Here is a 144,179-nt window from a genome sequence, read left to right as displayed (position 1 = left end):
TTGTGTAATTTCTATATTCCCTTGGACTTGAACTAAAACCCACTACTCCACTGACTATCACGACTCCACTGATATCAGAGCCATCAACTGCCATTCGCAGTTTAAAAGAGCTTGCTAGCATGGTGTAATGGTTTGATCACTGGACAATAACCCTAGAGATCAGGGGTTGATTCCCTGCTTGAGCATAAAAACCCACTGGGTGACCTTGGGCAAGTCACACTTGTAACGAACTGACTACAAACCAGCCAATCAGAGGCCAGAGGCCCTAAGCCAATCAGGTGCTGGCTTAGGAATTTGAAGATTCTGTTTGGCAGTTGGGCTGAGTCAGTTGGGGTTAGAATGTTGAGAGATGCGGTTGGATGTTAGAAATCCTGAGGGTTGAAGCGGGAGTTGAGTTGAGGAGAGAGTGAGAGGAAGAGTCTGTTCCGGAGGGGAACTTGGTTATAGTCTAGAGAGAGGGACTTTTAAACCAGTTAGAGACTCTAATTGAAAGAAGGATTATAGTAAGCCTGCGAGGCAATACTGTGGTGTTTAAACTTAGGAAAGTAGGCAATAAGGACGGTGTTAAGTGTCCTTAACAGCTGGTCATAGAAATACTCTGTAGCAAGTTAAACTGTGGTAATATAGTAACCAGTAAGAAGTAACACATGCCTGAACTAACAGTAGTTTAATATCATTTAGTTCAAGATAATATCTGTTCAAACCTCCCTGGCCCAATTCAAACGGGAGTTGAAGACTCACCTGTTTAACATCGCATTCCCCCGATTAGTCCTCATAGGCCCCCCCCGCCATAAAGGCCGCACAGGCAATGGTTGGCTAACCCGGGGGCATTTGTTGTTGTTTTTCTTTTTTCTTTTGTATTGTTTGTAATTTTAATATTGTATATTGGAATTTTTTATGTAATTTTAATTGTTGTGAACCGCCCTGATCCTATGGAAGGGCGGTATACAAATAAAACATTTATTATTATTATTATTAAATAAAGTTCTTATTTTGTTTTATCCCAAGGCTGGTCTGCCATATATATTTTATCCACGCTACTATATTATATCATACTGTTAACCTGCCACATAAGCAAGGGGGTTTGTTACATGAATTAGTTGGCAGCAGGGCAGGGTGGGAATAGAAATCCCCCATAGGACTGCCATAAAGAGAAGGAGTGCATTCGTTACATAATTAGGTGGCAGCGGTGGGATAGTAAAAGTCCCAGGTGCCTGCCACAATAGAAAGGAAGGAACTTCGTTACAACACTATCTCAGACTCTAAGCCAAAGGCAAACTCCCTCTGAACAAATCTTGCCAAGGAAACCCCGTGATAGGGTTGCTTTAGGGTTGCCACAAGTCCTAAATGGGCACACAACAACAATGGACAAAAGGCAGGACTCAGACATAGGGAACAAATAAATGAGCCCTGGTGACAGACACAGCACCCCCAACTGTGATACACAAGAGGTGTGAAAGACATGTGGGTGCTTGTGTTTCTGGGTGCAGAATGCTTCACACTCTCACCAGTCAAAAGACCTCCTGGTAGAGTGGCTATCCTTCCCTCCAGTACAGGAAAACATGGAAAAGCTATCAATGGGAAGGCATTTGGTCACCAGTTTGAAAAGCAACCCCCCTCTGAAGAAACCTGCCAAGAAAATCCTATGATAGGTTTGCCTTAGGGTTGCCATAAATCAAAAACAACTTGAAAGCATATAACAACTTTGTGGCTATATGTACAGAGATCTGCTTTAAGGTCATTCAGTCCACCCCCATGCCAATGCAAGAGTCTACATATAAAGCATCAGTGACAGATAACCATTCAACATCTGTTTAAAAACCACCAATGGAGGAGAGTCCACTATAGCAATCATGTCATTGTTCACATTGTTCTCCTGATTCCAGTCAGTCCTATAACTGGACATTGGCACTGATCTCTGAATGTAGTGGGCTCTAAGATTTTTACCAAACAGGCCTTTACAGTCTTGGCACTACCCTTGAACAGATGCCTTTAGCCATCCGTGACCTCAGTCCCCACAATTTGCTTCACACCTTCTCCCTCCTTGTTGGGATGAATCATTGCCATGGAACCCATTACTGATGTTTCAGTGGGCATGACTGTGACAGCTTTACCTATCACCTGCCTTCTATCTATCATTGTAACATAGCTCTTGATATGCCTGTGTGCTTTCTACTTCCAGACCAATTGCAGATTGAGATAATGGCAACTTGTTTCACCACTTATGAGCTACCATCTCCCATTCAAGATGTATGTGTTGTTGGCAGAGGTCTTCAGCTTCTGTGTTGGCCATGGACATACAAGAACTATCTTGGTTTTCTTATCTCACTGTCAAAGTCTTTTAAGGACTTCAACAATCTTCCCTTACCTATGTCACATCAAGTGCCTCTGGCAAAATGTGACCTATATCTATGATGTATGCAAACAATATTCCTTGTGAAGTTGAAGACTTTCACAGCTGGCATCCATAGTTTTTTTTGTGGGTTTTCCAGGCTATGTGGCTGTGTTCTAGAAGAGGTCCCCCCCCCCCTGATGTTTCACCAGCATTTGTGGCTGTCATCTTCAGCGAATGCTGGCATGGAAGTGAGTGGGGGTATATATAGATTGGGTGATCTTTGGTTGAGAGGAAGTGATTTACATATTAATCTGGCAGCTGCCACTCTTAGTCTACAGCTTTCCTAAAAGAATGACTTCAAAACTGATGTTGAGCAGCTATTTGGCTGCAACTTGCAACATTCATTCAGCACTTTAGGCTTCATATGTGGGAGACAAGAAACCTGTTTTGGGGAGTCATGAAGTGAGATATACCTACAGTTGCACAGAATACACTATTCAAATAAAAAAAAACCCTAGTCTAACACACGAGGAATACATACATACCTTTCAAGGCAGCATTCTTACCTTGAAGTTTTTCCTCCTTGCCCTGAGCAGAAGAAAAACCAAGCCCTGACAGCTGGGGCCCAGGGTGTATCTACACTGTAGAAATAATACAACTTGTTACCACTTGAACTGTCATGGTTCCATGTTCCACATTTTGTCCCTGGTAATAGTGGACAATTATGGCAACCCTAAGTACAGAACCCTGAGATTTGTAGTTTTGTGTGGCACCAGCACGTTTGGGCGAAGAAGGCTAAAGACCTTGTAAAACTACAAATGTCAGGATTCCATAAGATGGAGCTACAGCACTTAAAGTGTATCATACTGCATTATTTCTACAGTGTAGATGCACCCCCCCCCCCCAGTCACACTACAGAATTATTGCACTATTGTCCCACTTTAACTGCCATGGTTCCATCCTATGGAATCCTGACATTGGCAGTTTATGGAGAAGCTTTTAAAATTCTCAGCCAGAGAGATATAGTGCCTCATCAAACTTTCACCAAATGTCTCTAGAAGTTTCCAATTAGCCCTGTGCAGGTACAGAACAATCCCTGTTTATGAGCTCACAGATGACCAAAGCACCATAGTTACAGGGAAGTAACCACTTTCTATCTCCAATCATGGATGAGAGACAACAGTTTTCATCTCCAATCATGGATAAAAGATTACAGCAGTAGCATTTTGTGAACAAGAGGGGTAACCTGCCAAGGAGCACTGCAGCTTCTGGTTCTAAAAATGGAGATTCATCATCCTTGCCTTACAACATTGCTATAAGGATTGCAGCTCAATAATGCACATGAACCAATTTGTACAGTTGATAACACTATGCAAGTGTGTGTGTTATTTATGTACATTCTGCATGAAAATGTATAATTTCTGTAATACAATCTCAGAATTGTACAATATCTGTAATACGGCCTCAACACTCCCTTCATTTTGCTGCCATTTAGAGCTCCTTCCTGTGAAATTTATTTTTTTTTATCTTTTTACTCAGTACTCTAGGAAACATTATTATTGACTGAATGACCAGTGCATCACTCCTCATTTCTGTTTCTGTATTTTCATGATCCTTTACCACCCTGACCCAGTAGCAAAATGCTCAGACATCATTGTATGCCTTCTGTTTTTCTAGCTTTTCTCAGCTTTTCTACAGTTCTTAAAGTTAGTACATGACCCGTAGTTTTACAGGGCTTTTTGGAGCTATTTTTAGCATCTGGAATTAAAAGAGAGAGTAAAGCTCTCATGTTGTCAATCTCCAGGGAAGCAAGGCAGGGTTGTTTACTACAGGATATGATGCTAGGGCTTTGTCCAGTACCCTTTTAGATGACACAGTTGATGAAGCTTCTGTCCCTTCCCTTGAGAGAACAAAAGTCACCCTGGGCATTTTTCAAGAAGAACTTCCCTTATATCCCTCTTGCAGAAGGTTTTTTTTAAAGCTATTAAGTATGATTGCATCTTCTTGTGTTAGAATTCAGAGACAGCCATCTTTCCACTCCAACCAACATCTTCCAAGGGAGGGCCATTCTTCATAGCACGCTGTTCAAAAGAGATGGCTCTGGGACAAAATAAGCAAAGCCCTCAGCCCTTTCTCTTGTTACTTTAATTTCATTTCTATTTTAGGACTTGCTCTTTGCTACAGTAATCGGCCCAAGCAAGCATCACCCCATAGCTCTTACATCATTATTCACAAGGCTGCTATCATGGCTTTCTGTGTTCTGTAATTCCAAGAACTTTTACAATATTTGGCAATCATTGCAGCAATGGGTTCTTTTCACAGAATTGCATGTTTTCCAACTGTCCTAACTTGGCAGGCACAATTCTGATTAGTCCTCTTCCATCCCACTTTTTCAGCTGCTTTTAAAATGTTCCAGTTACTTCCCCCCCCCCCCCCACATTTTTCTTTTGTCTTCAGTTTACTTCAGTTGCTAAAAACTGAATTCACAATACTTTGTATTCAAGGAGAGGAAAAAGGACAAGAGGGGACAGAAGCTTGTCCTTTTTCCTTAGGCAAAAGCGAACTGCTGCAGCTTGCATGTTCTTCCTCATTAATAACTTTTACCATCTTGACAATACTCCAAACATTGCTTGGTCACATGTGTTCCAATTTTTACCTGTGAAATATTGGAGGGCATGAAGTTGATGCGTGCACAGTCCTTTGGACTACAAAATGGCACTGGTGCTCAGAAGGCAAAAGGACCCCCTGCCTCCAGCTGCAAAAGTGTCCACTGCAATTAAAATAGGCATGTTCCTAGTCTTACTTATTATTAGTTGGTGAGAGGAAACAGCCAGCTGATAAAACATATCCTATCCCCTCTTTACAAAAATAATAATCACAATGTGATTTGAAAAGAAACAGATTTGATGAATAATTAAAAAGCAATATCACATTTAATAAATGACATGAAAACATTTTGTGGGAAGAGAGAGATTAGCTCACTCTCTTCCATCAGTAACAGAAGGAACAGAGGTGGGGCATTTCCTCCTCTTGCCTCCTACCAAAAAGTTCTTCCAACTATTCACTGCTCTAGGATAGCTGAGCTAAAGAGAGGAAGACTCTCAACCAGAACTTGGGAAAATGTTTGTTTGTTTGTTGTTTATATGGAAATTACCAGCAACTCTTAGCTGGGATCTGAATTGTAGTCTAAAAAAGTAGCCAAGCTCACTTTCTGGATTTATCCATTGGTCAGGAAGCTAAGGACTGTGTGAGTTTGGGGGTATGTAGGTCCAATCTGTTTTAATCAAGCTGCCTGAATTATATATAATTTATATAATACACTGTATACTTATAAATAAGTATATAATTTGATAGACAGGAGAGGGTAAATACAAATAAACATATAGACAGAGTGAGGCAACTCCTCACGTTTGAGATGCTGGAGGGCAGAAGTGCCTGCTGTCATCCCATCCAGCCATTCTCTGTGAGCTCCGTTCTCCATCAATCCTGCACCCTAAGCCCTGGCTGTTCCCAGCCTCCTATACTGTTATTCCAGTGGCAGCAACAGATGCTTGTTGCTGATCTGGACCAAATTCCCATTCTGCATAGCCATATTTTCTAGGCTCATTATAGACAGTTCTTTGGGCCAAGTCACTCAAACAAGTGTATTAAAGGTAGTAGCCTTAGCATGCCTAAACTCAGAAGCTGATGGTTTGTATGTCTTTCTCAGCATTTGAACATAGCATGTGTTTGTGTCTTTCTTGTTTATCAGTCTTTCTCTTCCTGTATGAGTTATGTAGTTTGCTGTTAGTCTGAGTTTGTTCATCCTCTATTGTAGTCTGTAGTCCCCCCCCCCTTTCTTACTCCCAGTCTCTCATGTTTGAAGAACACATGTTACAGAGACACTCACCATAAAATGTTATGAAACCTTTGGTATTTGTAAGTCTATTATACCAAAAAAGGGGTGGGTGGGAAATACTAAGTTTGATTTATTTCTCTGTGACCCTCAAAATGTATGTGTGTATGGTGCTGCTGTGTGGCTGGTTGTTGCTCATCTTCTGCTTGTGAATACTCATTACTCTGCTTGTGAGATACAATACTGTCTCTCACATTCCCCACGAAAATGACCAGGCTGAAGATATGAACTACAGCAAACAGTATGCGTGTACAAATTTGCTCTTGTTTACATAATACTACAGGATTTGGCAGAGTAAGAATGTCAGACATATTGTACATCTACACTATAGAAACTATGCAGTTTGACACCACTTTAACTGTCATGGCTCCATCTTACAGATTACTGGCATTTATAATTTTGTAAAGCACCAGCAATCATTGGCAGAGGAGACTAAAGAACTTTTAAAAGTACAAATCCTGAGATTCCATAGAATGGAAGTACAGAAAGTGCTATGAAATGGCATTATTTCTACATTGTAGATGCACAGAAGGAGGAATGCTGGTTTTTAAAATATGAGAGAGTGGTCTTTCTAGTGGATCTTAAAATGCAGTGATGCAGAGGTTAGAATAGTAACTAGCCACCTCATCCCAACACACGTTTCTAGCAGACAATAGTTTCTCTAAAACTATTAAAAAGTAATTTTACTCCCATCTTGTGCATAATCAAACAAAGGTTTAGCTTCTTGAGGTAAGGGGAAGAAGAAGAAGAAGAAGAAGAAGAAGAAGAAGAAGAAGAAGAAGAAGAAGAAGAAGAAGAAGAAGAAAGAAAGAAAGAAAATCTACATCCTTTCATGAAGATGGAAGCTTCTAATACAGAGAGAAAAGTAGCTCAAAAAACACAGGCTTCATGGCAAACTGCCAGAGATGGAAGAAAAAACTGGTATACAGATGAGACCAGAGAAGACAAAGGATGCCTACATGACTCAGAAAGAGAGAAGGTATAAACAAACAAATGGGAAGTAAACATAATCATATGGAGAGTCTGAACTCCTAGGATGACACATGTAACCTCACATATTGAACTTACTATTGAGTGGATGGAGAGACAGAGCAGTGTTTGACTGAATGGGGGACAAGTTGTGCAGTCTTGCTTTACATGTTAAGATCTATCATACTGAATAGCTGCTATGCTACAGTGCATAAGATGGCACTGTGCTTCCATGTGGCAATTCACAGGATTGACCTCCAGCAGCCTTAGCCCTCTAAGCAGGGGCATCATAAGGGGTGTGTGGAGATGTTAGGATTGCACCAGATGACACCTCGGGGGTGGGGGGGGGATGAACACCTGATGGGGTAGTTGCTCACTCCCAGTGCCTTGGTGAGTATGGCAGTCAGTTTGGGTGGGATGGGAAGGGCAAGGGTGCATAGTGCATGCATCTCCTTGCCTGTTGCTGCTTCTCTTTCCTCTGCTCCCTCCCCCCCAACTCTCTCCTTACCTAGCACCGGGTTTGGTCACCTGGTTTGGGAGGCATCAGGCCAGGCAGAGCTGCATTGGTGGCATTGTCATCCTCTTCTGTGCACCTCTCTTCTCCCTTCTGAGGGGATCCATGAGGGGCCCACTTTGGGTTTGCTCCCATCCCTGGCTTTTCTCCATGGGTGCAGGGAGGCAAGCAAGGTCAGAGGCCTCCTTCTGCCAGCAGCTGCCACTCACTGGAGTTGTGGAGTTATTGCCTGATTGAGGTGACAATATGGAGTTATTGCACTGGAGTAAGAGAAACCTTAGTAACACCAGTGCCTCCAAGTTGATTAGACCATAATTCCCATGATCTCTGGCCATGTTGTCTGAAGATGCTAGAGGTTTTGTAGAACAATGTGTCTGGAGGGGGTCAGATTATGATGATCACAATAGGATTTTGCCCAGGCACTTCCTTTGCTGGTTCTGTGCATTTCCCACATTGTAGGCTTTGTGCAGCCCTGGACTGCCAGTCAAGGGCCCTTGCATTACTTTGAAAAGTGGTATCAAGGGAGGCAACATTCTCCCTTATATGCATGTGCAAAATTCATTTAAAGCTTTTATCCCATGGAGTCAGCATAGGGCATCTATACTTATAGGAGGGGACAGTACTTTTCTCAATCACAGGGCAAAGCAAATAAGCTTCTCATGCCTTCTTATACACTGAAGTGGATTTCAAGTAGAAGAGTAAAAATAAAGGCATGGAACAAGCTGACCCATAAGAACATAATGTCAGCATGTGGGTTGTGGGTTTTGTGCATGTGTGTGTGTGTTTGAGCAAAATGCATGAATGTCAGAAAACAACTTTAGAATAACATTGCCATATTCCATTTCCTCAGCTCTGAGCACATAATTTGCATGTATGTGCATTATTTTAATTATGAAAATTGATTTGCATTCTGTTTATGGAAATCCAGCACATTAATTGCTGTATTTTTGTCTTCCACTATGTTTCAACCTTCATACCATTTTGTTAGTTACAATTGATCTGAGAGAAGTAATGCAAACTAATCTTTAAAGTGCTGGACTTGGAACAGGGAGATCTAAATCTCTGCTTGCAATTAACCATGTGTCCTTGTGTCATCACTTTGTTGTTGTTTGCCTTCAACTTGTTTCTGATATATGGTGACTATAAGTCAAACTTCTTATTTTATATATAAATGAAAACTTGGAATCCAGCCCAGATGATGGTCCACATGGTCACCAGATGACATGTCTATAATCTAAGTAAAACCAGTCAAATCAGGTGTATGGCAACCCTATTTCAGACTTCCATACTTGAGCCTAGAATGATGAAATACTGTATTACATAATGGGCAGAAAGCCATAGAGGAAAACAAGAGTGTCCTGGTAATGAATCTGCCCCCTTACATTAATTAGTCCCCATACTGGGACTTTCCTCATTGCCTTTGTTGTCCAAAAGAATAGCAATGGATATCAAGGGATGGATATTTTAGCACATGTTCAGAATGCATTTGGTGTTCATTTGTGGCTGGACATGTGCAAATTATCAAGTACTGGGAGCACTTTAAAGCCTAAATACAGTTAAAAACAGATTAGGAGCTCCACATAGATGCAGCTTCAGGCAGCATATGACAAGACACAGGAGTAACTCAGGAACTATTATCTGTGTTCCAGTAACTAGACTTTATTCTTCCCCCCACCACAATTATCTCTAAATTCAATTGAAAGGTAAAGCAATGTATCCATCCATATTTAACAGGATTGTAAATCTATATTCTGAACAGATCATGAGTTCCATTTATTCATTTGTACTTACTTGCCAGCAAATTCATGCTGGGTATTTAAAAGTTATATCTCTCTGTCAGCAAATATAATTGACTTGGATGCAAAGATCCACAGATGGATCTGCAGGAGTAGAGGCAAGAGAGAAAAAGAGAGTGGAACTGACCATTCTCTCCCCACTCCACTGACTTGCACACTGGAGGATCCCCTGACTTTTCATATCAGCCTTCCCCTCCCTGATGCCCTCTATGCGTGTTAAAATTTCCATTGAGCACGAAAGCTGAGAGCTGTACTCCCAACATGATTGCTGTGTGAGGACATAACCATGGCATAGGAATTAGAGGACTGGTGTAGGAACTGGACTATCCAGTTTCAAAGTCCACCTGATCCATGACACTTGGGTCAGTTATTCTCAGAGCATGGAGTAAGCACTTATTTTTGTAAAGGTAATGAGGTTGTGACAGTTACATTTTTTCAAAGCAATGTAACAAATAAGAGCAAAGTTATTCAACTGGTGTACCAAGTAATTGTTTCAAGTTATTTCCAAAGGTTACTTTTCAGGACATTTTAAAATGCATTTGGAAAGGAAGGCTGGAAGCCATTTCTGACTTGTGGAAACCCTAAGGTGAACCTAGCACAGAGATTTCTTGGCAATTTCTTCAGAGGTGGTTTGCCATTGCCATTCTCTGAGGCTGAGAAACTGTGATATGCCTAAGGTTACCCAATGGGTTTTCATGGGATTCAAACCCTGCCTAGGGCTTTTAAAAGTCCCCCCAGTCCAGACTTACTGGGCATAGCTGCTGTGAGCAATGAAGGTTTGTTTTCCTGTTGAGCAGAGTAGACTCATGCTTCCACCCCCTCTCATGAATAATCTTCAGTGAGATAGTCAGAAGCAGGATTCCTGTAGCAATTACTTCTCATGTCAGAGATCTCTGGTGGGAGTGGGGTGTGGGGGGCATCAGTCTGCTGTATCCCAATCAACAAGAGATTAGAGCCCCATCATTCACAGTAGCTGATGTCCAGCAAGCATGGATGAGGTCAGGGCAGGCCAATAGTGTCTCCTGGCCCATCCTGCTCCATCCTGACTTAATTAGGTACATCACCAAGTAAATCTTGAAAGCTACGTAATACACTTTGAAAGCTTCACCAGCAATTCTAGATCATTGACTTAGTTAAGTACTTAACGAAGTTGATGATCTAGAATTGCTGGTGAAGCTTTCAAGATTTATGCCATCCCTTATAGTAATCCCTCAAAACTTCTCAGAAAAGTAACAGAAGGTACTATAAAAATAATGAGCCATAAATAACAGGATGAATTGACTTTTTAAATAATTTAATGGTTAACAGGAACAGGTTACTTTTTAAACATTGCAATGAATAATGGAACAAATCGATTTTCAAAAGTAATTTCTCATGCTCTTGACATTTTCTCTCAACCTGATCTGCCTTGTAGAGCTAGTGTGAGGATGAAGTGTGGGAGACAAGAGCAATGTACACTGCTATGAGCTTATTAGTGGAAGGGGGTATACATTTTACAGCCAAGCAAATACAGGTTGAAGGGTACCAGGCTGGGGAAGGCTGCTCTACGCCCAGTTTGCAGGTGAGAATTCAGGGAAGAGGATGGAGGTCCTTTCCACTTTAGAAGCAGGATTGTTGCCTCAATGTCATTATTTTAATGATCTCTAATGATTGATTTTCATATTTCAATTATTTTAAACACTGGGAAGGTTCAGAATTATAGAACTGCAGGGTTGGAAAGTACCACAAGTGCCAGCTAGTCCAACCCCCTGACATGCAGGAATACACAACCAAAGCACTTCCCACAAATGGTCATCCAACCTGTTTTTAAAGACCTCCAAAGAAGGAGAGTCTACCAACCTCTGAGTCTGTTGCAGTCTATTCCATTGTCAAACAGTTCTTCCTAAAATTTAGGTAGAACCTCTTCTTGTAATTTGAATCCATATTAAGTTCAGGCTCAGTTCTCTGTCCATCAAGGAAAAAACGCTTGCTCTATCTATATGGAAGCCTTTCAGATATGGCTATGGTATGGCTATGATAAAACTCATCAAACATCCCTTCACCAAACTAAATATAACCAATTCCCCAAGAGCTGACCAAAGCACAAGTATTATTACTTCCTGTGATCATAGACTCTTACAGTCATAGAGTTGGAAGAGACCACAAGGACGATCCAGTCTAACCCCCTGATATGCAGGAACACACAGTCAAAGCACTCTCGATAGATGGCCATCCAGCCTCTGTTTAAAAAACTCCAAAGAAGAATTCCACTACATTTCAAGGAAGCATAGTCCACTGTTGAACAGCTCCTGCCATCAGGAATTTCTTTCTAATGTGTAGGTGGAATCTCTTTTCCTATAGTTTCAAGTCATTGCTCTGTGTGCTAGTTTCTGGAGCAGCAGAAAACAAGTTTGCTCCATCTTCAATATGACACCCTTTCAAATATTTAAACATGACATCATGTCACCTCTTAACCTTCTCTTCTTCAGGCTAAACAGCTCCCTAAGCCATTCCTCATAGTGCATGGTTTCCAGACCTTTCACCATTTTGGTTGCCCTCCCCCAGACACGTTCCAGCTTGTCCACCTATCAATCATCCCTTCATCAAGCTAAACATACTCAGCTCCCTATGTGGCTCCTCATAAGGCTTGATTTCCAGACCTTTGATTATCTTGGGCCCAAAACAGACAAGGCAAAAGGTCTACCATCGGGTTGTGTTAGGGGTATGGCATTTAGATGATGTATGTCCTGAACGCAGACTGAAGGCGCCCCAACACCACCCCAACCCAGAAGAGCTGGCCTGAAAAAAATGCTCATTTTCAGAGGCCAATTGAGAACAGTGGCAATGGGCCATACTGGGGCCATATGCATGCAGTTGCCACAGTGCTGGGGCAAGCAGCACTGGGCAGCCCCAATCCACTCTTTTTGGGTGGTCTGTTTTGTCCCTTGATCACCCTTCTCTAGACATGTTCCAACTTGTCAATACCATTCTTGAATTGTGGCACACATTATTTCAGATGAGGTCTAGATTCCCTATAATACTATACTCTTACTGATACAGCATAAAATTACATTGACTTTTTTAGCTGTTGCATCATACTGTTCACTCATGTTCATCCTGTGGTCCATGAAGACCCCTAGATCCCTTTCATCACACCAGGTGTCATCTATACTATATTTGTGCATTTTATTTGTTCTGCTTAAGAGTAGTACAGGTACTCTACATTTCTCCCTGTAGATCTGTACTATTGTGTTCAAGGTAGGCTAATGTGGACTGTCTTCCACATTAGACTAATCCTTCCTCAGCCTGAATGGTCTCTGGCAAGCCAATCACTACATTTCAGCCTAACATACTTCATAGGCTTTTTATAAAGATAAGACGGGACAGCCCCATGTTTAATAATAATAATAATAGGTTTTATTTATATACCGCCCAATCACTGGGAATCTGAGCAGTTTACAATAGAGGGGATAACAGACAGTTCCCTGCCCACAGGCTTACAATCTAAAAGACACAACACAAAAGGAGAAGGGAATGGTGAGGGAGGGAGGGAGGGAATCAGGTCCAGCATTCTTCTCTCCCTCTGAGGCCTGGACCAAGGCAGATGGACCGGAGGGAGGGCTCTTCTTCTTCAGCCTTGTTTGTTTGTTGCCACTACTGGGGTATAAGGGTTACTAATAACCATATGAAAAGGGAAGAACATTAGTAAAGTACTACAGTTTCATATTGTAAGATGCTTTTTCTTTTGAGCAATTCATAAGGTTTGAAGCACACCCAAATAACTGCTGGGGGTATCAGTTCCTGTATAACCCCAAGAACAGAGCTTTGTTTTGTTTCCAGATAATAGTGGATTTGTTTTGTGTACAGCTGTTAAATTTAAAAAAAATATCCAGGCATTTTCATGTTGTTGATAGTCTGAATAAATCCATATCAAATGAGCAATAAATAAATGATGAAGCAGAATTAGCTTCCCCAAGATCTTTAGTGTAAATAAAGTAAGATTGTTTAATCAAACAATGATCTAAGATTTTAATACTCTTGCTTTCCACCAGTAGCAGATGTAAATCCCCTCTCCATTCACAGTATCCCTCACCAAAAACAGCAGTTCATCGGAGAGCCCAGCTATTCAGACAGCTGGTATGAAAGCATAAACAGTATATTTGTAGAATTAACTAACTTACTGTGCAAATAATCAAAACTGTGTAAATTACAGTACTAGTTAATTAAGCAGCAAGACATGGTTTTAAAAAGCATGTTTTATGGCAATTTTTTGTATTGCTGCACAAACATCAAAGGGTATTTTTACATGTATTTTATTTTTCTCTGTGTTACCCGGGAATGTTACTGATATGATATCAAGATGGGAAGAGAGGTTGTTTTAAATCATAGGAAGATTTTTGTAGTGGCAATGCTCAATTCCTGGCTTTCCAGGAATGTCTCTCTGAGCATGCACCTTCTGCTCTTACTATTTTGGTACTGCTGGTACCTATTTTCAGGGGCAGTACAGACAGGTGGCTAGAAGCCATCCTTGTAAGCCCTGTGTCTGTGCTGCAGCATCTGCATGCTGCAGCACAGATGTGCCATCCAAAAGGAGCCGCTCTAGGCGGCTCCTTTTTTGTGCCACCATAAGGGCTGCAAGACAGCCTTATGATGCCTCTTCCACCCAGAGGTGTGTGGGCGCTTGGGTGCCCTTACGTCATGAGGCTGCGCCCCATGTGGATGGGGCCGCAGCCTTGTGATGTAATGGTGCCAATATTAGGGCTCGGTGCATATAAATGCTGTACTGTATCGAGTCCTAATATTGGCACAAATGGCCCATCTCTACTGAGCCTCAGACAAAGGATCAACAGGATTGTTCCCCCTGTCGTCAGTGATCAGCCAGGCTGAGGTCCCCACAACTAGCTACAGTCTACTCTTGTGTGCAGGCCAGAGAAGAGGAGGAAAGTTTATGAAAAGAAGCCAGACAGGACAGGCAAAGGGAGAGGAAAGTGGTGAGACTGCACAACAGGAAATAAAATCTTAAAATAGCAACAGTAGTCTTTCTTAAACTAAGCTCTCTTAAACTTAAATGTGTGAGAATGGAACTTACATCAGGGTTCCTTACTAGCTATTGTGTTCTGCTTTGCCAGAGACAAAGGAAGGGACCCCTTAGTAGGTTTTGATTATATTTCCTTTGGTGATTTGGATCGACACCTCTTCCACTTGTCACAAGGATTAGAGGATACCCAAGAAAGAGGGCAATGAGGAACAGTGTTTCCCTTGTGAAAGGTGAGAATTGGCAAGGATGGGACTAAGCGTTTCCTCTTACATCTTGTGTGGGCTGCATGAGGGCCAGGAATGCTGGAAGTTTTTTTTTTTTTTGAAGGCTCATCATGAACAAACTAGGGACATTTGTTTTTCATTCCCATCCGCACACCTCTTCTTGTTCTCAATCCGTTGCACCACATGGCAAAAGTCAGTTCAGAAAATCCAACCCTCCAAAGGCCCCTCCTTAAAAAAAGGTATTCACACACCGAGCTTCTAACAGATTCCTTTTATTTGTATAGTATTGCTCCACTGTGAGTCTATATCTGTGGAACATCAAAAGGGGACAGAACTAATGAACCGGTATCAACCAGCAGTTTCAGCTCTTTCATCAAAATTGCCACAAAAATTATTCACATCTTGCTGGGACTGGGAAATAATTTCTCATTAATAGCCAAATGTAGCTTGCAAGTGCCATTAAATCCAAACGACTTCTGTGGAATAAGGCTGCACATAGCAACCAAGCAGTTTTTGATCACTTATCCCAATAACATGTGACCCTGCAACAGGCTTTGCAGGCGGGTTCTGCCAGCTGCAACTCAATGCTAAAGATGTGGCTTTCAGCTTTACATACTGGATGAGAAGTAAGCCTGTGACAGAGCTTATATATCCATGCTTCCTTCCCACTCACCCACCCACCCACCCACAAGTCACATTTTTTTTTTTAAAAAAAAAGTGCTGCATATTTATTGGGTGCTCCCAGGAGAGAACACTACTTGTAAAGTGGGCATGGGTGGATGTTTCATGGTCTGAGGCAAGGGACAAGAAGTCTTTACCCATTCTAGACCCAGTCTAGATCAAGGGAAGTAATAGTGCCACTATATTCTGCTCTGGTCAGGCCCCACCTGGAATATTGTGTCCAGTTCTGGGTGCCACAATTCAAAAAGGACATTGAGAAACTGGAGCGTGTCCAAAGGAGGGCGACTAAAATGGTGAAAGGTCTGGAAACCATGCCCTATGAGTAACGCCTTAGGGAGCTGGAGATGTTTAGCCTGGAGAAAAGAAGGTTAAGAGGTGATATGATAGCCCTGTTTAAATATTTGAAGGGATGTCATATTGAGGAGGGAGCAAGCTTGTTTTCTGCTGCTCCAGAGACTAGGACCCGGAGCAATGGATGCAAGCTCCAGGAAAAGAGATTCCACCTCAACATTAGGAGGAACTTCCTGACAGTAAGGGCTGTTTGACAGTGGAACAAACTCCCTCAGAGTGTAGTGGAGTCTCCCTCCTTGGAGGTCTTCAAACGGAGACTGGATGGCCATCTGTTGGGGATGCTTTGAACTGGATTTCCTGCATGGCAGGGGGTTGGACTGGATGGCCCTTAGGGTCTCTTCCAACTCTATGATTCTATGATTCTATGATTCATTCAATGTACCATAGGTGACCCGGACTGGTAGTTGAATCTTATTTCAGATTGGCTGCCTCCACACCTGATCACATGTAGAGGTATATTTCTACAGCCCAGAATCTGCTGCTTGAGATGCCTTAGTCATTGTGCTGGATGGTACGGCCAATTCTGAAAGTGGGGACTGACTCAGGATCTGAATTTATGGTGACCCTAAGGGAAGCATGTGGGAAGACAGCCACCCATTGTTTGCTGCGAGAGCTGAAAAGAAAGCTAAAGAGAGCAGGTGAAAGGGAGGAAGTGCAGAAGAATTCTGGGTCAGAATAATTCAGGGGCACCCAGAGTATTTTGGCAAGTAAAGATGGGTCCTCAGGAAATCTTGCTTTGCAGTTAGTTACCTTCTACTGCAGTATATACTTAACTTAAACAGCATATGTAGTGCAATAAAAAAAAAACTTGACATGAGTTATATTAATATTTCACTCTGAAATTGGGCAGGCAGTTTTAGCTGCTGTGCAAGCCTTTGTTTTCAGGATGGTGTTCATATCAGAGTTTGGGATTTGAGGGGCTAAGTTACTTGCAGCAGTGTGATACTAACTTTTGAACCACACATCTTCATCACAATAATTCCTGTTTTGGAGAACCAAAATTGCAGGTAGCTGTGTTAATCCATATCAGTAGTTCCAGTTCTAGCAGCTTTCATCCCCTGCAGAAACAGATATCAGAAGACAAGACTTAGAGATGACATAACAGCTATCTTTAAATTTCTGAAGGGATGTCCTGCAGATGGAGCAAGCTCATTTTCGGTTGGTTCAGAGACCAGAACATGAACCAATAGATTCAAATTACAAGACAAGAGATTCCACCTAAAGTTTAGGAAGATCTATTTGACAGTATAATAGACTGCAAAAGTCTCAGAGAGTGACACACTCTCCTTCTTCAGAGGTCTTTAAAGAAAAGTTGGATAGCCATTTTTCAGGAGTGCTTTAATTGTGTGTTACTGCATGGTAGAGATAGAGACCTTTTTGCATTAAAAAACCTGAATGCTTTCCAACAGAATACATTCAGGTTGCAGGTTGCTACTAGGAATTGTCGCACATAATTTGCTGCCGATACCACTGGGTGATTGTAACCTGGCTTCATGCCGGGTCCCAGGCATGCTTCAGAGGCTGCTTTTCCAAGTCAGAAAGCTCCCGGCTTGGAAAAATGGCCTCCGAAGCCACCTGGGACCCGGGATGCAGCCAGGTTGCAATCTCCCGGTGGAATCGGCAGTGAATTCTGTGCAATAATTCTGTAGCAACCCACAACCCTACTATATCCCGTTGGGGAGCAGTTGGGTTTTTTGTCAATGTGATAAGGTCCTAGAATTAGATACCTACCCCTTGTGGTTTCTCCCAACACTAAGGACCAAATTAAACAGTCTCACCTAGTTTTCATAACATCATGTCCTAATGATGTATTGTCCTTTGTCCTTTGTCCAAAAGACAATCGGGGCTGAATCTAGGCCTTTTCACCACCGCAGGTCTTTAATCTGAAGGAAGAAAGTGGGGATTTATCCCAGGATTGGGTGAAAAATCTGGATCTCTCTCTTTCTCCCTCTGTTGCATGTGTGTGTGTGTGTGTGTGTGTGTGTGTGTGGACTGTGCTCCATAGCCATGTTGGTGTGAGGCTAAAGGGAAGGAGTTCAGAAATACATACATTTGCACTTATAAAGAGTGAAGAAAAAAACCCAGAGGGGCTACAAACATGTGGCTGCACATACTGCAATTTATCGGACATAGGTGTGTTTAAAGAGAGTAATGTGTGGGCAGTTCTCTCTAACTTACCTTGGTATGTATAGACAAGCCTATGGTCACTGCAGATCAGGGTGACTCAAAGGTAAACTGGATTTTCCTGTCAGTGTAGGCGTGTCCTAGGCTTCTATGATGGGTCTTCATCATCAGGCCAAGTCACCCGTATTGCTTTGGCATACAACAGAGATTACTCAGACCAATACAGTGGGCCCTTGATATCCACTGACATTTGGCTTCAGGATCCCCCATGGATACCAAAATCTGTGAATACTCAATTGCCATTGAAAGCAATGGGATAGTAAAATGAGGTCCCTTATATGAATGGCAAAATCAAGGTATACTTATTGGAATTTATATTTTTAAAAATATTTTCAAGCCATAGATAGTTGAATTCATGGATAAAAAATCCATGCATAAGAAAGCCCAAATATACATGGTTGTTGTGGAAATCCATCTCCCCCTGGCCCTGTTAATAATATGTTTTATTTATAAACCGCTATTCCAAATAGATCATAGCGGTGTACAAGAAAATTATAAAACAGTACAAGAAAAATCTACAATTAAGATACACTGTATCTTCAGGCTAGCCCCTGATGACACTGGGCCAGCCTGTTCTCTCCCTCAACGGCCGAAAGATGACAGTTACGGAGGGAGGGCACTCTGTCTTCAGGCCAGCCTCTGATGACGCTGGGCCAGCCTGTTCTCTCCCTCAACGGCCGAAAGATGACAGTTACGGAGGGAGGGCACTCTGTCTTCAGGCCAGCCTCTGATGACGCTGGGCCAGCCTGTTCTCTCCCTCAACGGCCGAAAGATGACAGTTACGGAGGGAGGGCACTCTGTCTTCAGGCCAGCCTCTGATGACGCTGGGCCAGCCTGTTCTCTCCCTCAACGGCCGAAAGATGACAGTTACGGAGGGAGGGCACTCTGTCTTCAGGCTAGCCTCTGATGACGCTGGGCTAGCCTGTTCTCTCCCTCAACGGCCGAAAGATGACAGTTACGGAGGGAGGGCACTCAGTCTTCAGGCTAGCCCCTGATGACGCTGGGCTAGCCTGTTCTCTCCCTCAACGGCCGAAAGATGACAGTTGTGGAGGGAGGGAAGAGTTACAGCTAAGCTTAATGTGGACAGGGAAGCTTGAGAAGCAAGACAGATGACATAATTGTTGCTTTTAGTCAAAAGTTGCATCTACACTGCAGGATTAATGCAGTTTGACACTGCTTTAACTAACATGGCTGAATACTATGGCATTCTGGGATTTGTAGTTTTATGAGATATTTAGTCTTCTATGTCAGAGAGCTCTGTTGCCACAATAAACTACAATACCCGGGATTCCATACAATATAATCATGGCCATGAAAACAGTGTCAAACTGAATTAATTCTGCAGTGTGGCAGCAAACATAATATCATGACCCTTGGCTGCACTACTCCATGGTTGCTTATTTTCAGTGAAGTCACAAGAACAATGCAATGGGTCAGATGGCACTCCAAATGGCAGCAGTTTCCATCAAATAGAGAAAGAATTGTATTTCCCCAGTAATACAGTATATTGTTCTTTGAGAACTTGAGGAGACAAATAAAATATCTTTGAGAGGCAAAGTCATGCTTGCGAGAAACATCAGGAAGCCATGCAACAAATGAGCAACCTTTCTGCATTTGTTGCATTATAAGTACCTGGAAAGGCGCAGCCTCACAAGGAATACTGCAATTGCTGGCTCCCATGCACCAGGCAGCAAGACTGAAATCAAGACTGAATGACTGAACCCAGTGAGTGTCTTAATTCTGCAACCACCAAATGTGTTTTCTCTCAAGAGATCTGGCCTACCTCTAGAATTAAAAATTCTTGGCCACCACTCTGCATTTGTCCTATGGTGTCACTGGTGCTTCTCCCCTACAAAGCATATTTCTAGGACCGCTCCAAGAGCCTGGAAAGCTCTGCCTGTGCAGTTGACCTGGCACTGAACTGTGTCAGTGGAGAAATTGCACACCAGTTGCTAGAGGCTACAGTGCATGACTTCTGTGGGAAGCTGGTGCAAAGTGACTCCTCATGGCCAGATCCTAGTGTTTTATTATGATGACACAAACTGATTGCCAACAAACTCCACCACTGCCTGGGGACTAGGTGGGGTCGGAGTGCTGCAGAGTTGAGGCTTCAGGGCCCTCTCTGCCTGATGGATTCTGATAAACAAGAAAAGTAAGCAGACTCAAGGAGTTAGCCATTTGTGCTTTTCCATAAGCACTTTGGAAAATACAAAGATCCTTTCAAGTAGGCAGGCTGAAGCACACAGGGGAGACAGTAGCAGGAGTGAGAGTGGACAGCGTTTTCCAAGTGGAAAGAGACAGCTGCTGTGAAGAACTGATGAGTGAGACGCCCTCTGAAATCTTATTACAGTGGCAACAGAGATCGAAACTGAGTTGGCTGGCTTCAATTTAAGTCCCATTTGTTACTACATTTGGGGGTGGGGGGGGGTGTATGAAAAGTGAAACCAATGCACAGATTGTGACCACTCAGTTACAAAGGGCCAAAGCTGCGGAAGCAGGTGATTAGGACAAATGGTGAAGAACTATATTTATTCATCAAGAAGCATTAATGGAAGGAAGGAGTCAGAAATCCAGGTGAATTGCTGAGCTGGTTTGGGGAAACAGTCCAGGAGAAAGAGTGCCAGTTCAGGGACCAGGGAAGAGACTATTTTCCCCCTCAGATGGTGACCAAAGATGACAGCCATTTGCCTCTTTAAAATGTGTCCATCCGTCCATCCATCCATCCATCTATCTCATATGATTATCTCATAGTCAGTTTCAGTCCCATCCATGGGAACAAACTGAACCAACAAGTCCATCAATCCATGGATACTTACTAAAGATAAAAAAAGAGCATTAAGCCACAGACTAGGACTTCAAATGGCCACATGTCACAAGAAATGTCTAATTAAAAAAGAAGGGTGATGTGGGACTTTATCACACATGATTTTTAAACCACCATACAAGTTGGATAATAGTGTGAAGTTGAAGGCTTTCATGGCCGGCATCCATAGTTTTTTGTGGGTTTTTCGGACTAGGTGGCCATGTTCTAGAAGATTTTCTTCCTGACATTTCACCAGGATCTGTGGCTGGCATCTTCAGATAATGCTTGCCTGGAAAAAGTGGATAATAGTGTCTTTGACCATACCTGTCACATGAACCTGTCTTCCTCTCACTATTGCCTTGTCCTTGAAGTGTAGTTAGTCCTCCCCTTGCCATTGATGGAGAAACCTGTCAATAAGATCCCAGTTGCACAGGTATAGCATTAGTCCTCAGGTGCGGTAAGTCAATCCTGTGGCAGTTTGAGGATTGTGCAGTCATCTGGTATCTCCTATCCCCCTCCCCTTTCCCATTGCTATTTCAGAACAGATTTGTTTGTTTTCTTTTACTTTCTTTTTTTTTTAGACTGCAGCTGCATAACTCCACTATTGTGTTTTAAAAAAAACAAAACACACACAAACACAAGGCACAGTGGGCAGGGTATAGGATAGGGAGCCAAGGTTGAGGACGAGGGTGGAAAAGAGTGCATGGGCCAAGCAACATCCTGGTCGTACTAATGATGGGACATGCAGTAGGGAGTACTCCCAATCCAGTATGTATGCAATTCACTTCATTAATATGATCATGGTGAGAATGATGGCCATGTAATTAACTCTGTGATCTGGTTTTGAGTTAGCATTCCCCATGTTCTTTTAGTCAGTTACTGGCTTTATTTCTGATTTGATGTTCTCATCTCTGATTATTCACACATGAAAGTGAAATACAGGTAAGATTGAAAAGGCCTTGACTGAGGGAAACCAAGTTCCTCTTGTCTATTGCCATCAACATTCTGGAGCTCTTCCAAAGGGTTTCAGCCTTGCTGTCCAACGCAAGAGCAGGAATGTTGGCTCCCTGCTCATTATTGCTCAGATTATCTGTTGCATCACTGCCTCCGGTCTGTATTCCCTGCAGTTGCTGTAGTGAACTGCAGTAGTTAAGTCTTGCCATGTCCACTTGGGTTTTTCTCCTCTACTTCAAACCGTGTGTGTGTGTGTGTGTGTGTGTGTGTGTATGTGCGCGCATGCATGTGTGTAAACTTCTTTTTCCAACCCATTTGTGTTAAGAAATATTAGAAACAGTATGGATCTTTCTAGCAGACAAATCAAATTAGCAAGCCAGAAGCTGAACAACAACCAGTCTCATACTCACACATAAGCATAAAAAGGTTTTTTAAATGCAAACTTAAGCATACTCAAAGACAGACTAATGGAGGGGAAAGAGCAAATGAAAGAAACAGAGAGAGAACGATGAGAAGAGGGGAAAAACAGCCAGGTTAAAATGATGCATGAAAAGAGATAACAGGAAGGTACAATGAATATATTCTGTGCCCAAACTTCTAGAAAGCCATATACAAACTAGCAAATTAGTGAGTATATGCATGAAAAGTTTTCTAATTCTATCAACTCTAGTTTTGTGCATTCTCGGGTACAAGTGTTTGTGCAACAATATGCTAATTTTAACTTCCAGCTACCACATTGCTAGATGCACAGAGCCACTCTTCAAACCTGTACTGATATTCATTCTGTTTTCACTGGCATTGCTTCAGAATGTTCTGAAACAATGCCAGTGAAAACAGAATGAATATCTGTACAGGTTTGAAGGATGGGTATGTGCATTTTACACTCATTTTAGTGACCTCGGAAGGATGCCATTTTGAGTCAACCTGGAGCCCCTGGCTGGGATTAAACTCACAACCTTATGGTTTGTGAGTAAGTGGCTGCAGTACAGGCATTTAACCACTGCACCACCAGGGTTATTGTAACCTCATGGATTTCACCAGGTTTTCTTAGGCAAGGAATATTCAGAGGTAGTTTTGCCAGTTTCTTCCTCTGAAATTTAGCCTAAGTATCTGATATTTGTTGGCAGTCTCAGGGTGGTATATAAATATTTCTATAAATAAATAAATGTTGCACTGAAAGTTACAGGGATGGAGAAGCACAGCTTTCACCTCCTGTTGAAAAGATTAATACCATCAGCTATTCACTTCTGTCATTTGTTGAGAAAGCGCAGAGTGTAATTAGGTTTCTTTTGTCATTGGACCAGACACAGGTGCCTAATGAAATGAGAAAGCAAATCCTGCAAATGGAAGCAGATCAGGCTGCTTGGAGTCTCAGCTCTGTTCCTAGCACAGGTTTAGAGCTTTGGGATAATCTCCAACCCCACTGCATATACATTGGTCTCTATCCACTGCTTTCCAAGTACTTGGTGGCATCGCTGTGGGTGCCAGCATCCTTGCTTAGTTCCAGCATTCATGGTTTACATCTGTGCCTAGGAAAATATGATCATGATGTGTGTAGGCAACGGAAACAGAAGCAGCAGGCTTGGAAAGGGGACAGCTGGCATGCCAGCAGGGAATGGCTGCTGATGGGTGTGGGGAAAGGAGACAACTCCGGCTAAATGCCCCCAAGCTGCATCTCCATGCATCCTGTAAGGCAGCCTCCTCAAGGCACATACCATCTTTGCTTCTCTATGCAACCCTAATGTCCTCAAGCAGCATGTCAAGTTCATTGACTGTACGCTTAAGAGAGCCTTTTTATGAGAAGGATATTCAAATGCTTCCAAGAAATAGTGCAATAAATGCCCAAAGCTGTATGGCAAATGTTTGAAGAAGAGACAAAATGTATCTACTTCCGTCTTTAAAGAACAATAAGAGTGTGTGTATGTGTGTCCTGCAGTACTGTGTGAAAAATGTACTGGCTTTGTTTTTTAGACCTTCCTGGGAATGTTATCACTGTATAGCTGTTGAACCAATACAGGTATTTTCCATCCCTTCCTCTTGATGGATTTATTCATACATTTTTGTTCTTCCATACTCTCTCACTCCAATATTATTCACCTTGTCTCTCTACACCTCAGTTTGAGCAGTTACTTTCTTCTGATCCTCCTGGCAGACTAAGTTTCATTGTTTGCAATTCTCACTTTGGGCGATGCATCCTGGCATCTGACTGAGCATTTGTGTTTTATTCTTTTACAATGAATAATTTTCAGATCCATGTATTCATGTTTAAAAAAAAAAAAAAAAAACTAGATTGCCAATCTGAAACAATCCATGTATTACAAATTCTTTCTTGGTTTTCATAGGCAAACATTTCCCTTAGTCAAACAGTAGAAAAGAAAATGTTCTTACATAGTCCATTAAGTATCTACTGTGTTCGAAAGAGAAGATCCACTAGCACCATCACAACCTCTCTTAGGAAAGAACTCCTTCTCCCTCCTCACCCATCTGTTTCTTTGACACAGCCTCTTGTAATTCTGAGATTCAGAGCAATGCTGATCAGTTAAGCAGACAAACAGGTAGTGATTCATCAGAGGAAATAATGAAACTGTGAGTTAATCAATCATGGAGATATTCAGTCCTTGATGGTTAGATGTCACAAGGAGCAAAACAGGCACCACAAATGTGAATTATGCAGAAGGCTTTTTAAAAAATTAAAAGGACCCTGTCAAACCAAAGTAAGCAAGCTAGCTTAAATTTTCCTCTGTTAGGATGTTATCAGACAAGGGAAATTGGAAGTATAATCCAATGGCAATCTGAACGCAATCATGGAGTTTAATGTTATTGCATGATAGACTACCACACACAATTTCGGGCAATGGGAAGTCAGTCCGAATGTAATCATGGGGTTTCATGTTATTGCATGAGAGGTGATCACACACAATTTCGGGGAATAGCAAGCTATTTTCAGGCAGTGGGAAGTCAGTTCGAACACAATTTGAATTCACGTAAATTCGCTGAACTAGTGAATTCACGTGAATGTGTTCTGGCCCCACTTTCTTTTCATTCGAAATTAAGAGAAATTCCTCCCGTGTGATAAACTCCTTAGAATCTAACCTGTAGATTGTTCAACATAGAATGATTCTGTGCAACACAAAACCTAACTATTGGAGAACACTTTGTGCAGTCAAAATGTGTGTGTATGTGTGTGTAATACCCAAGGAAATCCGACTCATGATCTGGTGGTCTAGAGAAGCAGGATTTTAATAAAGGGCTTCCTGATTTCTCTATCACTCAGCTCATCCCTCCAATCTGGAACTTCTTGGTAAGAACTGACTCAGAGGCACAAGCATGGTTGGCTCATTGCTAGAAACTGATTGCCTTTCACACAAACACCAGAAAATGATAAGAAAGAAAGAAAGACTGCTTCTGAGTATTTTTTAAAATTCAACTTTATTATTATTATTATTATTATTATTATTATTATTAAGCTTTATTTATATAGCGCTGTTAATTTACACAGCACTGTATTTTTTGTATTTTAAGTTTCAGTTTCTCAATAGCTAGAGCAATTAGCACTTCACATCTGCAGCTTTGACTTTTGTGGACTTGATTATTCACAGATTTGATTAATATGCTCTCTCTAGTAATCTCTAGGTCAGGGGTCGGCAACCTACGGCCCGCGGGCCTCATCAGGCCCGCTGAGGCCTTCAGACCAGCCCCAGGCCAGTCCTGCCGCCGCCGCCGCCATCATAACTGTGGCGGCGCCTTTGGCTGCTTATGTGGCCAGCCGGCCACCCATCCATCCACCCACCCACCTCCTCTGCTTCTTCTTCCACCTCTGTGTGGCTGCACAGCCCCCGGGAGTTCCTTGCCTGGGGCTGGAGGCAGCTGGCGCGCGCCCAGCTTGTGTGTGCACGCACGCACGGGGCTCACAAAGAGCAGCTCCTTCCCTTGAGGCTGGCTGGCCAATAGGAAAAGGCCGGGGGCGGGGCTGTTTCCAGCCCCAGTTGACCATTGGCCAGCCTCAATGGGAAGATGAGGCTTCCCAGGAGGAGGAGGAGGAGGAGAAAGAGGAGGAACACTGACCTCAAGCCTCTCCTTTTGGGCGAGCAGGAGGGAAAAGGGCCATTTCCGGGTGCTGTTTGGCGCCGAAGATGAAAAGGAAAAGAAGGAGGAGAAGGAGGTAGGTAGCCATTTCCATCATGTATTTCCCTCCCCTGTATTGTTGAGTGGGTTCTTGGCCCCATCTGTGTGTGCCTTTTTATTTTCCTGCCTTGTGTATTGTTGTTGTTATTGAGTGGGTTCTTGGCCCCATCTGTGTGCATTTATTTTCCCTTTTCTGTATTTTTATTAACCGAGGGCAAATCCACTTTGTGTTAAACCACCTTGACATGTTCAATATGCATGGCCATGTGAACCCATGTTAAGTATTAAACCCAAAGGGTTTGGTTATGCAATAAGCCTCTCTGTCAGGGATGCTTTGATTGAGAGTTCCTGCATGGCAGGGGGTTGGACTGGATGGCCCTTGCGTCTCTTCCGACTCTATGATTTTATGATTCTATGAAATTTGCAAGAACCCATGGTAAATAAAGCCACGTGAAATGCTCAAATGTGCTGTCATGTGTGTTTTGGAATGGGGGAGGGGGGTTGGCCAGAAAAGGAAGTACATTTTTGCCATCTGTCTAGGAATAATGCCCAAATGTCCTCCATTTTGATCATGCCTAAGAAACATGCATTTATATTAACATTTTATAAAAAGCAGCAACTTTTTTCGCATTTCCTCCATTTTAAAAATATATCCTACATTTGGAAAAATGTCCTACATCTGTCCTACATTTGTCCCGGTTTGGAGACAAATTTTTTGGCTTTGGCCCCCCATTTGTCTGAGGGTCAGCAACCCGGCCCCCGGCTCAAAAAGGTTGCCTACCCCTGCTCTAGGTACTCCAAAGTGACTCTGTGGTTGATGTCCGCAGAAGTCATGTTCGACACCTAGAGAGAACATTTTTCTAGGCACCTGTAGATCCTCCAGAACACTTTGGTGGTCAACTTCCAACAGATGTTGACCACAGAGTTGTGCTGGAGGACCTAGAGATTCCTAGAGAGGTGTTCTCTCAGGTTAAACAATGGTGTTTGTTTTTTTAATTTGTGGTTTTTCTACTTTCTACTTTCATGGGTGTCTTGTGTCCCTCACAGGGAGGGACTTACTTACTGCTCAAAGATCCATGAAGTGGAGCCAATACTCCACTTGGAGTCTCTGGGACTGATCCTTAAGTCATTGACTTAACATGTCAGTAACAAGGAAATGTGTCTGTTTGGGAAATCCAAATAATCTAGGATGTCAAGCCTGTCACCATTCAAGATTAGCAATATTAAATTAGATGGACTCCTGCTTTGACTCTGTAATATATCAAACCAATCAGGAATTAATTCTGCCAGGCTCCCAACTTTATCTAACAGTCTCTTTTTCTCATGGTCTGTCACAGAGATCTTTCAGTATTTTCATATTCAGAGCCCATCTTTATGTACAACATGCAACATTTCAAACTTTTTTGACAATGGTAATATTTCCTACATTTATCTCCAAATGATCAGACAAAAGTGGAAAAGAACAGAAGGCTTCCTGTGGCATTAGTAGTCAACCCGATGAAGGAATCTGATTTCTTTCCTACAAAGTTTAGTTTCCTGGGACATAACAGGACATGCAGTGTCTCAGGTTGCTACCAACTGCAGAATGAACACATCTTGCCAACACAGTAATGCCTATGATTGGATGTTACGTAATTCTGTGATTTGTAGTTTTGTGAGATATTTAACCGTTTTTGTCAGACAGCTCTGGTACCACAACAAACTACAAATCCCAGGATTCCATAGGATGGAGCCATGCCAGTTAAAGTGGGGTCAAACTACATTAATTCTGCAATGTAGCAGCACCCTGAGTAAGCATGTCTAGGAGACTGCTGAATAGGTGTTCCCTCAGGCAAACAGATCAACAGGTTCATGCTGGGGAAAAGACACCTGCTGGTTCTACATCTTTCACTTATTTCTATTTCTCAGTGCAACTTTATCTATCACCACTTCTGCATTCCTTTCTTTGCTCTTGATCTCCCAGTCCCTCTCATAGGTACCTGTGCAACATCTTACAGATGTCTACATGCTTGGATAGAAAGCACTAGAATGGCAAATATTGGTTATTGATGAACAGTGTCTTCTATAGATACTGTAATTTTCTTGTAAGTTCTGTGGACTGAGCACAAGAAACCCATCAGAAAAACCTAACCACTTAATTTAGTGATACATTTGGGCCAGCAAACCAAGGCAAATATCCCAGGCAACATCAAGAAGAGCAGATTGTGTAAAAATTAATTTTGGACTGCAAGTCATCATGGCATGGCATTCTGACTGGAGGATTCTTGCACTTGTGATCCCCAAAACATAATATTTTCTAACAAGGGCTTGGAACTCAGTGGTTTCTGGTGTTTGTGACATTCCCTGGGATCTCCGTCAAGGTGACTGCCATTGAAGGGCCTACTACTATTTCAGTCATTAAAAATAAATATGAAATGACCTAGTATTTTTCTCCTTAAATGCCAAGTATCAAGTAAAATGATACAGCATGTATAATTGACAATAGATTTTACATAATTTGCTAGAGCTACCAGACCAAAAATTGATAACAGAAAGAACAAAGCATAGTCTCCATGTGCATTGTTAAAATTCTCCTTTTACACAGTTCAAACAAGGGCTTAGTTTGCTTACAGTGTAAACAGAATCATAGTCTTCATGAGACATTATGAGCCTTATTCAGAGGGTTTGGTTTATTATTTAGTTAGTATGTGGAATAGAAGCCATACTCACATTGTGAATATAAGAAAAATGTTGTCTAAGAAAAAAGCATTTTTTTCCTTTAAGGAATTATATCTGGCTATGGACCTTTTTAGGCAACTTTATGTAGGTGCATGCATGCATATGTAATGGGGGTAATCTGGCAGCATTAAACTGGTGCTAACCAGGACCCAGCGTCAAGTAATATGATATTCAGACCTTTGTGAATGTTCAGCCATGATTAGGAAGACTTGGGTTCAACTTTGCACTTACTAAGTGACTGTTGATGAGTAACAAATTTTCAGCCTTACTCAGCTCTCAGCATATTTTGGGGATAAAATGGAAGCAGCAGAACGAATTAGGGACAAATGAGAAATTCATTCAGTTCACATTTCAGTATGAACTTATGGCACTTTTACTTCCCAGTCCTGAACATAAATCAGAACACATTTAGATGCCAAAAACCACACTGTTACCAAGCTTGCTATGCAGATTGCCCATGTAAAAGAAACCATACAAAAATATGTTCTCTTGCAAAATCTGCCCACACCCCAGAATATCCACTTTTGAAAAGTATGTATATTGTGGGAAATTGCTTAAGACTGCTTCTTCCATTTGAAAACATTTCTGGGGGAAATGCACACAAAGGTGCATGCACTTGAAAAAGTGTAAATATAAGAAAAGAGCATATATTTTGGGGAAATATGCATGAATAGGTTCCAGTTTTTGTACAGTTTCTGACAATCACAAGGTCAGCAGTTCGAGAGCCAAGTGCTGCATGACAGAGTGAATTCCCGTCACTAGTCCCAGCTTCTGCCAACCTAGCAGTTCAAAAGCATGTAAAAGTGCAAATAGATAAATAGGTACCACTTCAGTGGGAAGGTAACAGTGTTCTGTGCAGTCATGCTGGCCACATGATCACAGTCATCTCTGACAATGCTGGCTCTTTGACTTAGTAATGGGGAGCACTGCCCCCTACAGTTGGACACGACTAGCCAACCTTGTCAAAGGGGAAACCTTTATCTTTTTTAAATATAGATATATAATACTGTATAATATGAAATCCAGGCACAATAGATCTGACAATGGATAAAAGAGAATGAGAACAAAATTAAGCCTGGTCGTTTCATCCATCCCAGCAGACTGCCTTGAGTTCCTTATAGGGAAGACAGGATATCATTGCATTGATATAAATGAAACCAGAACAAGCAGAGAAGGTGGCAAGGAGCCAACTTTGTTGGAGAGGAGCAAATAACAATATGGTCTGTAGTGTTTTCAAACCAGGAGTACAACAACTGGCCAAAATCCAATTGGTTAATCCCAACTAACATAGACACATTGAATCAATTTGTTGCTGCTGTTGCTGCTGTTGTTATGGGCCTTCAAGTTGACTCTGACTTGTAGTGAACCTATCCTAGGATTTTCCTGACAAAGATTTCTTCAGGGGGGTTTCCCATTCCTTTCCTGTAAAGCCGAAAGAGTGTGACTTGTCCAAGGTCAGTCAATGGATTTTCTTGGCTGACTGGGAATTTAAACCCTGGTCTCCCAGAATTGTAATCCAACACTGAAACTACTACACCACACTAGCTGGCTGACTTCAGTGGTATATTTGCACTTATGTAAATCTCATTGACTCAGTGGTTCTACTCTCATTAGGTATAGCAACAATATTTGGGTCACTCTCTCCTGTAGTAGAGAGGGAGAAGAAAGAGGGTGTTTCCCAATATATTTTTCGTTGTGTAATCACACTGCTTTGTCACAGAGTTTGATAAAGTTAGTTTTTAGCCCAGAACTTCTCAAATCCTCCAGCTACCAGGACAAATTCTGTTTAATCATGAAATTTTACCTGGAGTTTATTCATTGGCTTCCCATATTTTGCTACCTCTTTTTCTGCCCCTTTCCCCCATGCTTCCATTTAAAAAATTAATTAAGGATGGAAATAGAAAGCTGTACAGTATCCTTTGATTGGCAGCACTAGGGATTATCTGTCTGGGAATGCTATTGCTTCTAAAAAAATTTCTTCTTTCAATAGAAAATGAAGAAATGTCTTCACTAAATGGGAAGTGTGTTTCTGCAGCCATGTTAGTCAAGGGATTTTGAGAATTAGCATCCAAGCTCTGCACTATAGCTTTGCTGGATGGAAGCCTAATCCAACCCCACTCATACTCTTGCTACCCAACTTGCTGCTAGCATCTTAAAATATTCATTGACAACATGAAGTGATTTGTTGCAAAAAAAAAATGGGGTTGCCTCTGGTTTAGAAATACTGGTATTTGCCAGTTTTGACACACCATCTTCCTCCTTTTTTGAAATCTTGGAAATCACCACAACTTGTTCACAGATTCTCTAGTTCCTAATTTGCAGGGCTTGCCTTTTATGAGGTTATTTTGTCCCATGGCTCCAGCTGAAAATCAAGTGACTTACTGCTCCTTTGGCTGTCCAAAGCCTGACAGCTTTTTCTCTGTACATCTAGCTGTTCTATAAAAGGAGAAAGCCATGAGTAATGTGTCTGCTAGGAACAAAAATTCCCAGGAAAAGTGAGAAGCACCTTGCAGATGTTTCATTGCCTGAAGGTGCAAAAAGCAATTTAGTTAGCATCTGTAGCATTCACAACAGGTTCAGCAAGTCCAGATGTAAAGAATGCAAATCAGGAAAAAGAAAAGAAAAGATTGAGTGTTGTGGCAATGCGGAATGTTCCAAAAGAAAGTTACAGCCAGGCATCACTACTGCGTTTCTAAGCAGCTGGCATCAGAAAGCTGGTTTGCTTGGTTCATGTTCAACAAGTGGTATTGGTGTAGCCACATAAGCAAGGTGGAGCTGTGTCTCTCACATAACAGTCTCTGGTAAGGAGATGATGTCCTCTGTGGAAGGGGGTATTTTTTTTTTTTGAGAATCCCATGAAAATCTTTTCTGCTGCAATTTTTACCATGTTTTGAACATGTACAACACAGTAATATTCAAATGCAGAGTCTTCACAGCAAAAGATACATTTGTTAGATGCCAGTAGTCAAGTGCATTCAAATCTCTCCCTCCAGAGGTGATGCTTATAAGAAGAAAGATAGTATGCATGTGGGGGGAAATTATCAAGATTGTTAACATGGGTGTCCAGAATTCTCGGAACTCATACACAGCACTAATCGTGATAACAGGGGGGGCAGGGGATTAGTAGTATCTTCCTAAGGTAAGTATTCCCAGAATTTGGAAAATGTACTTTTTTGGACTATAACTTCCAGTATCCACAGCTAGTGTGGCATAGTGGTTTGAGTGTTGGGCTGAGACTCTGGAGACCAGGGTTTGATTCCCCGCTTGTCCATGAAACTCACTGGGTGACCTTGGGCAAGTCACATGCTCTCAGACTCAAGGGAAAACTATGGCAAACCTCTTCTGAACAAATCTTGCCAAGACAACCCCAGGATAGGTTCACCTTCGAGTTGCCGTAAGTTGGAAATGACTTGAGGGCACACAACAATAACAACAATCATTCAGATCATGACTGTTCTGGCAGGGGGATTCTGGAAGCTATGGTTTAAAAAGTAATTTTTTCCAAGCTCTGTATCAGATGCCAGGCTGAGCCCAGGTACCAGTAAAGCTTAGATTAGTCAAATTTGTGGCAGATAGGTCTATCAACAGTTATTAGCCATAACAGTTAAATGGACCTTCAATGTAGAGCAGCAGTATACCTCTGGTTACCAGAACCTAGGACTAACAAATGGGAAGCCTATGTTTTTGGACTTCGAGAAGTATATTTTATATATGCTTGGATTTAAAAACAAACAAACTTCTGATCAGATGGATCTTTATTTTGATCCAGCAATGTTTTTCTTATGATACAATTCAAAATAGAAGAAAAATTGCTGAAATTCACTTAAAACCTTCCATGCAGCCCATAATAGACATGAGGTAAGAACAAAACAAGAACCCCTCATGCTTTCATGCTGCAAAGATATCGCTTGTTTCACTGAAATTGTTTTTAAGCACATTACTTGTCATCATAAAGCATAACCTTAGAAGAGAACTTGCTGTTTTGTGAGGAAATGACTTGCACAGATAACCATTAATAGAACAGAGATGGTCATAGGGTTATTATGGAACCATCTGTAAGAGCAACCATATCGCTATTGATTCTTTCAAGCAGTAAATGCTTTTGAATAAAAGGCTGATGCTTCTTAAAAGTACACATTTGATGTAAGGAAACCTATCTTGTAATATCTTCAGTGCCTGCACTATAGATGTAAGGTCCTCAAACTACTGACAACCTACACTATACTGGAACATCTACATCATAAGGTTTGGTCCTCATTCTTCTCTGGAGAAGTGCTCTCAGATGTCTACACATGTGCATGTTATTGTATGTCCATGCCTTGCACTCATATATCTCAAAGCATAGGACTGTCCTGAGAAGGAAAATAAATCATAGTAGGCCCATTTGAACTAAGCCCTCCACTAATCTCTGACTAACTAACATACAGCTCCCAACAGTTATCTAGTAGCCTCAGGGCTATAATCCCAGTGCTCATTTAGGCTGAATCTACATGTGCAAAATAATTCAATTTTACCTCAATCCTAGCCCCATTTGAACATATGATATTCTTCTGGTTTCAGACTGAAACCAGTTCCTTTAGAAATCTAGGGCCTTTGAGGCAAATTTTTATTTTTTTAAACACCAACCTCTTACTCCCCTTTTTCTTGGAAAAAAACATTTTTTTAAAAAAATGTGTCCCACACCCCAAATTGGGATCAAGGTGAAATTGGGGGTTGGAGGGCAGGACATGTTGGTAGGTGGTTACACTGGCATCCCCATCTGGCAAGCATGGTGTCACCATTTTATTTGAACATGCAGTGTGTATGTACGGTAGGCAGATATGCACATATTTGAATATCCGAAGGATTGAGATTCTCTGCCCACTGGTCTGTGTGTGTTACATTTTATTAAATATTTATTATTTTATTAAACTTAATTAAATACATTCGTCCCTCTACATATGTTAGTGGCACAAGAGCTGCTAAAATTATGCTATTTTAAATAGGGACTTTGACAACACCAGTGTCTGTCTTCAGCTGCGTTCAGTTTGGCTTAGTCAGTGGTCAAAATTTTGGTCACTGGGAGGAAATCAAACTGATGCGGTGGCCCAGTACAACTGTGCATGCATTCTTTGCTCGCTCATTCACTTGGTGGGAGGAGGAAAGGTATGGTATGGTATGGTATGGTATGGTATGGTATGGTATGGTATGGTATGGTATGGTATGGTATGGGGGATCAGGAGGAAGGAAGGTGGGTTGTGCATGGGTCTCCAGGGTGGACAGAGGTAGTAGGAGGGGAATAGGGGAGGAAGAGAGAGTCGCCACCGTCATAGAAGCAGCCACAATAGCTCCCTTCCCACTTCCCTTGCAATGTTGGTCTTGATGAGTCTGGGCTTAAGAGGGGTTCGTACAGGAGGGTTGCCATAATTTCCTTCCACAAAACTGGGATGAAAGCATATGGGACTGGAATAGGCACCTTATTGACACATACACCCCAAACTCCCCCACACCCCATTGTTGACATTTAACACCTATTTCATTGCATATTTCAGTCATTGTTGTTGTTTGTTTATATACTGTCATCAATCTATATTCTGGGATTTGTAATCTGTTGTGGCACAGGAGCTCTCTGACAGAGACTATATAACTCAATAAATTACAAATTCCAGAGTTCCAACAACCTTGAGCCATGGCAAACTGCATTATTTCTGCAATGCAAATTAAACCTAAGCATCTGAATTCTACCTTCTTGGAGGGGAATTTAGCAAAGGTATTTTTTCTTCTCTTTTCACTCCCATGTGGGGTGAGTGGAGAGAAGTTCCAAGTAGCCACCAGGGTGACTCCCTTCTACTCTTGCAGCTGAGTCGCCACAGACTTACCAAGACAGAAGCCCTTCTCTGGTCAGTCTCTGCTCACCTCCTTTCCTTTCCCTTCCCACCTTTTGGACTCTGGGCCTGGCACTTCTATGTGGTACAAGCCAGAACTTTTTGAGTCCTTGCGAGGTTTCACTCCTCCTTGAGCAATCCGGGAGTTGCTGCTTCAATCAGCCTAGCCAGCTAGGACATTTTTCAGACCTTTCAGTCCCCAGCTTTTCAGGACAAATGGCAAGCCTACATACACAATATTCTGCATGCAGCTACTGAGATTTCCAAGTGTTTGTGTGCATGTTGTTAGGCAGTCTCTAATTAGGGGAATTTCTTAATTTAATTGAAATTGCTGAGAGGGAGGGTTAGCAACACCCTCTCAAGATTTTGTCCCTTAGTGTATACCAGAGTGTATAACAATCCTTTAAGATACGACGTGGAGACCGACTGTTCCAATTAATATCCAAATATTTATTAAAAGGGGGGGGGGGGGGGAAACCACAGCAAAAGACACACACACAATCAATGCTCAACAAAAGCAAAGGGAAATTCAGGGGAGAACTGAGAGAGGCAAAACTACAGGAGATAGTTTTTTTTTTTGGGGGGGGGGTTCAGGCTATGTGGCCATGTTCTAGAAGAGTCTATTCCTGACGTTTCACCAGCATCTGTGGCTGGTATCTTCAGAGAATGCTTGCCTGGAAAGGAGTTGGGTGAACCTGGGAAGGCTATATACCCGACTCCTTTCCAGGCCCAAACTTGAACTATCTTTATACCCTTTTAAAGCAGCACTAAGACTGAGATAGAAAAGGGTGGTACAGATACACCATTTGTCTTTCCCATAGTCTTCTTCTTTAGCATAGGAAATATTTCCATGCAGCTGTACTTGTGCTGGTATTGCTACAACATTTCTAGGGTCATATGTTTATTTGTTTGTATGTTCTGCTAAACTTAGTAGAACTTGCTACTGAGTAAACATGCTAGAGAATCTAGTGAGACTTCTCAAACACAGCATGGTTCTGATATGAATCTAATGTCCCTCAGGCAGGAGTTGTTCCTGTTCTGTTTTTGTATTATCTCATGTAACCTTTATCCACACATACCTATAAAAGTAGCACAACAAAAACTGAAGATATATAAGCTCCAAATATTTGCATCTGTGAATTGGAGCCAGATTTAGTCATGTTTAGAGGAGACCCACTGAATTCAATGAACATCAGGCAGTCATGATAAGCTTGTCCCACTGATTTCAAGGCATGTGCTGTAAGTATGCCTATAACTAGCTCCAGTGCTATCTGATTTAAACTTGGTTGTTATAAATTCCAACCCCAAAGTCATAGACACTTTGAGAATCCTTTGGGTAGAAGCATGAGCTAAGTGGAAGCCTCAAATAAATAAATAATTCACTGTCGGATTCTGTAACTCCCTGAGATACCTTCAGTGTTACAAAGACATGGATATGAGAATCCAACTGATTTCAATGAAGCAAATTTATGACTATCTATAGGCTGGGATATAAATTCCTCTGCAGGATCCTGATGGTGGGTTTTGAGATTCTCATAGTTTAATCAAGAAGGATGCCATGCTAAAACACATATCTGCTTTTCCTCTTATCTTGCCTTCCCAAATATGAAAGCCTACATTTGATTTTATGCATGCATCTCATTCTGTGAGGAGGCTGCACATGATGAGAAAATCTTGAATGTGCTGTACGTGTTGAAGCAGACACATTCTTAACACATCTACTCTCACTAGGAAAAACTGTATAGGAGAAAGGTGAGAAATGCAAGCAGAGCAGCACGGGAACGTCAGGTTGAATTACGTGATGTCAGAAGAGTAGGATGTCCTGGGATTGGATTTCACTTCAGCCCTGACCAGCAGCCTTCTAGAGACACAGCCAGCAATTCAGATGCCAAGCTACAAGCTTGTAAAAAAAGACAGTACAGCTTTCTGCTTGGAACTGTCCTAGTTCCTAATGCAGGTGAGAAGGGATCACATAACTGAGTGACCCTTTGCATCAAATACTGTAATGACAACAATGATATCTTGCCATAGAAATCTAGCAAGTTAGGAAGAATGGTGCTAGTCTCATTTTTTAATCTAGGTCTAGCATAAATAGGAAGCTCGGTTTATTAAAAATAGGGTTTGCATGCACAAAGTTTTCTGTCAAAATTGGTTCACTAATGCCCATGCATGTAACATGAATTTCTGGCTCTGAAACACACTGTGCTGGGGTCATCATGCTGACTGGGTGGGTATCAAGAATCTTTTTTAAAAATGATACAAAACATGAGAAATATTTTACTGATACTTTTTAAAAGCCTTATATGCTAATTTTCCATACACAGCCAGCTTAAACACACACACAGAGAGAGAGAGCTGGGAAATGTTAATTTTGGAGCAACATTTTCCAAAACTGCAGTATGGCCAGCAGGCATTCTGGGTGGGAGGTTTGGGGTATAGGTATAGTTCAAGAAAGTAACATTTCCAACTTCTGGTAAGCATCCAAATACATTTGACTCTGCATTAAGAACTGACAAAGTTGTAGGCACACTCAGTTAAAAAAGACAGAATGGAAAGAGAAAGACAGACTGTTCCTTCATACTGCTCAGTCAGAAAGCACTCCATCCCTTGTTTTCTCAGTGTGAGAGAGGAAGGAAGTTAAGCAATAAGTGAGTTTATTGAAGATGTGTTGTGTGAAGACACATCATATCTAGTGTGCCATCCAATTTAATAATTCACCTGTGTAGTGCATCTGCTGCTCAAGAAACCAAAAGCACATGTATCACTTATTCCTGTCCCTTGACCTACTTCATGGTACAGAAATGCTCAGATAATTCCAAAAGTATTTGGGCCAAGTATTTTACTACACTTGATCTTAGCCCAAAGGCTGAGAAGCAATATTTTAACCTACAGTCAGAACTTCAGACACATAATAGCTCAATGACAGAGCACTGCGTTTGCATGTAGAAAAGTCTCAGACTCAAGTCCTGGCATCCGCAATTAAAAAAGCAGATTGGGTGGCAGAAAATGGTAAAGATCTCTTACCTTTTGAGGATCACTACCTGTTCATGGAGTGAAAACTGTGTTAGAATTTAAATGGATGAAAGAGAAAGCTGCTTTGCAGTCTGTTAAAAGACAATATCAAGAGCATGCCCTTCATGAAATGTAAAAAAGGTGAAATGGTGGGCATGGCAAACCACATAAACTGTTACCCGAAGAAGTAATTCCAGTTTTAAAAATTTACAAGGTACCTGCCTATACATTTGTGAGTTAATATATACCACTACTGCATGCATCTTCCAATGTTTTGATGCAACGTTCCCCCCCCCCCCCTCTAATAATCAGTGGGTCTGATGAAGAAATCCAAGTGGAAAAGTTTGCTACAATTATAAACTAGATGGATTTTACAGGAATAAGCCATGAACAGGCACTGATAATTTATCATTCAGAGATCTTTGATGCAAAGGTCTCTTGAATTTTTCCATCCAAATGTTAACATTAATTACAATTAGGAAAAAAAATGGTAGCATGAGCTTTTGTAGACTTGCTACCAATTTCTTTCTTTCAGTTAGGAGATTATAACATGCAGTTTTTAAACCATGATTTCATTGGGAGGGAAGCAGCATTGGCAATGCTGATGGCACAGTGACACTTCCCTCCCATAGCTGCCCCATCCATGCCCTGTCCCTTTTTATACATGGGGAAAACTCACGAATGAACTACTGATTGTGCAGTGCCATGGGTATGAACAGCCATTCCCAGGGCACTTGCATGATTGGCAGTCACATTATGTCACTGTCCCTTCCTCCCCCTTTCCTTCTTCCCCCTCAATATTTTTTAAAAATCTGTTTTTCAGGCAATTCCAGAGCTTTGAAGCCTCAAAGTTTCAAAAAGATTTTTTAAAAAGCTAAATTGGGGCTGCAAAGATCCATAATTGTGCAAAAAACAGAAAAAATATTTAAAACACCTGCAGGATGCTGAGCAATGCAGAAGGGAGGGAGGGCACTGTTCATTAACAGAGCAGGAAGACAGTGCAATGGGGCAGCAGCCCCTGTCCCACAAATGAAAGCGAGGTGGTGTCTGCTCTTCAGTGAGTATGTTACCATTTTATTTTTGATTGCAAGATCACACTGGGAAAGAGGCAAGAAAGGGGCTGGTGTGATAATCTCCTTAGCCTCAAACATGCTACAAGATCCCTTTGCGTACTGATTTTCCAGACTAACACTGATATTTCTTTGAATTAATGACAGTTTTTCTGTTGTGATTACCAAAGCACTCCTGTGAAAGAAAACCACATTATTATTATTATTATTATTATTATTATTAACCTTTATTTAAAAAGCGCTGTAAATTTACACAGCGACGGTTCCCTGCCCTCAGGCTTACAATCTAAAAAGACACGACACAAAAGGAGAAGGGAATGGTGGTGGGGAAGGGGATGAGGTCCAGCAGTTCTTCTCTACCTCCGAGGCCTGGACCAAGGCAGATGGACTGGAGGGAGGACATGGCTTCTTGGAGCTAGCCTGCCTCTCTCTCCCTCAAGATGGTGGATGAAGGGAGGGCTTGTCTTCTTCCAGGAAGACATCTTGGAGCTAGCCTGCCTCTCTCTCCCTCAAGATGGTGGATGAAGGGAGGGCTTGTCTTCTTCCAGGCAGGCTTCTTGGAGCTAGCCTGCCTCTCTCTCCCTCAAAATGGTGGATGAAGGGAGGGCTTGTCTTCTTTGTATGAGTGTTGACTTTCCATTTGGTGATTGATACCATGGACTAGCAACTGGATAGGGCTGGAACTAAATGACAAGTGGTAACCACATGGCTGCAAGTTCTGTCATGAAACAACAACAAAGACAAATCTTTGTCCTGCAAGTAGGAAGGTAAGACACCAAGGGCAGGTTTTCTAGTTTAGCTTTCTCCCTGATATACTGATGTGTATATGTAGAGATCCCAGCTGCCTTGCCTGTATATGCAGGAATCTCTCCCCTCTTTCACCATGATTCCCTCGAGGCAATCTCAAATGGAACAGTCCAGAAATGGTTCCAGATAAGCTCATCTAATGCTTGCATGAACCAAATGACTCATTTCCCCCTGCAGGCTTTGTTTTATCAAGGAATTAGTTGAAGGTAGGTTAAGATTCAGCAGAGAAGACCATCAAAAGCTGGTGGTGTTTTGCAGTTGCTGAAGGATTATTTAACCCTTTTCTTCCTGCCCATGTGTTCAAAATCAGCCCTCTCTAGGTGCATTTCTTCTTTAAGGTAAAAGATACAGTCCTACTCCACCCCATATCTACTTTTATCTTTCTGGGGGGGGGGGGGGGAAGCAGCTGGGGTGTGGCTTTGATCAAGCCAACAGCGGAGAAAAGCAGGACTAGAAGAACCTACCCTGCCCTAGTTTCCTGCTCAAGCTGAAGACACCTGCACCTGCTTTCCCTGATGAAAAGAAAAGAAAATAGAATGCCCTCTGGTGAAAAGGCTCATGGAGCAGCATCAAACATACAGTTGCTGTGTTCACAGCTCAGGACTGTGGCCCACTAGATGTTCAATTTCAATTCTCATCACCCAATTACCAGGTCAATGGTAAGACATTATGAGAGTCATAGTTCATTGGCATCTGCAAGTTCAAAGTTTGTTCCACCCTGTTATAGGCTATATGCCCTAGAAAGCTAATGGAGATAGGGAAAGCTTTTGCTCATGTCCAATGAAATGTTTTCCAGCCAACTCACTGCTGAGCAGTTGCTGGGGATGGGTGAAGGGGATGAGAAGAATGAAAACAGGACACCCAATTGGCAGAAAAAAGGCCACAACTTTATTGAATACATCAAACAAGGGGAGGGTTGGCCTGAAAAGCATAAGGTCCAGATCTGTCATTCACCAACCCGTGTTGGTCAATAAACCGAATTGCCTGGTCATGGCCAGGCCTCAGGATGACAGATGGGTAACCGATCTAATGAGTGTTGTCACCGGGTAACGCTGAATCGATGTCACCCCCGCATTGGCAACATCGCTCTCCCTCAGCACCCTCGCGTCCCCGATGGACTCCCGATCCAGTGTTCTGCAGCACAGGAAACCACGCCCATCAGATCTGAGACCTATGCTACCACGCCCTATAAAGTTGTGATAGCGCATCACCAACCCCAAAGCAAGGGAGGGAGGGGGGAGCCAGGTTGAAAATGGCACTGATCATGGGCACCAAATGGGGCCAACAAGAGCCCTTTGGTCAATCAGAGGCCAGGATACCAGGGGGTGCCACCCTCCCAGGCTTCCTGGCCAATCCCGGGGCAGCAGGCCCCACTGCCAGCCAATGAGGGCCACTTCCGCTCCGCTCCGAGAGCCCTGCTGCCAGCCAATGGGGTGCCGCTTTCGCTCCCAGGGGACCCGGGAGCTGGAGTCCAGTCCCCATGGAGTCTGGCACTGCCACTTGGAGCAAGCCCCCCAGCGCTGCCGGACATTGCCCTGGGGGGTCCCTCCTCCACCCCAACAACCAGGCTGGCCTGGTAAGTTTGGGTGGCCCCATTTTCTGTGTGCTGCCCAGGGCCAGCCCTATCATGAGGCATAATGAGGGTGAGTCCTTCACCTTTGAGCATAGGCTTCCTTTGAAGATCTACATACCTCTTCTACCATATTCCACCTCAAGGTCATACTCATGTGTCCAAGCACCCAGACTTTAACATCAAGTTATCTCCTGTCTTCCTCCATCCATCCATATTCTTTTTTTGACATCATGCCTAATGAGAACATCTGACGATCTCTCTGGGTTAGCCTAAAGAAGAGCTAATATTAAAATGTATTTTTGGAATTTTTCAGCTGGCCAAAAAACAGCTACCTTTGCTTTTCCTCTCCTGACCATTGGTCTGTCTGTTTTTCTACCTGTCTCTCTGTCCCACTCTCAAGGTTTTACCTTCTTCTTATGCTACCTGGCTGACCCTGAGAGAAGAACGGACTCCATCCTGAGAGGTTTATGCTTGGCCCGGCTAATCAAAAGCACATGGAGGCTTCCCGTCTTCTCTCTCTTCCTGGAGACAGCTTGATCAGAAGGTAGTACTAGCCTAGCCAGCAGCCTCTGCCTACGCAAATGTGTTCAATTATGCAGCACTAACAGCTTTGTCATTCTAGCCCCGCCAAAAGAAGCTGACTTTTCCTCCTCCTCCTCCTCCTTCTCCTGCCCCTGCTCCTTTTCCTTCTCCTTTTAAAACATTAATTGTTTATCAGTGCAGACAGCGTAATACAGAATTGGTGTAGTGTCTCAATGAATAACAGAGGAAAAGTAGTGGTGGGATCTTCCTTCCCATCCTTTGTACACACAAGGCAATATTCACTGGTGTGGACTTTTAACCTTCAGCCAGAACAAACATTTAAACTTTAATGTTATGAAGAGCTGGAAAAGCACAAAACCACTCCCTAGGAACAAAGAGTATCATTGTATATACTAGTAACAATCTATATTCTCCCAGTACCAGTCCTATGTAGCTGGAATGACATTATCTGCACACAGAGATCTTCATAGGTTTGATAAGACAGAAGGCTTGCAGAAGTCTAAAAAGCCTTTGTGGGAGATTCAGATGGGACCCCAAGGAGTTTTTACAGAACACTGATGTGGGGAAGAACACATCAGCTGGGAAAGTTGCAGCAGATTGATTGCTTTTGCCTGAGTCTACTAGGAAATACAAGATTGTACCCCCCAACCCCCCTCTAATTAAATGCAAACTACTTTTGCCCAAACTACATTTTGCACCAACTGAAGTAAGCTGTGGACAAAGTGGGAAAGAGGAAACTTGAGAGAGAAACTGGGATATTTTTAAGAACAGATGAACAAGTGGAATGATAGAAGATTAATTGGGCCCACCGCTGCCGAACTGGGATAGTTGGATAGTATGCATCTTCCAAGGTTCCCTGTCTGAGTCCTTCCTGCCCAGAAATTGAACATTTTGCTGCCGTTCTTACATTTCTGCCTATGCAATTCATTTTGAAATTGTATCTTATCTGCAAAGGTTCTCTATTCTCCCTGCCTACCCTTTATGGTCCTTCTCTGCTCACTTAATGATAAATTGCCAAAGGGAGAAGCCCTTAGAACAGCAGAGCAAATGTTGTATAGAAGAATCCCTGTTTCAATTTCTTTTTTTCAGGAAGGTGACACCTTTGGCTCTTGTTCTGGTACCAAGCTCAGTGCCATCTGAACTGCAGGTGGAATGAAGGGACCAGGTTGAAATTTCGACACTGTCTGCCTTGAAATCTGAAACTCGCAAAAATAATTCCAGTTGACTGATTTTATATTCCATCATTTCCCCAGTATGGGACTCCAGAAGAGATACAAAATTAAAATGAAGTACACCCAAAACCTATTAGGAACAAAAGTTTAAAAATCATGAAATAAACAATTATATTAAAAATCCTAAATTAAATTGTTTACTAATACATTAAAACATAGTAGAAAGGACAAAAGCATAACACTCCCTATTAAAATATATTCCTGCCCGTGTAAGTTGACAGCGAAAGGCCTGTCTAAATGGCAAGGCCTTTGCCTGGCAGCAGAAAGAGAGCAGAGAGGAGCCAACCAAACCTTCCATGGGAAGGAATTCCACAACTTGGGTGTTGCCACTAAAAGGGCTCTCTCCTGTGTCTTTAGCAAGTACACCTTTGAAGGTGGCAGGGTGAAGAGAATGCCCCACACCAAGATCTTAAAAGTTGGTGTGGCTTTTAAAGGTTGAAGAAAATGCCAATGTCATAGCAGAAATTTTCACAGAGAAGATGCATAGCTGCTTTAACCCATAGCCACTCCTGGATCATAGGAAGAAGGATGAGGAAGAAGGAGAAAGTCACTGGCATGGATGTTAAAGAAGGCTGCAACTTTGCTGGTTACAGCCTAAGCAGAAATGTGATGCTATACAGTGCACAGATCCATATAATGGTGGGCCTGCCCATCCCAACCTCATACTTGCTAACATTTCATAGATAAAACAGGAACCTGCATGGCTAATCAAACTCAGTGTGGTCAAGATGGCAAAAGTTATTACTGAGGAAAAACAGACAAGCTAGGAGAGGCTTCAGCAATTTGCTTTTGCCTGAGCCAACACAGAGGGGCAAGATTCTACCTCTTCCTCCCCTCCTAATTGAGTACAAACTACTTTTGCACTTTGAACTCAGTTTGCAGCAATTTAAGTAATCTGAAGACAAAGCAGGAGGAGGAGGGAGAAACTGGGGCATTTTTTAAAAAGCAACTGAAAACGTGGGAAGACAGAAGATTAATTGGAATTGTCTCTGTCATAGTAGCACTGTTGGAGGGTATGCAACCTGCCTAGTAGGGAAACCAATGGTATGTTGGGCAGGGAGGTCCCATTAGAGTGTGAACTGCTGGGTGGCTTATGCCTCCAACTTCTAAGAGTGAGTTTGGCACTTCAGCCAGTAAGTGGGAAGCTGTTCCCTATGCCCCCATCCTCACTGTCCATTATGGGATCCCCAACTACCACAGAAAGGATAAGCCTACTCACTTCCCCAGTAGTGAATCCAGCCCAGTACTAACTGTGCCCCCTGCCCAATATCAATTGTGCCAAATAGATAAAAGTACCACTCAGCATCAGTTGGCTTCCAGAGGAAGCATCAAGTGCTCTGTGCCACTTCACCACCACAGGACCTGCGTCAACCAGTCAGTCATTTGATTAAAATCCTGCCTTTTACACAAGAGTGAGACTGAAGATGATTTGGAAAATAAGAAGAGGTATAACTAAAAACCTCATATAGCTAAAAACATACAAAAAGTTAAGATAGAAATAATAATATTAAACTCTCTACAGAATTAGAACATCTAAGGCCCACTATAGACTGCCGGTTTGTGACGGCCTAGAGCCAATTCTAGGGTTCTGAAGCACGCAGCATCCACACGCTCCAGAACCCTAGCACATGATGGCGGTGCCATCTTTACTCACCACCATCCACAAGGCATGCATGTCAATGATGTCATGCGTGCGCTGTGTCTAAACAGTGTAGTGCACGTGTGACATCACCGCAATGTCCCAAGGCGCAAATGGCACCTTGGCGGTGTTGCAGGAAGGAGTGCCATTTCTGAGCTCTCTTTTGGGGAGGATCGTTACCACAGCAGTGATCTGGAGGAGAAATCTGTACTGGCCCATTATCACTTATTTTAAAAACACAATTAAAAAAAAAGAGTACAGCACTAAAACAGTAAATTTATTGTGTATAACAATCAGTGCCTGCTGGAATAGAAAAGTCTTCACTCGACAGCATAAGGACACACAAGAGGGAGCCAGTTTGGCTTCCATAGGAAGGGAGTTCCAGAAACTGAGAGGAGCCACAGAGAAAGCCCTCTGCTGTGTTCCCACCAAACATCTATGTGAATGTGGCAGGGTTGAAAGAAGTGATTTTTAGACTTTGGGCAGGATTATATGGGAACATACATTCCTTCAACTCCTTGGACTCATCTTTCCCTACCACAGTTTTCAGGTCTTGAATCATATCCCTTGCAATCAAGGGCTTGGGCATCTACAGGAAGGATTGAAACATAAATTAAGGCCTCTGAATGCTACATCCATTTCCTCACAACAATTCTCACTAGTACATACCAGCAGCAAGGAGGAGCAACTGGCCAATGGGCTTTATAGAAGCCTTCTCCAATATGGTGCTCTCCAGATCACCCCAACCAGAATTTCCATGGAAGGATGGGGAAGGATGAGAACTTCCACCCAGATTTCTGCAGGATATCAGGTTGGGGAAAGCTGTTTTGCTATATCACTGGCTAAAGAAGCTTCAAGGCTAGGTCAGGCCAGAGAAACTATCATCAGTATGGGAGCAGCAACCATCTTGTCCCACTGCCCCTGCAGCTGCATGTTTCAATCTTGTAATGGTCTCATCCCTACTTACAGCAGGGGGCCTCAGAATGAGCAGCAGCACAGCATCCTTGATGCCATGAGCTGTTGACGTTGCCCTCTTCTGATCCTGGCTTTTTATCCTTGCTCTAGATAAGATGGCAAGGCTAGTAGGGAAAAGGTAACCAGCCTGTGAGATCCCTGGATGGCCCCAGTGCATAAAGTGCCAGGATTATGCTTTGATTCAGAGAAACATTGCTGCAATTTGGCCTGTATTGCATTACACTCTTTTCAAACGTCACATCTCCAAAAACAACCCAACTGAACTTGGAAACATTGGCCTCCAATCCAAAGTTCAAGTCCACAGCTGAGAGTGAATGAAAAACAAAATTGAAAATCTGGCATTTTGTTTCATCAGATATTGACAGTGCTTCTGCTTGCCTATTAATGCCATTCTGCCTCTTGAGTTTATAATCCCAGGTTCTGCTTGCATAAAATTCCTAACACAAGGAACACAGGAGTTTGACAGACTGCTCCTTTTAGCGCCAGATCAGGGCCACGACAACTACATACCATGGCCCTGATCTCTGCTTTCCATGGTGCAAAAAGGAGGCGCAAAAAGTGGTTCCTTTTTGCACCCTGGAAAGGGTACCATAGCTGCTGGCACATGGCTTTTCCACTCTCCTTTGGAGCTGCATCATGCCAGTGGAGTGCTGTGATGCCGCACACTGTGTGGAGCAGTGTGCAGCATCACACTGGCCTGAGGGTGAAGTTGGGGCATGCGTCATGTGGATGCCATGCCCTGACTGCACCCCCAGGCTGGCCTTTCCTGCCGGCCTGTCAAGCCCCTCAGCCAGTCTGACAGATAAAGTGGGCAGGAAACGAAATGAAGAAATAACTGTTTCCTGCTCTCTGTGTGGCTCAGAATGAGTCCTGTCCATCCACCCTGACCTCTTCTCCCCATTGTTCCTTTATGCCTTAAATGGTGATTGGGAGGAGAGGACAGCCAGAGGACTCTGGGGAGGGACTTCTTATTGAGGTCATCCTTGGCAGTTTTCTGGATTACTCCCATCTGAGCAGGGGAGAGGAAGAACCAGGTAGAGGACTTTCTTGGGATGCATCTACACTGTAGAAATAATGCAGTTAACACCACTTTAACTACCATGGCTCCGTCGTACAGAATCCTGGGACTTGTAGTTTTGTGAGACACATGCACCCTTTGGCAGAGAAGGCTAAAGACCTTGTGTGGTGTCAAACTGTATTATTTCTACAGTGTAAATGTACCCTTGGTTGTGTTTGTAAATCTCCTTCCTCAACGAAGTATGCTCAACACCAACAACATTATTCACTTTATTGTTCCAAGTGAAGACTTTTTGAAAGCATTTTAATATAGCAGCTCTTTTAATATGTCACAATTGTTGTATTTCAGCTTGATTTTGTGTTTTATCTTATTTTTGTAAACTACCCTGTAAGCACTGCTGAAGGGCAAGATAACACATTTTTAAAAAATAAAATAAAATAAATGCTGCTTCCTGCTAGTCTACAGAGCAAATTGGATATAAGAATAATCAATTTACGTAGCACCCATGAAAAACAATGGCGGTATTAAAACCATGTGGTTGTTGCCTCTTCCTTGGGGGAACTTGCTCACTGTTAATGCCAGACTAGCTGTAGGTGAAGTTACCAACTGAGCATGTTTTAGGCCACCTTTCCCAACTTTGTGCTGTCTAGATATGTTAGGCCACAACTCCCATTATCCAAAAACAGCATGGCCATTGGGGATGCTGAATGGGGCTGATAGAGGCTGTAGTCCAACACATGTAGAAGTCACCAATTTGAGGAAGAATGATCTAAAATATCAGAATGCCAATAATCTCTTCCTAAGACACTCTTGAAGAGATATACAGTCCGCCCTTCATGTCTGTGGATATAGTATATCTTGATTTCAGTAAGGCCTTTGACAAGGTTTCCCAAGACATTCTTGCAAACAAGCTTGTAAAATGTGGGCTAGACAAAGGAACTGTTAAATGGATCTGTAATTGGTTGACCGGCCGAACCCAAAGGGTGCTCAACAATGGCTCCTTTTCATCCTGGAGAGAAGTGACCAGTGGGGTCCCACAGGGCTCTGTCCTGGGCCCAGTGCTATTCAACATCTTTATCAATGACCTGGATGACAGAATTGGGAGCATACTTATCAAATTTGCAGATGACACCAAATTAGGAGGAATAGCTAATACCCCAGAGGACAGGATCAAGATTCAAAATGACCTGAATAGACTAGAAAGCTGGGCCAAAGCTAACAAAATGAAATTCAACACAGAGAAATGTAAGGTATTGCACTTAGGGCGGAAAAATAAAATGCACAGATATAGGATGGGTGACACCTGGCTGAATGAAACTATGTGTGAAAGGGATCTAGGAGTCCAAGTAGACCACAAGTTGAACATGAGTGAACAGTGTGATGTGGCAGCTAAAAAGGCCAATGCTATTTTAGGCTGCATCAATAGAAGTATAGTGTCTAGATCAAGAGAAGTAATAGTGCCACTGTATTCTGCTCTGGTCAGGCCCCACCTAGAATATTGTGTCCAGTTCTGGGCACCACAATTCAGAAAGGACATTGAGAAACTGGAGCGTGTCCAAAGGAGGGCGACAAAAATGGTGAAGGGTCTGGAAACCATGCCCTATGAGGAACGACTTAGGGAGCTGGGGATGTTTAGCCTGGAGAAAAGAAGGTTAAGAGGTGATATGATAGCCCTGTTTAAATATTTGAAAGGATGTCATATTGAAGAGGGAGCAAGCTTGTTCTCTGCTGCTCCAGAGAACAGGACCCGGAACAATGGATGCAAGCTACAGGAAAAGAGATTCCACCTGAACATTAGGAGGAACTTCCTGACAGTAAGGGCTGTTCGACAGTGGAATGCACTCCCTCGGAGGGTGATAGAGTCTCCTTCCTTGGAGGTCTTTAAACAGAGGCTGGATGGCCATCTGTCAGGGATGCTTTGAATTGGATTTCCTGCATGGCAGGGGGTTGGACTGGATGGCCCTAGTGGTCTCTTCCAACTCTATGATTCTATGATTCTATGATTCTACTGATTCCTTATCCACGGATTCATGCATCCATGCCTTGAATATATTTTATATATATATTCCAAAAAGCAAGCCTTGATTTTGCTATTTATATAAGAGATACCATTTTACTATGCCCTTGTGTTTAATGGGTCTTGAGCACCCACAGATTTTGCTGTCCACAGAGGATCCCGGATTGAAACCCCAGCAGATATTAAGGGCCCATTGTAGATGAGACCCTTGAGCAGTGGTGTAGCAGTAAATTTTGAAACTTTGGTTCTTACCAGAACAATGTCTTATATCAACATCCCAACAGAGAGTCCAAAAATGCGGGGAGCTGTGCTGATCTATGGCAATTTCTAGCAGTTTTCACCTCTGCCAAGAGCAGATGTTTTGTAAAAGTAATGGATTTTATATTCTCAAGTTCAAGTGACACCAAAAAACTTTGACTTAGAGCAGGAATACCTCATAACAATAGTTAGTGGTAAAATCCTCCCCCCTCCCTTTCCAGGTACCATGGGGATTACACAGGGCACAGAGTGGTGCAGGGATGGGGGGCAACTGCTACTGTGGTTCATGCTTTTTAATATATTTTGGAGTGTAACCCTATGAGAACTAAGTCAACTACACCACTGCTCTCACAAGCAAAGGATGATTGCACTTTGTTGTTGTTGCTCCACTTATTGTTGCTGCTGCTGTTGATAGTGTTGCTGATAATGATCTCCACAAACTACCTTTTAAGACCCTGCAGCCTCTCAGAGTAACCTTTAGATTAACTAGCCTTTTTCTCTGGCCTTGGCTGAGACAAGATATCAATCTGGATGTCCCTTCCTTTCCTTCAAGGGTTTGACTTCATGTTATTAAGAGTTTTAGGAATGAGAGGTTGTCTAGAGCAGCCTGTAGAATGTACTCCTCTACCATGGATACATACAAAGGGAACAAAAGATGTAAATGGCATACTCAGCATGCACACCCTGGAGGATATCACATGACTGAAATTGGAAGTATAATCCAGTGTCATCCTGAATGCAATCGTGCATATTCACATTATTGCGTGAAAGGTTACCACACGCGATCGCTGGCAGTCTGAACACACTCCGAACGCAATCATGCATCAATCCACAGTTAAGTAAATTTGGTGAACTAGCGAAGTCACAAACCCTATTCCTAGGCAACTTCGTACTCAGTGCGCTGTTGTTTGGTGTAATGTGCATGTCTCCTTTGGTCCTGGTTCCCCCCCCCCCATCCAGAAGGGGGGTTCCCATGAAGCCATGCTGCAATTCTGCTACAATTTTGCTTCCGCTTGTCCTTCAGCATTGCTGAAGGGGGACTGCTGCCTGTTAATTAAGAGGCATGGACCAGGAGCTATTGGATAACCATTATATTCACATTTTAAAGTGACAAGAGTAAATATATGCTCATTTTAATGTGAATAGAGCATGCTCTTTCAACCATTCTACCTGCCTTCCCTCCAACTTCTTTTGTAAATTGTGGGGTTCCTTGGTCCCTCTCTTTCACTTGCCTAAATATGCTATGCTCCAGTCATCTGGAGTCTCACTGAGCATGCGCAAGGGTGCCAATTCGCAATTAAGAACCCACCGATGTGATGGCTTGCTTCGCATGGAATCTGGGTCGCATTCAGGAGGCCATTACAGCGAATTTAAGGTGTGATAAGTAATCATGTAATTATGTGAATTTTTTGAATTGACCTCACTATCTTCTCTTTTGAAATTGAGAGACTCCCTTCCCATTTGATAAGCTCCCCTGTAACCTTTAGATGTAACTCCAAGTCAGACAAAGAAATTTGATAGGCAATATTACAGGTGGAACTCGATTCCTGCTAAATTCTAGATGGCTTGCTGTTTGAATCTATTGTCTTTCTTTGCACAGGTAGCCTTTGTCTTTCAGTTTTTGCTTCACTTGATGTTATATTCTATCCACATTTACAACCCCCCCCCTTTCCACACATACATATATTGCTGATCTTGCCCATGAAACAACTTGATCACCAAGGAATTGAGAGATAAACAGTTTTTGGTGGTTATCCCTCTGTTCACCTCACTGGACCTCTGTAGACAATTGACAAACATAAGCTAGTTCTATACTCTGAAAGTTGTTTAAATCTGGAATGAAGATTTGAGCTGCACTCCTTTGGGATAGTTCAATCATCACCCCAGCAAGTGAACAAAAGGAAAGCGAAAGCAATTCTTTAAGCTGTCAGTGAATCACATTCCCTCCCTTTTGAATAGGATGCAAACATCTGAAAACAGATGTAAGATAATTTTGCAATTTTCTCTTGCAGTTCTCACTTTTAATTTCAACTGTCTTGCCCTTTTATTTTTTGTGAAATTGTCTTTGGCTCTAGTTAACACTTATGCTGCAACACTCCTTGTTGATTTTATCTTTTGGAACCTCCTGGTGTTTTGAACTTATGTTTCCAGCAATGTCAGCCAGCATAGGTATTGCAAAGGACTTTTTCACACAAGGGAAATCCCAGGGTCAATGCGGAGTCAATCATGGGGTTGCACGTTCTTTCGCATGAAATCATCAAATGCACATCGAATGCAATCCAGAGTCAATCAAGGGTTACACGTTATTTTGCATGAGCTTATCATATGACATCGAATGGAATCCTGTGCCTATCCAAAAGCTTTAAAGAGTCATCCAAAAAATGGGTAAATTCAATGAACTAGCGAAGTTACAAATACTCTTGCAATGTGAATTTGCAGTTGTGAAATGTGCTTTTAGATCATCCCTGGATTCCCTTCGATTGCCATGATCTTCCTTTCCCCCCTCCTCCTCCTCCTTCTATTCCTCCATCTCTCTCTGGCTGAAAGAGTGTGACTGTTGTATGTGTATGACTTTTGAGTGTGACCTCTGTAGGGAAGAGGACCTCTGAAGGGGCACTGAGAATCAGGAGGGTCTGGCTCACCCACCTGGGCTCTTTCAAGGGTGGCAGCAGCGCCATCACCAGCCTTTCCCCCAGACCTCCCCGAGGGCAGCAGCATTCCTCCCCAGGGCCGGCAAGAGCCTTCTGGCCACCGATAACACCACCTCCTCCTCTGCTGCCTCATGGTCCCACAGCCTTTTTGCAAGCAGCCCTCCTTCCCCCAACCTCTTTGCAACCTTCCTTCTCTCTCTAGCTTTTTTTTGGCAAGCACCCCTCTTTTCTCCAGCCCCTTTACAACCGCCTCTCCCTCCTCCAGCCTTTTTGCAAGCATCCATCCTTCCCCCAACTCCTTTGCAATCTCCCTTCTCTCTCTAGTCCTTTTTGCAAGCACCTCTCCTTTCCTCAGCCTTGGCAGCTCCCGGCTCCTCCAGACAAGCAGCCACTGTGGCCACAACCCTCTCTCAGCTGGAGAGAGAGGGAGAGGGAGGGGGAGGAGGGGGCAGAGGAGGGCCCAGGAGCACACTGGTCAGGTTCCCTGCCGCCGTGGACATGGGGTTGTCTTTTGGAGCCCCAAGACAGCCACTCTTCCATCCCTGGAGCATTGGGGGGGGGGGCTTTTGAAAATGACAGCTGACAGCAGGAGCATGTGCAGAAAAGCTATGTCACCAGCTGGCAATGGGGATTTGTTTGTCTCCTTTTAATAGCCAAATTTGCATTGTACCCTAAGTAATGTGCTTTTAACTCCTTGTTGTGCTTGTGTATGATAACCATTCACAAATGGACTTGCTTTTCTGGGATGACAGCACTTTAACCATTTTCAGGATCGGGGCACATAGGATGCAGTATGAAAAAGTCCAAAGAGACTGTAGGAATGGTAGTCTGAAATATTTGGGTGGCCAAAGGCTAAAGAACATCAAGATTTAAAGATGAGGCAACAATACATGTTTACAACATAAACTAATCAATAGTAACAGAAACATTTAGTTTGAACTACAGTTCATTCATTTTGACATGATAACAGTCTGTTCTCCACGCTGGCCTCTGCTCTCTTTCTCTCTCTCTTTTCCTCTCTCTCTCTGCCTCCTTTCCATCTGGCCTGAGAGAATAGGACTTGACTGACTCCAGCCACAAAGCATACTCCTCCTGCTGAAAGAAAGGATTTTAGGGATTACTGATGGGAGGGGACAACATTTAGTCTTGCCAGTATAGTGTAGTGGTCTGAATGCTGGACTATGACTCTGGAGACCAGGAATTGAATCCCAGCTATGAACCCCCACTAGGTGACCTTGGGCAAATAACAATCTCTCATCCTCAGAGCATAGCAGTCTGAAGAAAGTTGGCAAGAAAACTCCATGATAGGGTTGCCTTAGAATTGCCATGAGTCAGAAATGACTTGAAAGCACACAACAACAACAACAACAACAGCAAAATCATTGCTCAACAAGCAACATGCTAGTGATAAGCCAGTAATAAGTCAGTCTCCATGTTGGCTGGGGGATATTGGGAGCTCTCACTTTGAAAATATATTTCCCCCCAAAATACAAGCTATAGCAAAGCCTTTGACTTCATAGACCACAAAAGGTTATGGAATGCTCTCAAAGAAATGGGAGTCCCATAACACTTGATATTCATTATGAGGAATCTGTAATAAGGCAAGAGGCTACTGTTGGAACAGAACATGGAGAAACAGAATGGTTCCCAATTGGCAAAGGGGTCAGGCAAGGTTGTATTCTGTCACCTTACTTGTTCAACTTATATGCAGAACATATCATATGAAGAGCAGGTTTAGACTCTGAAAAAGGCGGAGTGAAGTTAGAAGGGAGCAATATCAACAATCTAAGATATGCAGATAACACCATACTACAAGCATAAAACATTGAAGATTTGGAACAATTATTAAGGAAAGTCACAGAAGAAAGTGTAAAGGCAGGCTTACTGCTGAATATAAAGAAAACAAAAATAATCACCACTACATAAATTCAGTCTCGATAATGAAGAAATTTAAATAGTCAAACATTCCTGTACCTAGGATCAAATATTGATCAGAACAGAGACGGCAGTCAAGAAATCAAAAGACTAGGAATGGGAAGGGCAGCTATGAAAGAACTAGACAAGTTTCTAAAGAGAAAAGATATACGACCGAGCACTAAAGTTAAAATTGCCCAAGCCACTATATTAGCACCATGTAAAGAGGGAGAGCTGAACAGTAAAGAAAGCAGATAAGAAGAAAATCAACTTATTTAAGATGTGTTGCTGGAGATGCGAATTTTAATTTTTCTATATAGTCACAGAGCTTTGGGAGAATAGAGGAGAAGCTGACCTGAAAACATTGTTGGAGGAGGCTCTTTAAATTTTCACTTTTCTTTTCCTTAAGGGGCTTGTGGGGACTTTACCTCAGAGGAAGTGAGTCAGAGACTTTCCTCTGGAAGGAGCAAGTAGCCTGGAGCGCTACATAACTATAAGCCCAGTGACTTGAACTCAGTGCCAGAGCTTGGGGACAAAGGCCAAGTTTAGCAGGGGAAGCCCACAGTCTTGTTCAGTGTCTCCTTAAGACTTCTCAGTATGGATACTGAAGGCCCTGCTGCAGTCACCTGCAACACTTGTGGGATGTTTGTCTTCTTGCCTAGGGGATATGGGGAACTTCATCTGCACTAAGTGCAAGTTGGTAGCCCTCTTAGAAGAGAAAGTTCAGCAGCTGGAGGCTCAGGTCACTACACTCCAGCATCATAGGGAGCAAGAGGTTTTCCTGACCAGAACAGACCAGATGGTCCTGTACAGGAAACACACAGAGAAAGTTGCTGGGGAGGAGGAGGTCACTTCACACACAACAGAAGGAGATAGCTGGAGGAAGGTCACACACAGAAGTAGGGAAACCAGGAAACATTCTGTAAGCTTACAGCTACAGAATCGATTTCAGTCTCTCTCTATTATCAAGGATGATGAGGAACAGCAGCAGGGACAGACCTCAGGGAAAGAGCAGGGGACCCAGAGAGCTCCACCAAAGGGAACAGGTGCCACTAAGCCTCAGAGGAGGCGTGTGGTGGTAATCGGGGACTCTTTGCTTAGAGGCACTGAACCAGTGGTTTGTGGGCCTGACAAGATGTCTCGGGAGGTGTGCTGTCTCCCTGGGGCAAAGATCCGTGATGTGACGGAGAGGCTGACAAGACTTGTCAAGCCTACTGACCATTATCCCTTTCTTTTGGTTCATGTGGGAACCAACAATACTGCAAGGCACAGCCTTCAGAATATCATAAGGGATTATGAGCATTTGGGTAGGAAGTTGAAAGAGATGGATGCACAGGTTGTCATCTCATCTCTTCTCCCAGTTGAAGGGCATGGGCCAGGACGGGAGAAGAAAATAGCGGATGTAAATAACTGGCTCCGTAGATGGTGCCACCAAGAACGGTTTGGATTCTTGGACCATGGGCTGCAGTTCCATTATCCTCAGACCATGAGGAGGGACTTCTGGCAAGGGATGGGTTGCATCTCACACCAGTTGGCAAAAACATTTTTGACAACAGTCTCAAGAATCTGATCAGGAGGGCTTTAAACTGAGTTATGTGGGGGAGGGAGACAGTATTCTGGTAGGCAAAAGGGCTGGAGAAAATAGTCAAACTGACACAGAGGGAACAAGGCCCCAAAAGTGGGAGGCAAAAGAACTTGCACAGGCAGCAAGTAAAGGGAACACATGGGCTTAGATGTCTCTACACCAATGTACAGAGCATGGGAAATAAGCAAGATGAACTTCAACTACTAGCACAACAAAGCAAACACGATATAATAGGCCTCACTGAAACCTGGTGGGATAAGTCTCATGATTGGAATGTAGAAATAGAGGGGTATAACCTTTTTAAGAGAAATAGGCCAAACAGGAAAGGAGGAGGAATAGCCTTATATGTCAGAGACATTTACACCAGTGAAGAGATCCAGGACATCAATCCTGGAAGCCAGGTGGAGAGCATCTGGATAAAAATTAAAGGGCAGGGAAACAACAAGGATGTTATTGTGGTAGTCTACTACAGACCCCCAAGTCAGACTGAGGAATTGGATGATTTCTTTCAAGAACAGATGACCACACATTCAGAAAGGAGAGATGTAGTAGTGATGGGCGACTTCTGATATTTGCTGGAAGGCAAACTTAGCCAAATCCTCAAGTTCTAGCAAATTCTTCACTTGCCTTGGAGATAACTTCATTGTCCAAAAGGTGGTAGAGGCAACAAGGGGATCAGCTATTTTGGATCTGATCCTAACCAATAGGGATGACCTAGTTAATGGAGTGCAAGTGGTGGGATCCTTAGGTGGAAGTGACCATGTTCTCCTACAGTTTGTTATACAATGGAAAGGAGAAGCCAGACATAGTCAGACACGCATTCTAGACTTTAGGAAAGCCGATTTTTAGTAAACTTAAAGAAATACTGGGTGTGATCCCATGGTCAACAATACTAAAAGAGAAGGGAGTTCAAGATGGATGGGAGTTTCTTAAAAGGGAGATACTGAGGGCACAATTTCAAACAGTTCCAGTGAGGAAGAAAAATGGGAGATGTCTCAAGCAACCAGGATGGATGATTAAAGAACTTTCAACTGAGCTAAGTTTTAAACGGGACATGTATAAGAAATGGAAAAATGGGGAAATCACCAAAGAGGAATTCAAACAAATAGCGAGCCTGTGTAGAGATAAAGTCAGAAAAGCTAAAGCCCAGAATGAACTCAGGCTTGCTAGAGAGGTTAAGAACAACAAAAAGGGCTTTTTTTAGATATGTCTACAGCAAAAGGAAGAAGAAGGAAATGGTAGGGCCACTGAGTGGAGAAGATGGCAAAATGCTAACAGGAGACAGAGAAAAGGCAGAATTACTCAATGCCTTCTTTGCTTCAGTCTTCTCAGAAAAGGCAAAAGGTGCTCAACCTGAGGATAATGGAGCTGAGGACAGATTAGAGGAATTTCAGTACAGAATAAGTAAAGAGATAGTAGAGGAATACCTTGTTAATCTAAATGAATTTAAGTCTCCAGGACCAGATGAACTACATCCAAGGGTATTAAAAGAACTGGCAAATGTAATATCGGAGCCATTAGCAATAATCTTTGAGAACTCCTGGAAAACAGGAGAGATCCCAGCAGACTGGAGGAGGACAAATGTTGTCCCCATCTTCAAAAAGGGGAAAAAAGAGGATCCAAACAATTATCGTCCAGTTAGTCTGACATCTATACCAGGAAAGATTCTGGAGCAGATCATTAAACAAAGAGTCTGTGAACATCTAGAAAGCAATGCCATAATCACAAAAAGTCAACACGGGTTTCAGAGAAAGAAGTCATGCCAGACAAACCTTATCTCTTTCTTTGATAAAATTACCAGCTTGTTAGATGAAGGGAATGCTGTGGATATAGTATATCTTGATTTCAGTAAGGCCTTTGACAAAGTTCCCCATGACATTCTTGCAAACAAGCTTGTAAAATGTGGGCTAGACAAGGCAACTGTTACATGGATTTGTAACTGGTTGACCGACCAAACGCAAAGGGTGCTCAACAATGGCTCCTTTTCATCCTGGAGAGAAGTGACCAGTGGGGTCCCACAAGGCTCTGTCCTCGGGCCAGTTCTATTCAACATCTTTATCAATGACTTGGAGGACAAAATTGGGGGAATACTTATCAAATTTGCAGATGACACCAAATTAGGAGGAATAGCTAATACTCCAGAGGACAGGATCAAGATTCAAAATGACCTGAACAGACTAGAAAACTGGGCCAAAGCTAACAAAATGAAATTCAACACGGAGAAATGTAAGGTACTGCACTTAGGGCGGAAAAATGAAAAGCACAGATGTAGGATGGGGGACACCTGGCTGAATGAAACTACATGTGGAAGGGATCTTGGATTCCAAGTAGACCACAAGTTGAACATGAGTCAGCAGTGTGATGTGGCAGCTAACAAGGCCAATGCGATTTTAGGCTGCATCAATAGAAGTATAGTGTCTAGATGGAGTGAAGTAATAGTCCCACTCTATTCTGCTTTGGTCAGGCCCCACCTGGACTATTGTGTCCAGTTCTGGGCGCCACAATTAAAAAAGGACATTGAGAAAGAAAGGACAGGAGGAAGGAAGGAAGGAAGGAAGGAAGGAAGGAAGGAAGGAAGAAACGAACTGAATCCTCACCAGTGTGTGTGTGTGTGTGTACAAATCCATGAAAAGGTCACAGTAACAAGAACAAAATGAACCCGAAACACAACAATATTTCCAAGCAGGTTTTAATTTTGTGACCTGAGAACTACATGTGCAGAGTAAATGTATGATCATAATACCCCATCATCACTAGGGGAGCATTGTTCTGAATCTTCCTAAAAAAAAAAAAATCCATGAAATCTGCAGCTTTCCACCAGGTCTAGTAATACCTAACAATGAGAAACATCTCTTCTTAATTTGGCCACATTATTCCTGACCTTCCTTTAAGTGTTGAGCAAGATTCTGAAATCAAGAGACAAAGCAAACCATTGCTTAAGGAAAGAATACTATGCAGCCCACCTATATTCTGTTTGAATACTGAGGGAACCCATACTGAAGAACTACTGGAGTTTGGGATTTTTTTGTATTGACGAATATTATAGCAATATCCCTGCTCACAGCATAACTATTCCCTGGCCGTGTAATCAATATTCTTTCTGGACAACACAACCTAAGGAGAGATTCTGTCACACGATTGTTGCATGACATATTGCTTGAACTCATGTGCTCATGAATAGGAGACTAGCTAAAACATCACAGGGTGTACATGACTGCTTTTGACCTACATCTTCCCCTGTGTCTTACTAGTAATGTCTAGCGAAAGAATTATATGTTGTGACATCACTGAGTTCATAGTTCTTCCACCCCTTCAAGCAACAGGCAGTGAACAGGGGCAAAGATAGAAATGCTAAGGCAATTGTGTGACATCAAGTGTTTGCTATATTAGATTATTAGATGTCCTTCCTGGGAAGATGCATGTGAGGGGCACAGATGTCTGTAGAAGCCACACAGCAGTCACTTCTTTGAAACAGGAGAGTAGATTTCACTAAATTTTGTGATTTCAGATAGTGACCATGTCCAGGATTGTGGTGTGTACATAGACACATATGAGTGATGCAGTGCACAAATATGTGTGGATACTTGCCCACCACTCCATTTGTCTCAATGCCACCTGTTAGCACACCCTGCATACCCTGTGTTGTATTTTGGAGTCTCCATATTCCATATCTCATATCTGGAGACAGCATGTTCTTGAGCGATCAATAGGTCAGGATCCCAGGAGAAAAGGAGCATGTCCTGAGGCATGAGCACATACATAAATTGGAACAATCAAATCTAGATGGGTGTGTCAATTGCTCTTTCCTTCCCCCAAGTGATCTGCATTTCCTCTTGCACCTTGTGACAAAGCATCTCCTTGCACCCAAAGCAGTCAGGTCAATATCCCTTCCTACCCCTTGTTCTGCTCCCAGCCAGACCTCCCTGTCCATCCATTCTGGGGATATCCAGATTCAATCACTGTTCTTGCCAAATTAAAATTAAAGCCATCAACCAGTCCAGAATCCCATTGTTGATTCCTGGGAAAGTACTTCCAGCCTTTGTTACCCTACAAATGCTTGGAGCATTTACATTCAACAGCAGTTCTGGATCATTTTGAAGGGGGTATCCAAGGCAGTGGATCTATTTGGGGGGGGATAGGGTTTGGATCCTTGGATAACTCCTTTAAAGCCTTGGTTAAAATCTGGAGTGTTTGCAGTGCTTCACTAACATGGAGTGCTCCACTACCTACTACTGCTCAACAGAGTTCATGCTTACCTGGTAATTAACACTGAAATAATACATACAAAGCCAGAGTGGTGCAAAGAGAGAAGACAGTAAGAGAGGTACAAAGCTCAAATATAAAAAGTTATGCACCTGATATTTGGCTGTAGCACCTGCAGGCTTTGAAGACATCATAATTTGGCAGATGTTGCCTGCAGATGAGGAGAGAAAACCTGTGCGCTATTATCCTTTTGCATGTTGTGCCTACTAGTGCTACTCCTGGATGGAACAAAGAGTTTATCATAGACTTAAAAAAAATAAGGGGGAGCTTTACAAATTAATGTATTTCTGAAAGAGCCATCACAATTATGTAATAAAAAACTGGCAGGATCCTACACAATTTAAGGATGAATAAGCACCATGCTTATAGTGCTACACAGTGAGCCAGAGCCCAACCCCACCTATACCCATTTACCAGAAAGCAGGCATTGCTATCAATAGGCATCTATTCCTCTGTCACTTGGGAAGTAGCTGGCTGCTGATCTCCATTACAGCCAACAGAAACAAGCCCCCTGTTGCAATTCCCCCTGGGAGAGAGATCATTTGTCTGAGGGGAGATAGGACCAGCAGCTATCTGCTTCCTGATCAACAGAGGAAGAGACTCTAGCTGATCACAGTGGCTGCTGCCAGTAACTGGGGATTGGAGGACCTTTACAGTCCCTATGTGACCCCTAAATTAAGGGCTATGTTGTTGTTGTTGTTCATGATGATGATGATGATGTGTGCCTTCAAGTTGATCTTATGACTCGTCCAAGATCACCCAGTGCGTTTTTATGTCTGATTGGGGATTTGAACCCTTTTCTCCAGAGTTGTAATCTAGAGTGCTCAAACCTCTACACCACACTGGCTCCCCAGGGGTTGTGTAGGGATCTGAACAGTCATGAGTGCATAACTCTAGGTTACTCATTCATAATTGTTGTAGAGGATTCTGGCCATTACTAATGTTTGCACTGTCCAATCTGAATCAAAATGTTTCTTTTTTTCATCCATAGTTATTAGAAATGACTGAAAAGTATAATCACTAGACAAATTACAGGGGGCCCTTGGTATCCACTAGGGTTTGGTTCCCCCATGGATATCAAAATCTGTGGAAGCTCAAGTCCCATTAAATACAATAGCACAGTAAAATAGTCTCCCTTATATAAAATGGCAAAATCAAGATTTGCTTTTGGGGATTTATAATTTTGTAAAATATATTCAAGCCATGGATGTTTGAATCCATAGATAAAGAATCTGTGGATACAGAGGGCTAACTATAATATCATTGCTTCCAACCAACACCACTCCAGTTCCTTATGAATTAACTTTTAAAACATTTAAATATTTAATAGGGATATTAGTTTCTACCTTTAGCTAAATAAATGGGGTTGGGATGGGATGAGAAGCTTCTATTACTTCTCAAGTTAATATTGCAAATTTCTTTTGTTGTGCCAGCATCCATACCTCTTAATGCTAACAGTCTCCATCACTGTCTTCTAGCTAGCAGTTGCATTCTTCTCAACGTTTTAGACACAAAGCTCACATGGTGTCCCCATGCCAACAACAGCCCATAAAAATGAATAAATGACTGAGGAGCATGCAAACTCACAATACTAATTGGGGCACCCTCATACCCTTGGCAGTGCCCCAAACAATCACCAGGCTGTATGTGAAGCAGTTCTGTGTTGTCTTATGAAAGATACTCCCTTGTATGATTTGGAGTGCATACCTCTGGTTCCTTATACATGAATCAGACAAAGGCTAAAACTGCAGTACAGAACTGATGCAGTTTGACACCACTTGGTCATGGCACCATCCCATGGAATCCTGTGATTTGTAGTTTGTTTTGGCACCAGAGCTCTCTGAGAGAGAAGGCTAAATATAACACAAAACCACAAATCCCAGAATTCCATAGCACTGAGTCAAGGCAGTTAAAGCAGGGTCAAACTGCATTTATTCTGCAGTGCAGATTCAACAAGCAGATTTTTATCAGCAGGTGGGGAATGCTTGACAGGGGCTTTTCTCACCAACATGTCACTTCCAGCTTGGTTGCAGCATAGTCTCTGCCTTTTCCAGAGTTGAGGAAACAACCACATACAGCGCCATTGAAGAAGTGTGTCCTGTGGTGACCTGTCTGCCTTACAACAGCTGAGTCTGACAAATGCAAGGGTACCTGTTGAGCCATAAATGGCCTTCTGGGACAATAGTGCTTTCGTCCTTCTGGCAGTGTTTCTAATGTGGCCCAAGAGACATGAACAGCTGACACATTCATCTACTAGGCCCTGACAGTAGACAAAGATGTTGGCAGCAGCTGGATCACCACAGGGGAGGAGATGGGGAGCTACTCTAATGACAGTGTGTCTCTGAGAAAGTAACAGAGCATGAAACCAATTTCACACTTTATTAGCCAATTCAGGTGCCAATTGCTCAAATCCTGAAACAATAATATCCTCTCTCCATCCCACATTTTTTGTCATCAATCTGAACAGTCTTTTAAAGGGAGATCATTCAGTCTTTCTTAGCAGTATTTCTGAGCAAATTCTCTCTATTCGTCACACAAGCCCTGAAGGGTGGACCCACCACAAAGACCATTCTCAGGAGCCAGCATCCTATCTTGACTTTGACATCCCACCCAAGGCAGGATGAGGGATTTGTTATAGGTCTACTGTCTTCTCCCAAGCAGTACATTAGGAGAGGAAAGCAATGCTCATTGTCCCAGTGTAGCTTTTAAGGACTTTATGGCAGTGGAAGTGCTGCAGATGTCAGAAGATGAACAGAATTCTTCTTCAGCTTTTGGGAAGAGTTGCCTTCCAAGAATGAGAATGATTTCCATTGAAAAGTGGATGCCCAATGTTTTGTTTGCTAGAACTATTCTCACTAAGGCTTCCATCATAAAATTTGGAGCTGGTGGACATCAATTTTGTCCTGTCCTCATGAGACTGATAGAAATGCTCTAGACAAGCAGTTCCCAACCTGTGCTCTGTGGAGCTCTTAGGGCTCCGCATGCACTTCCCAGGTGCTCTGTGCCTGCTCCAGGGAAATGAAAGGAAAAAAAATTGAATGAAATTAAAGAATAAGAAACAAAAAGTAGAATCAAAATAAGAAAACAAAAAATTACATTCTGAATGGAAATTTGCCAAGCTGAATTTCCTGCCTCCTCTAGCAGACGGCGCTTGGTCATTCTGCTGCAACTAGAGGGGCCATGCAAACCTGAAATGTCATAGTGATTTGTTGGAACTGCACATTCATCAATTATTTCTTGATGACTTAAACAAGCTGGTAGTTAAAAAATTTAAAATTTGTAATAATATTATAGTTTTCTGGTTATAGTTAAGGAATATTTGTATTAATATTAAATATAATTTTTAATATCTTTTAATAATATATAGTTAAAATTTTAAATTAAGAGCTCATTGTTAAATGAAAAATGCCTCATTTTTAAATGAAGACTCATTTTTAACATTAAATAAAAACCCCTGTATTTGCTTTATTTTGTATTCTGGGTTATGAAAGATAAAGTCGGTTATTCTCATATTCCTGTTTGGTTTTTTTTAGGCATGGATCGTTGGCTTAAAACAAGTATTTTGAAGAACAAAGATGTTAAATTTGAAAAGGAGGACAAACCATCAGTTGACTATTACTTCTCCAGATGAGCCAATGATAAAAAAAAAATATGATAACCAAGCCATGCATTCCAGCATTTGTTTGTCAGAAGAGCTTTCTGCAAAAGAAACCATTTCTCAGTCATCTGCACCACCTCAGTCATTCTTTGCAAAATGTGACAGAAGTGGGGCTGTGGGGCAAAAACCTGCCAATAAAAAAAAATGAAAATACAAAGAAAGTTACTTGAATATGGGATTCACAGGAACAAATTATGGTTGGCCTCTCTGTGTGATTTGCAGAAATATGTTAACCAATAGTTCCATATATCCTGCTAAACTGTGGTGTCATTTTGAGGGAAACCATCCAGAATTGATAGATAAACCGTCTGATTTTTTCAAGAGGAAGTGCAACGAAATTTTGGCTTCACAGACAACTATGACAACACTTGCTAAAATCAATAATGACAAGGTACTGGAAGCTTCCTACGTAATAAGTTACCATGTTGCTCAAGCTGGTAAACTCCATAACATTGCAGAGATTCATATTAAACCTTGTACAATCGATATTGTCAAGTGTTTGCTTGATGAACAAGCTGTTAAGTCAGTCTTCAACATTCCTTTGTAAAATAACACCATTGCTAGACAAATCAGTGATATGGCTGATGATGTGAAAGACACACTTATGAGTCACATCAGGTGTATCAAATTCGCACTACAAATAGATGAATCAACTGATGTCTCAGGGTTGGTAGTTTTAATGGTATTCGTTCATTATGTTTACTTACAAAGCTATCAGGAGGATCTTCTTCTTTGCAGACCACTACCAACCAACACATCAGGAGGTAAAATATTTAATCTTTTGAATGAATTCTTCTCATCAAATGAAATACCGCAATGATGGGTCACAATGCTGGAGCCATTGCCAAAATTAAAGATAAGCCAAAGAACTTTAGCAGCAGCTATTGCATCTTCATAGACACATGCTAGCCTCGAGAAAAATGCCATCTGAGTTTACAACAGTGTTGAATGATGTCATAAAAAACTATAAATTATATAAAATCACGAACTCTTAAAAACAGGCTCCTTCAAACTAATGTGTGAAGATATGGGAAGCCACCATCAGTCCCTCCTGCTGCATACTCAAGTAAGGTGGCTGTCTTGAGGAAAAGCGTTGACACATTTGATGGAACTGTGTGCAGAGGTAGCAGCATTTTTGATGGACTGTAGCACTCCATTAGCAACAGTTGTAAATGAAGAAGACTGGGTATGCAAACTGGCATATTTGACCAACTTTTTTTAGCAAAATGAACAACATGAATCTATTATTGCAAGGTAAAACTACCACACTATGCAAACGCCAAAGTGTCTCCTTTTAAGAGTTGGAGTGCATGGAAAAAGAACATTGATTGTTTCCCTCTTATAAACAGCTTCTTGAATGAAAATAACATCAAGCTTCAAGAAGAAATACAGAAAAATATTCAGGTGCATCTTGAAGCTTTGAAAGACTCATTTGAACATTATTTTTGGACAGCTCAAGAAAAGGTGCTTGATGACTTTAAATGGGTATAGAATGTGCTCAGCATGAACAAGAAACCACCCAGCTTAAACTCAGCTGAATATGCGGTCCCCATAGATTTGACATCTCACAGCAAACTAAAAATCGTGTTTCTAAACCAAAGTCTACTGGAGCTTTGGCTCCATTTATAAGATGAATTCAAAATCTTGTTTGAGAAAGCAGAATTAGTATTTCTGCCTATCTCAACATATCTCTGTAAAGCAGGATTCTCTGCTTATACAGCTACCAAAACAAATACAGAAGCCACTTAAATGCAGAACCAGACACTCACCTGCAATTATCATCAATTGAAACTAAAATAAGAAAACTATGCAAAAAATATGCAACCACAGGTGTCTCATTAAATGTTTACACGTTATTTTGTATTATGTCTTAATGTAGGTCTACTGTTGCACTACAGTGCACTCTGGTTGCACTGTAGTTAGTAAAATTAAATAAGAATTGTCTTCTATAATGAATAATAAAAATTTTGAATAACACGTACACCTAATGAATGAATATGACGCCCCCTCCGCCTCCTCACCGGACTCCGCAGCCAGAGCCGCGCCTCTGCCGGTCGGCCTCCTCCCGGGGTGTCGGAGGTGCGCAACTGCGCACCGCCCTGGGAGTGCCGCCCACGGACTGGAAGGGCACCGTTGCGGGACTCTGTTCTATGCTGCTTTGGCGTTTTGCGGCAGCCGGGAGTGGGCCCTTTAAGGATATCTGGGGGGAAGGCAGGGAGAGTGCTCGCCAGGTGAGAGCGGCGAGCATAAAAAGCCGGGCGTCCCGGACCTTCCTGCCACGCCCCCTCCGCCTCCTCGCCGGACTCCGCAGCCAGAGCCACGCCTCTGCCGGGCAGCCTCCTCCCGGGGTGTCGGAGGTGCGCAACTGCGCACCGCCCCGGGAGTGCCGCCCACGGACTGGAAGGGCACCGTTGTGGGACTCTGTTCTAGGCTGCTTTGGCGTTTTGCGGCAGCCGGGAGTGGGCCCTTTAAGGACATCTGGGGAGAAGGCAGGGAGAGTGCTCGCCAGGTGAGAGTGGTGAGCATAAAAAGCCGGGCGTCCCGGACCTTCCTGCCACGCCCCCTCCGCCTCCTTGCCGGACTCCGCAGCCAGAGCCGCGCCTCTGCCGGGCGGCCTCCTCCCGGGGTGTCAGAGGTGCGCAACTGCGCACTGCCCCGGGAGTGCCGCCCACGGACTGGAAGGGCACCGTTGCAGGACTCCGCAGCGCTACCATCGCGCAGCTGCACAGTTTTTACTGGGCTTGGGAGGTTGTGGGTTAGCCTAGAGCAGAGGATGCCTGAGGTGGCTAACCTCTGCTCTTTAAATTGCTGGAGAAGGGTGGGGGGAGGTCATGGATGCGGGGGATGCATGGGCTGGGGAGGAAGGGGATAACATCGCCTTGAGCGGAGCTCCCATTGAGGTGGTGTGGGGCAGGGGGAGGTATGGCGGTGGGAGGAGGGACTTGCGTTCCAGGGGAAGGCGAGATCAATGCCTCATATCTATCTCCCCTTCCTGTCCCTCTCCCAACCTAAGGGACCTGAGGGTCACTCCAACCGTGCCACAAACCCTGTCGCTGCTCCTGTGCAATGCCAGATCGATCAACAACAAGTCCCACATCCTCCACGATTTGTTGGAGGACCAAAGTTGCGATCTGGCTTGCATTACCGAGACCTGGCTTGGGCCTGAAGGGGATGCTGTGTGGGCTCAGGCCCTGCCTGCTGGGTTCTCGGTGAAGGACCAGCCCAGGTTAGGTGGGCGGGGGTGTGTGTGTGGCCTTGATACATAGGAACACCATGTCCCTCACTAGGAACCACATCCGACAGACGTCCTATATCGAGTGTATTTACCTGACCCTAAAAGCGAGGGACAGTCTAGGGATTCTGTTGGTGTATCGGCCACCCCGTGCGCTAACGGACTCCCTTAACGAGCTGACACAGCTGGTCGCTGAACTGATGCTGGAGACGCCCAGGCTACTTGTCCTGGGCGACTTCAACATCTCTCTCACGGCCAGCTATGTTCCATCCGGTGCAGCTTGCGAATTCATGGATACCATGGCGGCCATGGGCCTGTCCCAGCTGATTTTGGGTCCTACGCATTGTGCGGGTAATACTCTCGATTTGGTCTTTTGTTCGGATGCGGAAAATCCGTGGGTAGAAATAACTAATATTTCCCCCCTGCCATGGACGGATCATTTCCTGGTTGAGGCGAAAATCAAGGTCTCTACACAGATCCCTCCCGGGGGTGGTGGACCCATTAGGATGGTCCACCCTCGAAGGCTAATGGAACCCAAAAGGTTCCAGGAAGCCCTAGAGGGACACATGGTTGGAAGTGACGGCGATTCTGTTGATGCCCTGACTGGTATCTGGAATACCAGTCTCTCGAGGGCTATACACAGTATCGCTCCCAAGCGCCCTCTCAGAACCCGCTTCCAAACGTAAGCCCTGGTATACGGAAGATCTCCGGGCAAGGAAGCGGGAGCTGCGACGGCTAGAGTACCGTTGGCGGAAACACCTTCGCTTAGACGACAAGACTCTCCTAGCCCAACTGTTAGAGGACTATGGAGAGGCGATACGAGCAGCAAAGAATTCGTTCTATGGTGCTCGTATCGCGTCCGCGGAGTCGCGTCCAGCAGAGTTGTTCAGGGTAGTCAGGGAGCTAACTCAGCTCCCTCCTGCCCTGAACCAGATCCTTGAACCTTCTAAGGCCTGCTGTGACCTATTTAACAACTTCTTCGCGGATAAAACTTCTTGGATAAGCGAAGGTCTTAACGCCGACATTCAAGCAGAACCTAGGGTAGAGGCATCCAGGGCCTCCGTGGACTTTATTAAACTGGATCGGTTTGAGTTGGTAAGTACCGATGATGTGGACAAGATCCTCGGAAGTGTTCGGAAGACAACCTGTTCTCTCGATCCCTGTCCCTCATGGCTAGCAGCCCAGGGGGGACCGGCTGTGACTTCATTGTTACGCCGGATTATTAATATATCTTTGAGGGAAGGGTAATTTCCATCTGATCTTAAATTGGCCATCGTAAAACCTTTATTAAAAAAGCCCTCCCTCGACCCCCTGGTACATAATAATTATCGGCCAGTTTCACTGCTGCCATTTTTGGGGAAGGTGATCGAGAGGGCGGTTGCACTCCAGCTTCAGGCGGTCTTGGATGATACGGATTATCTGGACCCATTTCAAACTGGCTTTCGGGCGGGTTACGGGGTTGAGACGGCCATGGTCGCCTTGGTCGATGATCTCCGTCTGGGCATCGACAGGGGAAGCGTGTCCCTGCTGGTGCTCTTGGACATCTCAGCGGCTTTTGATACCATAGACCATGGTATCCTTCTGGGGCGTCTAGCAGAGGTAGGAGTCGGTGGCACTGCGCTCCAGTGGTTCCGCTCCTATCTCTCTGGAAGGTCCCAGATGGTGCAGCTGGGAGACGTGTGCTCCGATGAGAGGGCCCTTAAAACCGGGGTCCCTCAGGGAGCCATTTTGTCTCCCATGCTATTTAACATTTACATGAAACCGCTGGGAGAGATTATCCGGGGACATGGGGCGCGGTGTTATCAGTACGCTGATGACACCCAAATAATCTTCTCTATGTCTCCGACTGATGCAGTGACTGAGGATGGCGTCTCTCCTCTCGTGGCCTGTCTGGAGTCAGTAATGGGCTGGATGAGGGAAAACCGACTCAAGCTGAATCCAGAGAAAACGGAGGTACTCGTGATAGGTTCCCCTGGTCCAGGAATGGCGGTGGTTCCACCTGTCCTGAACGGGGTCACGCTCCCTGTGAAGGACTCCGTGCGCAGTCTGGGGGTGCTTCTTGACTCGTCCCTTCACCTGACTGCTCAGGTGAATGCGACGGTCAAGAGCACCTGTCATCAGCTTCGGCTTATTCGCCAGCTGCGCCCATACCTGGCCCAGAGGGACCTTGAAACTGTGGTACATGCTCTGGTAACCTCGAGACTGGACTTCTGCAATGTACTCTACATGGGGCAACCCTTATACCAAACCCGGAAGCTACAAATGGTGCAGAACATGGCAGCCAGGCTGGTCACTGGTACTTCCAGGGCCAGCCATATAACTCCGGTGCTAAAAGATCTCCATTGGCTGCCCATTCGCTTCCGGGCGCAATATAAGGTGTTGGTGATAACCTATAAAGCCCTAAATGGCTTGGGCCCAGGATACCTGAAGGACCGCCTCTCCCCATACATTCCGCCCTGCACCCTCAGAACATCTGGGCAGCAATTACTTAGGGTTCCCGGGGCGAGGTTTGTCTCCACTACTAGGAGGACATTTTCCATTGCCGCCCCGGCCCTTTGGAACACGCTGCCCATAGAGCTCCGCTCAGCCACCTCCCTGGCCCAATTTAGACGGGATTTAAAGACCTTCCTGTTTGGGATTGCATTCCCTGATTAAAGTCCTCTAGGCCTCCTTCCTCCGCACTGGCAAAGGGATCGGCTAATCCGGGGCTTTTCTGTCTTTGTTTTTATGGAATTATTGTATGGATTTATTGTTTTATTGTATTGTTTTTAATCTGTTGTAAACTGCCCTGATCTGTTGGAAGGGCGGTATATAAATAAAAATTTTATTTATTATTTATTATTATATGTATATTATTGTATTTGAATTGAATTGGATGTAATTATCAACTTGGAGTAACTGAGTTTATTGTATGGAAGACCTTATTGTTGCTCTGATGAATAATGTAAAATCTAATGTAATGCAAATGGTTTGATTTATTGAACTTGGGAAGAACTTTTATATATGGCCATGTTTTGGCAATAGCATGTGTATTGGTGGTAGTTGAGAATAAATTATTAAGGTAAATGTCAACAAAGTTTTTAAAATATAGACATAGGAGTTCTTAGGGGCTCTGCCATATAAACTGATTCTAAAAAATACCCAGCGAGTCAAAAAGGTTGGGAACCCCTGCTCTAGACATATTAACAGACCACAACATTGTTCTTGTTGGTACTACAGCTACCACCAATTTGAAGACAGTGTGTGTGTGTGTGTGTGTGTGTGTGTGTGTGTACTTCCAAGTAGCCTGATGATTTGCAGTGACCCTATGAATTTCATAGGGATTTCTTAAGCTGCCACCCCAACTTGCCATATGCATTACATTTGATTATCTCAATGTTTTGAAAGGCAATTTTGTGATTTGGGTTAGGGAACAGTCAAGATCAGCCCAAGACATTTTGCTACCTAAAGGAAAGGACAAGATGGCATCTCTGTCACAGTCTATGCACAGAAGCTGAGCAGATCAGCTGTCAAATATTATTTCAAGACTGTTAAAAGGATAGTGTAAGTTCCATTGCACTTAAGGGAATTTGAGGGACACAACCCAGGCAGCATGGTACAATATTGTCTTGCAACATCTTGCTGCCTGTCAACACTTCCCTTCCAGTCTCTGCCACCTAAGATGGCTGCCTCACTCTGCCTAGTGGCAGGGGAAGACTATAAGAAGAGCTCTAACTTCTGGTTTGGTAAGGATCCTTCTCTTTGGATCTCCCCCCCCCCACACACACACACACACACAGCAAAACTCTGGACCTTGGGAACTATTGCTTCCTTGCCAATAGGTTGGTTGAATGTGTTTATGCTGAAAATATTTATTATGTTTATAAGAATAAGTACAGAGAGAGAAACTCAAGCTAGTGATATGAAGACTGGACCATCTGTGTATACCCATGTGTGCATTAACACAGGCGTATGTGCTTCTCCATCCACTGTATAATGTGTGCTCGAGCTTCTCCATTTTCCCATCAATGGGGTGTGTGTGTCCTGGAATGAACCACCTGTGGATGGAAAGTGCCCACTGCACACATAACTGCATTGTTCTGTATTGGACAGAATAGTGTTACAAATGTAGAATTGAGAATAAAATAGAATGTAGAATAGAGTCTATCCTTTTGCTGACATTCCAATAACATCAAAAATCCACCAATCCACCCATACCTATTGGGCCAACCAAAATGCACAATATACATGTTGCAAGTTTTCAAAGTCTCACTGGCTTCTTCATCAGGCACAGTGTTAAAAACCATACAGGAGGGGGGGGGATGAAGATGCTAGTCATGAGCCTGCATTTTGCTATTTATGTTCTTAGTTCAGATGGTATGGAATGGTATCTCTTGCAGGCCAGCACCTCTTTCTTCTGTCCACGTGGATACTGGAAGATTCTCAATGTCCAAGAAATTTAGCATCCATTTGCAACACAAAAAGATACTTCCTTTGCAACCCAGTATGTCTCCATCCTTAGTGAGGCCACAGGCCCTGGAAGGTATCCCTTTGTATGAAAATACCCATCCATTTTGTTGTTGTTATTAATTTTCATATTGTATGGGTCACAATTGCATGTAGAATTTTAAAAAGAGTTGTGGGATTCTTTGATCTGCTTAACTCTGGCTTTTCTCTTCTATTCCTATCCATCTCACTTGGCATGTATTGGGAAAAACAGCCCCTGCTCATATTTACTTTGAAGTAAATCTTTTTTTCCTTTTTTTTAATGAGCCCTGGTGGTGCAGCAGTTAAATGGCAGTACTGCAGCCAAAACACTGGCCCTTATCAGATGAGTGTGGAACTGGGGGTCTTGCGCACTGGGTGGTTCGAATTCGCGTTATTTCACAAAGAACCATCATACCTGCATTCGAATGGTCCAATCCACACTCACGTGAATGCGCGAGCTGCCGAACTGAATGCGTACTGTCTCCTCTTTTTGGAGCGTGTTGGCCAGTGCGCTGAGTAAGGGGATTGGCAGATATCCGGATTGGGTCTCTGTTCGATCTCAGTGCGAATGGGTCTGGTATGAATGCCCAGTCCTGAACTCCGTCGCAAGACCCCCAGATTCCAATTTTTACTTCCGGTGGGTCTTTCCTCTTGCCGGTTCCAGGGAAGCGGGGGGGGGGGGCGGTTCCAGCGGCCTCCTCCTCCTCCTCCCGGCTTGAGAGGCATCCCTGGCTGCATCCCAGGCAGGGAAGAGGCGCGGCGCCCGCTGGAATCGCGGTTCCAGCAGCCTCCTCCTCCTCCTCCTGGCTTGGGAGCCAGCCAGGGATGCCTCTCAAGCTGGGAGGAGGAGGAGGAGGCCGCTGGAACGGCGGCGATTGCCGCGATTCTAGCGGCCCAGCGCCTGTTCCCTGCCTGGGATGCAGCCAGGGATGCCTCTCAAGCCGGGAGGAGGAGGAGGAGGCCGCTGGAACGGCGGCGATCGCCGCGATTCTAGCGGCCCCGCGCCTGTTCCCTGCCTGGGATGCAGCCAGGGATGCCTCTCAAGCCGGGAGGAGGAGGAGGAGGCCGCTGGAATGGCGGCGATCGCCGCGATTCTAGCGGCCCCGCGCCTGTTCCCTGCCTGGGATGCAGCCAGGGATGCCTCTCAAGCCGGGAGGAGAAGGCCGCTGGAACCGCGATTCCAGCGGGCCCCGCGCCTCTTCCCTGCCTGGGATGCAGCCAGGGATGCCTCTCAAGCCGGGAGGAGGAGGAGGAGGCCGCTGGAACGGCGGCGATCGCTGCGATTCTAGCGGCCCCGCGCCTGTTCCCTGCCTGGGATGCAGCCAGGGATGCCTCTCAAGCCGGGAGGAGGAGGAGGAGGCCGCTGGAACGGCGGCGATCGCTGCGATTCTAGCGGCCCCGCGCCTGTTCCCTGCCTGGGATGCAGCCCAGGCTGGATCCCAAGCCGGGAGGAGGAGGAGGAAGCCGCTGGAATCACGGCGACCCCAAGAAAGGCCATCCAGTCCAACCTCCTTCTGCCATGCAGGAACTCTTAATCAAAGCATCCCCATTGACAGATGGCCATCCAGCCTCTTTGACAGCCGCTGGAACTGCTCCTCCCCCCCCCCCCCCAGAATACATACACACACACTCACACATACACACGCAGAACCGGGCATTGCTAATTTGTTGCAAGGAAAGGTCACGTTAAAACCAAGCAGAAATGTACAGAGGGAACAGTAACGGGCACGTTGTATCGCGATTGATAATGTGCATGAGCTGGCTCTCCAGCTGTTTACCGGGCTGTCATGACGTGACCTCCCCTTTCACCCCAGAAGCGTTTAAGGTCGCAACCCATGCAGGGCACCACTGAGCATGTGCGAGGCGGCCGATACGAATCGGCCAATCCGCACGTTGAGCTCCGGTGTGACAAAACATTCTGCACTGCCAATTTGAATCCTGCCAATGCGGAAGGACTCCCAGGTATGATGGTTCTTTGCGAAATAACGCGAATTCGAACCACCCAGTGCGCAAGACCCCCAGTTCCACACTCATCTGATAAGGGCCACTGAGAGTTCAATCCTGCAGGGCTCCAGGTCAATTCAGCCTTCCATCCTTTAATAGGTAATAATAATAATAATAATAATAATAATAATAATAATAATTTATTTATATCCTGCCCAATCATAGGGAATCCGGGCGGGTTACAGCAATAAAAAAATACAATTAAAAGTGCAAACAAGGTTGGTAAAATGAATATCCAGCTTGTTGAGGGCAACTGGCTAACACATTTTAAACCACTTAGAGAGTGCTTAGCGCTATAAAGTGGTATAGAAATGTAGGTAATATTGCTGTTGCTAGTATTTATACTGAATGGGGATTATCCTATGCTTAGATGTGCATAGGACTGCAGTATGAGGGTCCTTCCTGTCAGAAAAGAGGAACAAGGTCAGGTGTGCTTCCCCTTGTGAATTTTCACCATGCAGGTCTGCTTCCTTGGATTTACCTGAGATTTTTCACTAGGGCTGGAACAAGCCCAGCAGGAAACATGAGCAAGGCAGGTGACCACTGTCTCAGCTCTTTGTCTTCCCCAGATGATTCTGCAAGCTGAATCTTCTTCAAACTTAGCCACTGTGCAAAAAGGAGCAAACAAATCAATGAAATGAAAAGAAGCCAGTTTGCTCAGCATGATGATATTTAATTTTTGTAGTCACATCTGTTTACATATGCTAACAGAAGGATCTGTGTTCCCTGTGGCTCCTGAAAGAGGACCACAGCCTTACAGCGAACATTCAGAAAAAGAGACAGTGTACAGTGGAAATCTGAGAAGGGAGAATCTAAATGTCTCTAAGAGGGTGGTGTATTTTGTCTGTGCTCCCAGCTCCCCACTCCTTCTGCTTTCTGGGAGAGTTTGGGTTGTTGCTGTGTGCCTTCAAGTTGTTTCTGACTTATGGTAACCCTAAAGCAAATTTATCATGGGAGTTTCTTGGCAAGATTTGTTGAGAGGAGGTTTGCCATTGCCTTCCCCTGAGGCTGAGAGCATGTGATTTGCCCATGGTCAGCCAGTGGGTTTCATGGCAGAGCAGGGAATCGGACCCTGGTCTCTAGAGTCACTGTCCAACATTCAAACCAACATGGCATCCTAGCTTCAGGGGTTTGGGTACTCACCACCATCTATACTACTTTTTGACAGTTCTGCTAGCTGTCTCTAGCTTCTCATTCATTGAAAACTTCCAGGCATCTCAAACAGACCCGTATGCTCCCTTTCCTTTTGTTACTCCTGGGTTTCAGTGAGCTTATTCCAGTGTCATCACTGGCTTTGCCTTAGTTTCTTCAGTATAGGCTGCTTTTACCAAAAGCTAATTCTGCACTTTTAACTCTGAGTGTAATTTGGAAAATGGTCTTAGTTCTGTCCGTGATTATACATCCAGCACTACTTTAATGTCCCCCATTGTGTTTTCTATTCACAAGCCAGTGTAGATGGTCCCCCAGCAGGGACCAATTAATTGTATCCACACAGAGAGAAATTCATAGCTAGCACATCTCTTTGTCTATAATTGCATGACCCTGGAGGAAAATCCTCCTGGGTGTGTTTGTGATAGCTTTCTAACGTCAAAACAGTTGGAGATGGGGAAGAGAAATTGTTTCAGCCAGAAACCAAAGCATGTGAACAGCCAAGAATGAGGATGCAGGAGCGGTGTGGGGTCCACAGCATAATGCCTGGTCTTAGCAAAGAGAACCTAGAACCTTTCAGATGTTGGATTACAATTCCCATCAGCCCTAAACAGCATGGCTACAATCATCATGAGATGGCAGGAATTTTATTCCAGCCCATCTGTTGGGCATCAGCCTCTGGTTGGACCAGGGAGCAGCTGCCTTTGCGTATCCTTGGCATGAAATAAATATAGCCATAATTAAAATTCTACCTTAAAGGATACTTGAGAATTCATCTGTTAGAACCCCAAAGGGATCCAGTGATAAATAGGCTACTGCAGATAAAGTGACTGGAAGAAGGTGGGAATTATTCTTTTGAAGGGGGTAGAAAAACATCTTCAAGCAAATCTATCAGCCTAATATACCAATTTTGAACAATGTGCCATGGAACTCAGACAGTTTATCAGAATAAATTAGATTGCATTCTGCCTCAGGGCCACAGTGTCCAACACAGAATGTTGATTGTTGATTTCACTGGGCTTAAGCACACTTAAGTGTGTCTTAAATTACAACCGTAGCATTTCATTTTAGAATATAAGAGATACTGTTTATTGGGGATGAGGGCATTTTTGTATCACTTGAGGATTTTTGTACCTCATTGTGCCATAAGAAAATTATTCTCCCTGTACATATGTTTTACATGCACAAAAAGATTCCAACACAAGATCTCCTTTCCACTGCATTATCCCCAATCCAGTAATTTACTACAGTATTCTCAGTGTTAGATCATAGCTCTATCCCTGTCTCTCATTATCTCTCAGTACTGCCTTCACTGTTCCTTTCCCTCCCTATCTGTTGTTTTTGTTTGCTTTCAATTTCACTTTAACTTATGGTGACCATATGAATGAGAGATTTCCAAAAGCCTGCTCAGGTCATGCAGATTCAAGGCTTTGGCTTCCTTGCTGGAGTCAATCAATCTTCCTCTTTTCCTGTAGCCTTCCACTTTTCCCAGCCTGATCATCTTTCCCAGTGAGTCATGTTATCTCATATTATGTCTAAAGTATGATAACTTCAGTTCAATCATTTTGACTTCTAAGGGAAATTTAGACTTGATTTGCTCAATGACTCATTTATGGCAGTCTGTGATATTTGTAGAACTCTCCTCTGGTACCACATTTCAAATGAGTTGATTCACTTCATGTCAGCTTTCTTTACTGTCCAGTTTTCACAGTCATACATAGAAATTGGAAATACTATGGCATAGATCAGTGATGGCGAACGTTTCAGAGTGAGTGCCCAAACCTCAACCCAAAACTCACTTATTTATTGCAAAATGCCACATCCCTCTGGCTTTCCAGTAACAAACTGTGGTAAACTCTGTGCTGGGGTGATGACATGTGTGCCAACAGAGAGGGCTCTGAATGCCACCTCTGGCACTAGTGCCATAGGTTTGCCACCACTGGCATAGATGATCTTGACATTGATATCTCCTTATCCTTGAAGATCCTAAGTTATTCTGCCATAGCTGCCCTTCCAAATCTTAACCCTCTATATCTTAGGGCTCATTCCCACTTACATTTAAACTGGTTTGCAATTCACCTTTGCTCTGTGTTGGTAAATTGATTCCAAAAGGTCCATTGTTCCCACCATTAATGATCTTTTCATTATCACTTTGCAATCGCTTCTTTTTTGGCATGATTGTCCCACTAGTTTCCGCCACTTCAAAATAATAATAATAATAATAATAATAATAATAATAATAATAACAATTATAACAAAAGCATTATTTATATCCCGCTTCTCTGTTACAAAAATAATCGAAGTGGCTTACAATTAAAATACCGTACAATACACTGTACATAATATCCCGACCTTCCCTCCCCCTCTTATGCATGTCAATCATCTGTGTGTCATCAACGTTGTAAACAGCAGCCCAGGCAGACCGGCTTAGGAACTATATATTTAAATAAGTTAATAGAAAATTCTATTCCTTGATTTTGCAACTTCTTGCCTCACTGATTACAAGTAGTTGCAAAATCAGTGAACTGACTCTTCTATCAATTTTATTTGCTTTTTTTTTTTAAAAAAATCATGCGCCCATAGGTCACACCAAAAGCAGAAAGGCAGAGCTGCAGGGTGAGGGGAATGGTGGATCTACCAAAAACTAAACACCCCTCTGCCATTAGTCCCTCCCCTCCAGAATGATGCAATTGTTGAACAAGCTTCAGAATCAATTCTTTTCAAAGGAACCGCCAAAGAACTAGGGTTTTTTTGTGTTTTTGCCTCGCTTCATCGCAATTGAAACCGATCACAGTAGGATTGGAACCAGTTTCACATGGGAACAATGGTCATATAACCTGATCAGCAATTCTCTTTAAATCATAGTGGGAATGCAGCCTTAATTGGACTTGTTCCTTGGGGTGTTCATAGTATAATGCATGTGATATTGCTCATTAAGCTTGTGAGTGAATGAGTTATTAGTTGTACCTTTGCTCCAGTAAACGCAAGATACCTTTGTCCTCAAAAGAAATCAACTAGATGAAGCTCAGTGTTTGGCTGACCCAAAGTCACCCAGTGAGTTTCATGAATCAGAGGATGTTTGAACCTAGATCTCCTTAGTCCTATTCCAACACTCTCACTTCTACACCACACTGGTTCTCCAGCAAAAATCCCTGTACAGCAGGTTTCACAAAGACAAGAGGGAAGCAACCTCCCTCCTTCTAGATGTTGTTGGTCTCCTACTCCCATCAGCCCCTGCCAACATGTTATGACTAGTGAACAAAGATTATAGGAGTTGGAGTCTAGCAACTTCCAGCACTAGGAGGTAGTGACTGGTTCAAAGCACTGATCTGGGTAGCTTTATGACTGAACAAAAGATCTGGACAGTGGCAGCTGGTGACTTCTACAACAGATTTCAGTCTGTACAATAAAAGAATGGTAATCCAGTGCTCAAACCACTACACCACATTGGCTCCCCACTACCCAAAGTGCTTAACCATATTGCCAAAACACCCAAACAGGCTAAAGACTTTGGTTAGTTTTCTGAAAGTATGGACTAAACAAATAATTTGAGAGCCACCAGCCACCACAGGTCTGGAAGAGAAGTACCTGGCACATTGGAAAACTGTAGGGACTAGAAAAACTCTTTTTAGAAGCAATTGGTAATGAGATTTAGTTCAAGAAGCTGAAAATAGAATAAAAAGTTTTATTGCCTATGTAGCAGGGCAGGCACTTCAACCAAACTCTCACCCCACCCCACCCCCAACCCACATGGCAAATGGGCAACTTGGACAAGGTCCAGGACAAACTTTATGCCCCTGGAACCCCCTGGGGCCACACAGATCACCAGCACACACAGCAAGAAGAAGAAGAAGAAACAGATGGCCAGAAGCCCATTTCAAATTTAGAAAAACAGTTTTTAATGCAAGCTGAAATTTGTTTAATTGCTGTTCCTCGAGGCTTCCAGGAGTGGCAATTCACCTTTTTTTAATAGACAGAAAAAAGGCAGGAAGGGTAGGGTTGGCAAGTGTCCAGACTACTAAAACAACCTTGGGGGATCCCATGCAGCCTCAGAGTCACAAATTGCCTACCCTGTCCTCAACAGTCCCTCACACTGATGCTATTCCTTGATAGCCTTGAGAGGAATTAGGTTCCCATGCCAGATGTATACCCCATGACAGACAGACGGAAGAAGAGATGGAAGAGCAGGGAGAGAAGAGGCAGAAAGGAAACTTCTGCTGTACAAATCAACCAGCAATGCTGAGTTAATGCGTTGCCTGGCCAAGGGCCAGTACCTCCACATTTGTAGTCTGTGCTCGGCATGCACTGCTTCCTTTGCATCCTAAATGTCATCTTTACTGCAGCTGTGCTGCTGGCCCAAAGGCATGCTTCCTTTTCTGCACAGTCTGGCTTGTAATACCAGTGGCAGGGAATGGGGATGAGAGTGGAGGGCAGCAGCAGCATCACCAGGATAATAGGATTACCAGGTCTTGGTGTGGGGGCAATAGTCTGTGGCTTTCAAAAAATAACCTGAAGCAATAAGAGAAGTTCTTTCTGCCTTATATCCTGTCGCTTCACCAGCACTGCCTGTTCTGGGGCAGAATTAAGAGCCTTGCTAGCCAAGGTAGAGGGAGGGGTGGTATTGGTGTGGGACCTGAGAGGAAAGGCAATGACGACATAAGTAATCAGAGAGAGGCCTCATGATGAACCTCTGTGCTCCACACAATCCTCTTTATTGAGAAAGTACAGTAGGTATCTGACAATGACCTTCTGCTGTAAGTGCCTGTTGGTATATAATGAATATTATTATCTTAATTGTCAGGTACATTTACTGACAGTTCATAATCTCTACACACCACCCCTAAATTTCTTTCCTCTCCCCTCTCATGGAACAAGTTTTGGTATGTCTGATAAAAATCTACAAACTTTTTTTTGTTCCAGAATACATGTTTTGCTTTGTTAGCAAAACCCTTCTCTGTTTCAAATGACTTTGGGGTGTGTTTGTTTGTTTGTTTGTTTTGGAAGTCTTTTGTACAAAAAGAGGTGGCAATGCCCATTTTTGTCTTTTAAAAAATGATACTCCAACTGAAAGCTTGACATGCAACTCAGAGCAGTTCAGGCCCCCTTCCATCCCAAGCCCCTCTTGGTTAGAAATAGGAAGCCTCCCACCTCTCTCTCTCTCTCTCTCTCTCTCTCTCTCTCTCTCTCTCTCTCAGAGCAAGCTACATGCTATTTCTTCTCCACATGATTCTTTCCAACAGTACTGCCAAAAACATGAGAAAAGAAACCAGCACAAACCAGGCTGTAGATGTATAGGAGCAGCTGTGACTGGAGCTATGATCTTTGATCACTTGTGATATTGCTTTTCTCAGCCGCATCAGCAGTAGGAATTTTTGTCAGCTTCTGGCGGCTAAAATCTGTGTAGTCCCCATTTTACATCTCTCCCCACTGCCCCATACACAGAATAGTGGTAAGAACAACAATACTGTAACATCAGATAGTAATCGAAGAATGGGAAAGACCTTTCAGAGAGCAAACACAGTAAGAGATTTCTTAGATCAACTTGTGGCATGCAATGGGAGTAGATTTAGAGAAGAGATGGGGAAAGGGTGGGCAGTTTGTCTCTAGATTATGGAAATTGTGATGTAGTTGGAGAAAGAGTCTGGAAGATGCAATGGAAATTTTAGAGCTCATTTTTATTTTTATAAAAATCATGTGTTATTAAGGTGGTCAAGTCAGGATTATCCCAAGCCCTGAATTTTGAAGGCCAAAACATGAAATCTGGGATGTCACCAGGGGACAGGCCCTGTTGACATTCACCAGAGTAATGTTAGAATAGGCAGACCCTGGTGATTTCATTAAGCACGATATATTAAGCATCAACCACAAATCTTAACAACTTTGGAAAATATATATGCACCCATTTTCTAAGAGTATGCACTCATCCTGAGATTCCTCCCTTTCTCCTTCAGGGCCAAAGAAGAGGTGCTAGACCCTGAGAACTGGGAACCCTAGTTAAGAGACATTTTAAAAATTCATGCTGTTTTGTGCCTTTAGGTTGTGTGTCTTCAGGTTGTCACTAACTTATGGTGACCCTAAGAGAACCTATTATAGAGTTTTCTTGGCAAGATTTGTTTTGGGGGGGTTGCCTTTGCTTTCCTCTCTGACTAAAAAAATGTAACTTGTCCAAAGTCAACCAATGACCTTCCATCAGAGTCATAGTCCTGCACTGAACTGCCACATTGTGCTTCTGGCTGAGTGCATTCTCTAAGTTTCAAATTACTGAGCCATTTCAAATTACTGGGCCAGTTTTATGAATTTTGGGTCAAATTAGCTATTTCTGTCCAACCCTATTTATAACATTAGAAAGTATGGACATTTGAGACTCTGATCATCAGTAATGTGGGCAAATGTTCCTCATTCTGTATCAGCGTCATTTCATTGTCCATCTTTGCAATACACATGGCATGAGAGGGAGCACATTCAGTGCAGTGCTCCTTAGTGCTACAAAGGCAGGAAATGAAACAACAGTGTGCAAAGATGTGGGGGGCTCACATGGTTTTCTTGACAACTTGGGGATGTGTTCTTCTTCCTGTGCCTAAGGCGACCCAATCACAGGTTTTTCTTAGCAATATTTGTTCATAGGAGGTTTTGCCTTTGCCTTTCCCTGAGGCTGAGAGAACGTGACTTGCTGAAGTGGATTTCCATGGGTGAGCAGGGCTCCAAACCCTGGTCTCCAGGATCATAGTCTGACACTCAGGTGTCATTCCCACTGCAGTTTGCTCCAAAGTGGGATTCAGGGCAAAGGACCTTTGTTCCTATTTGAAACTGCTTCCGATTTCATTGGATGGATTCCAGGAAAAAAAGAAGCAGGGCAAACACAAACAACCCAGGTTTTCCTGACACTACTTTGGAAGTGAGGTGTTTTTTTTTTTGGGGGGGGGGGGGTGGTGGTGGTGGCAAGAATCAATTCTAAAGAATGCCCAATAAGTGGGAATGCCAGATCAGAATTGATTCTCTCTCTCTCTCTCTCTCTCTCTTTGCAATAGAAATAAGCGAAAAATCAATATATTGCTAAAGCAATTACTTGCTTTAGCAATAGATTGATTTTTTTATTATTTCTATTTTTTAAAAAATATTATCTCTCACCCTCCTCCTCCTCCCTCCTCCTCAATCGACCCCCTGGTTGGTCAATGAACCAGAATGCCTGGTCACGACCAAGCTTCGGGATGACATAGGGGCTATGAAAAACGCCCTCTCGTAGACATGTAACCATCCGATCGCATGTTCTTGGTTAAGCCCCTAGTCACCGGGAGGTGCTGCCATGATGTGGCCCCCGCAATGACCACACTGCATGCCCTCAGTGCTCCCAGGTCCCGAAGGATTCTGGATCCAGTGCTATGCAGCCCTGGAAACCACACCTACCAGATCCAGGATCTATGCTTCCACCCCTAAAAGTTGTGACAAAACACACTCTGAACCCAAGGGAGGGGGGTGGTAGAGCTGAGCAAGAACAGCACCTCAGGAGAACGCCACATGGCCTTTTAAAGGCCTAACAGCCAACAAGGGGGCCAGGAGAAGGAGGAGGCCCCACCTCCCTGGCCCAGTACACCAATCAGCTGCCCTATGGACCAGGGCAGCCAATAGCCAAGGACCTCCGCCTCCCGGTACAGGCTGGGAACTGTAGTTCCCAGTGGGAGGCAGAGGTTCCTCCAGTTCCTCTCTGGCCAGCCAGTGGTCTTTGACAACACTGGCTCTTCGGCTTAGTAATGGAGATGACCACCACCCTCTACAGGCAGCCACGATTAGACAATCCCATCAAGGGAAACCCTTTAGGGAAATCCTTTAGGATTAGAAATCAATCACTACCCAGATGCATCACTAGAGTTGATGTTATCCCAGTGTGGTAACTCATGCTGTCACCCCAGGCTGCCTGGCACACCCCCAATGCCCCCCTCCACCAGTCAGACACCCTTTTCAGGATCTGGCACAGTTGCTAGGTTAGCTGGAGAGGGAGGCAAGTCACCTGGTCAGCAGAATAACCAGACCTGGAAGTCAGCTCCTTCCCATCAGTGGCCGCCGGTGGGGTTAGGCTGCTGTTGCCATCTGGCGCCCTTTTCCAGGTCTGGTGTGGCTGTTGGGTGAGTGCAGGAGGGAGACAACCTGCTTTCTTGCCCATCCAGTAGATCCAGAAGGCATCCCCATCCCACCAATGGCTGTTGCTGGGGGTGGGCTTCTGCTACTGCCTGGTGGCCTTTTCCCCCATTTGGCCAGCAGCACTGCTAGACTCGAAAGGAGGTGCTAGGCAGCAGCAGTAGCAGTGCCCAATCCCCACCAGTGGCCACAGCCAATGGGGAACAGAGGCACCCCTGTAGGGGTGGCCAGGGAGGTCTTGGGACAGACATGGCTGGCTATCCCACTAAGTGTTCACCCTCCTCTGATCCGCACCCCCTAAATATGCCTCTTTCATTACTTGCTTCCAGCTAGCCAAAGTCTCCAGCTTTTTATTCAACCCCCATAATTTCCTCCACTCTGTTTCCCCCTGCTCTTTATTTCTCCCCAAGTTCTTTTTCATAATACCATTTCCCCCTTCTCTTTCAGTCTGAGGAGTCTTGGAAACCTACAAAGGGAAGCAGCACATACCCTCTAAAGGCCCTGTGAATAAATGAATGGCCCAGGCCTGTATCCAGCCTTCTTTCTATAGCAGACTCGCTAGAAACACCTTGTCTCTTAAAATGGTACTGCAAATTACAGGTGGATTTTAATTGACTTCAGCTCTCAGAATTCCAGACTATTGGCCAACATGGCTGAAGCTTCTGGAAGCTGAAGTCCAAAACCCCTTAAAGAGTACAGTTTGGAGACCACTGTACTACACAATTGTACTTAACAGGACTTCAACATGCACAGATTTTGGTTTCTGGGGGGAGAGGGTGGACCCAAATCCCAGGAGATACCAAGGACCTAATGTAACTAAAATTCATTCATTCATTCATTCATTTTTAAAAAAAAACTCTAAGATCTACACCCCCATTTCCCCTTAGCATCCATACCAAGTTTCAAATGTCCAGGTTGCACAATCTTAGAACTATTCTAGAGACACTTTCTTTTATATTATCCCAAGCAAGCCCAGAGCCTATTGTTCTACTTCAGCAGGACCAAGAGGCCACATTGGGTTGGGAAGTGCCTTTTCTTATCACTGCTTGTCAGAATGTGTCTGCTCCTCAGCTCACTTGAGTCCTTTCCATTGCTCTGGCTTGGCCCACCTTGCTGAGATCACACCTGACTATGTACAGTCAGCCCTCCATATCCACGGATTCATTATTCACAGATTCAACCATCCATAGTTAAATATATTCAAAATGAAAATACAAATTCCAGAAAGCAAACCTTGATTTTGCCATGAGACACCTTTTTTCTGCACCATTGTATTTAATAGGACTTGAGCATCCATAGATTTTGTATCCAGGGAGGGGGGTCCTGGAATCAAATCCCAGCTGATACCAAGGGCCCACTGTAACATGTGTAAGAAGTAATAAGCAGATACAAAGTGCACTCCTGCTGCCATAAAGGACAGCAAAGTGTTTACGCTGTCACTACTGATGCCATAAGTACATTGAGAAATGTAAGGATGAGGTGGTGAAAACATGAGAAGTAGGTACAGGGGTTGCAACTGGAACAGTACAACACACAGTTAAATTAGTTCCTAGAATGCACAAATAGCCACCTGTAGTTCATTGCTGCAATAAACTAATTAGTCTCTAAGGTGTGAAAATACCTTTTTGTCTTCTTGATGTTACAGTCTTAACACTAATTCTTTATAATTAATTCTTTGTTTTCCCTTGTCATCACTCCCTCTTGTGTCTGTTTACTGAACTACAGATTTGGGCACTGGTTTCTTTGGGCACTACCACACCAGGCCTTTTCGTGCTGCCTTCCTGCAAACCAAAATAAAATGGCAAAATGCCAGTTTTGGAGCAGCCACCACTGCACATCTTCCATTTGCACAACCAGGGCTGCTGCTGGCATCATGCTCCCTTTCCGTCCTCTCCCTTAACCCCACCGTCTCACCCTTATGCCTTATCCAGGATGCCTTTACAGTTGGGGCGGGGGGGGGGGGGGTTCCCCACTGTTTTTGCACTATTATGGAGCTCTGCAGCCCCAATTTAAGGTTCCTAAAATGATTTTTCAAAATTTCAAGGCATCAGAGCTCTGAAATTGCACAAAGCCAAGAAAAAATAATAAAAGGAAAGAGAGGAGGATGAGAGACAGAGGGAGGAGGAGACAGTGACACCACGTAACTGCCAATCATGCAAATGCCCCGGCAATGGTTTGTTGCACCTGTGGCTTTGGGCGATTGGCAGTCCATTCATGGGTTTCCCCCATTAAAGAAAAGGTGCAGGGCAGGAATGGGGCAGCTACGGGAAGGAAGTGCCATCATGCAATAAATGTCACCAATGCCGCTTCCTTCCCATGGGAATTGTGGTTTAAATGCAGTGTGTGATAAAGCCCTTTATGGAAGGAAGAGAATGAAATAGGAATGTTTCATATGTATTTGTGGATCAAAGATGCCATTCCCTTGTTAGGAAGGATCTAAATAGGGGAATTTCTGAATTTAGCTCAAATTGCTGCGAGTGAAGGTCCTAACAATACCCTCGTGAGACCGTGTCCCATGGTGTCCACAAGATGAGAGGTCCACAAGAATCCCTTGAGAGACGACACTGAGACAGACTGCTTCATTTAAGTCCAAATATTTATTAAAAGGGGGAAACAAACACACAGCAAAGGGCACAAACATACACACAATTCTCAATGAAAGTAAAGGAGGAAAATTTGGAAGAGAGTTGAGAGAGGCAAATCTACAGGACATACTTATTTCCAAAGGCTTCTCTGAGAACCAGATGTGAATGTAGATGATGAAAGGACATGGCTGCCAAAACATGGGGGGAAAATGGCAGAGGAAGCTAAAATCAGAGTTCGGTCTGACATGAAGCCAGGCGGTATTCTGAATATAGCACACTGGTGTGTGCTTAGACTGAAGCTTATATAGACAATTTCTAGCCTCTAGCTATGAACTTAATGGCTTAGCTGCAGCCAAGACAAAGGGTGTAAAGACCTGTGCTTTTATTAAACCAAGGTAAAGAATAGTCTTAGTCAAGACACTTGAATCCGAACACAATCAAGGAAAGCAAACAGATGAATAGATGGTCATTGACTTAATCACTGGGCCATCAGGTGTGCAGCTGAAAACAAACAGCAGGTATTGTACTAGTTTTTGGAGGAGATGGTTTTTCTTGTCTAGCAACTCCCAAACTTCCAGTGGGGAATTTTCAGTCCCTTTCTCTAGGGCTCCTATCCCCTCCTTTGCAAGCTGCCTACATGACATCTCTGCTTTGGAGAAATGGTGGTGCCCCTAAGAGGTCAGCTTGGGGTCAAAGTGAATTCCACACACACTCCAAAATTTAATATAAATCAATATGTTCTAACACCCTATAGCTTTTAGAATCATAGAACCATAGAGTTAGAAGAGACCGCAAGGGCCCTTTAGCTGCATTCCAAGGATGCAGCACTCAGGTGTTGCTAGCACACTTCCACACTGAAAAAAGGCCAGTAGAGACTTATTCTAGAAGGTCTCCCAGTGAGCTCACACAACAAATGGCTTCTTATGAATGAACAGGACACAGTTTTCCCCCTCTCTCTGTCTCTCTCTCACACACACATGCACCAATGAGGTCAAGCTGGAGATATTATCACAGAGGAAGGAAAAGAATGAAGAGAGGCTTGATGTGTGCAGGAATTAAACACATATGACTTTGCCTGTTCTTTTTCCTGCTAGATGATCTCTGAGATCCCTTTACAGCTCAGTGATTTCATTACTTTATTCACTGTTATTTTTTAATGGAGTCTGAACTACATTTTATTTACAGCGTAGCCACAATAAGACAAGGCAAGTAAGCAAACAAACAGTAGTTATTGCTGTTCCTTCCTTGCCACCTGCAGACTTGTTTGTAGATTGGTTGTAGTTATAACCCTGATTTTCAAGCTGCTTCACTGGCTACCAGGCATAATTCAAAGTGCTGGTTATGACCTTCAGAGCTCTTAGGTCCAGACTATTTCAGACCATGTCTCCCTACATAAGCTTGCCTCAGTTTTAAGACCTTTGGTGAGCAGATTTTCTTAAGATCCCAACATTAACTCATGCTCATGTGCTGATGAAGACATGTGAGAGAGTTGACTCAGTGACATCTCCCAGGCTGTGGAATTCCCTTCCATGAGAAGTTAGGCCAGCCTGCCCTCTGCTCTCCTTTTGTAAGTAGGGAAACACCTTTCTTTTTAAAAAGATATTTGGCAATGATTTGGTTGTGCAGAAAGGTTTCTCTAGCAGAGTGTATGTGCTGCATTATTGTATTTGTAGTCATATTTTTTAAAAATTATTTGTATACTGTTTTAAATTATAGCTGCACTAACATGATAGCTTTTCATTGTTTTTAACTTTTGTATCATCAAGTTTTTAATTTTTCTTTTTTTTCCAGTCTTGTAAGCTTCCTTGGGTTCAATGATAAGAGAAAGGCAAGGATATAAATAATAAAATAAAATACGAGCAAAGGTGGTTGAACAAGTAGTGTGGAGGAGCCACAGCGGGCCTTGCTCTGTGGTAAATCACTGCACTGCTCTAGACTGGAAAACCTCACCCATTGTTGCGGGGCTGTGGTCAAGATTGGCTCCCTTGAACAGGACATTATGGGGCTTTGAGGAAGATGCTCCAGTCACATGTGTGCTGGGATAGCTGGTGTGTATTTCTCTAGAGCCAGGCAGGGCTCTGCTGACTTTGTGGAGAGCATTACTGGATACTTTGCACAGGTCTCCACAAAGGCCTCCCTCCTTCTGTTCTTCCTGTCTCACTCTTCAAGTGAGATAGGAGGTGGGTGGCAGCAGCCATCTGGGAGGCAGGGTGTCTCCTCCTGCCTCAGAAAATGTATATGCTTTAGATGTGAATTTTTGTGTTTACAAAATACAGAATTGCAGGAAGTGGGGTGAAAAGAGTCTTAGAACAATATGTAAAACTGACAGAGACTAGAAACAGATGGATGGATTAATCCATCCATCCCTATAGGGAAGACTGGAAGATGGCATGGAATGTGGTTGTCTAGATGGTCCACAGTTAAAGAGTAAGAACTATGGAAGTAGAGCACTAAAGTGGAAGTACCACTTCTCGATACAGGAAATAGGCATAGATCTAATACATTTCCAAAGGGCTGAACCTATTGGACCATGAACTTACTTCTGACCATGTGAATTCTACATTTAAATGGTGCAAAGGAACATATCCCTTTCCCAAGGTTTATGGTTGCCTGTCTAGGCTTTCACCACACAGGATGATTTCATAGTAGAAAATTTGGTGATGTATATAGGCTGAACCAATATTACCTTTGCTTATAAATGGAAACTGAATGAATTTCTCCCTGCTCCTAGTGTTCTCTCTTCTTAATGGAAACGAGCGTGTCCAAAGGAGGGCGACTAAAATGGTGAAGGGTCTGGAAACCTTGCCCTATGAGGAACGCCTTAGGGAGCTGGGGATGTTTAGCCTGGAGAAAAGAAGGTTAAGTGGTGATATGATAGCCCTATTTAAATATTTGAAGGGATGTCATATTGAGGAGGGAGCAAGCTTGTTTTCTGCTGCTCTAGAGACTAGGACCCGGAGCAATGGATGCAAGTTGCAGGAAAAGAGATTCCACCTCAACATTAGGAGGAACTTCCTGTCAGTAAGGGCTGTTTGACAATGGAAAACACTTCCTCGGAGTGTAGTGGAGTCTCCCTCCTTGGAGGTCTTCAAATGGAGGCTGGATGGCCATCTGTCGGGGATGCTTGATTTGGATTTCCTGCATGGCAGGGGGTTGGACTGGATGGCCCTTGTGGTCTCTTCCAACTCTATGATTCTATGATTCTTTGATTCTACGATTAATACCCTTTGCAGTTGTATCCCTTTAGCCATAAACCATTTCCTGACTTCTTGTTTGAAAGAGTCCTAGGCACCCTCACTTGAGCATACAGCTAGGACAGTGGTTCTCAAACTGTGGGGGCAGGATGGGGGGGGGGGGCACAAGAGTTGCTCAAGGGCACAAAGCTTAGAGACCCTGATCCCTCATCTTTCTCCTCCTCTCCCTCCACTTCCCAAACTATTTCTGTCCTGGAGGGGAAGAGAAAGGCAAAGAGAGCACTTGGAGCCTCTGTCTGAGGGAGAGAGAGGAGGAGGAGGAAGAGGAGAGCCATTTTCCTACAAGGTGTTAAAATATGGATATACATGAATGTGTGAACAAAAATGTGCACACTAAACATACAAAATATTTGTATTCATATACCACATCAAAGGGGGAGGGAGAAATCCAGATGTAGTTGTAAAGAGAGTCATATGGGTAAAAGGTTTGAGAACCATTGAGCTAGGGTGAACTCCTTGAGTGAAGCTGAGAACCTGAAGTGACAAATAGTTAGGAGGGCTCCTGGTGGCTGACTGCTATCTTTGGAGAGCCTTTAGACTCTTAAAAGTGCTGGAGGCAGACAAGCAGAAAGAAAGGAGCGTTGATCTGCCACTCTTGCTCTGACCTTGAAGACAAGTGACCGGTGTAGGTTCCCAGTCATGAAAGCTGCAACAGATGCTGTCGCTATTGCTGTTGCTGCTAAGTATGAAGGAAGGGATTCTTCACCTTGTCCGGATTGCCACAAGTTGAAGTGACCAGCTAGGTCAGGCTACCCCAGCCTTCTCCGGTGCCATATTTCCACCATCCACTGCCCTCTAAAATACAAACACAACACGTTCCAGCCTGTCCGCCAGAGCATTCCTCTTGGAAGGGTATGTCCTTGCAGGGCTATTTAAAGGCATATATGCTGCCCTTTATTCTTCCACATGTTTGGGCTGTAAAAGACTTGACCTTAGTCTCCAGTTCAGAATAGGGTAAAGCAGAAGGAGCTGCCTGAGAGGGAGGGATCCCTAAAGAGGCACCTTCCATTTTTGCTCTTTTGTTTTTCTGTCACCATGGAGGGAACTTCAGGAAAAAAGCAGCTGCAGCATTTGCATGCCCTGTGTGATGATCATCATGTTCAGTGCATTAATACAGGCACAGAGGGGTATGTGCTGCCACAACTGGTGGTGCTGGTGGTCTCTTAACAAGCCACCTATGATATTCTCAGCTCCACAGATGGTTGCACTGTTGATGGTGTTCAACAGTGCTGAACGTTCCTGTCTCCTGTGCTGATGTTTTTAAATGGTTTCCCAGTGTGCAATCAAAACATTGCTCTGCCATTTATAACTGCTGGTGAAAATAGGAAATGAAGCAAATGAAATTTGCCCATTTGGTTCTTGTCACCTGCCTCCTTCCTGTGGTCACCTAATACCAGAGAAGGGAAAGTAAAATGTATCTGACTTCTTTGTCCAACACCGAGATAAAGGTTGCTCTGTCTTTGGGTGCTATTTGGAAAACAGCAACCTGGGCTGATCTACAAATGATCTACATCTACGGCTCTAAAACAAATTATCATGATCTATTTTTTTAAAAAAATAAAAATAATTAGCCAATCTGTGAGAGGCAGATGCATGCCCCATGCCCCTTTTGAACTATATGTAAATAAATTTGCACAACTCAGAACTGAAAAATGTACACAGACACACTTTAATCATTTGTGAAAATGCATGCAATATGCACACATTATGAAAGATACATTGGGAAATGCATTGGGGAATGGGAAATCTGTGTACAAAATATGCATATGTTTCAGCAGGGGTAGGGGAGAACATGGTCTTGCAGCAAGCTGATACAAAAGCATCAGAAAGGCAGATGAGATTAAAGAAACTGAGACAGATTTTAACATTCCAGTCAAGATGAGGCATCTGTTGCAATCCTCAGGTGGGAAGCTAAGGCAGCACCTTTGAATGCTTGAATTGATAGTCCTTCCTCCACCTGCTGAAGGAGAGTTTTGAAGGTGTGGGTTGGTTGTACCATCAACCCTCTGATTTTTTCTGACTTTCAGCTCTCAGGGTTTTTCATCAGGCTATCTATCAGTTGGTGCAAAAATATAGTTTATTGGTCCACTAGAAATCCATGCAGCAAACTGCCTTGAATTATTGTCTATTTTATATGCCAAAATAAATATCAACACACACACACACACACACACACAGAGAGAGAGAGAGAGAGAGAGAGAGAGCTGCCACAACTGGTGGTGAGATATATAGATATGAGAGAAAATGAGATTAATATGGCCCCTCTAGTCTTTGGCTGTAATCCTACTCCATTGCTATGAAAGCATAGCACTGACTGTCTTTTAAGAGGAATGGAACTGCACCTTTTATTTCTGTCCTTGTAGTGACCCTAGTAGGTAGGACATCATTTATCATAAGGCAAAAGGGGAGCCAGCTTCATGCAAAATCCTTTGAGTATGATACATATGTGTGGATGAAAGAGTGGGAGAAACAGCTGTGTGTCTGGCTATGGCTGTGGGGCAGGGTAGACAGGCAGAGTAGAAATGCCCCATAATGATAAATGGACATAATGACTTTATCCCTATACTTGTATAGGGCAGGGTTTGAGGTTTTGGTGTCACTTACCATTTTGGCAACCCTTGTCTTGCTAGTCATGGGCTTGAAAGATGCCCATGCTCTTGCCAGGATCCAAGTATGTGCCTGACTTCATGAACAGTGGATTCATCCTTGAAATTTGTACCTAGTGCCAGACATACTGTGAAACACAGGACACTATAAAGGCAAAACAGCCATGGTAATCATTTTCAGCATAAAAAGGAGGGAAAGTTGGAGGGGCAGGGGAAGCAGGCTGAAGGGAAAATAATCTGGCAGTACCTTTGATACTGAGGTCTAATCTGCACTGCAGAATTAATAGAATTTGACACTGTTTTAACTATCATTGCAACATCCTATGGAATCCTGGGATTTGTAGTTTTTGTGGCACCATGTATCTCTGACAAAGAAAGTTAAATAGCTCAGAAAAGTACATATCCCAGAATTCCATAGCATTGAGCCATGGCAGTTAAGGTGGTGTCAAAACTTCATTGTTTCTGCAGTGCAGATTAGACCTGGCTATTTTAGCATGAGTTAAATCAGTGGATGTACCAGTGGAGTAATATTAAACCCACAGGTTTTCAGGCATAATTACAAGTTTGTAGCTGTGGTGACTATGAAAGACAGCAAAAAGCCCTGATCTGAATCTTGCTGCAGCATAAGGAATCCCAGTCTAACATCTTATGTCTAAGCAAGGAGCTATGGCCCTTACAGATTATTTGGGGAGCATTTTGAACATGAGTTTCACATTCCTGTTCCAAAGATCCATGACTCCTTTTTCTGTCCATTTGGCATTACCCAGTGTCCCTGACCTGCTGTTGTGGTGCAAAGGTAGGAATCATCAGCGCTCTTGGGCCCCATTCAAACTCACCTTTTTGCATTGGATGGAACTGGGCAGATTTGGTCCCCCCCAGTGCCCCCCTCCAGAAGCAAGTGACCACTACCTCAATCAGGATATTTTAACCCTGAATGCCCTTTTAGCTCCTGCAGAGAAACCAGTTTAAAATGAAGGCGCCTTTGTTGTCAATCAAATTCAGTTCTGCTTTCGTCATAGGTGACGTTTCCTGCAGCCATTGGGCAATCGGAAGTGTGCTTCCCCCCTCCCTTTTTAAAAAAAAACAACAACAGGTGGGAGTGTGCGCATATCAAATTTAAAAACCTCCAGGTGTGTGTGTGTTGTGTGTATTTGGGTCACTACAGATTATGGCAATCCTAAAACGACCCCATCCTGGGGTTTTCTTGGCAAGATTGGTTCTGAGGAGATTTGCCATTGCCTTTCCCCTGAGGCTGAGAGAGTGTGACTCCCCCAAAGTCATGGGTCTCTGCAGCCTTCCTGCCTCCCCTTCGCTTCCAGCCCAATGCTACCTCCGAGGCCCTTGCCTGAATTGACCCTTTCTCCAGCTCCTTCCTCCTCCGCCTCCTGCTTCCCCATTACCCCGATTCAGCCCTTGGCACCCCTGGCTCCATCCATCACCCTGATTGCCCTTGGCACCCATCCTCTGGCTCCTGCCTCCTCCTCCTCCTCCTCCTCCTCCTCCTTCCAATGCTGCCCACCCTCAATGGCCCCCTTCTTTCCCCCGGCTTCATCCTCCTCCTCCTCCTTCTCTGATGAAGGGGAGGAATATTCCACCCTCTGCCCTCCCTCTGACCTAAATTCCTCCCCTGAACCTGACCCGATCATGATCTTGGACAAGTTCATATTCGCCCGACCCAGTTTTTTTCAAAAGATACAGCTTTTACTCTGCTTCCAAAAGACAAACACTAAGGGGGTATTTGCCCCGGAACGAGTGTGCAAAATTCAAATTAGCTTGTGGGAGATTTGGGGTGAATATGAACTTCACGTGCATAATTTGGTTCCTGATAGGGGATAAAAAGTAGTCTGAATGGCCCCTTGGTGTTGCTGAACTGCAGCTACCAGCATTGGCTTCAATTGGCTCTGTTAGCTAGGACTGCTGGAGCTGTAGTCCACATGACCTGGAGGGCCACACAATCCCCATCTCTGTGTTTGTGTGCCTGCTTTCAAAGAAAAATCACCTCCATCCCCCACACTACATCAACAAATTCAGCAGCAACAGCAGGAGCACTCAGGTGAGCTCCACAAAAATGAGCAGGAAAAACAAATTTCTCTTATGGGAAAAATTTTACCTTCTTGCTCCATATATATGATACATTCCTGCCCCCCTCCCCATGCATTTTCCTACATCTGACTTATAGTTCCATCCATGGGCTACCATAGCCTTCTCCAACCTGGTTCCCTTCAGAAGCATTGCATTGACTTACATAAACCCCAGACACTGTGACCATTGTATGATGGGATCTGCACCCCAACATATCTGAGGAGCACCCAGTTGTGGAAGTCAGGATGCAGCTACACTGTAGAAATAATGCAGTTTGACACCTCTTTAATTGCCATGGCTCCATCCTACAGAATCCTGGGATTTATAGTTTTATGAGCCACCAGCACTCTGGCTAAGAAGGCTAAAGACCTTGTAAAACTACAAATGTCAGGATTCCATAGGATGGAGCTACAACATTAAAAGTAGTGTCAAACTGCATTATTTCTACAGTATAGATGCACCCAATGCCACTCTGTCTCTCTTCAATGGTATCTTAAGGTATCAGTTACAATACCAAAGTAAAAATCTCTGTTGTAATAGGCACTCGTAGTGCTTACAGCTTGCATTTAGCAGGACCGTAAGAGTCTGTTCTTCTGTATTTGCCATGTAACTGCAAACCTATCTCTCTCTCAAGCTATAGGGACAGATGACAGAACTGAGAAAGTTAATTTTTAAGTAATTACAGTGGGCTCTTGGTATCCGCAGGGGATTGGTTCCAAGACCCCTTCATGGATATCAAAATTTGTGGATGCTCAAGTCCCATTAAATACAATGGCATAGTATCCTTTATGGTATCCTTTATAAAATAGCAAAATCAAGGTTTGTTTTTTGGAATGTATATATTTTAAAGATATTTTCAAGATGCAGATGCTTGAATCTGTGGATAAAAAAATCTATGGATATGGAGGGCTGACTGTAGTTATAGTTACAGTTCTAATTTCACAGAAATAGTTGCCACTGCATTTAAAATAATTTAATTTACCATTTCTCAAAAGTAGGTATAATAATTACTTTTAGTTAAATTAAAAGCCCATCCAAATGCAGCAGCACAAAGTACTGTATACTGCAAAACAACTTCTGAACCAGGTGATATTCCTCCTCTATCAATTTACTGAGGTTATAGTCCTGCGACAATTAAATTAACAAACAGTACAGCTACACTATAAAAAAGAGTGATTTATTACTGTTGATGTTGTTTGTTTATATAGCATCAATGTATTTACAAGTAAAACAATAACAACAAAACAAAACCCAACAACTGCCAAAGTCTTACCATTTAAATTTTATCTTGTGTTAAGTTACAGTCATAATGTAATGTCATACCTTTATGTTTAGAAGAAAGGATCTAGGTATATGTAACTTTTTATTTGTTGCAAGTTACTTTCAAGCTCTGACAGGTTATTCACTGGAAATAAGTGGAAGTCTGTCAAATTGTAATCAAAGCCTCCAAATGTCCTTGGAGACATTAAAAACAAGCAACCATATTTTTTGTTCTTTCTTGCTCACCCTGTAAATCTTAAAGTTTAAGATTAGTCTCCAGTTCTAATACTGGCAGGTATTTACAAGAGACAGATGAGGTAAAGGAGCCATCTGGTGGTGAAGCCATGAATGTGCCAACACATAAGGTATAATGCAGACAGGGAGAAGACTTTATTGATGACCAGCCACAGCTTTGAAGGCATGGGTTCACACAAGTTCACATTTCAATGACAAAACCATCACGAAATAGAGGATCAATATTGTTTATTCCTCACAATATTAGTGCACTGCAAAACAACAATGATAAATAATAATAACTGAGTCTGAAACAGAAGAGGGAAATACCACTGGGCATCCACTGGGGTTTGGTTCCAGGATCTGCTGTGGACACCAAATTCCACGGATGCTCAAATCCCACTAAATAATGTGTTGTAGTGAAATGGTTTCCATTACATAAAATAGCAAAATCTAGGCTTGCTTTTTGGAATTTATATACATTTTAACATATTTTCAAGCCATGGATGGTTTAATCTGTGGATAAGGAATCCATAGATACGAAGTACCAATTGTACTGTACTCTATTTATGAGACATAGTTATAACAAGAATTACAGCTGGCTACTCCTTGGTTCCTGGTATCAAATGAATATTGCAGTTTCATAGTCAAAAAGGATTTGAAGACCTTCCTTTTCGGCAATGCATTCCCCGACTAGAGCCCTATGTACCTCCTTCCCTCTCACTGGCAAAAGGACTAGCTAACTCGGGGCTTTATGGTTATGTTTCTGGTAATTGTTTTTAATGATGTGTCTTCCTTTTTAATATGTCTTGTTTGGTGTCTGCTTTGTATTTTAAAATGTTGTAAACCGCCCTGATCTGAGGAAGGGCGGTATAGAAATAAAATTTTTATTTATTATTATTTATAGTCACATCAGCACCCACGCACACTGTGCCATATGAAGTGCCCTTTCTTGGGCACATGGGGGAGAAGGTCAAGCATTTCAGGCTCAATGCACACAATCAAGCTTGTCCAATTTATTAATTTTAGCATTGTGACCACATTTTGATGACTTATTACTGATAAGCTTCACACAAACACAAAGTAGCAACTATATTCCAGTCATAATTTTAAAAACAAAACAAAACAAGAAAGCCTTGAAGAGCACAAGATCTGCCCTTGCCCCCACCATCCTCCAACCTTTCTCAAAGCAGAGAGGCTTTCTATGCAATGGGAAGCTCTTCTCTTAAGGGTCAGTTACAACATAATGTTATCCAGTTCTTTTGGCCTCCAGCTTGCATAAAACATTGCGCATCAAAGAACCAAGCCATGCATTTTTCAGGAGCTACACCTGAAGAGCTCCTGCTAAATTTTTAAACAATATAAGCTCTATTATCAAGCACATAGAAGAGCACTAATACATCTAAATGTTTTGCATGATCTTGATCTTTCATGCTCAATGAAGAGCTGATTTTTTATACAGATGTACTTCAGTACTTAACAAAGAATGTTCTTTCACAAAGGCTTTTTACTTCCCCCATCCTCCATTTTCTTCCTTGTGACTAGTTAGAAGGTTTTTTTTAGTAGCACCAGCATTGGGAGAATGGTGAAGGAGGGCTGGAGAAACACAAACTGTTGGTGCCAGGTTGCAGTAGCATGTCTGCAATGAACAAGGCAACACACAAAGCTTGAGCCAGGAAAGAATGTTGTTGTTGTTGATAATTGCCCTCATGTCGATGCTGACATGGCGACCCTGTGGTTGAGACATCTCCAAGACCTCTGTCCTCCACTGCTCTGCTCAGATCCTGTAGTTTCATGGCTGTGACCTCCATGATTGAATTAATCTCATGATGTGGCCAAAGTATGACAACCTCAGATTGGTCATCTTGGCTACGATTCTGCTGTCTTATTAAAGCCACGTGTGCCTGATGACAACAGGCAAAGGAAAGGTCAACTGCCTCCAGAATCCCTCACTGATCATGTGTGAACAACAAAACAGAGAGTAAAGAGGAGGCCACATAAACCTGCCTCCCCAGCTTGTTAAATAATTATATAATAATCATAATCATAATAATATAAATTAAATTAAATGGGTAGATCTATAAGTTTGGTCACCAAAACAAAAATCATAAAGTTGAAGCTGGTAAAAGACAAAGTTCTCCCTGGATGCATTCTTTTGGGGGGCCTTCAAGTAGAGGGTTCAAAATGGTCACCCTGCCCCATCCCACACACTCTTGCAATTCTTACCAGACCTGGCTGTTTCACTTCATCTGTGCATATTGTTTAGTTCTGAATAAAAAGTTTGTCTTCTTCTTTGTTCTTTTGGTAGGGTTGGAACCTATCCCTAGTCTTTCAATGTCATTTTTGCCTCTGGTAGCAAATGAACACATCTGCTTTGTTCACTGAGGTATATCTGTATGCCATAACTATCCTGAGATTATCGTAGGTATGTGGGTGTCCATGCAAAGAATAAACATCTTATTTTGACTGGTAGTACTGTACTGAGAAAATGCACCTGCTGTTAAGCATAAATGAGGAGCCTGGTGATATCAAAGCTATGGTTATCTTCATTCTAAGACTGCAAGGCCAAAACCACACTGAGTACCAGGCCAGCAGATTGGAAAGACTCCAGAGTTATGCCACAGGACTGTGGAAAGTATGGAGGAGCCAGCCTATTAGCAGGTTCAGGGGGCAGGACTGTTTCCGAGCATCAGACCAGGAGTGTCACAGACTAGGGAATCACTTGCCTAAGGTCTGGGTGAGCTGTGCTACCAAAGAGCCCCAAGAGACCTGAGAGCTTTAGATTTTCCTGCTTGTACTCGGTGTCAACATCTAGGTTTTCCAGTTTGTACTGGATATAAAGTCCATTACAAAGCTTGTTTGTACTGGATATTAACATACTGGGTATCAATGTCTAAGGCCTAAAGCCCTTACATTTTCCTGTTTTTACTGGGTATCAATATCTGGGTTTTCTTGTTTGTACTGAGTATCAATGTCTAGGTTTTCCTCTTTGTACTAGGTATCAATACTAAGGCCTAAGAGCCTTAGAGTTTCCAGTTTGTACTGGATATCAACTGCTAGTCTTCTCAGTATTTTTAGAATAGTCTTTTTTGCATTGGTTCTTAGGTGTAAAACAGCAATTCAGAGAAGCTTCTCTGTTGCTTTCTATTTTTACGAGTTTATCGCATTCAGGAATAAACTGATTTACTGCTGCCGTTTTCAATCCTAATTCGAGATGCATCTGGGTATTACCACATGGAAAATGCCACCAACTGGCTACATCCTGCCTAAAACCCAGCTAAAATCCACACTCAGCTGGAGAATTTGCAAAGTCAGGAAGCTCCTGACTTTGTAAATTGGCCAGCCGAGCACAGCTTCTAGCTGGGTTTTAGGCGGAATCCAGCTGAGCAGTGGCTTCGGGGGAATTTTCCACATGATAATACCCGGCTGCATCCCGAATTAGGATTGAAAACAGCAGTGATAAAACAGTTTATTCTTGAATGTGATAAACTCCTTAATTCCATTTACATCTTTCAATAGAGCTCTTTTATAGAGCTCAGGGTGCCTCTATAAGCAGCCACCCAACAAACATACTTCAGTATGTTTAATAGTCATGTCAAAATTAGGATTTTCAGCCGGCATAACTTGGATAGCATTGCTGAACTTTCTAAAATCCTTCCAAAGAGAAGTATCTTTCACATCTGGCCTTCTATCCTGCATATTGAGTCAAACTCAGAGAATATGACTGAGCCAAGGTTACTCAATAAGTTTTATTGTGCAAATTGCAATCCAGCACTCTAATCATTAAACCTCATTGCCTTATTTTTTCTTGGCCTTCAGAAGTACCTCAGCCATCCATGTGGACAATTTTGGATTTTGCAGTATTTTGGATTATGGAATTCCAGATAAGGGATACTCAAACTGAAATATTTTGTAGTCTCATCTTCTTACCTAGAGATAGGCAACTAATTACCATTGAAAGATAAAGCTATAAGGAGCATCTCCAGTTTTGTTATTTGGATTAGGTGTCACTTTGTATATCAAAGTATGGATATATATTAAATACATTACCATTCTTAATTAGAGGTAGCAAATACTGCAGGAATCTTATCTATCTTATTAAATCTGGTTTATCAGCAGAGATGATGGATAGATTTAGCAACTGGAGATGTGGACCATACCCATCAGGGCTGAACACTGAACTGCTTTCTCTGGCTAACATAGAGCCAAAGGAAAAGAGAATGGGCTTTTTACTGACCAGTGACTTTGGATTTCTTTGTGACAGTAGCCTACTCTTGCTGACTGAGTGGGAGCTTCTAGAATGAATTACCAACCTGCTATCCCTGTATTTCACTAGACATGTTTCACAAGGACCTTTAGTTTCTGAATCTCCACTCATCAAATGCCAATGGTGCAGAGATTCTCGAGTCTAATCCTGTATTAGATCCTTTTCCAATCAACTAGTGGAAGAATCTAACCAATGGCACTAGGTGAAGAAAAAACAGAATTATCAGACACCACCACCTGTGAATGGCTCCATGCTCATAGTCCTTCATATTCTTGCAAAAAGTACACACTCTGATGAGTCCACACAGACTCGAGCCAATCTACAGGTCCTCTGACCCCACACTTCTTTCTTCACTGTGTGACAAGGAAAATCCCACAAGAGAAATAGAGGAGTCAAAAACATGAAAACGTCAATTGATGTCTGGAAGCAAGCATTCCTTCCCAGTTATGTCTGCTGAGCTGGAAAGGGCCACACATGTGAACTCCACCCAGGTGCTTCTAGGGCAGCAGGCACTGCCACCAGGAAGCTGGAAGGCACATAGCCCCTCTGTCCATTCACCTCCACCAGGCTCCACTCTTTGCTCCCCTTCTTATCATGTGGTTCCAGCACAGTCACCGGCTGCCCTGCCTGCAAGGTGACTTCATGACTGCTCCGGGCAGTAAATGTGTATGCAGCTATTATCTAAGGAAAGGGGAGAGAGAGAGAGAGAGAGAGAGAGAGAGAGAGAGAGAGAGAGATGCAATTATAGTTCAGCTCAATGAAAAGTAAAGAAACAGGAATGGTGACCCAACCTGCGGTAACCCATGATACCCTCCTGACTCTTTTTAGAGAAATATTCCCCAATTAGATTAAGATACTTGATAGCCTATAATTTTGACTATTTAATTTCTTATTTTAAATAATTTTATTGAATATTTATGATTGTAATTGAATGTTTTAACTGTTTTTATACTGTATTATGACGTTTGTCACAGTTTTACCTGATGTGAGCCGCTTTGATCTCAAGGAAAAGCGGTATATAAATAAACAGTTTATTATTATTATTATTATTATTATTATTATATTTTGTTATCTTTGCCAAGAAAGCAAATGGTTTCTCCTCCATTCAGCTAGACTGGTTGCTGAATTCAACACTGGTGGCTGGACAGTATCCCTTACAGTACCTGAGGACAGCAAGTGTCTCAGTGCAGGATCTCCAACTGAAGCATCCCCAGCAGGTAGGTGTCTAACCTCTTTTGGAAAATATCCACAGGAGACTCCACCACCTCTCTAAGCAATTGATTTCATTGCTGAACATCTGTTACTAACAAGAAAATCCTTCTCATGTTCAGTCGTAATTTACTGTCCTGTAATTTCAGACTATTAGACCTGGTCTTATTCTCTGGAGCAGCAGAGAACAGGCCTGTCCCCTCCTCTCCTTGACAGCCCTTGAAGTATTTAAACAAGATAATCATGCCACCCTTCAGTTTTCTTTTCACCAAGTGGAACATTCTCAGCTCCTTCAATCTTCTCTTGTATGTTTTGTTCTCCATACTCTTTGTCACCATTGTTAACCTTCTCTGAACCTGCTCCAACTTGTCTATATACTTCTTAAAATGAAGCATCCCGTACTGAACACAGTACTCCAGAAGAGGCCTGACCAGTGAAGAATATAGGGGGGCTATTACTTCCTTTATGCATAATTTCAGATGGAGGCACTATTTGTGTGGATGATGAAAATATGAGAATGTATCCAACATAGGAATTTGAGTGTGCAAACATTAACAACCTTAAGGGAGTTCAACAACATTAGGGAGTTCTTTGCATTTGAGAATAAAGGTATTTCCATACTGTTAGTCACTTGACATCACTCTGCTTTAGTTTCCATTGTGAATTTGCCCTTTGCTTACCTATACTTGACGTCCTCTCACATCTACCCAACGTTTCTTTCTCTGCAGTAGAACATGGCTCAGTACTGTGGCAATGTAACTGGCTGTTACAAAATTATGCTGCCAATGGTTAGACCTTACTTGACAAGATCATCTTTTTTATAAAATGTCCAGACATTCACTTAGGAGGAATGCACATGTTTGCATGTTGAAATGACCCTGCTGAAATACTAAGCTGCAGGACAACAAATGAAATATCATCATGTTCCACTCCCAACCATAAACTGACTGCATGTATCTGTTCCACCGTGTACCGCAAAAAATAAAGAAAATAACATTCATTGCTGAAGGGGTTCTTTTCTACTCACACGTAAAGCTGGAGTATTAAAATTTACTGACGGACTAGGAGTTGGAGGCAAGTTGTACAAATGATGTAACTTCTCAGCACCATCACTGTCAGCCATCACCTGTGATCTGGGCTTTGGATTTGGGACTACATGATATCGTTGCAGTTTTCCAGGGGGGACATAGCCTCGTGGGCCTGCATGATACATGAAACAAACATGACCACATAACTCAAGGAAAGCTATTTCAATGGCTAATCTGCTTCACATTAAGAAGATGAGAGTGCTATGAATAATGTGCCATTTACAGGAGAACTTTGGTGGACAAAATTAAAGGCTTGGTGGCAGCAGCACTCTTGCTACCCAGCAGCTAGTATATGGAGGTCTCCTGATTTGATACTGGAAGGAAGATGTATATCCATCATGACTACAAGGAATTGACAGCGATCCATCTTTCATAACCGTGAAAAGCTTTATGAAATTCATATTTGCTTTAGCTGTAGTTAGTCACTAGTGAAAGTTGAACTAGAATCAGACAAAATATTTTCCAATTCCACTCTTTAAGATCTTGTCTAGTTCTTTCATTGCTGCCCTTCTCATTCCTAGTCTTCTGATTTCTTAACTGCAGTCTTCATTCTGATCAACACTTCATCCAACATATAGGAAGTCTTTATTACAGTCTCCATGGTCATTGTTTTTGTTTTCTTTATGTTCAGCAGTAAGCCTGCCTTTGCACTCTTTGACATTCCTCAGTAATCATTCCAAATCTGTGATGTTTTTCACTAGTACAGTAGTATGGTGTCATCTGTATATCTTAGGTTGTTACTGTTTTTTCCTCCTATCTTCACTCCTCTTTTTTGTAAGTCTAAACCTGCTCTTGTATTTCCTGCATACAAGCTGAACAAGTAGAGTGATAAAATGCAGCCTTACCTGACCCCCTTGCCAATTGGGAAACATTATGTTTCTCCATATTCTGATCTAACAGTATTCTTTTGCCTTCAGTACAGATATCTCATCAAGATTATCAAATGTAGTGCATTCCTATGCCTTTGAGAGCAACCCATTGCTTTTTTGTCTATGCAGTTTTTGCTATAGTCTATAAAACACATGCTGATTTTCTTCAGGAATTCCTTAGTGTGCTCCATTAACCATCATATGTTGGCAATATGGTTCCTAGAGCCTCTTCCTTTCCTGAACCCTGCTTGCACCTTTGGGATTTCTCTCTCCATATGTGATGGTAGTTTCTATTGCAGAATTTTTGAGCATAATTTTGCTTGTGTGGGAAATTAATGCTACAGTCTGATAGTTGCAGCAATCTTTTGTATCTCCTTTTTTGTGAATGGGAATGAATATTGTTCATTTCAAGTCTGTTGGCCACTATTTTGTTTTCCATATTTGTTGGCATATTTTACTTAGCACTAGTGTTGATTCTTTAGAGCTACCATATTTAAAAAACAAAAAAGAAGACACATTTATTGATTACCTGAAACCACAAATGATTATGACAACTCTCACTCTGAATACCCTTACTGTACAAATTTTAGCTCTGAAAAAAGGATATGTCTAGGGAAAGGAAGATGTATGGTAACCATATTTTAATGCCATGTTAGATAACCATGCATACTTGGATGAACACATTTTGTGCATGCATGCCATGTCAACATTCTGTGATAAGTCCCCTAGTTCTTGTCCTAAATATCTACCTGAAGCCAATCAAATAAAAAGTTGATGGTTATATAGTAACCTTCACAGTACCTCCAGTGTCCACCAGCCATCGGTTAGGGTTGCCTTTAGTGTCCTTGTCATGTAACAGTGCCACAATCTGTCCCCTTTGCAGTGTCAAGTCCATGTCTTTGCTGCCGTTGATGTTGCTTGTCACCTGGTATAGCTTGTCTGAGCCATGTTTGTTCATAAGCAAAACGACCTTCCTCTCCTCTGTGGTATTAAGAGACTGTTGAAGAGGCAGAAAGAGAAGTGGGTCAGAAGCATCCTCCTCCTGAAAACCGTGCTACTAAGTGAGTAGACTGGAGGAGGAGTAAGGGTAAACAGTGTACAGCAGCATTCTTTATCCTAGAATAAAATCTTGCAAGCTGTAGAGATTCTGAACTTTAACATTCAGGAAAGTACAGAGACAGGAGGTATCTTTGTGAGGGAAACAAACAACGGGCTTCTCTAAATGAGACAAATATTTAGGAAATTTGTATTATTTGTCGCTGTAATTCTCAGAGTTTTTAAAAATAGCCAAATAATGTTTCCATTGTCCCAGACTATTTTCTGGCAATTCCCAGCACCAACTGCAAAATTTTATTCCTACCATCAAGTGGGTTTCTTTTTAATTCTGAGACACTGCACAACAAAAAAGTATTATTTGCTTTTCTCGCTCTTTCATTTTGTCTTAGAGTTATACAGTAAGCCCTCCATATTCGCAGTCTTCAGACTCATGGTTTTGATTATTTGCAGGGTCAAGGCTGCTAATGCAGGCATTCCTCCTCCCTTTCCCTGCCCAATTTCTCCTTGGAAAGCCCAGGGAGAGATTAGGAGGTGAAGGCAGGAGGTGCCTTGCTGCCCACCCAGATCCTTCCCCTCCCGAATCCTCTCCCTGAGTAGCCCAAGGAGAGGATTGGGGAGGCAAAGGGTCTCGGAGGGCCAAGACACCTCTTGCCTTCTCCTCCCCATCCTCTCCTTAGGATGCCCAAGGAGCTGATAGGAGAGTAGAAGGATTTTGGAGGGTCCAAAACACCTCTTGCATTCTCTTCCCCATCATTTCCCTGGGCTGACAGATGGCCATCCAGCTTCTGTTTAAAAACCTCCAAAGAAGGAAACCCTACCACTCTCCAAGGCAGTGTGTTCCACTGTCAAACAGCTCTTAGGAAGTTCTTCCTATGTTTAGGTGGAATCTCTTTTCTTGTAGTTTGAATCCACTGCTCTGTGTCTTGATCTCTGCAGCAGCAGAGAACAAGCTTACTTCATCCTCAATATGACATCCTTTCAAATACTGCTAGCAGGTCACTTCTTAACCTTTTCCTCTCTAGGCTAAATATACCCATCTCCCTAAGCTACTCCTCATAAAACATAGTTTACAGACCTTTCACCATTTTTGTCACACTCCTCTGGGCATGTTCCAGCTAGTCAATATCCTTGAATTGTGATGCTCAGAACTGGACACAGTATTCCAGGTTAAGTCTGACCAAAGCAGAATGGAGTGGCATTATTACTTCCCTCAATCCATGGCCCATGACAAATATTAATGTTTCAACCAGCCGGCATGCCACTGGGAATACTGGTGGTAAGCCAGTTGTGGTAATGTTAAGGAGCTTAACTGTCTCCAACTTGGTGTTCTCCAGATGTGCTGCACAACAATTCCTATCTTCCCCAGACAATGATCATGCTGGCTGGGGTGATAGGAGTTGTTCTACAAACATATCTGCCATACTAGGAAAGGCTGCTTCAGTTTTACCCCATAGCGTCATACCTGCACAACAGGGCTTGGTGTAACAGTCTCAAATTTCTTGTGGAAGGTGTAGAGTTGACCTTCAGCTTGGCTTAACGTTTCCTTCACCATCTTCCAAAACTCATCTGCAGGAAGATGCCTGTGTGGTAACTGCAAAGAGGAACCATATACAATTAAACAGAGTCCTTTTGGAAACCAGAGAGAGAATATTGTTGAAAACAATAGCAGAAGATAAATATTAGATGTTCATAATTAACTTTTTTTTAAAAAATAAAGATTTTATTTTAATTAAAATGTCCCTTGCATACTCCAGATTACTCCCAGTTTTGAAATATAAAAATTCCCTCTAACCTAAAACATGATCCACAGAGGATATAGAAGTAGACATTTAAAATAAGCTTAATTATTTTTAAACAAATAATTGGAGGGTATGGTTTGCAAAGTGGCCTTTGTGGGTCCACATAAAGCTTGCAAGTTTAACTTTTCCTATCCCTGGCCTTAAGTTATGCTGGTTGGGGAATTCTTGGAGGCTAAGTCCCTCAAAATTAACCTTTTCCAGTGCTAGTATGTTTACACTTGTCCCTCCATATTTGCTAGGATTAGGAGCAGAAGACCCCTGTGAATATGGAAAAACAACAAATAACAAAAACACCATGTTTTTGCCTGAGAGGACACCTCTCTAGGAATCTCTAGGTCTTTCAGTGCAACTCTGGTCAACGTCCGACATACAGTACACTGACCATAGAACTGCACTGGAGGAGCTACAAATGCCTAGTAGAGTATTCTCTCTAGGAATCTCTAGGTCTTTCTGTGCAAATTTTAGTTAAAGTTGACCATAGAGTTGCACTGGAGGACCTAAATATTTCTAGAGAAAACATATTAATGAAATCTGTGAATAATCAAATCTGCAAATATGGAGGTGTGAATGTATTTATTAAAGCAGTAAGAGGTTTTTAGGCCCAGAGCAGAGCTTTCTTGAGTGGTGGGCCCTACAGAATAAATAACTTCTAAGAAATCTGATAGTGCCTATATTTTCCATGGATGGTTGTTTTTTTGGGGGGGAGGGGTGACATAATTTCACATCTCTGAAGATGTACATATTACACAGTGTACATCACCTGTAGCTTGTAGTGGCTTTGTGAATTTCAGGTTTATAGAAAGAGCACCTGTTGGGGTTAATATTATTGCTGTAAGACAGTGCCACTACATTTGATTATCATGACGAGAAATCTGTACTTATGACAAGAGCCTACAGTTAGAACAGAATATGGAGAAGCAGAGTGATTCCCAATTGTCAAAGCAGTCAAACAAGGCTGCATTCTATCAACCTTTTTGTTCAGCTTGTACACAGAAAACATCATACAAAGAGCAGGTTTAGACTCAGAAGAAAGAGGAGTAAAGACAGAAGGAACATCAAAAATCTAAGATATGCAGATGACATCATACTACTAGTGGAAAATCACTGGAACAATTACTAAGGAAAGTTAAAGAAGAAAGTACAAAGGCAGGCTTACTGCTGAGCATAAAGAAAACAAAAAATAGTGACCAAAGAGGTTTTGTATAAATTCATCCTAAATAACGAATAAATCAAAACAAATAAAGAGTTCCCATACTTAGATCAAACATTGACCAGAACAGATACTGCAGTCAAGAAATCAGAAGTCTAGGAATGGGAAGGGCAGCTATGGACCTTATCACATAGGAGGCAAAATGCCCAAATCCCATGAAAAATCTGGGGTTATATCCAGGTAAATCCACAAAAGCAGGATTGTTTTCAGACATGTCAGGATAACTGGGCATTAACCCGACATTAGCCCATGCAGAAAGTGGGCAAAATTGGCTGCTTTATACTTTCAGGAAAATCCCCAAAGTAAAAACTGTCCGATTTTGCTCACTTTCTGCATGGGTTAATGTTGAGTTAATGCTCAATTAGCCCAATGTCATCTGAAAACAATCCCTCTTTTGTGGGATTTTCCTGGATTTAAATCCCGTTTATCCGTGGGATTTGGGCATGCCCCTCCCGTGTGATAAGGTCCTATGAAAGAAGTAGTCAAGATCTTAAAGTGTAAAGATATACAAGTGAGCACTAAAGTCAGAATCATCCAAACCATTGTATTCCACATCACCATGTATGGATGTGAGAGCTCACAGTGAATAAAGCAGACAGAAAGAAAATAAACTCATTTGAGATGCTTTTCTGGAAAAGAACGCTGAGGATATTGTGGATGGCCAAAAATTCAAACAAATGGGTTGTAGAACAGATCATCTGACCTCTTCCTGGAAGCAAAGATGACAAGACTGAAGCTGCCATACTTTGGCCACATCATGAGAAGGCATGACTCACTAGAAAAGACAATAATGCTAGGAAAGGTTGAAGATAGTAGAGAGATGGAGACTGCATGCTAGATGGCTAGACTCTATCAGGGAGGTCACAGGCCTGAACTTAAAGGACCTGAGCAGAACGGTAGAGGATAGGGAGTCTTGGAGATGTCTCATTCCCAGGGTCACTATGAGTTGAGGTTGACTGGAAGACAGTTAACAACAACAAGAATCACCTTACACAATGCAAAAGCAAACAAGTTATTTCATTAATAAACAAAAAACAATGTGCATGCATCTATAGCTGTGTGAGCATAGGAGGTAAATTGCTTGCCATAACCAAATGGAAACAGAAACAGGGAGAAATTATAGATTCTGGCCTGGTAAATAATGAGCAATAAACAAATTGTGAGTGTGATGAGAGGCTTGCACAAGGATCTGAAACTGAATGAGGGTGAGAGAGGGATTCAACATTTGGGGAGCTCTTACAAGTTTTTGAACAATGCTGTTCCAGATAGATTCCTCAATGTTCAGGCAAAATTTTAAATGTATTGAAATGTGTCTTTGATTAGAGAGAGGAAAAACAACTGTCCAAAGAAAAGGCCTATAGCACCTCACAGACAGAATCAGAAGAACAGTTCTAGCTGTTTACTATACTATAGCAGAGTACAAGTCACTGTATGAGGCAGAGAAGATTAGTGAATTCTTTGCCCAGGAACACATCAAACCCTCATGAGGTCTGCAACTAACCACTGGAAGGGGGAAAAGTGTAGGTATTACAACTCGTGAAATCTGATTCCTTTCTCATATGCCCCCTTTTTTTTTTTTTTAGGGTGAAAAGGGACAGGGGTAGTATTTGCTGTTTTCCTGATAGTCTTCAACATATCACAGCAATCCCAAACCTGGATTTCTTGGATGTGCTGGGGTGTGACCAAGAGGTGTAACCTAAAATTGAATAAATATGCTAGCCTTTTCCTCCACACTGGCTTTGTCTTCCAAAACCTGAATGGTGATATGGGTAATTGTGGGCTCCAAAAACAATGGCCATACAACTATACCATCATACAATCCTCCTCATCCACTCTAGTTCTTTACCTGGACAATGGCTTCTTCTGTCTCCTGGAAAACCTGCTTAGCCAGGTCTTTCTGGATGGCCACAAAAGAAACCAGAATACGTCCCAACCACTGCAGGGCCACGCGATTGAAAACAGGGAGCTCAGAAACAAGCAAGGAATTGATGGCAAGATAGGTATTCATGGCATCTTCCTCTTCATATGTTACACTGCCTGTTTCATTCCGCTTTTCCTCCAGCTCCTCATAGTCCAGTTGCTTGTCCAAACGCTTCCTGATCAGTTTCTGAGGACCCTTCAGGGTCTCTGCCAAGTTGCAGAGTGGATGGTACACAAGGTAATCCAGACGTTTCTGCTGTCAAGGAGTAAAGTCAAAGACATTTTTGAAAATGTGGTTTCCTCCACCTTATCAAGTCAGTAGCAGAGCAGAGTTCTTGGAAGCTGAAGCTCAGCAGTATCACATCCCTTCTTGTGTTGCTCAAAATTATGGAGAAACTAGATGTGAAGAGCTTCTGCTTAAAAAGAACAAGGAACTTCTTAAGATTATCTGCAGCAATATATCAGCTTCTGTTCATTAGGCAGCAGAACAACCCAGCCTGAAGGAACCCAGTCCTTACAATATTCTATACAGGTTAAGTCTCTCTTATCTGAAATGATTGGGACCAGAAGTGTTTGGGATTTGGGAGTTTTATGAATTTTGGAATATTTGCATATACATAATGAGATACCTTGGAGATGGGACCCAAGTCTAGACATGACATTCATTTATATTTCATATACAGCTGAACCTCTGTATTCACAGGGGATCCATTCCAGACCTCCCTGTGGATACAAAAATCCACACATGCTCAGGTCCCATTCATTTTAATGTGGTGCAGCATGCCTGCACCTGCTACCATAGTCACATATATGCGCTGCCATTTAACAAAAATAGGGGCTTGCTATCCACAGCTGGTTAAATCCACAGATGACAAGTCCGCCAATAAGGAGAGTGGACTGTATACACGTAGGCGGAAGGTAATTTTATACACAATATTTTTCCATATTTTATTTATAACATTCATAATATACAAATACTTATATTAAAAAAGCTAATAGTCATATTTACACAATAATGATTTGATAACTGACTTAATCTTATGAAGTGCTGTTCTCCGTTAATCATTATTACTTTCCTTCCTTTTGACTCTTAACTTTATAGTCTATTATTTTCAATCTTGAGTATTATATAAAGTCAACCTGACAACAATAATTTTTAATTTTTATCACAGATAATTTTGTGTTGATCTGAATGTTAACTGTTTTAGACTTTCCAAGTGGAAAAGAAGAAAAAAATAATATTCAAAAGATAAATCTGTAGAAGCTAAATACAACTTATCTTGAGTTTACAGTTAATTTAAATATGTCTATTCCCCATATCATAACAAGACACTATATTACCAGTCCCTGCCAGTTCTCCTTCCAGTAAATTGGACCCCATGTTTTTCTGCATCAGTCATACACAATATTTTTAATAATTCTGTGCATGAAACAAAGTTTGTGTACACTAAACCACCAGAAAGCAAAGGTGTCATTATCTCAGCAACCCATGTGGACAATTTAGGATTTTTGGAATATTTCAGATTTCATATTTCTGAATAAGGAAGACTCAACTTGTAGGAATATTTTGCAGAAGGGATGTGCAGCAGCATGTGGCTAAAACCCATATGTGTACCATCCATGTCATATGGGGAACATCAAAGCACCATGTCCACTGCTGTCAGAATTGTTGGTGCAGATGATGGAAATAGCATGAACAGTGGTTTGAGGAGAGACCATTTTGGTGTAGCCTTTGGGAAGTTGCCTCTCCTTGTTTTACAGCACTGCAAAAAGAGAATTGATGCAATCATACCAGAGCCTTCATGCTTGCACATTCAAGTAGATCTCATAGTGTAGCAGGTTCTCACTGGGAAACAAGCACCAACCAATAAGCTACTTGCAGATACAAAGGTTCTGAGGAAGGTAGGAGGCAAGGGAATTGCTTGCACTTTTTCAACACTGTACCTCTCTTACCAGGGGGAAAACTAGAAATAAAAGAGTACTTACAAACTCAGGGAAGACAGTGCTGTGGAGTTTTCCTGCAAGGTGACAATATATCTGGGTAGTCTCTGCTCCTATTTCCAGTTCATTTTCATGTGGTTTAGAACTGAGGAACACCTAAGGGAGAAAGAACTGGACCTGAAGACATTAAAAATGACTCTGGAACATACCCATTGGCAAGAGTTGGATCAGATTCATGTGGGTACTCAGAAGAACACCCCCCCCCCCAAATAAAAAATCCACAGTTGGGCAACAACTTGATAAGGACCAACTAATGTCACTAAATATGAAACAGTGTTAAATAAATGAAGCACCAGGCTCACAAATGAAACATCATTATTCATTATTGATATAATCCATGTTGCTCGTTAAAACCATTAAAGCAGGTCCCTAGTTAAAGCATACCATTTAAATCAGGCAAAGGAGGAGGAAAGCAGTGGGAGGAAAAAGAAGGGAAGGAAAAGAGAGTGGGAAATCAAATTTTAATTGATTTACTACTTGGCATTCTGCCTCTCTAAAACATAGGGCAGCTTATTGGATAGAACAACTAATAACTGACATTGAAAGAGAAGCTGGGAGTTATGTCAGTGATTCCTACAGGGAGAATGTATTTGTATTTCCTTCATAATACAGTGCATGTAGGTGGCTCAGTCTCCAGGTCAGAAGTTACTTTTTCTGTCCTTCTAACAAATTGTCATCTTCACTCATTGTTGCCAGCCTGATTGTCTAACACTTGAAAACCTCCTGGATTCTATTGCTAAGCCCAAATCTAGAGAATTTGGGAAGCAATGGGCTATTATCATTCATTAACACTTTTGCCAACTGCCAGGCTAAAAACAGAGTCAAATTTCCTCTCTATTTCTGTTTTTAGACTGCCCTCCCCCCAAAAAAACATAACCTACTTACAGAATCAGTGAATCAGACTAAGATTGCACAAAAAATGTACCACCAGTGCTCAGCAAGTGGCAACTGCATTTTTAGATATTGGTCTGAAGCCTCATTCTAAAATAGTATTCAGTGTGTGGGGGGGAGGGGGGAGTATATATGAAGACCTAAGACAAATAATTATTTTGGCCCCCCAAAAATTCCAGGAGACATTGCTTTGTGAAGTTCCCTCTTCTGTTTGTGCTTGCTTGATTCTACCAGACTTTCTTCTGCTCCTTTTCTCAAGAGTAAGTTTCAATAACTGATAGAATTAGTTCTATCAGCATCTGCCAGATGCTGTGGAACTGCAGCTCTCAGCATCCCTTATCACTGGCTATGTCAACTCAGACTGATGGGAAGTGCAATCCAACAATATCTGTAGGGCCACAAGTTGCAAGTTGCTGACTTTTGATTTAATTCAGTGGAGCTTATCTCTGACATGCATAGAATCATTTCCTTCCTCTCACTTCTCTCACTAAAAAGATAGCATAAAAAACCCTTAAGCCTTTGGGTGCCTTTAAACATAGCACCTTTTTTGGGGGAAGGGGTTGTGAGACATCCTTTTCTTTATTTATTTTTGGAAGGAATCCATTTTTGGGGGGGAAATTGCCTAGTATTTCAAAATATAGCTACATTGAGTAGCACTCTGCAACTTTCTAGTTTTAACAAAGTACACTCAATTGTTGCCTTTTCTTCAATACATCTTTAACACTACCATTTCAGATAAAATTAAGTCATGAAGGAAGTTTTTGACTACTCTATAGAAATATTTTCCAGCCTGTAGATCAGCGGTGGGTAAAGTGCGACCCTCCTCAGTGTGGCCCCTCAACAATCCAAAAGCCCCTTATTGGACTGATTTTTTGGACATTTGGGGAGGGCAAAACTAGCCAAAATGTGCTTAAGCCACAATATTTTGGTTCCTGTAACCCTTCAAAGCCCTGGGCAGCTGCAGGGTGGAAAAAAATGGCTCCTGTCCCAGCCCAGTTGCTTGCCCCTCCTGTAGATATTCAGCTATCAACTACTATAAAATGCTATGTGGCCTGGATAAGGGACAGAAGAAATATTTGAAAATAACCAAAAAATTGTCAGGTGTCAAGAAATACTGTTAAGATGAATCCTGAATCCTGATGAGAATCTTCACAGTGAAGGACTTATTCTGTGCAAAAATCACCAATAGTTGTTTTGTGCAAAAGCAAAACAAAAAAAACAGCATTTTCTGCACAAAAAATGCTCTAGTTGAGGACTTATTCTGAGCAAAATTCACACATGATTGATTTACATAGAAAACTGCATTTTCTGTGCAGGAAACAGCTTTTTCCACACATAAAATAGTACCATTACATAGAAATACAAACAGAAAATGCTGTTTATCTTTTGTACATCTATGTGCAAATATTGCACAGAATAAGTTCTGAACAGCAAATAGGTTCAAATAAAGATAGGATACAAAAACATTATGGTTGGCTAAGAAATGACCTTTCTCAATTCAGTATAGCTTTAGTCTTTATCTTAGGGTGACAAGTAAAATGAGCTTGTAAGAACCAGAGTCAAGGGAATGAATGAATGAATCTCCCCCCCCCCCACACCTCTCTTTCTCTCTCTCTTCCTTCTTTCCTTCCTTCATCATGGCAGACTCTCTCAGGAGGATGGAGATCACTCCTGCTGGATTTGTTGTTTGGACATTGTATTTTTGCTCTTTGACTGTGGTAAAGGGAAGACATATACAGGTGGATGAAAGGGAATGGCCAACAGAAATGAAAATACTGTTGCTAGTCTACCTATCAATGCATTTGCAGGCCAGGTCATTTCTTCTCATGTGTTATATCGTCCCAGAAATTTATTCACATCTTGACAGGATTTCCCTGAGGTAATGATCTGCTGGAGCATGTTCATCTTGCCAAATCTCAAGGGTAGGAGATTCCAGTTCATGCAGAACATTGTAAACAGCTTAGAGGATACTCTCTGTTTTCTCTAATCTCCTTAGCTTTTTACTCCTTTCCAATGGCTTTGCTCAAAAAGAGTACCACAGCAATTAGATGTACTTGTCAGTACAAAGCCCAACATGAAGGTGTAGTGGGGATGCTGTGGCATAGTTTGGTAACATTTTCTTTCTAAAGCTTGTATTGATGGAGGATGTCTCTGTTTGCTAGAGATTAGGAGAAAGAGAAGAGTAGTGGAGCACTCCTGTTATTTTCTCCTCTCATCAAAAGTGTCACTATTTCTCAGAATCCTGAGTACCCATTGATACTAAGGGAAGGGGTGTTTTGAGAGGTAGGTTGTAAACTTAATTGCCATACTGGGGATAACAGATGTTCTTGGATGCAAGTCCTTTCAGCCTAGCCAGAGTAGACTCTATAAGTAAGGGGTAAGATGAATTTCAACCCAACAATATCTGGAGAGCTACAAATGGGCCAATTCATCTGTAGTGTATGTCTGAAATGTATGAAACTATAGCCAGGACAAAAAGGAACTACTGCATAGTACTGCAAATGAAATGTGCCAGACACTTGTTCACCCTGATCTGCTATACAAATCTATTTGGACTGGTGCATTCACTTGGCTTGGTAAAATCTAGGGGAAATCTCATCTAATGAGCCAGTGCATCTATCTCAACTTTTAAAACCTTGATATGGTGGGCACAACTTCAGTCATGATTATCTAAGACACTTTGTCAGAGAAGAAAGCAGTGCAAAATCCCTGCTTAGGTTTGCCATTTTTATGATCTAGCTTCTACATGTGAGAAAGAAAGATTACCTCTGTATTGGTAAGGAAAGATGCTACATTCTCCTTCAGATCAGTGACAGCTGATGCCAACCACTGGAACTTTTCTTCCAACTCATCAAACTCCTTGTCCTCTGTCTGAAGACCAGAGAAAGAAAGTTACATTATAGTTTTCACTATCATTTTGCCCCTGGGTAGTAAAGTATTAGCCTTGAACTCTAGGATGACAGGAAAAAGATGAAGCACTGAAAGGGCTTGCATGGTAGCAGCAGATAGTAGTGGATAGTGATGTCCATACGAGGGAAGGCGAGATTTCATTTGGTTTGCATTTTAGCACAAATTTATCATATCCTTTCATTCCTGAACCTCAATGTCAACTGGAAAGTAATTAGATGTCAAAAACCCATACTTTCTCCACACTTGCAAAGCAGTACACAAAAAACAATGTGCACAAAAAAATGCATGGACTTGAAACAATGCATGTAAAAATCGTATGCTTACAAAATAAGCACAAGCATGCTTTATCTAATAAAGACTTAGAGAAATACATAAATTTGAAAAACTGCTCACACAGATGCACAGAAAGCATTTGCATAGTTTGAAAAATGTGTATAAATTTTTCTGCAGAATAAAAAAATAAATCACCCCGATGCAGAACCAAGACGCAATGAATTTACCCATGGAAAATGAGAATCTAAGTAATATCGACCTTGACAGATTTTCTTAACCCTAGCAGGTGAACATGAATCATATCCTTAAATGTATATTGTAGGTTACAGGCACTGATGATGATGATGATGATGATGATCATGATGATGATTTATTTTATTTATATACCGCTATTCCAGAGATCATAGCAGTGAACAGCAAGTAAGCTAATTAGCAAGTAAGCTAATTAGCCCCCAACAGTCTGGGTACTCATTTTAGCGACCTCAGAAGGATGCACGCCTGAGTCGAGCTTGGGCCCTTTTGCTGGTCTTGAACTCACAACCTTGTGGTCTTGATGAATGGCTGCAGTACACGCATTTAACCACTGCGCCACCAGGATGATGATGATGTACACAAAACGTGTGCCTGTCACCTTCCAAGAAGCTTCCAGGAAATTAAATTTCATTCATGTTACATGCATACCCTGAGTCAGCATTCTCCAAAAGGATACTCTACTAGCACTGTAAAGTAAAACTCCCAAGCATATCCTATGGTCATGGATGGCATTAATTGTTCAAAATAGTCTTCCTCTGTACTTCTGAAGTGCTATGATGCCTAACTGGTAAAGTTTCCCAGCCATGCTCCTTAGACAAAGCTTGGGAAGTTACTTTTAAAAAGAATGGCTATATTCTGAATTCATCCATAATTCAATGGTAATAGGATGATGCTCTGGAACCTCACTTATAGATGGTTTCAGCATGTGATTATATCACATCCTCTTAAAAGTAACTTTTCAAGCTGAACAGCTAAGGTATGATAGTGAAAGGAATTAATTAGGTTTGCTAGGAATGCTATTCCCACTGGATTTTCCCCCAGCTTCTGGATTTATTTTATTTTGCCACCAAGGATATTTCAATCCATTCCTGCACTTCAGAAGTCACATAGGCCAGGCTGCATTGTCCTGCAACTGCTGGTGAAAGTAAAAGATTGGTACTTCAGCTCAGTAGCATCAGGCTACTTATGGTCAGTTCCTGATAAAGGCTAGTCTTAAGCATAATCAAGACACTCCAGCATCCATAGAACAGCAATGGTGTTAAGCCTGATATTTTACAACAGGCAGTGTGATGAGGACAAGCAAATGCTTTGCATACTTTGAGGACAACATAAATGACTTGTGTTATCATACTCATTACACAAGACAGGAACACCCCCAGTCAGATCACAAGCAGGTGTTGTTATACGATCTCTTCAGTGCAGATGTCATGATCCCAAAAATGATCTCATGTGCTCAGAGAGACTAAAATGTAATGGCTTATTGCTATTTATGAAGGAGCCTGAAGTCACCAGTGAGTTCAGTGTGATGGAATGGAAACTATGGGTGGAATGTGGGCACCTGAAGAACTCTCATTACCAAGAGAAGACAGTCTCCATTTGTGTATGTTTGCCCTACACACACACACACACATGTCCCACCACTCAAGGACACGACCAGGCATTCCACATACTTAATGAGAGTGGGACTAAACTGAAGCCAGGAGACTAGATGGGGATGCAAATGGCAGTATTCACCTTAGACACAATTCCAGCCTCATGCATGAAGAGGCGGCTCAGTCGTGTGGTCTTCTTGGCAATGGAGTGTGGGTTGAGACGAGCAAGCCGGTCCCGCAGAGTCAGGTACCCAGGTTTATTGTATTTATTTGCTATTCCCAGTCACATGGATTAGATGGAAAGAAAGAGGGGACACATTATACAAGGCTGGAAAGAAAGTCCTAGGTATCTGGCAGTACAGATATTGCACCACCCTGAGCCTTGTCCCAGATAAAAAGAGAAAAAGGGCCTTATGGTAGAAAAATTCCCTCTTTTGAATCATTCTGGTACTCCAGCTGTTTCTAAACATATTTTCAGTTCTCACTTGTTTTAACTTGGTTGTAAAGTCACCTTGGATGTTGAGAGAAAGGCAGGAAACAAATGAATTAAATAAAACACATAACAAAAAGCTATTCCCAGGTTTGAGACAATGCTAGTTAAGCCACCTCTCAGGAGGAAGCAAATATACTCTCAGCAAGCTATTGCACTCCTTCTGAAGCTTTGGCTAGAGATCCATAGATATTACGTCACACTGAGAGCCTGCCTGGTGTAGTGGCTGGACTGTTGGACTGGGATTTGTGGGATCCAGGGCTGGCTTCCAGGGAGAGTTCAGGTTTGATTTAGTCTAGGACCCAATTATTTGTCTTTTTGGGAAATGATTAGGTTCTAGAATTAATCAAGCCTGAACTCTCCCTGGAAGCCAAGATTACTAAATTGAGGCTGTTGTACTTTGGCCCCTTTATGAGAAGGAATTACTCATTAGAAAATTAGAAATTTATGCAGGGGAAGATAGAGGGCAGTAGAAAGAGAGGAAGACCACATGCCAGATGGATAGACTCGTGGGCCTGAGCCTACAGGACCTGAACAGAGAGGTAGAGGATGGGGAGCTTGGAGACTATTCATTCAGAGGTATGCCATTAGTTGAGGTTGATTCAAAGGCAGCTAACAACATCAAGGACTGCATCTGTACTGCAAAAATAATGCAGTTTTACACAACTTTAACTCCCATGGCTCAATGCTATGGGATCCTGGAATTTGTAGTTTGTTGTGGTATCAGAACTCTCTGACAAAAAGGGTAAATAGCTCACAGAACTACAAATCCCAGAATTCTACTGAACTATGGCAGTTAAAATGGTACCAAATTACATTGTTTTTCCAGTGAAGATGCAGATGCAGCCCAGGTTAGGGTCCCAATTAAGCTTCTCCTGCCTCACAGGATCATTATGCAGATACAGTACAGAGGAGAAGAGTCACACAAATTGCCTTGGATTCAAGGAAACGTAGAATATAAATACAATACATAATAAGTAACTGTCTATCTGAAGATGTCAATACTAATAAGAGTCTAGATAAAAGGCAACCTTGCTTATGATAGCAAGTCTTTTCCAATCTCTTCTGCTGTAAAATTCACTTCATTTCTTCATCTGACAAATTATACTTAATCTCATGTTCAAGCTATTGATTTGCCAGCAATAGAACTCAAAAAACAAAACCATGCATTGAAAGGCATCTTCTCCTTGCAACAAAGGCTTTCCTCCATATCTGTGAGAAATCACCTATCTGAAAATAATGCTGTAGACCATGGTTAAGATCCAGAACTTTTTTTGAATTTTAGCATGTTAAATTTGTAAGTCACAAGCACTGGCTCAGAAAATTACTGAAAAAAATGATGTTAGGTTTATTTTTTCATCTCTATGGTTCCTTTGTTGGTACTTTCTTCATGCCATTGAGGCTGAGTTATCCTCAGATTAACCCACATAATCTAGACTACACTGTCCTGCCAAGTGATAGCAAGCATATATCACAAAGCAGGAATGGTGAAGCATTGTGTGTGTGTGTGTCTTCATTGTACCTGTCAATTTATGCGCATGGTGACCCCATGAATTTCATTGGGTTTTCTTAAGCAAGGAATACTCAGAGGTGGTTTTATCAGTTCCTTCCTCTGAAATATAGCCTACAGCACCCAGTATTCTTTGGTAGTCTCCCATCCATTTACTGACCAGGGCTGACCCTGCTTAGCTTCCAAGATTTAACAGAATCTGGTACCTTTAGGGTATTTAGGCCTTGGTAAACATTTGATCTTCCACATATTTCAAACTTGAACACCCACAAGTCCCCACCAGCATGGACTATCTTTAGGGATTAATTATGGGACTTGTAGCCATAATATTTGGAGGGCCAAAGATTTCAGTGGAAAAAAATAGCTCCATGGCACTGAAACCAGCCATACGATACAGACCTCCTGCAGGTTCAGCTATGCAAGAGAAGGAACAAGAAAACACTCATTCCTCACCTACTTCCTTTTGCCTTTTGTATTCATTGATATTGGCATTGACATCTGACATAGTAGAGGCTGCAGCCTGAAGGGCTCCATAGGCACTATCATTGTCTGGAGTGTTTTCCAAAATCTTCTGCAGCAGAAGTGGGTATTTTGTGATCCGTTGCACTGGCATCACCAGGAAGAAGCTCAGATCTGAAGCACTAGTGTGAGGCCTGTCCAAAAAAACACATATTAAAATTTTAAGGGGGCTTCAGAACATTCTGGCCTGCCTCCAGCTGAGGGTCTGACTCCCTGAGTTTCTGTTGTTAGAGCAGTAAAGGTTGTACCTCTTTGTGAATCACAGATCCTATGAATCACAGAGACCATGAACAAGACAAACAAGGTCACCAGCCTAGCCTGAAGATAGAGAGTCCTCCCTTCATGATAGCTGTCATCCTTTGGCCTGTGAGGGAGTGAACAGGCAGGCCCAGCTCCACCAGGGCTAGCCTGAAGAAGAGCCCTCTCCTCCCTCCAGTCCATCTGCCTTGGTCCAGGCCTCAGAGGGAAAGAATAATCACTGGACCTTATCCCCTTTCCCACCACCATTCCCTTTTCCTTTTGTGTCATGTATTTTAGATCGTAAGTTTGAGGGCAGGGAACCGTCTAATTAAAAATAATAATTGCAAGGCGCTCTGAGAGCCTTTAGGGCTGAAGAGTGGAGTATAAATACCATTAAAAAAAAGGTTGCTGTAGCTGTAACTGTGGTTCTCCAAGTGGTTATCTATCAACTCACATAACTCCCCCTCCTCCCCTCTGTGGTCTTACTCATCTTTAATACACAGTACCACTATGGTGGATAAGAACTAGGGGGATTTGAGCTGCAGTTGTCTAGAATGTGCATACTGGTAGGGGTGGGTGGGGGTGTGCAGCCAAAAGACCATTCAACTCTAGAAGTAGTCAAAGATGAGTATGCAGGCACAGAATGCATTGTGGATACTGGGAACTACCAGTAATCAGTTACAGCAGGAAGGTGAAACATTCCAGTCTTTGCACAGTCAACTTACACTCAAATTTTTAAATACCAAAACTCCTGGAAATTCAAAGCTAGACATCAGTTGATACTAACCGGTTTATGCCATATTCCAGTGATGTGTGTGGACACTGGCAGATTTACTCAGTCTGATTTGGAGAGTGTGTCTTTGCTTATTTGGAAAAGAAAATGGTCACTTCCATGCTCAGTCAATCAGAGAAGTGTCTCAGCCAGCTGAAGTGATGGAGTGAACCAAAGGGCACACATGCTTCCAGCCACTGACTGATGTCCTTGCCTCATTACACACAATGTCATGTTTGTTTAGCTAACAAACTCATTCTGGGACTGATTCTTCTCTCAAACAGGGAGAGAAGAAGTAACAGAGCCTGGGAGTAGGTGCCTGCAGGAGCATAAGTAAAAAGGCAAGACTGACAGTCTTTTTAAAAAAAGACACCTCCAGAAATAGACATGAAGAACAGGCTGCAAAGTAGACATTTTTATATCCAGGTTGGCTCACTTCTTCTCACATTTAGATTAATCACCAGTGGTGGTCTGCTAAAATCTTTGGCCAAGTAACAGAGGAGAAAATATAAGGATTTAGGACTGCAGACAGATAGACAAACATTACAGAAAACTCACTCAACAACATGACTGTAGTTATTAAATCTTTAGGGTAAAGTATGCTCTTGGTCACAGAGACCAAATGAATTGTGTATTCTAGTGCCCGATACAAAAATTCCATTAGCTGACAAATTATTTACTTTGTCTTCCATTTCTCTTAAACCATTACAATAGGTGTAAGGGACAGCAGTTTCAGTCTCTCATTTAATTTGCAAATAATGCTCAATTGAGTCAATTGTGTCAATGTCAAAACAGTGTCCAGCACAGGTTGCAGCTTCAGGAGGTTTTTAATACATTGGATGTGTGAGTCACACCATCGCTGATACCATCAAAGGAACTACTTACACTGTGGAAGTCAGGGTATCCACAATCTCTTTTTGCAGCCTTGGGTCTTTCCTGTAAATCTCCAGCAGTAGTAGAGCTTGGTCATAGTTGGCACAATAAACCTTATACACATTCTCCATCTCCTCCTTGGACTCTTGGAATAAGGTGCCTGAAGTAGCCAAGTTACAAGACAGTAACATCAGAGATTCAGTCAGATTTGCATGATAGGTAGCCACTGAAGCTATTATTATTCCTCACATCTCTACAAGTATTCATGTTTATGTGAAATATATGAAAAATGCAGAAACCTGCAGTAAGAATTGACTAATTAATTACTTAACTAACTAAAAATAGCTAGTGACTAGTATTTGGCAGCACTGGCTAACTATCAGCCACTGTTTGTTGATCCTTGCTATTTTCTTAAAGCTGCTGATTTGCAATTCTACAAGTGACAGCTGAAGTCACAATGGGCAGAATTTCCTCATTGGGTCTAAACAAAAGTGGGCAATATATGGCCATAGGCCATATATCTCCATTCTGGCAGTCAAGGGAGGAAATAATTTTGCAACTTGCCTTAAACCAGGAAGAATGTAGTTTGTTTCTGAGGTGATTAGCACCTCTGCAAACTTCCCAGTAATGCTACTCAGTTTACATAAACTCAAGGTGAGAGTTTTGTCTTTGATGTGCTGCTGGTACAGTGGTTGAAGTAAGTAGCAGATGGTGTGTGTGTGTGGGGGGGGGGGGGGGCGTGCCAAAACAGACAGAAGGCCCTAAAATGTGGCAATGTGGAAGCAGGATCTACAACCACCAGGGATTCAAAATGGTTCTCCCACCTGTCACAGACAGAATAAGGAAACTAAGGAGGAAACACAACCTCCAAATGATCTACAAATCAACCAAGAAAATCCAGCAAATGCTGCACTCAGCAAAGGACCCTCTCATGGCTGCAGGAATTTACCACATACCATGCAGCTGAAGACAAGTCTACATAGGGACCACCAAATGCAGTGTTCAAACATGAATCAAGGAAGATGGGGGACACTGCAGCAGTCTATTATCACTTCTGTTGAAAGCCGCCCGGATTCCCAGTGATTGGGTGGCATATAAATAAATCCTATTATTATTATTATTATTATTATTATTATTATTATTATTATTAGCAGAACATGTTATAAATGCACATGGGCATAAAAAGCTATTTGAAAACACTGAAATTCTGGACCATGCCAACAACTACCAGGTCAGGATGCACAGGAGAGCCATTGAAATCCACAAACACCTGGACAACTTCAATAGAAAAGAAGAAACCCTGAAAGTAAACCAAGTTTGGCTACCAGTCCTGAAAAATGCCAAAACTCAGCGCATGCAAATGAACATCACTGAGGGTCAGGAGTTTTCCCAGCAGACAATGGCCCAGTACAGACTACCAATTGGCGACGACCTGGGGCCAATTTTAGGGTTCCAGAGCGTGCAGCATCTGCATGCTCGGGAACCCTAACACTTATGGACAGCGCCATCTTTATGTGGCACCACCCATATGTGGCACGTGTGCATGATGCAAGCGCAATGCTGCGTCCACACCTTCAGGCACCGCACTTGCATCTTGGATGCACTGATGACATCATCCTCACATGCCAAAAAGAACCTGTTGTTTCCAGGTTCTTTTGGGTCTGGAGGGATGCAGTGCCATTTGGCTGCTGTGGCATTAACTTGGAGGAAAACAGGCCACCGCCAGGCTGCCTCTTTGGGGCCAAACACAAATCTTCCTTGCATATCCTTTCATCCTGAGGCCTTGCTATTTACTAACAGACCAACACACAGATCAACATGTAAATCACTTCCTCTCAACCAAGAGGTCCTCCAGTGCAACTCTGTGGTCAACACCTGCCAGACATTGACCATAGAATAGCGCTGGAGGAGCTGCAAATGCCTAGTGGAATGTTCTCTCTAGAAATCTCTAGGTCCTTCAGTGCAATGTTTAGTTAAAACTGACCATAGAGTTGCTCTGGAGAACCTAGAGACTCCTAGACAGAACAAACTAATAAAACGCCATGAATAATCAAATCCTCAAATGTCAAATCTTCAAATGTGGAGGGACTAGTGTACAATTTTAAGCATCTGTTTTGCTAAGAGTTCTATAAGTATCTTGCAAGCCAACAAGGCATTTTAACAAAGATAAATTCATCAGAAAAATATGGCTGAGTACATAATAAATACACTATGGCCCGTTACAGACGGGCCTAAAAGTGCGCGCTCTGCACGTGCTAGGGTTACAAAGGAGCGTCCTTTCCAGATGCCCCCAACCCTAGGACGCACGGAGCGCGCACAAAATGGTGGCGGCCGTTCCACACGGCCGCTGCCATTACTACGTCATGACCGTGCCGCCTCTAAACGGGGCGGCGCAGTTGTGACGTAGTGGGGCCATGCGAGGGCGCCTAGTGCACCCTTTCCGCGGCCCCAGAAGGAGCTCCATTTCGGAGCTCCTTCCAGCTTTGTGTCGCTGGGCGCAGCCTTTAGATGGCTGCACCCAGCGACACAGAGGAGAAAGGGGCCAAGCGGCCCCTTTCTCCTCCTCCCTGCCGCAGCGGGGTGTCCTTGGGGCTTGAAGCCCCAAGGACACCCCTTTCCAGGCCGCGGGGAAGCAGCCTTTTGCCACTTCCCCGCGGCCTGGAAAGCAGCGGATCGGAGCCTCAGCGGCTGCCACTCTAGCCACTGAGGCCCTGATCTGGCGGGCAAAGGAGCGGGTACAGGCCACCGCTTTTTGGCGGTCTGTAACGCGCCTATATATACTATAGCTTTAAATAAATCATATAAAATGAATTTATATTTATATTAGTGTTTTTAGCTTTTTTTGTCATTTCCTCCATTTTTTCTTTATGTCCTACATTCTGTGGTGTCTTGTCCTCTTTTGTGGTTATGGCATCTGGTCATCAACAGCACTTGGAGACCCAGGTTGGGGACTACTAAGAAGTAAAGGAGCAGAAGCAGGAGGGATTCTAAGTCAGAAACCAATTAATGGCTCAGATAGCAGTTGCCTAAGTGACTGCTTTTTATGTTCTGCTAACTGACTGGTTACAGTCCTCATGCTTCACATGCCCTCCAAGCTCCTGCCGCTCTGCTTTCTGATCCAGTAATTCATAGTTTCCCTCCCTTTAGTTAGCATACAGAATAGCCTTCTTAACAGCCAGATGCAGCACTAGAGGTGAAATCCTGCTATGACCTTCCCTTTGTCCATAATTTTGAGTATGAATTTTATTATTCTGGCACAAATGATCAAAGCTTGTTTTCTTCTTAGTCATTTGTAAATACCTTCAAAGTAATTATGTTCTTCTGCTACAGAGAGCAACAACAGTTTTAGAATCAGAGGCATAGCGAATTAACACTGAAACCAACTGGCATCAAAATCTTTTGATTTTGAAAATGTTTACCTCTTGTGCAGTTCCCCTTACTAAACTAGGTGTGTTTGATCAGGAGAGATGGTGCTTCTGTACATTACATGAATAACATTGCTTGCAATATTATTGCTGGCCTAATAGTATTTATTCCCAAAAGTCAAATATAGAATTGATTGAATAAAATTCTGTTAGTGATATATGCATGTGTAAGTGTGGCTTGGGAGGCAGTGTCATGTAGTGGTTTGAGCACCAGATTGTGACTCTGGAGGTCAGGGTTTGAATCTTGCTCAATCATGAAAACGCACTAACTGGGTGACTTTCGGGAAGTTACACCCTCTCAGAGGAAAGCTATTCTCTAGCCATTTCGGTCCCATCCAAAACCTCCTCCATAATGCTGCTGCTGCTGTTCAGTGATCCATTCAGACAATGGAGATGGGGCTGGTCTGGGCTCCAAGGGAAAGGGAAGGGAAGGTACCATCTGTAAGTACACCCATATTTCTTCCTTCTTCTGAACCATGACCAGCTACTTTTTCATCACATGAATTGCTTCCTTTCCCTCTCCACCAAAAACAGCAGATGCCCCTCTGGGGCTTGATGCTCTGCCTAATTGATGTAGGATTTTTCCACTCACTGATACGAAAAAGCTGCTCATGGTCCTGTTTCACTGTAGTTTCAAGTCCTTCTAGGAAATGTTTAGAAACTTGTAGTACATCATCGATATTTGAGAACAGTCCTTCCAGGTTGAGTTCAGGCAGCTGAAAAACACAATAGGATTGTGTGCCCAACTTCCTTTTCTGTGCTAAACATGTGTCCCCATTTTTCAAAAGCAAGAAAGTGACTATTGTTTGCATGGTGATTGCTCTCTTCCAACTCTGCTTCCAAGACTACCTCAAACAGCTGTTGATTTTGTTAATACAGAAATTTAGACCACATTGTTACAGAATCAAAGCAAAGACAGAAGAGCAACTAGTGCTTGGTAGTCACTGCCTGCCTGCCAAAATAATCTAAATCTTGTAAGGGTTACTTTTCTGAACTACTTTCAGAATCTACTGACCATGTTGTCTGGAGATTCTAGGAGTTATAGTTCAAAATAGTAACTTTTCCAAGCTCTAGGAGAAACGTTCTGGCAATAAGTTCCAGAAGTCACCGCCAAGAAAATTTCTGAATATCTGTGCATTCCCTGTTCTTGCTGGAAGCATTGTGGAAGATTTTAACAACAGCTTGTGAATTATATTATCCCACCCTAGAATGTACTGTATCTTCCCAATTTGCTGGCATTCAGTCAAAAACATCTGTTCAGTCTTCTCTCTGTAAAAATTAACTACCATCACATAAGTTCTTTAGTCTACCCCATACTCTGAATTTCACTATAACCAGTGAATACTTAACTTTGTTCCAGTGGCATCACTAGGGTGGTTGTCACCTGATGTGATAATCTCATGGACCTGTCTAAATTTATCTCATGCAGATGTTGCCAGAAGCAACAGCTGCTTGGAGAGACTGCTCTAGCATAAGCTGTCCACATGCTAGAGGGGGGAGGAAGTGGGAGGGAGGAGTGATCCAGGCTAAGCTACAGGATGGAGAAACACAAGGAAGATGGAGAAACACAAGGAAGAGAAACACAAGGAAGAGAAACACAAGGAAGAGCTTTGCCATCCAACAAGCCTTCTTGCTTGCTGGCCAGCAATGCAGCCAGCATTTTCCCACATGTGGAAGTCATTTTGGTATCATCACTTCTAATCATGTAATCTAGTGCCGTTCACTCCTCCCACACTGCCCTAGTGGTGCCACTGCTTTGTGCATCTCCCAAAAGCATTTCTGTTTATATAATTTGGGATAGACTACTGGGGATTTTAAATGTTTTGGTGGCTCTTGAACATTTACTCCCAAATAAATGATTTGAGGTTTAGTGCTCCCCCTTTTTCTCTCTCTCACCTGCTTATTCTGGAGGTGGATACGGATATCTGAAATGCACAGTTGAAGGTTGTGTACATAGCTAATCTCTGTGTTGATGAGCTCTTCCACAGCCAGCTGCTGGTTCTGCTCAGCTTTATCATGCCATGTCACTGTCTCATATATATGTTTTTCAGCCTCTGGAGTCTCTTTGGCTGGGAGCTCTTCTGGGCTGTCATTTGCCATGACAGGAGCTGTAAAGAAAAAGTAAAGGTGATCTTATATCATTCGTCTATATGTTTTTATTAATGCCTAAAACAGGTTCATTCTATCTCTAAAGTTCTATGGAAATCTTTTGTTATGTTCCTTATCTTTCACAAATGTGAATTTAATGCTCTTACATATGTTCTTCCAACTCAAATGAGGAATGTAGTTCAAATCATTGGCAGAAACCTCATGTACTATAAAGACAACAGGCCTGAGTACATATCCAGGAAATTACTTTCTTGGATATTATTGGCTGGGCTCCGAAACCCAATTTGTTGTTGTTATTTGACATCAGATCAACTCTGACTTATGGTGACCCTAAGAATGAGAGACATCCAAGAACTCAGGTTCTTGCAGACTTAGAACCTTAATTAAATCACTTCAATTGTATTGCAATCTTCCTCTTTTCCTACTGCCTTTAACTTTTCCTACTGCTTTTCAACTTTACTGAGACCCAAAAAGTGTCTTTAACGTATATAATGTTAGCCAGAAGAACATCCCAAAGGCCTGTTGCCTTAGCCCCTGCTTGTAATATGGTTATAACATGTAGAAACTCACAGGAACAGACACATTCATCAACTCTCCATCCCCATCCCACCCCATGGTAGCATTAAATAGCAATGTCAGAATCATCCGACCATTCTATTTCCAGTTTCTAAGTATGGTTGTGCAAGCTGGATAGTGAAAAAAGCTGACAAGAAAATCAACTCATATAAAATAAAGTGCTGCAAAAGACTTCTACAGCTACTGTGGACTGGCCAAAAGACAAATGAATGGGTATAGAGTAAATCAAGCCTGAATTCTCATTAGCAGCAAAGATTATTAAACTAAGACTGTCATATTGTGGGAATATTATGAGATGAGGCGGCTCAGTAGAAAAGGTAGTAATGCTTTGTAAATGGAAGGCAGTTGAAAAAGAGGGAGATCAGATTACTGGTGGATTGATTCAATCAAAGAAGCCATGGTTCTGAATTTACAAGATTTGAAAGGGACAGTTGATGGCTGAGGATCTTGGAAGTCTTTCATTCATAGGGTTGTCACAAGTCATCAGAAATATTGCATGTTAATAATTTTAAAGAAATTATTCTCATTTTCACATATTTGGTGGTTTTCTTATATTTTAATTTTATACATCCCCATTTTCTACTATTCATATCAAGATACCCCTAAAAGTAGTTACCATTAACAAAAGTGATGATAGCTACTTAACAGAGTTATGATGTGGACTAATGAGGGCCAAACTATGTGTGACACACAATTGTAATTTTCTACCAATTTTGTTTTGAATGAAAAGCAGCTGTAGGATGCTGAAATCTTGAGTCAGCATGGTGTATGGAGGGATGTTGACTAAGCCTTTTCCTGTGGACATCTTTTTGCCCAAAATAACTCTAGCCTTGCAGTGGGAAAAGGACATAAATTTTAAGGAGAAAGAAAAGTCTGATATGAAAAGGTTAACCATCTTCCTCTAATACTCTATCCATTATTCCAACTTTCCTACAGTTCACTTTATTTCTTTATTTCAAATGCTCGCTTATTGTTCATGCAAAATGGGTTTCAGAAGATACAATGCTGTAGTCATTGTCTCTCCCCTGAGATCACACAACTACCTTCTCTTTGTGAAGTTGGTGGTTTTCATTGCCGACATGCATAGTTTTTTGGGGAGGTTTCAGGCTAAGTGGCCATGTTCTAGAAGAGTAGGAATAAACTCTTCTAGAACATGGCCACCTAGCCCAAAAAACCCATTAAAAACTACCTTCTCTTTGACAGAACTTCATGGGATGTAGATCTGGAGAGTGGAGAAACCGGCCTATATTAGGAATGGACCAGCTGGGCCAGCTATACAATCTGGGAGCCCCTTCAATGAATGGAATCCCATTGCAGAGTAATACAGGAGAGAGAGCTATTGAATTAAGGAAAAATTACATGCGGTGGTATGTGTAACATATTGTTTGATTCTACAAAGCCCTTTGAGCATTTTCCATGAAGTGTTGTTGCTGCTACTGTTGCTGCTGCTTCTAGATAGTATCTGCACATTTCCCAAGAGCAGTGATTAATAAACATAGATGTTGTTAGATTTCCGCTCCCAGGAATCTGAACCAACATGGGCAAGAGTCAGGAATTCTGGGAGTTGTACTCCACCTACCCAAGATCTGTGCTTTGGAATTCTTGGTCTAGGATGTGTATTATAAGATGATCAGCATAACTTCTTAGCATTATACACTCATATATGCCAAAACATACATAACATTGCCATGAATATGCAAACTACCAGGTTATGTTTACTGATGGTCACAAAATATTTCCTGAAGACAGCTCTGAACCAACTTGAGATATGTTCTAAGGATGCATCTACACTGTAGAAATAATGCACCACTTTAAGTGGCATCGTATGGAATCTTGGGATTGGCATTTTTACAAGGTCTTTAGCCTTCTCTGCCAAAGAGTGCTGGCGCTTCACAAAACTACAAATCACATGATTTTTATATGATGGAGTCAAGGCAGTTAAACTGGTGTCAAACTGCATTATTTCTACAGTGCAGATGCACTCAGATTGACAGCTCTGCACCAGGTACACACACACACAAATACATACACACATTCAATAAAGACTAAATTTTGTTGCTTCCCTGGGATGCAGAGATAACTTTCAAAACATTTTGACTGATGGATTATTATTTTTCCATGGGAAATACCCACCATTCACTCTGCATTCTATGAGGTTTTATTTTTAGGATACAATTCCTGGAAGTACACCCAATTATTAAATTGTCAGGATTTTTGTGAGAATCAGCATACACTTACTCAAGGTACCAAGTGGGTAACAAATACAGCTTAGTAAATTCTGTAACAGTTTGTTAATTTGAACATTTGTGGTTACCAATACTTTTGGCTGACAGAAAGTCTTATCTGATAAAAGTTGGTTTGAATAATAATAATAATAATAATAATAAAATTTATTTGTATCCCGCTCCTCTGAGAACAATCGGGGCGGCTAACAAATACTGTCTAGTCACCTTTCATCAGATTAGATTTCCTGCCAGGCCAGAATTGCTGCTGACCACAAATGTACAAATTGACTAACACTTATAGCTTAATAAACTGTGCTTGTTGTCCTCCTTTTTCTTTTGTTCCTTGAATAGGAATAGTCTGATTCCTCCATCCTTCCTCTACCCTTCCATCATGGCTTAAGCTAGCTGGCAGAGGGACACTCAAGAATATCAGTCTACCACCCCATCACAGAGTATAATATATATATATATATATGTGTGTGTGTGTGTGTGTGTGTGTGTGTGTGTGTGTGTGTTAGTATAAAGTTTCTCATAATTTATACAACATCAGCTGGCCCATTAAAAGCTCTCACATGCAGCTCTGTATTCTTAGAAATTAAAATATTTTCAAGCATAGTCATTTGAGAACACTTCTATTTTCCTTCTAGATTCTATTAACAATATATTTTTACTATATCTTTAAGGATATAGGTCTATATATATTCTTAGCTTTTTTTAAAAGCCTTCTCCTCTTCCAATAAAATCAAACTGGCATACAGGAGTAATCTCCAACTCATTTTTCCTTGCAACAATTGTATGAGGTAGGTTTGGATGAGCGCATGACTGGACCAAGTAAATCTAGTGAAGCTGAATAAAGCTATAACACATGGTCCTCTCCAGTGTCTACCACTCCAATTGTTTAGTGTCTATACACTTAACTACCATTTGTTTTGTTTTTATGAAGTTCCTTCACCCACCAACATTCAGAATTCCAACTTGAAATTGAACTTCAACTTGGACAGCTATCAAAAATGCTCTATCATCTTTTGAAGCATGATTTCCCAATAAATTATGGGTTGGAACAATTTTTTCCTTGGTAAAACTCTCCTATTTGGAATTTTGACTTGTTGACTTGAAACTGGACACTGCAACTTGGATGAGAACCTGAAACATTCTGTGGAATTCTAAGACATATGGTTTCCTATCTCTCTTTTTTGCTTGTAGCAAGCACCAGCTTTAGAATTTCAACTGGAACTTGGGCACTGCAATTTGGATGATAACCAAATACACTGTCACATGTTGAGGCATCTATCATGATGTCTCAGTAAGTTATGGCTGCCACAGGCATGCAGACAAGGGTAGAGATCCTACATCATCAGTCATAACTGCAATGATACAGCTACTTTTATGTAGTTATATCTGACAATGCCACCCCCCAAAACCCTACCTTTTCAGCCTGGCAACAGAAATGATTGCATGAGCTCATTTCTCACTGTGATCACATTATTGAAAGGAACTGGATACATAATGGCTTGGGAGCAGTACTTATTGCACATGTCTTCAATTGTGGGACTGGGGCTGTTGCTGCCATGGACTGTCCCACACTCTCTTTCCAGGACTGCTCCTTCGCCCCACCTTCCTGCCCTAACCAGCATGCCTTTGGGTTTTTATTTCTCTTTTTAATACAGTTTAGCAGCTATGACAATGTGCTTTGGTTTGGAGGAGGTAGGGAGAAAAGAAAAGAAAAGAAAAGAAAAGAAAAGAAAAGAAGGAAGCTCTGGTCCCGAATCTGCAGAATCTGAGCAGGGCTGTTGATAATAGGGTGAATTGGAGATCTGGTCATCATAAGTCAAAGTTTACTTGATGGCATTTAGCAACAATGGAATCTCACTATACCAGCTATACCTGCAGAGGTGCTCAACCTGTAGCTAACAGGGCCTGCCATTCCATTAGGTACAGTGGGGCAGTCACCTCACTGCCACTTTGTGGTGTAGTTAGGGTTGCCATAAGCCAGGACCTCCAAACCGGGACAAATGTAGGACAAACGTAGGACAACATTTTCAAATGTAGGACACCTTTTTATAAAAATGGAGGACGCGAAAAAATTTGATGATTTTTTAAAAATGTTAATCTAAATGCATGTTTCTAATGCATGATCAAAATGGAGGACATTTTGGCATTATTCCTAGACAGATGGCAGAAATGGACTTCCCTTTCTGGCCATATTTATATATTTAATAATAAAAATAATGGAAAAAATAAAAATCAAGACAGGGGTGTATATATTTAATAATAAAAATAATGGAAAAAATAAAAATCAAGACAGGGGTGTATATATTTAATAATAAAAATAATGGGGAAAAAATAAAAAGCAATAATAAAAATTAATAAAATAAAAACAAGAAATAATTAAAATTAATGAAATAAAATATAAAACAAGCAATAATAAAAATTAATAAAATAAAAAATAAGTATTTTATATTTTTAAAAATTAATTTAAAAAAACAAAAAAACCCAAGGCAGAGCTAATGTCCACTGACTCACCTTTCCTCCTCCTCCTCCTCCTCCTCCTCCTTAGGCTCTCGCGCACAGGGAAGCGGGGCAGGCACGCGTGCTGCTGCTGGCCCCTGCTGAGGCCCAGGCGGCGTGCGCAGAGGAGCCCGTCCCCTTTGGCCAGCTGGCCAATGGCTGGCTGGCAACAAAGCAGAGGACGAGCTCCTGCTTTAGAGCCCCATGCGCGCGGGAAAGCCCTGGCCCTGGAGGCGCGGCGGTGGTGGCGGCAGCGCTGCTGCCGCTGAGAAGGAGGAGGAAGGCAGAGCCGGAGGAGGAGGTGGTCTGGCGCTGCCCACCAGTCCAGGAAGAGAAGGAAGAGGTGGGTTGGCACCGCAGCCAGCCACATTAGCGGCAGCGGCAATGGCCGCAGGAGCGGGCCCCGGACCGGGACAAATACATGGGTGGGGGCCAAACCGGGCCATGACCGGGAGGGGGCCCCAAAAGCGGGATTTTCCTGGCGGCCACCGGGATATGGCATCCCTAGGTGTAGTGAATCAAATTATTTTACTTGTTACTATTGCATTTTATTGTCAGAGGTTAGGAAATATCTGCTGGGGGGGTAGTCTAATTTAATGAAATACCTTTCCTATACTATGCACTTTGATCTCAGTGGGTAGGGGACATCTGTTCCTATTCCAACTGAGGCAGCAAAACATCTTGGGACAGACATGGTAAATAAACAAATGCAACTGCTACAAAATACTAATAAACTTCTTTTCAGCAGACATTGAAACAAGATATACATTGCAAGCATGGAGCGTCTCACTGATTGGAAAGGTTGGCGAAAGACAACAGTGTTTCCTGTTGATAAAATATTCACTCTGCATGCAGGGGGGAAATCAGTATCCCTTTTGCTGAAATTCTACCTTGAGAAAAGATTTGTGGATAACATATAAAAGTGAGTAATATATTTTTCTTCAGCTCCAACCTACCCCTCACTCAGTTACACTGAAAATCTGGATGAAATGACTAAATATAAAAAAGAAATGTTAAAGCAAATTTATGTCTTCTGCCATGTAATACACATTCATGCCCTTACACTATAGCATTATATTCCAAAAACATTGTGCCAGATTGTGTTTTACATCCATAGTGTAGGGTTATTTTTATCTGATTGCTGATGATGATCCATTGTATTCACTGCAGGCTAGTGACTGCAAAAGATATTTTAAAATCTATGGAATTTAAATAGGAACCTTAAAGAAGGCTCTTTTACAGAAGCATCATTTCACTTGAATAATTTAATACTGTTTATTAATGCAACAAAGCAGCAGCACGTAGGAGGTTAGCACCCTTGCCATGCTCATTTCCCCAATGATTTAGACAACAACTAGGCCAACTTTGCATGAGAATATTCCAGCTATGGGTATGGTGTTTATTCTGTGTGCTTAATTTGGTTTATGGATGTTTTAAGGACTTTAAAATGGAATAAAAAAGCAATTGCAAAAAGGGCAAACTTATATTCACTGTATGGGCTTCCATTCTGAAATTGTCACTTAGGGTGTATCCACACTGCAGAATTAAAGCAATTTGACACCAATTTAACTGCTATGACTCTATCCTACAGAATCCTGGAATTTGTCATTTAGTGAGGGATTCAGCCTGGTCTGTCAGAGAGCTCTGGTGCCACAACAAACTACATATCCCAGAAATCTACAGGATGGAGTTATAGCCATTAAAGTGGTGTCAACCTACTTTAATTCTGCAATGTGGGTACACCCTTTGTGTGTTGGATGTGTAAAGAAACCTCAAAATACCACAAAATGTGTAGGTGCAGCATCAAAATGCTTTAGAATTTGATGCTGCACCCACACCATTATCCCTGCTGTAAGGTGTTTTTCACTCTTTCTGCTTTCCACTCAGCATTCCTCACCAACAGCCACATGTTGTTCCACTATGTTCAGTGAACCTTATGCTTATAGACCTTCATCCATACGAAAAAGTGTGGAGAAGCTGAACTATTTGCAGTTCAGTTACAACCCTTCATTGTGATAGGATTTGACAACTATAGAACTCCTCCTCCTCCAAGAATAATGTCAAAATACCACTGATATACAGTCTCTCATACCCTCACAGTATTTTTGTGATGTTCTTAAATAACAGGAGCTATGTGCTTATTAACAGGGAATATATTCTCAGGGTTCTTGTACTTATAATAATGTGCAATGTGCTAAAGCTGGGGTGGGGTAGGGGTTTTACAGCATGGAAACAAAGGCGCTTTGTGATCTGATGGTGGCGATTTTAGGGTTCGGGAGTGTGCAGCAATCGCACACGCCTGAACCCTAATATGTACAGATGCCAGCATCATGGTGGCCTCCAATCCATACAGGGGCCGCCATGATGCCGATGCCGCCGTACAGTGACCCGACGTCTCTGGCAGGAAGTGGCGTCGTGGCAGTGCCCCTTCCTGCTTGCGATGCCACAAAAAAGAAGCTGCTCTAGGTGGCTTCTTTTTTGCTGTGCAGTGTTGCTCCATGATTTGGTTGCTGCGGCAATGCTGCGCAACAAAGAGGGATGGCGTTTTGCCGCCAGTGTGTACCGGCCCAAATAAATGTTAATGAACTTTACCTACTGGATTCTTGTCCACTGTGCATTTCTTATATAGGCAAACGGTGGAAATATACACTGTAATAAATTGAGAAGATATATAGCAAACTATAGGACACCACCAAATGGGGCAAATATTTCTGGAGTCTGTAGCATTTGTTCCTGTAGTTCTTGGTGCTTTAAAAATATCCAAACAATATCTAAGCTCAGACTGGATATTTTGTTATCTTTGTTACATTTTTTAAAAAGTATCCAAACAATATTTCTGATGCTCCAGATCATTTTCTGGTAATTCCCAAAACCACATGCAACATTTTATTCCCACCTGTGAGTCAGCTTCTTTTTAATGCTGAGATATAGCAGAACAATGGCGGGTTACACACCGCCAAAAAATACGTATTCCATACGTATTAGGGTTAGGAAGGGGCGGTGCTTCCGCACCCCCCTAACCCTAGTACGTATGGAATACATACAATATGTCAGCGCCCCTTCCACATGGGGGCCGCCATATTGACGTAACGGACGCTCTGCGTCCGCACGTGGCGCACCGGAAGTGACGCCGCGAGTGCGCCCTTTGGCACTTGTGGCGCCTCTTCCAGGGCCTGAGGAGGAGCGCGATTTCCGCACTCCTTCTCTGCAGCGTCCGGGAGTCGCGCCATTTAAAGGCTGCATCTCCCGGACGCTGCAAGCGGCGGCGGAGCCAGACCACCGCTTTTCGGCGGTCTATAACCCGCCAATGTTTCCTTCTCTTCTCCCTTTTTTAAAAAAGTGGGGCTATAGAATACATCACTTTTCTACTATAATTCTAAAACTATAAAAAAACTTTTTAAAAATTCATACAAGATAAAATTTGCCCTTCATGATATAGACCAGAAACAAAAAGGGGACAAGCTCCACATGCTGTTGGATGGTTGACTGTTTATTCCTTTAAAAAGCCAATGTATTTCAGCCTGTGTTCTCCCAAAGGCTATTTTTTAAAAAACTGGGACATAGTTTGCTGAGGTGGTCTGATGGAGAGAGAGAGCGTACTGTGAAACATGTATGTAAGCTGGAAGCAAAAAGGAAACAAGTTCCACTTGCTGGTCCTGCTTTTTGGAGAGTCTTGTTATGACTTCAATAAACTCTGTTAAATGCCCCTGAAGAAAGCCCTTTCTTGCACAAGCCTTAACATATTGGGCTTTTTTAAAGAATAAATAGTTACCATCTGGCAGCACATTACTCAATAAAACAATAAAATATAATTCAAAATATTTTTAAACACTCTGAAAACAGTTCAGTTAAAACAATAAACCACCCCTAGCCCATTCTTTAAAAAACTTTCTATTTTAAAAGCCTGTTAGAATAAAAAAATATTTGGGCCTGCCATCAGACTCTGAAGAGTTCCAGAGTCTAGGGGCAGCCACCAAGAAGTCTCTTTCTCATGTCCCCACAAACTGTGCTTGCAATGGTCGTGGGACTGGGGGAAGAGTCCCTCCTGATAATCTCAGAGCCCTGGCCAGCTCATACAGGGAGACACAATCTGCCAAATAGCCTGGACATGGGACAAAGAGAGCTTTATAGGTCATAACCACCACCATGAATTGTGCCTGGAAACAAACTGGCAGCCAGTGGAGCTGTTTCAACAGGGATGTGACCTGCCCCAACAGCCTGGCTGCAGCTCTTTAGACCAGCTGAATTTTCCAAACACTCTTCAAAGGCAGCCCCAAACAGAGCACATTACAGTAATCCACATAGGATGTAATTACGGCATGTACCACTATGGCCAGATCAGGCATCTCAAGGAACTTATGATCTTTAGACCAGTCTGGAAGAACCCTATTATCTTTGAATGTTCCTCTTTCAGGAACAAAGGTTCATCAATAAACACACCCCTACAGTAATAAAGACAGATGGCAAAGCTTAATCTCATAGCAAAAGAAAAAAAAGTTCCATAATCATGGAAAATAGCCAAGTTTCAGCATGCTTGTTGAAGTCTCAGGGAATAGCTATGCTTCTCTAGGTCTCCAGGTAGAGAGAGACATGTCTGTGTGAAGGAGAAGAAAAGTGGGTTTGTGATGTGACATGGCAATAAAGCCTAAGCACTTATCTCTGTAGGAAGATACAACAGTTTCTGTACTTGTTCTCACTGTTCCCTTGTCCACTAGGGAGAAAATGGTTTAGAGAGAAAGAAATTAGGAACTTGACCTTTCTATTCCTGCTTGTTTGCTTCTTCTGTCAGTCATCTATTCCATAGTGTTATGGGCAGGTTACATCATCTCATCCAGCTAGGGTTACTTAAGTGGCAGCCTTCTATTGTAAAAGAATCTAACACAGGCTGTGCTATCTGCTCTCTCCTTTTTCCTGAAGGAGCCCATGTTATAATATGTATGAATGTTCCTTTTGGATCTTCTAGGATGAATAAAATGAATATCAATTACTTATTAGAAGAGTTGAATGAGTTCGGTTCGGTCTCTGGCTTTAAGATAAACAAGACAAAAACGCAAATTATGACAAAAAATATAAAAGAAAAAGAAAAAATGGAATTATCCAAAATAGCAGGTATAAGAATAGGGGAAAAAAGTTAAATATCTTGGTATTTGGCTCTCTGAAAAGAATTTAGATTTATTCGAAGATAACTATAAAAAAGTGTGGAAACAAATAAGCAACGATTTACTGTTATGGAACAACTGTGATTTATCGTTATTGGGTAGAGTCGCAGCCATCAAAATGAGTATATTGCCAAGACTTATGTTTTTATTTACAAATCTGCCAATTATTACTAAAGATAAAATATTTAAGGAATGGGAAAACACAATAGCTAAATTTGTTTGGAGAGGAAAAAGAGCAAGAATACAGAAGAATATCATTAAGAAGAATAGAGCCTTAGGTGGCTGTGCCTTACCAGATCTAAAAATCTATTACAGAGCTTGCAGCATTGTTTGGATTCAAGACTGGGTAACCTTAACATATAAACACCAACTAAATTTGGAGGCAACAAAGACAAGATTCAGGTGGCATGTGTACCTTTGGTACAGCAAAGAGAATGTAAATAAAAAAATTTATAACCACATACTCAGGAAAACTCTGTTAAGAATATGGAAGATAGTAAAGAATTTGTTTTATTTTGGAATGCCTCAATGGGTTTCAGTGGAGGAGGCATTTTTCGGCTGATGGGAAGAGGGAGGAGAATGGCTGAGGTACAAAGATCTTGTAAAGATAAATTTGGCTGGAAAACCAGAATTGATATCAAGAGAAGATTTAGCGGAAAGGGGTATAAAATAAACTGGTTTGGATATATGCAACTGGAACAAAAAATTAGAGAAGATATAAAGACTTTGGAATTTGAAAAGGATATAAATGAGTTGGATAAATTGTTCTGGGAAAATGATAAAGGCAAGATCTCAAAACTATATAAACTGTTGTTAAGCAGAGATCTGGAACACGAAACAATTACAACAAACATGATTAAATGGTCCCAAGAGATAGGACATACCATAGCTTTAGAAGATTGGGAAAATGCCTGGAGCAAAACCAATAAATTTACTTTTGCACAGAACCTCAGGGAAAATTACTTAAAAGTTTCCAACAGGTGGTATTATACACCATATAAACTTGCAAAGATTTACAAATTAAGCAACAACATATGCTGGAAATGTCAGAGAGATACAGGATTATATTTACACATGTGGTGGTCATGCTCTAAAATTAAAAGATTCTGGAGCAAAATACATGGTAAAATTCAAGAAATATTTGCAATAACATATCCTTGCATGCCAGAATTGTATATTTTGAATATGACATCATTTCTAGGCGTACCAATTGAACAAAAATATTGGAGAATTATTTTATACTTAATCACGGCTGCTAGATTACTCTTGGCAAGTTATTGGAAGAAAAAAACAATACCCACCACGGATGAATGGTTTCAGAAAGTAATGGAAATAAAAGAACTAGACAAATTAACAATACTGATCAAGAATGAGCAAAAAGAAAAACTATTGAAGGATTGGGAGCCGATAGAAAAATACAGGTTTAAGAAATGTAATATAAAGCAAGAACTAATTTAATCGGCTAGAAAATAGGAAATAGAAAGATAAAGGTAATCAAAGATTCTAGGAGAGATAAGATACCCAACAGAGATAACAAAGATGTAAACCATTAATAACATAAAGCTAAGATTTACATAATATCAAGGTTATTACTAATTGGCGGAAACTCAAAAGTCTGTTATAATGATTTGCATTGTTATTTTTGTCTTTATGAATGACTAAGGAGTTGATTGTAAAGAAAGAGGGAGTTAAGTAATATAGAACTATTATATCACCTTATTCTGACAAATGTAAAGAGTTGGGTTGATGTTATGTAAGTTCTACAATGATGAGGTACTTGTGATACAAGAATTGGAATGTGATTTGTGATGTATATACTAAATAAATCTCAATAAAAAAGGAAATGCAAAAAAAATATATGTCTGAATGCCATCCTTATATTTTTAGAGTAGTTTAGAAAGGATCCGGTTGTTTGCATTGAAAAATGTATCTCTTTCATAAATATTCCTCCTGTTAAGAATTTTAAACATGTGTTCTAGCTCTATTTGGTTCTTCTAAATTCATCCTTCTGAGATAGGTACTTCTGCTGTGGCTGGAGAAAGGCTCTAACAGGCCTTTCTTTCCAATAATATCCCTCTGCATCCATCTCCTCTAACAATCTCCACCCAGTCCCTGCTGGCTCTCAGGCTCAACAGAAAGGTTCTGTATGTGTGTTGTTCTTCCACAGCATCAGTGTGGGTTCATGCGCTAAGGCTCAGTGTAGCATCTGGAACAAGGCAGGAAGTGGGCAGCCAGCATCAAGACTCATACAGCCTCTGTTTGCACACACGGTCGCAAAGCACGCAGGGCCTGAGAGAGGGGGGAATCTCACAGGCTTGTGATGAACTTTCAACAAGCCTCAGGATAAGTACAGGGCTTGGATACAGCCTGCGTGTCATGCATGCAGTAGGAAGCAGCAACTAGTGCAAGTTCTCAGTAAATTTTTGCTGCCTATGCCCAGCTGTCAAAATGTGCCCCCTCCCTTGGCTCTAGTTTGCCATATTACCAAGCAATCCCCCCCCCCCATTCCAGGCCCATTTACTTGCATTCTCCTTGTGCCTGTTCCCACAAACAGCTGGTCCAAAGACTAGTTCCATAGCCCATTCATACCTTGCCTGCCCCAAGTCTTTTAACATCACAAGCACAGGCATCCTGATCTCAGGTTTCATCTGTCAAATCTCAGAGAATGGGATGGTGGTGGGACTGAGAGAAAGTCTTCCCCTGAAGATCTTAGGGCTCTAGCAGGTTCGTATGGAGAGATATGGTCTGTCAAATAGTTTGGACATAAGAGAAAGGAATCAAATGCCTAAGAAGAGCCAAAGGGTACAAAACAACATTTGTACTATGCTTTTTGACAGCAATGATACACTTGTGTCACACAACAAGAAAGAGTGTTGTATTGCAGTTTCAAATATTCAGGTTAGGTTGAGATGGGAACAGAAATGGCACAGTTAAGAATAAAATAGGCAAAGCCAATGAGCAGCAGTCCTGCAGTAACATAGGCACGGTACACACTGCCAGGAAGCAGTGTCCTGGCAGCAATAGCAGGGCTTGGGTGCGCGCACCAACAACACGCTCCTGAGCCCTATGACATGCAGGTGCCGCCATTATTAAGTGGCACCACCCACACGGGGGGCGTGTAGATGACATGTGGGCGTCTGAGTACCCACATGTCTCTTAGAGGAAGTGGCGTCATAGGGCTGTGTTGCAACCCTTAGGATGCCGCAAAGAAGAGCCGCTTTATGCGGCTCCTTTTTGCTGCGCAGCTTTGCCACACCGTTTGGTTGCTGCAGCAACGCTGTGCAGCAAAGAGGGGTGGCATATCACCACCAGTGTGTACTGGGCCATATTCAGCAACTCCTGAGGCAGTGAATCCTGAGGCAGCCCAGTATCTCCCCATGTGAATTGTTTCTTCCCATTGAGCCCTTGTGCCAGTCATGGGTTAGGAAACTTTGGAAGGGGGAGCAAGTGGACAGGCAGACCAGCTAAAGTATCTTGCTAATTAACTTACTTGCTGTTCACCGCTATGATCTTTGGAATAGCGGTATATAAATAAAACAAATTATTATTAATTATTATCTACAGCAATCACCCCGAAGCAGCTTGGAGCAAAGAGGGTTAGTAGCACACATTTTATATTTTAAAAAATGTGTCCTAAGATCCCTTCTCTTTCCCCGAAGATCTGCAAGAGGGCCAGGCCCTGAGATCTGGGAGCTTTAGTGGATTTTGGATCTCCAAGTCCCAGTCTAACTAGGATACCACACTGATTCTAAGTATGACCAAAATTTGAAAATAATCTGCATGCTACTTAAGGATGTTAACCTCAGTGTTCCAAAGGAGCTTCTCTATCAACTCTGCATAATCTTCAGTAGGCTTCCTCATGAAAGACATTTCTGGAGCAAACAGAAGTTGATTTTAAAATATCTGCTATTTTCTAACAAAAATGAGTGGGAAACACTTACTGCAAAAAACATGCCTCCTCCCTTTGTCCTATTTCCTTCCTGCTGGTATAAAATTGAAGGAACTGAGGTCAGGCAGTTTTTTTCTTTAATACTCCCCCCCCCAAAAAAAAAAAAAAAAAAAAACGAAAGAGAAAGAGTGCTGACAAAATGTTCCAACAAGAGCCAAATAGTTAGGGCAAGACTCTTGAAAAAAAGATAAAGAAAAACATATGCATTCGATCTCATCCACAGTATGGAATAGTTTGTTTTTTTCCCCTAAAAACCCATTGCTTTAAAATAATTATTAAATGCTGGGCCAAAAGAGGCCAATTTAAAAAAAAACTAAGGGGGGGGGGTAAATCAAGCAGATTGCCACATTCCAGACTTATTGGGAAATGTACAATAAAAGTCTTATGCATATTGCAATAAATTGAACAATAAAATTGTGAAATTAGGACAAAATAAAATGATTGGTTTGTTTTTTGGTTTGTTTTTGCTTGATTACATTTAAGAGGTAATAATTTTGAAGATCACAGCAACCTGTGGATTCTATGAAGCTTCCTTATTTGTATCTATGTGGGGGTGAACATTTTAATTTTTGTTGTTGTTAACTGCCCTTAAGTGCACATTGTTAGTTTGTTTATTAATGAAATAACTTGTTTGCCTTTCCATTGAGTACATAAGGTGATCAATGTTGTTGTTAACTGCCTTCCAATCAACCTCTACTCATGGTGACCCTGTGGATGAGGCATCTCTAAGCCCCCATCCTCCACTGCTCTGGTTAGGTCCTGTAGATGCAAGCCTGTGGGCTCCTTGGTTGGTCCATCCATCTGGTGTGCAGTTGCCCTCTCTTTCTTTTATCTTCAACCTTTCCTAGCATTATTGTCTTTTCTAATGAGTCATGCCTTCTCATGATGTCATCAAAATACGCCAGCCTCAGTTTGATCATTTTAGCTTCCAGGGAGATTTCAGGTTTGATCTGTTCTAAGATGCATTTGTTTGTCATTTTGGCTGTTCATGGTATCCTCAGCACTCTTCTCCAGCACCACGTATCAAATGAGTTGATTTTCTTCCTATCAACTTTCTCCACTGTCCAACTCTCACATCCATATATGGTGATGGGCAATACAATGGATCTGACTTTAATGCTCAGATGTCTATATTTGTTCTTTAGAATACTGTCTTGTTATTCCATTGCTTCTCTTCCCATTCCTAGTCTGCTTCTGATTTGACTTTAGACTCCATTCTGAACAATGTTTGATCCAAGGCATGGGAACTCTTTAACTATTTTGATTTGTAGTTTTAGAATGTATTAAAATGCTTTCTATTATTTTGTACTGTAAACATTAGTTCTTGAGATCAGTGGCAAGTCAGTGCTACCCTGATGAGAAATTTCCTTACTGCAGTTTCAAGAAGATGTAAGGAACTGTCATGTCACCAGCATAAACATGAAAAGGAGATCCAGGCCATTTTAAAGATTAATCCAGTGGTTCTCAAATCCCCCCCCCCAAGCTCCACTTTACATCTATATGTACATGTGAGGGGGGCCTCAATGAAATATATGAATGAAAATATGTCATTTTTTAGAGTGAGTATTTTCGTTCACATATTTATGTATATTCATATTTTAACATATTTATCGAGACATAATATTCAAATTAGAACATTTTTATATGGGACAATGATGGGATCTATGCAACGCCGCTTGAAAGTATTTTGCGTGATCTTGGTCAATTGTGCTTTCTGGATGGCATAAGCGCGATGTTGTATGAAAATCTTCTCATGATTGCGCTATAAAATAGGAAAAGGACAGAACAAGGACATTTCGTCTCCTGTCTGATAATCTCCTCTATCACATGCCCTATCTCAACACGTAATACTCCAAAGAGAGAGCTCAAACAGTAAAGGGCTTATCTCATCTCATTTGTATTCCTTGCGGAGATCCCTGACAGTCTGGGTTGCCACAATTTTTCCCCCCAGGAGGACCCTTGCACTGTTCATAATGGCACGATGGAGAAAATTAAACAGTCCCATGCCTCAACTCCACCTGCTGAATATCTGTATGTTGTGCAGCTGTTAACTCCACAGCAGCCCTGCCAGAAACTCTGTAAACCATGTATAAAAAGCCTTTCCTCGCACTCTGCTTTGCCATTTCCTGTGACAGGCACCTGCCCCTTTCCTCTCCTGGAGAAGAGGAGAAGCAGGCAGGATTTGGAATGTGGTTATGCAACCTTTTTGTCTCCTCCACACAGGGAGAGACAGCACTCCCTGATTAATGGCTGTTGCCCTGTAGATTTTGCTAACCCCACACAATTCAAAAGGCCTGGCCCTGCTTGGGTTGGAGAATAATTCCACTGTCAGCAAAGCACTTGCTAGAGTCAAGCTCTCCTGTTTCTGGCTTATTAATTCTTACCTCTTAATTAGCCAGGGAATGCTCACTTGTTCAAGCTGTCTCTGGTGCTTCTGCTGCTGGTGGTGCCTTTGAGGGAGTTAATGAACAACCCACTGTTTTTCACTCGCAGGAGTGACACAGCCTTACGTGGGCTGAAGCTAGGAACGGCCTTCCCAGCTATGTGCCTGCTTGAGGCCAGGCCCGACTCCGTTCATTTGCTGCTGCCATCCTCTCCCTACGCTGTTTACTGCAGTTACAGGCTGTCCAAGAAAGTCAGATGAGCTTGCCTGCTCACTACTCCCTTTTACTGCAAAGTGTAGCCAGAGCAACAAACGCCACCCATGGCAGCCAGCCAGCTGTGGAGATTTCTGGATGAATGTAGTGTGCATCCTGCGCTGAAAAGCCAGTACATAACCTGAGAGGAAGAGAAGCAGGTCTGGGAGGGGAATAAACATCTATAGAAAGTGGACAAAGGTGGGGAGCAGAAAAGGTGGGACCACACACCACAGTTCAGCTTTGTCCTGCTGCCTGCCACATCCAAGCCCAGTGCACTTCCCCACCTGTTTACTAACTGGCAACCCCTCCGCATATTCCAGGAACAACACTCCCTGAACAGCTTCATTCACTTTTATTAACAAGCACAGCCTGGAGATTTGCAATAGCTATGAGTAAGCAGGTTTTAGCTTTTAAAAATAACCTCAAAAACGTATAAATGGCCTGCACTTGTGTTGCCATGGCTGACAGGTGGAGACAGAAGCTCTCCCCCGGGACTGATTTCTGAGCATTTGGTAATTGCACGTTTTTGCGCCATAATAGCCCCAAATCAAAACAGATTTGATTGGGAAGGAGCACAAATTGTACCGCAGATGAGGTAGGTTTCATGTTTAATTCATGTTTATTAAATTTTCACATCGTTATAATCATGTTTGAGGGCTGAGGGGAACAAAGACTCCATACAGTAGCAGCCAGCCAAGCTTCTCAGCCAATTTTGTGATGGCCTAGCTCTCTCAGGGCCTGAACAGACAGACCAAAATGAAGCTGCCTTGGGCCACTTTGGAAGTGTGCTGTTTAAATGTTGCATGTGTCCTAAGAGGCTGGAAGCCGCACCAAAGCCGTGCTCCAGCCCTAAGGACTGGAACACAGCTTTCGCACAGCTTCTGGCTTCTTAAGATGTATGTGTCTTTTAAACAGCATACCTTCAAAGTGACCCAAAGCAGCTTTATTTTGACCTGTCTGTTTGGGCCCCTAGTTTCCCAAGAGCCAAGTTAATTTGGTTTTTTTCCTCCCTGCTTACAAACCTAGCCCAACATCTTCCTTTATGCCAGTGTAGTGCCCTGGACCATTCCTCCAGATACCCTCGAAGTGATCTAAGGGCCCATTCAGACTACCTTTTACCCTGGTTCCTAAACCGGTTTAAAAGTTGGAAGTTCTCACTCGTGCCGATTTTTACACTAACCGATCAGGGGTTTGCGCACCAGATCCAGGGCAAATTCCCCCTTAGCGCTGTTCTTCTGAAAACGGACTATTTCCTGTTTCTTTCTGGAAAAAAACTGCTCTTCCCTGCTCATCCCCGGTCATGATCAGGTCAAGTTCAGGGAAGGATTAAGGTCAGAGGGCAAGCAGTGGGAGGATCATGTTTCCCCTCTCGCCGGTTGCTTTGCAAGCGACTTTTCCCCTTTTTTTCTGATTCTATTTTTGACAGATTATGCGAATGATGGATACATATATGGATAGAATGTGAATGTGGATACATATATGGATACAATGTGAATGCTTTGTGCTACATTTGTGGGAGGGAAAGCATAGGATGCGAATAGGAGAGAAGGACAGATTGCATTCTGGGAAACAGACAGAGGGAAAGCAGATGAAGCGAATGGGAGAGGGAAAAAGGGAGGGAAGGTGGGACAGGGGAGAGAAGAGGAAAGGAGGGAAAGAGAGAGAAAGAGAGAGAGGAGGAGAACACGGAAAGAGGGAGAGAGAAGAAAAATAAGCAGCGAGAAAGAGAGGGCAGGAGGAGGGAAAAACAGAGGAAAAAGAGAGAAGGAAGGGAAGGAGGGGACCAGGGCAGAGAGGGAGAGGGAGAGGAGGCTTGTGGCACAGCTGCTTCTCCCAGGAGCCTCTGGTGTCATGTCCAGTGGGGCTCCTGTTCCGTCAGCGTGCAGAAGGCAACAGCAGCCCCTGCATCACCAACAGTCCTGGCACACCTCAAGGAGGGAAGCTGGCAGCTGGGTTCTGAGGCCAGTGGAGGAGAGGAAGCCGGCGGCGGCATCCCACGGGAGGGATCTGCGTGGCTCCTGGAGGCGGGAGTGACATTGGGATGACAGTGGAGGGAGGGAGGGTGGCAGGGATGCCCAGGACCCTCTCCTCCTTCTCTCCAGGAGGGAACCCCCAAAAGCTCCTCTGTTTGGAGCATCACCCAAAAGCATGCAAACAAACTCCAACTCCCAGAATTCCATAGCAAAGAGCCGGACAAAGAGTTAAAGCGGGGAGGGAATCTGACAGTTGACAGAATATGCAAACCAGTTGACAAAATATGCGAACACTGCCGCCAGTTTTTTAAAAAGGGAGGGAGGAAAGCCCCCATTCTGTTGGCCAATGATTGTAGGAGACTTCACCTCTGACAAAAGCGGAAGTGAATTTGATTGACAACAAAGGAGGCTCCATTTTAAAGCAGTACCACAAATGTGAACTT

The 144,179-nt window shown here is 42.5% G+C and overlaps 1 protein-coding gene and 1 long non-coding RNA gene across 4 annotated transcripts; one reads left to right on the top strand and one right to left on the bottom strand.

Moving 5' to 3' along the window:
* The first annotated feature begins 25,821 nt into the window (after positions 1-25,821).
* On the top strand, positions 25,822-130,915 carry LOC149284496 (uncharacterized). Its single transcript, XR_016277841.1, has 3 exons — positions 25,822-25,885; positions 99,001-99,135; positions 130,765-130,915. It is a non-coding gene; the product is annotated as an uncharacterized LOC149284496 (long non-coding RNA).
* On the bottom strand, positions 93,489-141,712 carry ARHGEF37 (Rho guanine nucleotide exchange factor 37). 3 transcript variants are annotated; one of them, XM_089496667.1, is made up of 13 exons: positions 141,509-141,712; positions 124,495-124,706; positions 123,191-123,314; positions 119,186-119,333; positions 117,223-117,422; positions 114,912-115,042; positions 112,728-112,832; positions 109,056-109,166; positions 106,996-107,325; positions 103,603-103,731; positions 101,886-102,081; positions 100,155-100,327; positions 93,489-98,599 (listed from the first exon to the last, which is right to left on the bottom strand). In XM_089496667.1, the coding sequence occupies exons 2-13, from the start codon at positions 124,696-124,698 to the stop codon at positions 98,363-98,365; spliced, it is 2,088 nt and encodes a 695-aa protein (XP_089352793.1). In that variant the 5' UTR covers positions 124,699-124,706; positions 141,509-141,712; the 3' UTR covers positions 93,489-98,362. The 3 variants fall into 3 exon arrangements, with proteins under 3 accessions (XP_089352793.1, XP_089352795.1, XP_089352794.1); XM_089496669.1 differs by having other exon boundaries at positions 106,996-107,322; XM_089496668.1 differs by lacking the exon at positions 141,509-141,712 and adding an exon at positions 137,765-137,780.
* Positions 141,713-144,179: the final 2,467 nt, after the last annotated feature.

The sequence above is a fragment of the Sceloporus occidentalis genome, unplaced genomic scaffold, assembly GCF_023333645.1.
Source record: "Sceloporus occidentalis isolate IW3139 unplaced genomic scaffold, rSceOcc1.0.p SCAF_92, whole genome shotgun sequence".
Taxonomy (NCBI): domain Eukaryota; kingdom Metazoa; phylum Chordata; class Lepidosauria; order Squamata; family Phrynosomatidae; genus Sceloporus; species Sceloporus occidentalis.
The sequence above is the reverse complement of the archived record's forward strand: the minus strand, read 5'-3'. Positions and strand labels throughout refer to the sequence as shown.

Excerpts from the sequence above, each read along its gene's own strand:
- ARHGEF37 (XM_089496667.1), bottom strand. The coding sequence starts at position 124,698 with ATGGCAAATGACAGCCCAGAAGAGCTCCCAGCCAAAGAGACTCCAGAG. Across the intron at positions 117,423-119,185 it reads GATACCCTGACTTCCACAGT|GCCTCACACTAGTGCTTCAG; the intron begins GTAAGTAGTTCC and ends TTTTTTGGACAG. Across the intron at positions 100,328-101,885 it reads ATGGCTGGTGGACACTGGAG|GCCCACGAGGCTATGTCCCC; the intron begins GTACTGTGAAGG and ends TGTATCATGCAG.